This window comes from Chiroxiphia lanceolata, chromosome 4, assembly GCF_009829145.1.
Source record: "Chiroxiphia lanceolata isolate bChiLan1 chromosome 4, bChiLan1.pri, whole genome shotgun sequence".
NCBI classification, from domain to species: Eukaryota; Metazoa; Chordata; class Aves; order Passeriformes; family Pipridae; genus Chiroxiphia; species Chiroxiphia lanceolata.
Genome location: NC_045640.1, coordinates 3,422,128 through 3,564,915, shown reverse-complemented (window position 1 = coordinate 3,564,915; position 142,788 = coordinate 3,422,128). Strand labels below are relative to the sequence as shown.

At 47.0% G+C, this 142,788-nt stretch overlaps 3 protein-coding genes across 8 annotated transcripts; 1 reads left to right on the top strand and 2 right to left on the bottom strand.

The window, feature by feature from the left end:
- The first annotated feature begins 21,425 nt into the window (after window positions 1-21,425).
- On the top strand, window positions 21,426-69,141 carry ADRA1D (adrenoceptor alpha 1D). Of its 2 annotated transcripts, none has more exons than XM_032686582.1 (2): window positions 21,426-22,761; window positions 64,862-69,141. In XM_032686582.1, exons 1-2 carry the CDS (start codon window positions 21,795-21,797, stop codon window positions 65,428-65,430), a joined length of 1,536 nt encoding a protein of 511 aa, XP_032542473.1. In that variant the 5' UTR covers window positions 21,426-21,794; the 3' UTR covers window positions 65,431-69,141. The 2 variants fall into 2 exon arrangements, with proteins under 2 accessions (XP_032542473.1, XP_032542474.1); XM_032686583.1 differs by lacking the exon at window positions 64,862-69,141 and adding an exon at window positions 29,258-29,291.
- Window positions 69,142-69,848: 707 nt separating this feature from the next.
- On the bottom strand, window positions 69,849-87,712 carry LOC116785426. 2 transcript variants are annotated; one of them, XM_032684896.1, is made up of 7 exons: window positions 87,631-87,681; window positions 84,115-84,214; window positions 80,018-80,093; window positions 77,494-77,741; window positions 73,808-73,895; window positions 73,039-73,166; window positions 69,849-70,588 (listed from the first exon to the last, which is right to left on the bottom strand). In XM_032684896.1, exons 1-7 carry the CDS (start codon window positions 87,668-87,670, stop codon window positions 70,570-70,572), a joined length of 699 nt encoding a protein of 232 aa, XP_032540787.1. In that variant the 5' UTR covers window positions 87,671-87,681; the 3' UTR covers window positions 69,849-70,569. The 2 variants fall into 2 exon arrangements, 1 of the variants encoding a protein (XP_032540787.1); XR_004356532.1 differs by lacking the exons at window positions 69,849-70,588; window positions 73,039-73,166; window positions 80,018-80,093; window positions 84,115-84,214 and having other exon boundaries at window positions 73,534-73,895; window positions 77,494-77,614; window positions 87,665-87,712.
- A 2,795-nt stretch (window positions 87,713-90,507) lies between these two features.
- On the bottom strand, window positions 90,508-142,067 carry SMOX (spermine oxidase). 4 transcript variants are annotated; one of them, XM_032684894.1, is made up of 8 exons: window positions 133,085-133,223; window positions 132,814-132,971; window positions 114,927-115,161; window positions 110,336-110,562; window positions 102,409-102,582; window positions 98,852-99,551; window positions 92,269-92,429; window positions 90,508-90,991 (listed from the first exon to the last, which is right to left on the bottom strand). In XM_032684894.1, the coding sequence occupies exons 3-8, from the start codon at window positions 115,132-115,134 to the stop codon at window positions 90,854-90,856; spliced, it is 1,608 nt and encodes a 535-aa protein (XP_032540785.1). In that variant the 5' UTR covers window positions 115,135-115,161; window positions 132,814-132,971; window positions 133,085-133,223; the 3' UTR covers window positions 90,508-90,853. The 4 variants fall into 4 exon arrangements, with proteins under 4 accessions (XP_032540785.1, XP_032540784.1, XP_032540783.1 ...); XM_032684893.1 differs by lacking the exons at window positions 132,814-132,971; window positions 133,085-133,223 and adding an exon at window positions 141,883-142,067; XM_032684892.1 differs by lacking the exons at window positions 132,814-132,971; window positions 133,085-133,223 and adding an exon at window positions 116,722-116,855.
- Window positions 142,068-142,788: the final 721 nt, after the last annotated feature.

Below are 142,788 nucleotides of genomic sequence, written 5' to 3'. Positions count from 1 at the left end.
ATTTATAATCATTGACATGTTGGAGTTGGAGGCAGATTAAATGGGAGGCACAGAAGTGACGACTGGAGTTTTAAAGCAAACCAAAGTGTATTTAACATGGTTTGTTCCTCATGCTCTGTTTGAACTGCCCCTGAGAGCTTCTCTGCAGTGAAGCAAAGTGACCTTTTGTGCCAAATTTCGGGTTGACTTTCTTTACTGCATCCTGCCTGGCCAGTGGAGTTGGACAAGCACTATCAAGTGGGAAATGAGCAGAAAAGCCCCCCTCAGATATCTGTCAGCAGCAGGCTAAAAATACAACAAACTGGGCCACTGTACTGCTGTACCATACAGCCAAAAATCATCCAGATGCCAAGAGTTATTCTTTGCCCTCTGTTGCAGAGGAACTCATGGGAGAAATGTGCAATGATCCCTCACAATCTTTATGGTCCATGAAACATTCACTGGGACCACTTCTGGCCAGCCGTCGCCTCCCCCAGGGTCTGTGCATATGTGCAAAAATAAGCTCATTTTCAGGCTACTTTGCCCAAATTCTGCTGCCACTTCCAGGGCTGCAGCTCTACTTGACAAGTCCCTGCTCATGGCAGAACCTGGCAGCACATGGAGATCATTTCACCCTGGGACATCGATGACACAAAGGATTTTTGGACATGATTATGGCCCTGCTAATCACCCAGTGCCAGAAGGGTGTTTCCAGCGTGACAAATGACCATTTTTATGCCAGTATGTTATGGAGCATTTATTTATAAAGTTTTCGGGGGGATTAAAGGGTATTTTTTTTCCTTTCTCAGGCAGTGGAGCAGAATGGTCAGAGCATTGCACAAGAGACTCAGTTCTATTTCCAGCTCTGACAATGGCACAAAATATATGAGTGGGGCAATTCACTTCACCTACTGTTAAATGAGATAATGAATCTTGTTTTATTTGCTTTAAAAATGTTTTGAGATCCACTGACTAAAAAACCCACAACAGATCAACATGAAAACCCAAAAGCATTATGAAAGCAAGTTGCTTTAAAGCATTCTGAGGATGAATGTTCCTCAGAGGCAGCAAGAAAGAGCAAAAGAGTCAGTGATGGCTTTAAACAACACCTAAATTGCATCTCTAACTTTTCTCCTGCTTTATTTACTCAGACCTTCTCCAAATTTCTGCTTTTCCCACAGAAAACTCCCAAGGCGTGACTTCAGCCTCAAGCAGACATATTCATTTGAAACCAGGGACAAGAACGATTCTGACTTCTGGAAAAGCAAACACAAGACTTTTGCAAAGAATCTAACAAAAAATTAAGTGAAAAGTGATCTCTCTCCACATTTCTACTGAAGGAAAGAGGTGCTGGAGGCAGAAGGTGAAGCAGGCACTGAAACCTGGAAGTGCAGATCCCATCATGTGTCAGCATGGACTTGCATTACCCTATCACCTGCTTGCTCTGGAATGATGAAACACAGCTTTCAAATTGTTTTCCTGCAGGATTTGTCCTTTTTTTAATCCGTTTCAGAGTTTACCCAAATGCGTAATATAAGTCTGTAGTGCTTTTGCTTAAACAAAATTCAACATAACAACATTCTGAGTCCTTGCATAGCTCAGGGACTCTTCTGGGGGGCATTTTTGCTGCCTGGCCATTTCCCCATTTTGTTGTGAAAGGTTAAGCTGCTGAAGGGACAGTTGTGATGGCTGATGGAAGGGACAAAGAGCTTTGGATACATGTCAAAGCTTTCACAGGACTGGTTGATCAAAGCTATTTCAGGGGCATTCATTATCAGCATATCTGAATAATTAGCCTCATTTTCCAGAGGAAACAGCTACTAACTACAGCTTGGTGCTCTGTGGCACTTAGCCATTTTCCCAGATTTTTAATGTAACCAGTCGTTGACCCTTCAGGGGGCTGCTCAGAGCTGTTGCAGCCCAGACAACTGGATCAAATCTCACTGCTTTGGACTCTTCTGGAAGTGCTACATGGGTGAACTTCTCCAAAACAGATTCCAGTGTGAATAACATGTCCTGGTGCTCAGCTGCTCCATGATATTAGTTCCAGTATTTACTCTTGATGTCCTCAGGGACCTGAACCTGATTTATTCATAGCTCATCTTTGCAACTGCTAAGGAAAATGGTTGCCAGGCTTATTAGTATCAAGAAGATTGCTTGAAAACAGAGGAAAGCAAGTCTTGGTCATGGTGCTCTCTTCCATGGGTCCCACCTTATGGAGAATGTCAGACTTGTGTTTATCTTCCAGCTGGAAGCCCAGCAGGAGCTCTGCCTCTCCTTGTCCACTCCACAATGAGTAGGAAGATTCTCACTTTCAACTTGTCTCTCTCTTTATTAAAAGAGCTCTTGAGGGATACTGCAACTCCTACCTGTGTTTTAAATGGCTTCACCTGAAAGAGAGCAGGGTTAGATGGGATATTGGGAGGCAATTCCTCCCTGTGAGGATGGGGAGGTCCTGGCACAGGTTGCCCAGAGAAGCTGTGGTTGCCCTTGGATCCCTGGAAGTGTCCAAGGCCAGGTTGGATGGGGTTTGGAGCAACCTGGGCTAGTGGAAGGTGTCCCTGCCCATGGCAGGAGGTGGAACTGGATGATTTTTAGGTTTCTTTACAACCCAAAGAATTCTGTGATTCTCTGATTCTATAAAGAGGTTACTGCACACTCCACTGAATTCCTTCTGGTGTGTGCCCTTTAAAGAGCTGCTTGAAGAATTGGCTGACACAGGTGAAGTTAAAAGTCAACAACCCACCTTCTAGACATGTGGCTTTTGCCACAAGCCCTTTACATCTTTTTAACTCTCCTGGCCTTTCAAGTCTTTGAGCAAAAGACTTATTATAATGTGTAACTATTATGCTGGCTGGCAGCTTGATGTGGCTCTGCATTGCTCATGTGCCCTTTTTCTTACACTTTTTCTCTCTCAATCTGATTAATAGATTTTACTTTTTTGAAAGCATCTCAGTCAGCCTTGACATTGGGCCCTCTGTGACCTAACACCTTTCACACCTTCATTCTCATCTCCTGTGTGCTGAGACTCTCAATACTATATATACAAGGCAGGTTTTTTCCTGCAAATTGCTCCCACGTATTTGGCTATTTAATAGTTATTGGTTGACACTGAAGTGTTCAAATAGGACTTCAGTTGCTCTCTGCTGGACTGTGACACTCCCTGCCCTCCATCTCATCAGCCTTCATGAAATGGCACTATTTCAGCTTATGTTAACAGCCATAACTGTACAGTTCAATATCAACAACACTCCAAATTTCAGAGCTGGCTCAGTCTCTGAGATTATTAGTAAAAGGCACAGACAGCTTTGCAACAGATTAGACACAGCTCTGCCCTTGGAGAGCAGAGCCAGGAGGGTTATCTCAAATCTGCTCAGGAAAGGAGGCTCGGATAAGAAACAGGGTTACATCCCTTTGGAATAAGCTGAGCAGGCTTCCACAAGATTCCTAAAATACTTAGGATTATACCCCTTATCTTATTTGTCTTTGGGGGAACTTTGCATAGCTTGAAGTCAGCAAATATATAGTTTACTTTGCTTAATGGCTTATTAACATAACAAACCTGTTTTCAGTAGTATTAGAGCCATTGGCTTGATACCACACGCTGAAGTCTGAGAAATGCTGCAATTTTGGACAAGTTTAACATAACTAAAAACCTCTGCAAGGCTGTGGTTCAGTCACTTGCTTAAGTACACTCTGCTAAAGCAGACATTGATTAGAATTCCTTCCCCTCCCAGCACTGTAACCTCAGTTACTCCATCGCCTCAACATCTTTGATAGATGGATATAAATGACAAATGCTAATAAATTCCTGTGCCATTCACACAGGTCAAGAAAACAAGCAAACACAGGATTAATGCAACTGAATCAGATACCGTTTGCACAATAATTAAAGTCTTGAAACATAACCTCTCTCTGTTTTTAATAATGAATGTTTGTAAATCACTGTTGCCACAGGAGATCATTCAGCCTTATAACTTCCAGCCTAATTTTGGTAATGATTGCTTTTTCAGGCTAACACTGTTCTTTAGATTTAAAGTTAGCAGTTTAGTATGCACATAAAAAATAAGTACATCACCTCTAATATCTCCCCAGTGGTCAGGTTTCACTTTGCATGACTGAACCATTATGGATAATTAATATTGGCGTGATTACAGTTTGCCAAATAAAACTGTGGGCCCAGGGAGCAATAACAGATCCACAGAACTTCTCTGCAAGTCAGAGGGGTGTATAAAATCTTGGTGACTTGCTGCTAAGTGCTACAGTCTGTCTGCCTCTAGATCATATAATTTTGGTGAGGTTTAATGGATGAGTGGTGTTGAAATCCCTCATGTTGGTCCATGCCAAAGCCACCACATCAGCACAGGAATTAATCCCTCCCTTGGCAAGCTGCAGACTGCCAGCAGTGCCCTCAGGGTGCCAGATGCTGGGTGAAACTTCCCCATCTCTATGGTAGATCCAGATGTCTTCTGGTAGATCCAGATGTCTTCTGCAAGGTTATTCTTCTAAAAAAAAAAAAAAAAAAGAAACACCTAAGCTAAATAAATTTAATGTTTAATTTTTAGTATTTGATTTTTCTCAGTGACAATTTTGTTCTATTCTATTTGTCATAGGCACTGGTAACAAAGTGCAGTGGCAATATAAGAAATAGTCAGAGATTTGATGGAGTTACCATCCCTGGAATTGTTCAAAAAACATGTGGATTTGCCACTTGAGGACACGGTTTGGTGGTGAATGTGGTGGAGGGGCTGGGCTGATGTTTGGACTTGATGACCTCAAGGTCTTTTCCAACCTTAACGATTTTTGTGATTCCATTAATTGATTCTGAGCAAAAGCCTTTGCAGCAACCTGTGCCTCAGTTTCAATGTCACTGCCCCCAGTTTAGGAACTGAAAGCAACCTGTGAACATAACTGGGTGTGTTGCCACCCCACAGGAACTTCTGCCATGCACAGCCTTGCACTGTCTGAGGGCCACGTTCACAAATCACAGCTCCAGTGCTCCAGACCACCTGTGTCCCAACTATCACATGTCCCATTCCTGAAGCTGTGAGGGATAATTCAAATTATGTGTATCCTTTACCATCTTTCTTGGATTTCTGTTACACACAATGATCTCTACAAAGATGTGCAGTTTATTTATAGCTTATATTGGACTAAACAGTGTAAAGCAGACTGAACTAAAAGAAGCAGCTTGTTCTCACTTTTTGTTCTCCAGCCTTTTGTTTGCTGCACAATCAAACACGTTTATGCAGCTCTTTTGAATTTTCCACGCTGTTAACTGCCCACAATTGTATTTCCTGAGTGAGTCTTGTAACTTCTCCATAAAAAATCTCTGCTACAACTCCTTTTACATGTACATTTTTCCCCCTCACAGAAAGCATCCTAAATTGTACAAAACTGGGAGGTCAAGTGTAAGAGAGAAGCTGTGACTGTTCTCACCTTGTTCTGCACCAGAAAAGCAAAAAGTTGGTCTCATCTCCCCTCTCCTCCCTCTCTTTAGCTATCCCAGGGCAAGCACAGCATTAAGTTTTGTGTTTGTTTTTCGTACCCTCTGCCTTTCTCTGTCTCTCTCTCTCCATACTGTGAGCTGAGATGAGGTGCTAAGATTTCTGGATGCTTTCAGAGTGCTTTTTTTAACTTCTGCTTTTCTTAAAAGCCTCATTACCACTACAGAAACCCAGGCCATCACATTTTATTTTTCCTCGCCTTCCCTTTCCCCTCATCACCAACCCACTCTGCTTTCAGGATGCTACAAATAAAACTGCTGCCACCAGCACTAAAATGCCCCCCCTGGAGAGCTTTAGGGTAAAGCTTAAAGCCCCCAGGGGAATGTGCTTCACTTTTGTGTGTGTGTGTCCTGACTTAATGCTGGAAAGCCTTTCAGCCTGACCCTGACTCCTGCCTGGAAGGAGTTTTACCCAACAGAAGTGTTTTGCTGCAGTAACTCAATCAGTTGCTTATTCCTGGTGCTTCTGCAAGTCCTGTCAGTGTCAGCACAGCAGGGCTGGGGATGGGTGATTATGCAAAAAAAAAAAAAATCCAGAATTAACTAAACTGTAATCACAGTAACAGGGGCTATCAGCACCTGATTCATCAATCATTACCTTATTAACCACTCTGATTAGTTATGAGCTGGAGAAAAACCCCCAGGTGCAGATGCATTGATCTGTGTCTAAATACAGACATCATTTTGGAGGTTCCATGTTGGGAGCACATGGCTCACTCAATTACTTTGTAAATAAAAGAAAAAGGCAGTATGTCACTTCTGCATCATTGGCCAGGTTAGAGATGTGTCATAAAAAAAATGGACTAAGAAACCTTTTTTTTTAATCACTGGCATGTTTGAAAGCTCTCCTCTACTATTAGGTATCACAGAATCCCAGAATCATGGAAGGGTTTAGGTTGGAAGAGACCTTAAAGATCATCCAGTCTCACCCCCTGCCATGGGCAGGGACACCTTCCACTAGCCCAGGTTGCTCCAAGCCCCGTCCAACCTGGCCTTGGACACTTCCAGGGATCCAGGGGCAGCCACAGCTTCTCTGGTCAATCTGTGCCAGGGCCTCCCCACCCTCACAGGGAAGAATTTTTCCTAATATCCAATCTAAACCCACTCTCTGTCAGTCTGAATCTATTCCCCTTGTCCTGTCACTCCATGCTCTTGTAAAAAGTCCCTCTCCAAATATATAGAGATATATCTGCTGCAGCTGTAAACTGGGTGACACATCCCAGAAACGAGCTGCTCCTTGTCTTGGGAGTATTTTGTGTTTCTACAATGTGATGCAGATGCCAAAGTTCTTGATCTCAGTGAATTCCAGTTCCTCTTCTGCCTTCTTTTTCTTAGTTTCACAAAAAAAATTATTTTGTTTGATGCAATCTAGTGTAAATCCATCAATCCAAAGTAATTCTTTTCCCTTTATAATGCATATATACATAAATAGATATAGGTATGTACATAAATCTTCCTTATGTGCTCTGGTGGGATTTTCACCATGCTGATGGAGAGTAGGAATGATTCTCATTGAATTCAGGTTCTGCAAAGTTTTTGTGATGTTTCCTGGATTCCTGGATTAGAAGTGGATGTAGGTGTGTCATGCTTGACAAATTCCCTCTGAATAGCTCTCATGTATCCCAGACACAAATTTTTCAATGACCATGGAGAAACACATGCAAAACCAAGAAAAATATATTTCAAACATTTTTAAATTGTCTGTGGATCAAAAAAGATTTCAGGCAACTCAGGTTACTTCATCTCTTCAAAAATCCAGAGGGTTTTTATTCCTTTACACACTGCATTCCTTTTTCCCTGCCAGGCAGCTGATGTATATGATTTGTGTATCTGGGTTAAGTTGGTTTATCTGAGAATCTTAGAGGGAATCAAAGGGCAAAATGTGTTCTGACGCTTAATTTTACGAGGACATTTGTTCTGCCAAACAATTAATTCTTTAAATTCTTCCAAATGGGAAATCATGCTTTCTGGCCCATCAGCAGACTTGTTATTCCTGACCATAGGGTATGAAAAATAACAGCCTTTTTTGCAGATCTGAGTCCATGTGACACCTCTAATTTACAGCACTGGTAAACACAAATGGAATTGATGCCAGGTGAGGTTTCCAAAGGGCCTGGGAATCGGATATGCTTTGGAAAAGCCTGCTGACCAAAGATCTGTTTAAGGAACACACCTGGCACACCGTCCTGAAAACTTTTCCTCACCAGAGGAGCAGTGTTGGACTCAGCATTCAACACGTCTGGGTAAGAGCTGGCAGGATCCACCCCTCCTTAAATTCCTGCATTTTACAGAGCTGTCTGGACATGCAGGAACAAGCTCTAACTATAGCTGACTTTATTTATGTTGCTCATGCCAATCAAAATAGTAAAGAACTTGGGACATTAGCACCCTCTTATCTCTTTGTCTGTACATATTGCAACCCATACAAAAGAGGAATTAACTCTTTCCTCCTTCTTTGCCCTCCTATTTCTTCATTTTCTCGCGATATTTTGCACTTGCAATTCATTCTTTTCAGTCTTTAGCTTGCATCATTTGAGTTTTGGCTTTTAGAATTATCACAGGATTGAAACCACGTTCGTTTTTTCCCCTTCAGCCTCTCAAAGAAATATTGTAAAGCCAGAGGTACAGGTAATAAAAGAAACAATCTCTCCATGAAGGTGTTCCAGAGTCATCTGGGCATGTCCATGAGTAACCAGACCTGATGAAACCTGCTTTGAGCAGAGTATTAGACTAGACAACCTCTGGAGGCCCCTTCCAACTTAAAATTTGATGCCATGGGTCCATGAAATTCCAGCTAAACTACGTTTCCCATGATGATCAATACCAGTATATTGGCCAGGTATCTTCATTCCCAGTAGAGGGACTGGGGCCTAAGAAATGGAGTCATACCAGAGTGGCACATATTTTAAATCCTTGTTCACCCTGAGCTATTTGAGGTCCCTTCATAGAAAGATAGACCTCCAACATCACTGAGCTGAAAATTGCCCTTGTGTCACCAATTACCACCAGCTGTGTCATCTCCTCTCTGAACTAACAGCAGAGCTCATCACAAGCCACAGATTTTCTGTAGAGACCAAAGTTACCAGGATTTCTGTGCCAAAATCAGTCTTAGCCACAACCACATCATTAGATGACCTTCCCATCGTCTCTCTTGGCTCCTTTTTTTGGCTACTATCCAAATTAAAAGTGTAATAAAAGAAAATAAGGATATCCCAAACCCTGAGAGATCATAGGACACGGAAATATCAGATTAATTTCCAGTAGTTTCACAGCAATATGATTACACACAATTTAAGAGTGTTATGTCACATTAGAATGATTCAAGTGAGAAAAAAATGTTGCCATGAACTTGATTGATTTTTATTTACAGCCTGGTGCATTCCCATCTCTGCAGGGCACTTTTCCACAGCATTGTGAATTCCTGACAAATGTTCCTTGTGTGCCGCTGTCACTCATCCACTCTCCTGTATCACCCAGCTGATTATTCCTTCTGTGGACTAGAATTTTACATTTGGCCTTATTGAATTGGACTTCATTTTTTCCAGATAATTTTTCCAATCTTTCAAGACAGTTTTGGATTTCGGTCTTGTCCTTCTGCACGATCACATGGACTGCAAATGTGACCAGTCTGCTGAATTTCAAAATCATTAATAAAAATTGTTGACTGGTACCCGTCCTATGGAGATTTATGCTTTTGTTTCTTAATACAGCACTGTGGTCTGATATTTCTCAGACAATAGTTAATAATGCTTTGCTGGTTTCCAGTCAAATGCCAGTACAATAAATATTAGCATTATCTAATCCTTAGTTCTCAAAATTCCTTAGGACACTATTTAGTAAAATAATGTCCAGACATTAAGTCAGAATATTCAACATCTACGCAATTTTTTCCTATCCTCCAGGCCTACTGCTTTGTCAAAAAATGAAATTAAAATTCTTCAGCACAGGTTGTCCTTAGAAGAAAATAAAGAAGTTTCAGCAGTTATTAATCCCTCTGTTGTCTTCTTCATGCTTACAGACTGAGGATTTATTTAAACATTATTCTGAAAACCAAAATGATACCAACTCACTGGATCACCCAACCTTCTTTCCAAAGACTAATACAGTCTTTCTCCACCTCTCCCCACCCCATGTTCTCAAAGATCATTACCATATCTCCATGGGTTTTTCCAGCTGTCTCCCAGAAAATACACAGGATAATGCTGTCAAGTCCAGATCCTTTGAAACACCTTCCTGATCTATATTTTTTTCCTCCCATTATAGCCTGACTTCTTGTTTCTTTTCAGTGATATTAATTCCGACAAGTAGGTTTCTTACAACTTTCTTAAGCCATTTTCCATGTTGGAATAGCCTGTATGTCTTCCTTTAACAGGAATTTCTTAAGGCATTGCCAGTTCTCCTCAACTTTTCCCCTTAAAAGAGTTATCATCTGGGCCTTAATTCCTTCCATTTGAAGAAATGTATTTTTCTGAAGACCATCATCAATATCTTGCCTTTTTTTCCTAAGATGTATCCATACTCTTTTAGTCTTATCCAGGCTGTCCTCTACCTTCATGTTCTCAGTCTGTTTCTATGTGTTCTATTAAAAGTCATAACGTCTCCTTGTCTCTTTGCTTAGGTGTTTTTTTGGGTTTTGGTTTTTTTTTTTTTTTAGTTGCCCATCAAAAATTATGGCTTAATAAAATCCAGAGTTTTAAGGGTTCTTTATGTATACTGCTGTAGTCTTCTTTCCAGACATGTCTGGATCAAAGAATTCCTTTCACACATCCCCCACTTGCTACCAATAGTCACCACCGTGACTAATTCAGCTGATTTTCCAGAAGTGGATTCAAAGTTATGAAGTGAATCTTTCCCACTGAGAGTTGGAAGATGGTTGTGGCACTTGATAAAGATATCACAGAATGGTTTGGGTTGGAAGGGACCTTAAAGACCATCCAGTCCCACCCCCTGCCATGGGCAGGGACACTTCCACTAGCCCAGGTTGCTCCAAGCCCTGTCCAACCTGGCTTTGGACACTTCCATGGATCCAGGGGCAGCCACAGCATCTCTGGGCAACCTGTGCCAGGGCCTCACCAGCAACTTCTGTTTAGCAAAGTGTCGCCACCTGTGAATTTTGATAAAATCTTGCGACTTTACGAGTTGATCTGAATGCATCTACCTGGAAAAAGTACTTTGAGTGGGGTGTCTGTAATGATTCACAGTGATTGCTAAGACTTAGAGGCGATAATGAAATACAATTATCCAGTATAAATGAGCAAGTATCAGGCTGGTCAGATTGTTTAACATCATTTGGATAAACACCCCAGAAATCTGAGTATGTATCACACCCTGGCATGTCCTGCCTTGGCCACACAATTCAACGACCATCACCAGGATTTGCCACTGCAGAGCCAACCTTGTTTCTGGAGAGAAGTTCCAGTTAAGCAAATCTCTCAGCTGTGTAGTTTTCCCTAATAGGAACATGCTGCTTTGGACACATTATTTGGAAGGATACAGCATTGCTTTGGGAAAGTCAGCCCTGCAAGGAATCCACCCAAGCTGTCCAGCAGATACTTAGGAATTAAGTGTGTCATATGAGAAGGAAACAGCACATTTACTAATCTTTGCCAAACACACGGGGATCCACCTCTCTTATGTTTCATGTCCTGAGATCATGACCACGATAAGAACTGACTTAAATCCCACAGACCTTGTTTTTCCTTGCAAATTGGCTTAAGCTCATCTCCTAATCAGGTACTTGAACCATTTGTGTTTCTTGGCTGAATTCCAGCCTGGGCTCACCTCTTATGAAATTATTCCAGGTCATTACCCAGTCTGGTGATCCCAAACCAGTCATTATGGGAAAATACAACACTTGGAGCCAGAGAAGGGAAGAGGACCAAGGCAGATTCCAGGTAAGAGCTTTGGACCCTTAGTCTTGCGACAGATCTTGAAGTGTGCTTCCCAGAAGACTGTCCCACGTCTTTCCCACCTCCTTCAGCTTGGCACAGAGAGCTGAGCACTCACTGAGCCTACCACAGGGTCATGAGTCCTACCAGTATTATGGCAGGTCCATCTCCCCTCCTGCCAGTGCTGGCATCCACAGCCTTGGAGCACTGAGCCCATCCCTTTTGCCCCAGACTATTATTTGGGGTAGATGGGGCACCACAAGTCAGTGGGGCACATCAGCCCTAATGGTTGGGGGTAACAACAAGGTTCTCCACCGTGACAGAGAGACACCAAAGGTGTGCCTTTTGTTGAAAAAGACTCTCTGTTGATATTCCTGGAGCTGGCTTTAAAATGGTCAGCCTTGAGTTAGGGAGAGTCAGAACAGTGCATTCCCTCTGCTCACCATTCAGTTCATAATTTCCTGATTTATGGAGTGCCACGACGTTCTCTGTTTTCTTTTCCACTGCTAACTTTCGTGGTGCTTGCTGTTACTTTTTTCCCTATTGAGCTTTGAGTTGCTTTATAGAAATCCTAGGTATTTTTGGAACTACCCATCAGAACACCAAGAGCTCATTTTTAGGTATCTTGTGTGAAAGCATCTAATTCCTGCAGTCCCTGAACTGACACCTGAAGGCATTGCTCCACCTGGATGTATTACAGTGTTCTCAGTCCATTCAACTTCATGTTTTCCAGCCTGCTGTTAATCAGTTTTGCCTCCATGAACTCAGAGGGATTTTATTAATCTGAATCCAGTGAGTTATTTTTAAAGAATTAGACAACACCTGTGGAAGTATTCAAAAACAATTACATGAACAATGAGCATGAAGGGATTTTTACACTAAATTGTGCCATCAGCTCCCTGTTTTATCAGTTTCATGTGTTTTGAGTTTCATTGCATCAACACAGTGAAAAGAGGATGAATTCAAGAAGAATTTCTCCACTTAAAGGGTGGTTAAACATTGGAATGGGCTGACCAGGGAGGTGGTGGACTCACCATCCCTGTAAGTGTTCAAGAAATGACTGGGTATGGCACTTAGTGCTCTGATCTAACTTGACAAGGTGGTGTTTGGTCAAAGATTGGATTCAATGACCTTGAAGATCAAAAACATAAAATCATAGAATGGTTTGGGTTGGAAGGGACATTAAAGACCACCTCATTCCACCCCCCTGCCATGGGCAGGGACACCTTCCACTATCCCAGGTTGCTCCAAGCCCCATCCAACCTGGCCTTGAACAGTTCCAGGGATGGGGCAGCCACATCTTCTCTTGTTACATGTCTCTGTCTTTGGTGTCCTTACCAGCCCTTTTCCTCTCCTTTAGTGCATTTCTTGGTAATTTTGGCTTCACTTTGCTTTAGCAGCTAATCTGGAGCCAAGAGAATATTCAACCTCAGATATATGTAACTTGGCAGCTGTGGCACAGCCAACACTGCCAAAGAAAATTGTGCAGGAAAATCCAGAATTTCTCACTAGTACAGGAAAATTGTGCAGGAAAATCCAGAATTTCTCACTAATACAGTACTGCACCCAACTGTTTCATAAAACAAGAAGTGATCAGAGGTGGGTCATTGTTACACAAAGGGATTTTCACACATTTTCATGCTGAAAATACACGACTGGGTGCTAAGAGCTCTCTTACACAAATTCTTTTCCAAGCACTCAACAAACTATTAACATTCATGCTAATTTTGCTCACGTTCACCCTCTCTCCTGATCCCTCATTGCTCTGTTAAGGTACTCCTGTTATATGGAACTGTTTGAAATGAGGAGGCACCCCTGGACGGTGAGGACCTGAGTTCTGGTCTTTACTGGCTCTAGGAATTGGCAGTTAAATTCTTCATAAACAAATATAACCTAAGGCAAACATTTGCTTCTCACACTTTCTCCAGCAAACACGCCTTCAAACAAGGGGAGGGAAAAACAAACTCCACCACTGCCCCCTCAGCTTTCCATAACTTCTGTGTTCATTTTTCATGCTTTATTTTCCCTCATCCTGGAAGGAAAGCAGAGCAGGAGAAAGCATTAATCTCTAACCACAGCAATTTCCTGAATGCCAAAGAACTGCTGTCAAAACCAAGGATTCACTCACTGCTGGAACATCTGTATCAGATTACTGCACTTCCCTTTTCACTCCTGCATTGTGGCCTGCAATCAGCCACTGCTCCAACCTAGAAGCCGTAAAAAAATATCTGTGTTGGGTTCCTGCTGATTTTTAATGTGGCCTTACTCATTTGTCTCTGCCTCCCTTTCCAGGTTGCTGCCTCTGTACCATTTTCTCCAGTGACCGGCAAATTGTTGATAACACAGGCTTTTCTGGAGATGTATTTTTCTTCTTTTCCTCTCTGTACATTTTTATTCTAGTTCCTACTAAAAGTGATGATGATAGTTTTAATAATGGCTGATTCCTTGGCTTGATTTAGCTCTTCACGTAGCTGACGCAAGCAGATTACTCATTGTCTTCTCCAAAGTAGCTTCCATGAACCTTTGGGAGTCATCTCTCTTGTTTAATTGACTCTTTAGATTTCAAGATCCCTAATAACCAGGTACAGAAAGACTGATTTGGATAGTATCTTCTGGGGCAATGGTGATCCAGGGGAGACAGCAAATTTGGCTCCTTTCCCTGAAGGATCTTGGTTCATACCTTTGTTTCTTTGCCTTTAACAGTAAGATATAAAACATATCTGAAATTTCCCTCTACCCTCTTCCTTCCACTGGGGATGTGTAATTTGAAAGGCACCTCCAATTAAAAAAGCAACCTCTCCACCAGTGGGAAGGGAGATCTGATCCCACTTTTGGGGGATTTAGATCTACCACCTTCCTCCCTGGAAGGTCAGGAATTATGGTGTATGCTACAATTATCAGGTGGTTGCTTAAAAAGTTTCAGTTTCAGAAGCACCATGATTAAAAATTCACCCAGCAGTGTTGTCTAAAGCCCCCTGGAGCAGCACAGAGGAAGAGGAGGTCACTATCTCCCCCTCTCCTCAGCAGCCAGGTGTCTCAGCCATTGACTGCTGAACTTCCACAGGGTCTGGGAACCACGTGGAACATTTCCAAACCCCACCAAAGCTCATTTGCAGAAAAAAGGTTTGTACCAAAGCATGAAGTGAAGAACTTTGGGAGCTACAGATCTATAACATTTCCCATCTGGAGAGACATCCTGAGAGTGGAGATCTGGGAAGTCTGGTTCAAGGCATCTTGTTTAAGCTTGGCAAGAGCATCCTTGTTACATCCTGGGATGGGCATTCACCTGGAAAATACATCTGCATATGGCCCGTGGCTCCTGAAGCAGCTGCTCTTTAAGCTTTAGAAACCCAGGAATGCTTTTATCTATCACTGCCCATTCTCCTCCCTGGCTCTGCTTGCCAACAGAAATCCCTGCCCTGGAAGGCCAAGTTCACTGGCTGCAATGACAAAACAGCACAGAATCACTTTGGAACAGCTAATAAGAAACTGATGCTGCCACCCAAATAATGGAGCCATTGCAGTAAGGTCATTTCTTCAGCAAAATGTGTCTTAATGGGGCTTCTCTGACCCAGTTCACCTCCAAACTAGAGAGCTATCAGCAATCTTATTTTGCTTTTATCAGCCAAGGCAACTCTGTTGTTCCCTTCTGGCCTCTAAATCAGAATGCAGCCATGCAGTCACTCCAGGGCCTGTGGGAAGAGAACAAGCCTCACCTACAAGTGTCCTGCTAAAAGCAAACATCTGGCTAATGCCTTCACATGGCCATTGCTACACCTGTTCCTAAATTCATTACCCCTTTAGCCCTGCAGGTTGCATCAGGTTCAATATTTGGACCAGCAGCTGGAGACATTATTCAAATAAGTATCAAATTTGGATATTTACACAAAGATATTTGCACACAAAGGTGCAACCTCTTTATTGGAAATAATATTTCCAGACTAGGAAACTTGGAACATCACTCCTGAGGACGCTCCTTGCTGGTTTAACAGGGGGATTTGCAGAAGCCAAGCTGAACTATGTGATGAGGGAGGCTGAGAGGAGACCTCATTGCAGTCACAGCTTCCTCATGAGGGGAAGAGGAGAGGCAGGCACTGATCCCTTCTCTGTGGGGATCAGTGACAGGACCAGAGGGAATTGCCTGAGGTTGCGTCAGGGGAGATTTAAGTTGGATATTAGAAAGAAGTTCTTCCCCCAGAGGGTGGTTGGGCACTGCCCAGGCTCCCCAGGGAATGCTCACGGCCCCAAGGCTGCCAGAGCTCCAGGAGGGTTTGGACAATGCTCTCAGGGACAGGGTGGGATTGTTGGGGTGTCTGGGCAGAGCCAGGAGTTGGACTGGATGATCCTTGTGGGTCCCTTCCACCTCAGGATATTCCGTGATTCCATGAAGTCCTAGTTTAGAATCCCTTTCCAAAAAACTGCTCCTCAGACTTTAATTTATGAGCAAAAGAGTCAGCCATGAGAGGCAGACCCTCACAAATCAGAGGGGCTTAGGTTCAGAGCTCCAACCACACCCGCCATTTGAGGCAGCTGATGGCCTGGATTTCAAACTGGTAGGAAAAAATACAGCAATGGCAAATAAACACTGACATTTGGGTGAAGCAAAATTTTGCAGAGAAACAAAACTGCCAACAGAAATATTTTTCTGTGATAACAGAGCAATTCTTTGTTGCAATTTTGACCTTTTGTAGCATTTTTATTTATATACTTAGTTGTGCTGTGATTTATCTTTTATGCTGTTATTTATTGTATTCTATACATCAGGGACTGTTCTTTTTACATCATCATTAGCAATTGTTCTGCTAACTGCTAATTCTGTTAGTAATTTCTGAAGTAATTGGCCTTATGTTTTGCTCATTCCTCCCCAAAAAAAAACCAAAAAAAAGTATTTGGAAATGCTGATCTAAAATGTTCTACTTGGTATTGGAGTGTTTTATTATATGGCTTTTAAGAGAGCAAAAGGCAAAAAAAGAACATCCCCGAGGAATGCTTCATTTTGAACACATCAACATTCCCACTGAAACAACAAACATGTCCCACCAGCCCTATAAACCACATTTATCTGCTTGTTCTATCTACCCATACCACCTGCTTCAGCCTCCCAGAAAGCAGCACAGCACTCAGAGCTGTTCCCCTTGCTCACAAAATTATCTGGCCTCTCTGCTTGGCTCCTGCCCACTGGATTAGGCTGTGTCTGAGACATGAAGTGGAGATTTGCTCCTCCTAAAATGCCCACAGCCCACCTGTGTCGACAGGCACTGATTGCTGATGGCCTGAAAGATGCTTTGCCACCTTGTTTTAATGCCCCTTTTTTTGGGGCTGAGTTTGGAGGGGCTCCATTTAGGTTCAGCCTCGTTCCTCCTCTTGCTGCATCAGGTCTTGCATCCAGAAAGCCAAAATAATTTCTGCTCCTCAGTGTCTTCACTGCAAAGCACAGATGGGCTTTGTGAAACCACCTGCCCTGCACTAAGAATGTGGTCAGAAAGAAGGAGTTAACGAGCTTGATAGCCCTTTACCCAAGGGAGGGAATTGAGATCCCGCCTGCAGTGCTGTGTCCAGCTCTGGGGACCTCAGCACAAGGAAGATGTGGACTGATAGAGGCCACAGAGATGCTGCCAGGGCTGGAGCCCCTCTGCTCTGGAGCCAGGCTGGGAGAGCTGGGGGGGTTCCCCTGGAGAAGAGAAGGCTCCAGGGAGAGCTGAGAGCCCCTTGCAGGGTCTAAAGGGGCTCCAGGAGAGCTGGAGAGGGATTGGGGACGAGGGGCTGGAATGACAGGATGAGGAGGGATGGCTTCACATTGCCAGAGGGCAGGGTTAGATGGGATATTGGGAAGAAATTCTTCCCTATGAGGATGATGAGGCCCTGGCACAGGTTGCCCAGAAAAGCTGTGGCTGCCCCTGGATCCCTGGAAGTGTCCAAGGCCAGGCTGGATGGGGCTTGGATCAACCTGGGCTAGTGGAAGGTGTCCCTCCCATGGCAGGAGGTAGAATGAGATGGTCTTTAAAGTCTCTTCTAACCCAAACCACTCTGGGATTCCGTGATTCTTTTTCCATATATTTTGTGGGTTTTTTTCTATTCAGTTGCTCCAAAATTGAATTAAAATATGTAAGAGGAAGCTAATAAATTGCTCTCTGCATAAGCTGGCAACAAGCAAAGAAAGATTAGACTAGACCAGAGGAGATCTTCCAACCAAGAGGACAGGGATTCCACTGCAGGAGGGGAAAGCTGCCATGAAGGGTGATTTTGGAATAGACAAATCCATTTGCAGGAAAGAGGCTTGGACCAGATCCCCACTGTCCTTGTCACATCTGTTTTGGGGACAGCTGACCTCACTTACATCAACAAAAAATAATTCACCACAGCAAAGTCAAAAATAACATCGTAGAATCATTTAGGTTGAAAAAGAACATCAAGACAATCCAACAAAGGTGGAAAATTTTCACACATTCACAATTAAAATCAAAATTCCACCTAATTCTAATGCTTTGCAGCAATGTCCAGTCCAGGTTCTGCCCACTACCTCTCCCAGTTAGTGACCTGATCTCAAATTTCTCAGGAGTCCCATGTTTGGAAACAAAGGGTACAACAGGACAGGTTTGAGTCATCCCTTGCAATCACTTTTAGTCTGTTTTTCAGTGTGCTGGAAGACCTGGGGTCAGCTGGACACAGGAGCCAGCAGAGCTGGACTTGACCTCAGAAGGACAAGCAGTGAAGACTGATCCTGGCTTCCCAGAGGATTTTTGGATGTTCTGACCAAGGCAAGGCAGCCTCACCTTTACAAACACTTAGATATTATCACTTTGCCACTGTTCTGCACTGACTGTGAGTGAGCAGGATCCATTTTTCCCACCTCTGGACCTGGTAAATGCTGCAGGCAGATGCACCATGGCCGACCTTCCTTTGCAGAGCAAGGGAAGAATCACAGAATCATAGAATGGTTTGGGTTGGAAGGGACCTTAAAGATCATTTAGTTCCAACCCCTTGCCATGGGCAGAGACACCTTCCACCCAGGGCACGTCTCTCCTTGTTATAAACCCTGGAGTGCCTGGAGTTGATCTGCCTAAATCTTAGGATAACCTCTGCCCCGAAAGGATAAAAAAGTGTAAAAAATAGAGGGAGGAAAGAAATGTAAAATGTCAAGAGGGAAGGAGCTGTATCTCTTTCCAGTTCAAGCCCAGCAGATTGTCAAGGCACTCACAGAACTCTGTGTGCTTTTACTTCAAACCCTTCAGTTCCTCCAAAGAGACCTACCCCAACACTTTTATTTGGGTTTAAGTGCATCAGTGTAAACCTGTTCTTCATTAGTTTAAATTAACCATAATGGCCCTGATTTAAACACAAACAGGGAGACAGATGAAAAGCAAGGAGGTAAAAGGATTGTAATGAGCTGATGATGTTGTTTAGCTGAGCTGAGGTGACAGCACTGGACATGATCTCTCCCTGCCCTGGCTGGGGGCAGAAAGGCTTCTGTGCAGCCTCAAGGGTTTTAAGCATGGTTGGGGCAGGTCCATCTATCCTGAGCAGCTCATGAGGTGGCAGCTCCCAGCCTTACCCCCACCCTTCAGTTCACCCATCCCATCCCTACATCCCGCTCAAACCCTGCTGTCAAACCTCTCAGCAGCGTGGACAAGTTGTCTCTGGAGACAGCAGGAGAGGAGGAGAGCTCACCCAGGGAGGGCAAGATGCAGGGCAGGTGCAACCCTCACCCTGATGGCATTTCCTAGCATGTCACTTGGGAGAAACCTCCCTTTTCTTCCTAGGTGGTTAAAATCCTGCTGTGCGTGAGAAGCTTCAGCCCAGCCTTAGCTCTGGAGAGAGGCACATGTTTTCTTTATCTCTGGATGTCACTGGATAGATTAGATGAGATATATTTATCTAGACAACAATCTCTGTTGCTGCAAAGATATGGCTGCAGAATTCCATGGGTTGAGATCATCCCATGCTGAGTTTAGCACCCGAGTGGAAAACGATCCTTCATTTTGGTGGTTGACATGTTTTCATCAAAACATAAGGAGAATGAGTAATTTGGACTCAAGTGTTGGGTGTTTGGGCACTTTTTTTTTTTAATTCACATTTAAAAAGCAGTAAAGAGTTTGTGGGGCGGGTTATTTTAAGCAAAACCATCCTTATGAACATTGTCCTGGTGCAGTATTTGTTCCTGTTTTCTTGTATTTTCCAGCTTGCTTGTTCCCAGCAGGGTCAAAAACCCAGCTCAAGGAAGGAGGATGAATTTTTAAGGAAGAAGAGACTGCATGAAAGAAATAAGAAAGATCAAAAATGTGTCATTTCCTGCAATTATTGTCAAGGAAAATTAAGGAATAAATATGCTATAATATTTTTTGTCCACTCTCATGCCCAGTGTACCCACTGGTCTCCTATGCTCTGACAGCATCAGTTAAATCACTCTACTGTCCACTTGGACTACCTTTTAAAATAACTTTTTTTTTTTTTGAGAAAGAAAAGTTGAAAAATCATGGATAAACACACCCCAAGGAAATATTTCCTGTGTACAGTAGAAAGAAGCTGAGGGAGAGCCCCTGCTCCACACCAGGGTCAGTCCCCATTGCAATGTATGGAGGCAGGTCATGGGGAGGAAACCAGTGTAAACAGGATCTGCTTTTATCAGTGGGAAAAAACCCAACCCCCTTAAAATTGGCCAGAAATATGTGTCTATATGTTATAGTCACAGGCTGCTGTGTCCAAGTCTTGCTGCAGGGCTCAGTCAGAGGCACAGAGCTGTCCCTGAATGCAAGACCCTGCCTGTCCCCTCTGCTTTGGGAGGTAGCTAGTGAGGGGCAGCCCATGCCTGCACCCCCAGCAGGATGCCTGGACTGGGGTGTCAGGACCAGGGTTTAGCACAGCAAGGATGTTTGCTGGAAGCCCTGGATGTGGGGCAAACAAAGAAACCTGCCAGCCATGCAGAACATCCTCCTGGTGGGATGCTGGAGCGAAGGGGAACCTGCCAGCCTGGAGGGACATCCTCCTGGTGGGATACTGGGGCAGGGGGGGCACATGACAGCCATGCTGGGCATTATCCTGGTGGGATGCTATGGCTGGGGGAACATGCCAGTGTGGTAAGACATCCTCCTGGTGGGATGCTGGGGTTGGAAGGGGACATGCCAGATAGAAATGACATCTCCCCTGGTGGGTGCTGGGGGGACATGCCAGCCATGCAGGGCATGCTCCTGCTGGGATGCTGGGACTGAGGTGGGCATGGCAGCCTGGCAGAGCATCCTCCTGGTGGGATGCTGGGCCTGGGGGTCCTGTCAGCCCTGCTGGGATGCATCCTCCTTCTGGGATGCATCCTCCTTCTGGGATGCATCCTCTTGGTGGGATGGTGGGACTGGCAGAAGGGGGAAGAGGAGGAGGTGGAGAGGCATGCCAGCCGTGCAGGACATCCTCCTGGTGGGATTCTAGGGTTGGGGGGACACACCAGCCTGGTAGGGCATCCACCTGCTAGGACGCTGGGGCTGAGGGGGGCATGCCAGACTGTCAGAGCATCCTCTCGGTGGGATACCTGTGCCGGGGACCACGGCACGGGCGGTCTCCAGTGGGAAGGTGCAGCTCCCCCTCAGCCCCAGGACCCCGTGCCGGGGGGACACACGGACCCGCCGGGCAAACCCTTTGCTCTGCTGCCGCCCGGCGGTGACGGGCGGGACGGCTGCACCCGGGTACCCCCCACCCGCCCCGGGGGTCTGCACCCACTGCTGCGCGACCCCTTCGCGGGTGGGTTCCCTCCCGTCCCTGCGTGGCTGAAACCCCCCGTCCATCATCTCCCATCTCTCTCTGCCCGCCGGCTCCGCCGCAGCTCGTCCTGCCCTGCACTCGCCTCGTCCAGCAAAGCAGCGCTGCTGCCGCCCCGCCGCCTCCTCCTCCTCCTCCTCCTTCCCTTCCTCCTCCTCCTCCTCCTCCTCCCCCGGCGGCACCTGACGCGCGGGGCTCCCGCCCGCCCCCGCCCCGGTCCCGTCCCGCCCCTCCCGCCGCTCCCGGTCCGAGCAGGGAGCGGAGCCGCCGGCGCTGCCGCCTGAGCCCAGCGCAGCCCCCGGAGCATGAGAGGGCGGCGGGGGGGCTCCGACCGCGCTGCCCCCCCGGGCTGAGCGGCGGGGAGAGCCCGCGGCAGGGCGGGGGGCAGCGCGGCCGCACGGCGTGAAGCTCTCTCTCATCCCGCTCTCTCATCCCGCTCTCTCATCCCACCCTCTCATCCCTCTCTCTTATCCCTTTCTCTTATCCCTTTCTCCATCCCTCTCTCATCCCTCTCTCCATCCCTCTCTCCATCCCTCCCTCCATCCCTTCATCCCGGCCGGGGGAGCGGGGTGCGGAGCGGGTCTAGGTGGGGGCTGCCGGCCGGGGATCATGCCGGGGGAGCTGCGCCTCGGCACCGCTTTCTCCTCGCCCTCCATGGAGCCCGGACTTTCTCTACAATGACTTTCCCCGAGCTGAGCAATGGCAGCTTGAGTGGGAACCGGACGGGACAGGGCAGCCAGAGCGGTGCCAACCGGTCCTGGGGGCTGCAGGGTGAGGAGAGCCCCGACGGCAACGGCACCACGCTGACTTTCGCCTTGGACGTGCAGGCGGTGGGCGTCGGGGTCTTCCTGGCCGTGTTCATCCTCTCGGCCATCGTGGGGAACATCCTGGTCATCCTGTCGGTGGCTTGCAACCGGCACCTGCAGACGGTCACCAACTACTTCATCGTCAACCTGGCCATCGCCGACCTGCTGCTCAGCACCACCGTGCTGCCCTTCTCGGCCACCCTGGAGGTGTTGGGCTTCTGGGTGTTCGGGCGCATCTTCTGCAACATCTGGGCAGCGGTGGACGTGCTGTGCTGCTCTGCCTCCATCATGAGCCTGTGCATCATCTCCGTGGACAGGTACATCGGCGTCAAGTACTCCCTCAAGTACCCCACGATCATGACCGAGAGGAAGGCGGGGGTCATCCTCGTGGTGGTCTGGCTCTCCTCCATGGTCATCTCCATCGGGCCCCTGCTGGGGTGGAAGGAGCCGCCGCCGCAGGATGAGAGCATCTGCAGCATCACAGAGGAGCCAGGCTATGCCCTGTTCTCCTCCCTCTTCTCCTTCTACTTGCCCCTCATGGTCATCCTGGTGATGTACTTCAGGATCTACGTGGTGGCCAGGCGGACCACCCGGAGCTTGGAGGCAGGGGTCAAGAAGGAGAGGAATAAATCCATGGAGGTGGTTCTGCGCATCCACTGCCGCAGCGTCCTGGAGGAGCCTCTCTCCAGCACCCGCAGCAAGGGGCACAACTTCAGGAGCTCCCTCTCCGTGCGGCTCCTCAAGTTCTCCCGTGAGAAAAAAGCAGCCAAGACTCTCGCCATCGTCGTGGGTGTTTTCATCCTCTGCTGGTTCCCCTTCTTCTTCATCCTGCCTTTTGGTAAGTGACCCCGTCCCCCCTCTCAGCCCCACTTCCTGTGACTGGACCCTTGGGGACCTGCTCCTTGGGACAAACTTTCAGGACACAACCATGCACGGATGTGAGGGACAGATAACTGATAGGTGAATAAACCAGCAGTGAATTAATTCAGTTAATTAACACTCAATATTTATTAACCAAACTCATATAATCAGTCAAAGTAAATAGCAAATGAATAAAATAGCAGCATAATAATTGCTTTAATTAATTCATTCTGCATTCAGCATTTTAAATAATGAAGTTCAGGCTAAGGAGCAAGCAGCTCTGTTTCAAACAGGCTGTCATTGTGGCACAGTGGTCTCCAAAGAGTTTTGCTGTCCTCCCTTCCTCCCACTTTGGGAAAGGCACCTGGATGTGCCTCTGTGAGTCCAGGGCTCCCACCTCTGCTGGAGATGAGTGAGGTTTGATCTCTCCAGGGACTGTCAGAGTCTGAAGCATAAGTCTCACTGACTTCCCAGGATGTCGTTGTTGTGCAGGGACCTGGAGCAGGACCAGGTATTATCTAAGGGTGATGGGAGAAGATCCTATGTGATTTCCCAGGACACTCCTTTAGGGTTGTCTGACAAGTTGTGCTCTAAAGTTTTGGCAAGTTGTCTGTGAAAAGGATGCAGAAGAGACTAAGCAGGCACAGAATGTGCTGGGGACGTGTGATGTCCAAAGCAGCATTCCTTTCCAGCACCAGTGCAGGGATGCCAGTGCTCTTCCTCACCACCTCACTGAAGGAGCATCCAGCTCAGGGGACCTGATAAACCCCCTGGAATGCTGTAACTAAACCTGGAGGAGGGGAAATAAAATAAAGGTTAAAATAACTTGTGGATGTCAGCAGCAGCCTTTTGCACAGAGCTCAGCAAAGCAGAGAGGTCTGTCATTCCATCTGCCAGGGGGGACCCACGTGTCCCACAGCCCACCAGGGACTTCCCTGCAGCCAGGGAAGCAGTACAGCTGGTTCTGCACTTTTTCTCAGGGTTTTTCAAATCCTCTTGCTCGAGGCTCCCTCTCAAGTCAGTGGAAACAGCATCGTGACCACGGGACAGATTTTGACCTGTGGAGGTTTTGAGCTCCCTCCAGCGCTGGGGCTGTGCCCCTGGGGACAGCTGGAGCCCAGGGCTATGAGACACCCTCCAGTGGGATAAATCACCAGGATTGATGGTGTCTTAGGAGCTGAGGTGTCCCTGGAGTGGTGGATCAGGGCTGTGCGTGTCTGCTCTCACCACGCTGCTGTCTTGTACTTCTTTGCTCCAGTTTCTCTGTCTGGGGGAGGGTGGTATTTGGGAAGTTTATCTCAGCTCTCCACAGGGGTGAAATCGCTGCTGTGGAGAGTTTTCACCGTATGTAAGTGTTGCAGTTCGTGGTAAAACTCGAGCAGGGAGCAGTAAGGTTGCACTGAGCTGCTCTCTCTGCAAGACCTGAGATTAATTGCCCTGTCCGACCACGCCTGACTTTCCCTTTCACTGAGCAGGTACATGGGAGGGGGTCGTAGCCTGCAAATAAATAGTTTGGGACTTGTGGGGTTTGGGTAGATGCCAGTACCCAAAGGCTGAGCTCTCTGGGCAGCCCCAGTCTGATACTCTCCTCCTCAACCAGAACCAGCAAGAACCAGCTCCAAACCTCACTCACACCTTTACACCTTAAAATACAGAATCATGGAATGGTTTGTGTTGGAAGGGACATTAAAGATCATGTAGTTCCAACCCCCTGCCAACCTTGCAGCTAATGAAGCTGGGAAATGGGATCCTGTTCCTCTGAGTTACTCCCAGTACTTGGAAATAGAGAACAAACATGAGGCAAATACTTTTCAGTAGAAATAAAAAAATATTTTGCTTTACTGTATCTGTTCTCCCTTGAAACCCTTGAGCCAGCTTCTCTGCTGGTGTAAATCACTACCCTTGTGCAGAAGTCAAAGGAGACACGGTGATTTCCACCGGCTAAAAATCCAAACTTCATTCTTGAAGTACCTCCCGTGAGCCCTCCAAGCACACAACTTGCCAAGTCCTTTATAAACACGGCTTTGATCTTTACTTCCTGCTGTATTATATGTGTAACATAAACACGGCAAAACTTCATTTATTTTATGACTACAAAATATTCTGCTTCTCATTTCCCCACCCTTCATTAATTGCAGTTTTCCTATTCAAATCTCAGAATCATTCAGGGGCTATCTGGGAGGAGAACAGAAACTTCTAATCTCGGATTTTACAGCTCAGGACATGAGTCTGAAACTCACAGAAATCAGCAAAGTCCACTGTAAATTCACAATCTTAAACATACTGGGGCCAATTCTCCTTGAAAAGAAGGTTGTAAATGTTTAAGTAGAATGGGTTTTATTTGTTTGTTAGACAAAAATAGGTGAAATAATTTGGGACCAACTGGAAATTGTATGCATTTTAAATGAAAATTAAATTCTCATGAGAAACTAAATAACTTTAAACTGAAGTGAAATGTATTGTTTCAATTTGAGTAAATGGGAGTTTATTAAAAAATGAGCGCTCAGAGACATTTCAATGTGAGCTGTTGCATTAAAATGAAGTGAATAAGGGATCTGTTTTCTTCTGAAAATATCCAAATGTTTTGACTGTTTTTTCCCTCTTTGACATGAATTTGCAAGAAATCATCCTTGGCTCGCACTGTTCGCTGTCATCTGATTATACTTTTTAGGGATAAGAAAATTTGTCAAGTGAAAAAAGGCTCTCAGCTCTACTTAGCATTCCCTGAGCACTCAGAAACTTCCACGCTGGCTCCGTCGTCGGTGTCTGTGAGTCTGCACAGATCTTTGCAGCTCTCTGCAGAATAGTTTCCACATTAGTTACACAGGAGCAATATTTATCACGTCAGGGTTGAAAAGCTGAAATAACCGGTAATTTTGAATAACACAATCTATGTGTGTGTGTGTGTGTGTTAAACGCTGTCAGCTGTTTCTCTGTTTAAATCATCTCAAACTCCCCAATAACTCCATGGTCTCTTTATCAGCTGAATAATTTAGCTCGCTCTTGGGTATGTGATGCATGGGATGCCATCACCAGGAGTTTAAACAAAATTAACAGTTTTGTGGCTAATAAGACTCTTCAAGCAGCAGGTTCTTCAACCCGAGATGAAATCCTAATTCCCCGTGTGAGGGTGGTGCTCTTGCTGGGTGTGCAGTGGAGCTCTAAAAACTGCTCTGTCTCGGGATCCTGGGTGGTGGGGGGGGGGTTGAGGCAGGATTCCTCTTCCCTTAGCAAACACCTGTCTAGAGAACATAACTGGAGACTTTTCAGAGGTGTGGGCAAGGAGTTTAAGGCTGGTTTATAGGACAGGATTCATCTCCCTTTGGTTGTGTCAGATCACGAAGATGATCCAAGGGCTGGAGCCCCTCTGCTCTGGAGACAGGCTGAGAGAGCTGGGGGTGTTCAGCTTGGAGAAGAGAAGGCTCCAGGGAGACCTTAGAGCATCTTCCAGGACCTAAAGGGGACTTATAAAAAGGAGGCAGAGCGACTTTTTATATGGGTAGATAGTGACAGGACAAGGGGTAATGTTTTTGAACTGACAGCAAGGTTAGATGTTAGGAAGAAATTCTTTACTCAGAGGGTGGTGAGTAACTGGCAGAGGCTGCCCAGAGATGTTGTGGATGCCCCATCCCTGGAAGTGTTCAGGGCCAGGTTGGATGGAGCTTGGAGCATCGGAGCAGGCTGCCCAGGGCAGTGTTGGAATCCTCATCCCTGGAGGGATTTAAAAGCTGTGTGGATGTGGCACTTGAGACATGGTTTAGTGGTGGCCTTGGCAGTGCTGAGGAATGGTTGGACTTGATCATCCCAGAGGGCTTTTTCAAATTTAACAATTCCATGATTCTATAGAGTCTTCACTGGCTCTTCTGCTAATGGAAAACTCTGCTAAAAGTTAGGTGCTGGGTTTGCCCTTGCAGTAGGGGCACCTGTGCAAAGTGGTCAAGGAACCAGAACCCCCTACCCAACACCTATAGATAGATAGTCACCTACTTTCCGAAGCCTGATCCAGGGGGAATTAATTAAGAGGAGGAGGAGGGATGGAGCCCTGATCCCCACCCACTCCTCAGCTGGGGACCATGCAAAGGCAGTGTGGGTCCCCAAGTGGGGCCATCTCAGGAGTGCAGTTAGAGACCTTCTCCATCACCACCCCAGAGAAAACAAGCATCCCTTGGGATCAAGGATGCACTAACTGGTACCCAGGATGGTGATTTACACACCTCAGTGGCCCTTGTCTTTTAAGAAGCATTGTCTAGTCTGGGTGAAGGGCTCCCATATTTGTTATTCTTTGGATTTGGTTGGAAATCAAGAGCGGTGTGAGGAAGCACAGCAGCACCTGAGTTAGTGCCACACAAGGGAGCCACAACCCAAGGCTCCCTTCACTCCATCCTTCCACAAGCAGCAGGTTACCCGGACGAGGAATGACTTAAGAGATCCCTCAGGATGAGCAAAGCCTTCCATGTTCATAGTTGGATTGGTAACTTGCTGTTACCTGCTTGCAGAGCCAGTGCTCATTTCCAGGAATGAGCCAGAAAAACACCGTCCTGGCTTTTTCACCTGCACCCTGAAGGAAAGGCAGATGCTACACCAACGAGGCCCAGAAAGGTCTCCTTTGAGTCAAAACATAGATGTGTTTGTAGATGCTGTTTTTCATAGGGCAGGAGTCCTTTCACAAAGCGTTTTGGAGAAGACAGGCTCACAGAGGCATAGCAGTGCTCAACTTTCAGGAGCTGTCACTCGCAAAATAAATGATGGGGATGACACTGTAGGTAGAAGAACATTTCAGATGAGACCAGGTCTGTTCTGGCAGACGTGGAGAACCTAATTTTACTCTGATATAAGAGCATTTAGCATGGTTTCCTGATGAAAAAAAAAGGGCTTATGTCATTTCTCTGTACCTGAGAGCGTGGAAGTTTTCACCAATTGATAAACTCTTTCATGGCAGAATCATAGAATGGTTTGGGTTGGAAGGGACCTTAAACACTCCTTAAACACGTTCCAATCTCCTGCCATAGGCAGGGATACCTTCCACTAGCCCAAGTTGCTCCAAGCCGTGTCCAACCTGGCCTTGGACACTTCCAGGGATGGGGCAGCCACAGCTTCTCTACCCAACCTGGGCCAGGGCCTCCCCATCCTCACAGGGAACAATTTCTTCCTAAGATCTAATTTAACCCTTCCCTCTGGCAGTTTAAAAACATTTCTCCTTGTGCCATCACTCCATGTCCTTGTTCCCAGTCCCTCTCCAGCTCTCCTGGAGCCCCTTTAGGCCCTGCAAGGGGCTCTCAGCTCTCCCTGGAGCCTTCTCTTGTCCAGGGGAACCCCCCCAGCTCTCCCAGCCTGGCTCCAGAGCAGAGGGGCTCCAGCCCTGGCAGCAGCTCCGGGGCCTCCTCTGGACTCTCTGCAGCAGCTCCACGTCCTTGTGCTGTTGTTTCTAGGGCTGGAGGCAGCTCTGCAGGGGGGGGTTTACCTCAATTGGGCAGAGGGAGAGATTCCCCTCTCTTGACCTGCTGGTCACCCTGTTTTTGGTGCAACCCATCATCAGCTTCAATCACATTTGAGAAAGTGCTAAAAGTCCTCAATATACCAAGTTACCATAAAAATTGAGAGACGAGTAAAGGAGTTGAAGCTTTTATACTCTCCCTCCCAGAAGGAAGGTTGCAGACCAAGCTCAGCCTCTGGTTAGACATCAGAAAATACTCACTAAAAATCTACCACAAGACACAATCCCAGAAAAAAAACCCTATTTCTTTAGTGTGTTTTTACACAGGGGGACCTGATAGGAAAGGTAATTTGAAAGTAGGAGGCTGAAAGATAGAACATTTAATTACTTTGATTGTTAGGGCAGTTTCTTGTGTCTCCAGAAATTTTCTGAGTTGTGGTGGAAGTGGCAAAATTGACATGGAAAAAGGAATACCAATTGCTTTCAAATAATTATGTATGGCCCAGAGCATCAGATCAACCTGGAACAAGAGCAACTGGGATGAACTATTCCATCTGCCACATGTCCCCCATTGAACCTGATTCACGGGAACCATACATTGATTAAAAACACCAGCAAAGACATGGATGGAGCCTCAAAAGCTCTGGTTGGATTTATTGGACATCATCCAAACAAGAGGCACCACAGGACGTTTCCATGAAATGGGCTCATGCCAAATTAGCATAAATTCATTAAATTATAGGGAATGGATGGATCGATGGGTGGATGGGTCTTCCAGCCCAACTCCCTTTCTCAGGGAAAGACCACTTGGCCCCAAACCATTCCTGAGCTATTTCAAGGTTATTCTTAAAGCACTGAAGTGAGGGGAAGTCCATTGCTTTTCCCAGGGAAAGACCACTTGGCCCCAAATCATTCCTGAGCCATTTCAAGGCTCTTCTTAAAGCATTGAGGTGAGGGGAAATTGCTTTTCCCAGACAAATTTTGCTGTTGCTTCAACAGCCCTCAAATGTGATTTTTGCTTCTGTTTTTTCCCACTCAGGGTGTCTGCAATAACACCAGGGCTGTGCTGAAGCCTTCCAGAGTGTCATTCCTAGGGCATGACAGCAGGGATTCTATGGTGGACCCAGCACAGGGACACGTGGGAGTGTGCATCCCACTGGGATAGCACTGGAGGAACAGTCCAGGCACAGGGCACCTGGCTAGGAGTCACCTGCAGTGATTGTGTCTGTCTAGAGAAACACTGAGGAAAAAGCAACCTGGGAGCTGGGCTTCTCTCCAGGGAAAACACGTTGATGTCCTGCAGAAGGGCACAGGAGAGAATTACAGGCAGGCACATGGATAACAAGCCTGTGAGTAAGTTATGCAGCTAAAGCATCAGGCAGTGTTGATTCCCTCCATGTGGCCCCAGTGCAGAAGCCACCAGGGTGCAGAACAGCAGGGAGACAGCCTGTGTTTGTTTGGAAATAGCCAGCCAAAAACAACTATTTGGAGCCCAGCTGAGTGTGTGGGGTTCCTTTCCTGCCCATTACCTGTGTGGAAGGCCAGAGATGGATGGAGGGGCTCAGTACAGTTATTGCTGCTATAAGAGACGTCTCATTCTGGACCTCAAATAATTATTTGGGCACCCAGATTTGGACATCTGCTTTGCCTCTGCCTGGCCAAAGGAATGCAGTGATTGGAATTAGGACCCAAATCTCCCACGACCTGCGTGTGGGATTACTCTGCTTCCAGTCTATCCACTGCACCACCAAACAAAACTATTTAAAGCCAAATGTCTTTTTATGTGGCACAGTCTTGACGCATCTGGAGGCAGTTGCTAAAGGGATGTACCACAAACAGGAAAAAAATAGATCTTGAAAAACTTAAAACTACTGGGATTCAGTGGGCAAAATGTTATAAAATCTCTCAACGGGGGTTTTGGAACCAATGCAAAAATACACCACATAACCTTAAAATCATCTGTGTCAAGCTGGGTCTGATGGTTTTATTATATTTGACGAAACTTCGTCCTGAATATTCTGAGAAGGAGTTTTTAATTAGTCTGATCTATCCTTGTTAATTTGTATTTGGGTAAATATTTGCTTGTTAGTCCTTATAATCTGGTTTACATGATGTAACAAAAAATGAGCAAAAGAGTGGGCTGTTCTTTTGTGTGGTCATGCAAGGTGGTTGGCTGATCTCTTATTGCCAGCTTGCTTTTAATTGGTTTTGCCACAAAAAAACCCTCCAGCACGAATTAGGTATGTCACGTTAGCAAGTAACAGTGTCAAGGCTTCATGATCCCTGCAGGGTTTTAATTACAAGTGCTCACTTTTGTGATTACATGGAGCATTTTTGCCCAAGGCACTTCAGAAAACGAGTGTATTTCCTTGGGAGAGCAACCTAAATTATCTCCTAATTGATCAGCCAGGAGTTTTCTTTGCTGTGATTACTGTGCTCTGTTGTAGGCAGGGCTGATAGTACCTTTTGACATTATGGGATCCTTCTGGAGTAAAGTCCCAATTTTTGGTGCCAAACATTGACTATTAGGTAAAGTTTTCAATTCTGTGCCTTTGTAACAAGCTGAGTTTGTTCTGACAAATGTGAGACAACATGAGATGGCCAGAGCTGAGAAGGATGACAGGAAAAACACAGCCTTTGGTTCCTGTCATGAGTGTTATGAGGACAGGCTGGAGTGTAAAAAGCTCTGTCAGAGCAAAAACATTTCACTCTAGTGGGGTTAGAGATTCTTTATGTCAGGACAGGGCAGGAATTAGACAAAGCTGGTTCAATACGGCCAAATTCTGTAAAGAGAGAACATTTCTGAGGAGTTCTCAAGGCTGGGAAGTTTAGCAAGACTGGAGTTTGCTGAGGAAAGGCTTTCAAGAGCAATGACTTGATGGTGTCTGATGGGCATTTCTGCTGCCCTACAGTCCCCTGTGGTGCTCATTTCATAGAACCACCAAAGAATCATGGAATGGTTTGAATTGGAAGGGACCTCAAAGACCACCTTGTTCCATCCCCTGCCATGGGCAGGGACACCTTCCATTATCCTGGGTTGCTCCAGGCCCCATCCAGCCTGGCCTTGGACACTTTCAGGGATCCAGGGGCAGCCACAGCTCCTCTGGGTAACCTGTGCCAGGGCCTCACCACCCTCACAGGGAAGAATTTCCTCTTAATATCTAATTTAACTCCCCTCTTTCAGGTGGTGCCTCACAGGTCATACCAACCTCCAGAGAAGTAGTAACAGGAAAGCAACTGAACTGCACCTCTCAGAAGAATGTAATTGTCATTGGTAACAGAAAGTATTTCAGGGTTTGGTTGGTTGGTGTTTGGACAAAAGAAGGCTGTAAAGAGTTTCTGTCATGAAATGTGTGCGGTGAAAAATCCAGTTTTCCAGTTAATAGATGTTTAGACTTTTTTACCAACCCAAGTTGTTCCATCTCCTCATCCTCTTTACACACAAAATTTCCAAGTCCTCTGAAGGTGTCTGAGCAGGAGATTTATTTCCATCATTCATTATGGGATAACTTGACCCTTGTTGTGTTGAGTTGGTTCTGTGATTCTACTGAATCAGCTTTGTTCTCTGACTAGGATGATGTTTAGGAAACAATTCTTCATGGAAAGGGTTGTCAAGCACTGAAACAGGTTTCCCATGGAGTCACCATCACTGGAGGGGTTTAAAAGCCATGTGGATGTGGCACTTGGGGACATGGTTCAACGATGGCCTTGGCAGTGCTGGGGGAACAGTTGGACTTGATGATCTTGGAGATCTTTTCCAACCCTCATGATTCCTTGATTCTGTGATTCCATGATTCTGTTTCTGCCTGCCCTGCTTTCTCAGATCTGGTGCTGTGTGAAACTGTCCCATGGAAACAGAAGGGTGTACTTCTCCCTGCACCATTATTTACGGGTGAGATTAGCCCAAGGAAGGATTTACTGGAGTGGCTGGAACAGGATATGGTTTTTTAGCTGCTCCTAATGAATAGCCTTTCTCTGAGAGGGCTCGTAGCTGATGCACTTGGAGCCAAGCCCGAGAACCACCAGGTCTGGTGGCAGAAAACCAACTGCCAGCTCGATCAAGAGAGGGCATTTCCTGCTCCTGGGAAGTTTCCAACCTGAGGGAATTCACAACTCAGTCATTAAGGCCTCTGAAATGCAACTTTTATTTTTACTCCCTCCAGTAACTGGGGGGAAAAAAAAATAATAAAAAAAGCCTTTTACAAGGGATTCCTGCTGGGAGAAATCCCTGCCCCAGACAAGTCCAAGCTGCCTTTCCTGTTGCTCGCAGTGGGTTGTCACATTGATGACATTCAGCTAAGGAAGATCAGCAGGATATAGGGAATACAGGACTGGCTCCAGCCAGCTCTCCCCAACACAAATCTGTCTGAGAAATGTGCCTGGAGCTGTAGGAACATGAGGTTGTTGGTGCCACGTGGGTTCAGGACCTGGAATCAGGCCTTCCCCTCTTGTGTTCAGGAGTTTGTTTATTTATCACGTTTAATGGGATCTGTGCTTCCCCCAGTGAGTCAAAGGCTGGAACAAATCACAGGGGTTATCCTGCCTGATCTCCTGAATTAAAGAACTCTTGGCTGCATTCCCCTGCAAGGCTGTTGCAAGTGGATGCAGAAGCCCAAGAGCCAGACTGCAAAAGAGGTCCATGATGGGGAAAAAAACACAAAAAAATAAGGAAGGCAAAGAGATCTCCAATTAAAGGATCAATTATGCAAACACTGAGCAGGAAACAACTCCCACTACAAAAGAATCCTGCCCCAGACTCTGCTGGAAGGGCTGTGCCATAGTTGACTCCAGGAGACATGGACAAGACCTTTGTGAAAGCATTTAGGTAGGGAAAAGATAAAAAATAAACTTGTTTAGAGGGAAGTTCATATCCTAAGCATAAGACTGATGATTTGTAGCATAGAGACAGTGAGGAATGGGAATATCTTCATGGCATGATGCTCCTTTCTTGTGGCAATGAGGCAAGAGGAGGTTAGGGTAACTTGATCAGGAAAGGGATAGGAACCTCCGTCTCATCCCTGTCAGTTTTCCAGCTGCAAAGTTCCTCAGAACAGCTTCACAAATCACTGAGGAACAGCCCGTGGGTAATCATAGGGTCATGGAGGGCAGTTACCCCAAAATCCAGGGACTCAGACCCACTTTTGATCCCCCAGGTCACCAGATGAAGCTGGCAGTGGTGTTATTTCTTGCCCTCTCACCTGAGTCCCATGCAGGGCACCTGACACCCCTGTATTCCCACCCCAGATGTGTTCTCAGAAATGCAGTTTGGAAGGGCATGGGGCACACACACACAACACAGCAGTGGAGGCACCACCAGCTGCTCATGTCCTGGTTTGAGTGCAGAGAGCAGGGGATTTGGGTTCAGAGGAGCTGCCAGCTCTTGAATCTCAGCCTTTGAAGCCAAGTTCTCGCAGAGACACTTGTCAAAGGTCACCAGAAAGGTTTTTCAGCCACAGGCTGTTTCAGTTCCCAGGGTCCCTTCCATAGGAATTATCTGGAAAGCTGTGAGGATGCAGTGTGTTGTTCCAACTGGCATCCAGCCATGGGCTTGTGGGGATTTGGGGAAACAAAACAGAGTGACTTCACATCACAGGGTTTGCTTTCTGTGTATTCCTCACTCAGAGAAGAGCACAGAATTGTAGACTCATGGAATCATGGAATGGTTTGGGTGGGAAGGGACCTTAAATACCATCTCATTCCACTCCCTGCCATGGGCAGGGACACTTTCCACTATCTCAGGTTGCTTCAAGCCTCATCCAACCTGGCCTTGAACACTTCCAGGGATGGGGCAGCCACGGCTTCTCTGGACAACCTGTGCCAGTGTTTCACAACCTTCCCAGTAAGGAGGTAGAAGAAGAAGGAGCAAAGCAGAGAGTTTTGCAAGTATTGCATCTCTCCCTTCCTTCTGCCTTGCAAGAGCCGAATTGTTTGGGATTAAATCATGAGGTACTTCCCTTCCAGTGACACCACACAGCTACAGCACTTCAGGGCTCTCTGCAGACAGACCTACCCGAGATCCTTAATGATGCACAAGCCCATCAGTCATGTGCTTCAGCCTCTTTTGTGTCAGGGGATGTACAAACAGGAGTGTTATTTCTAGCCCAGAGGAGCTCAAAGTAGTGGATCCAGATGGATGTGGGAGGCAGGAGAGCAGCCAGTGGTACCTGTGTTCAGGCAGACTGCAGTTTTGCCAGCATTTGGGCAAAAGAGTGGGGAATAGTGGTGCAGGTGTTGGCAGGTAGCTTCTGAGAATGCCCCTGAGAAGAAGGGACCATTTTTCATTGCATCTGATCACCTCCTTGGCCACCACCCTCCCTCCCTGGGTCCCCTTTCCTGAATATCCCCTTACCAGTGCTTCCTTTCTCATCCATGGCTCTGATAAACAAGGAATGTAATTATTTCTGGTGTGCAGGTAAGCAAAGAAATTAAGACCAGACTCACAGGTGAAGATTTCTGTGTGTAGTTGTCTGTGGGTAGGTGGATGTGTCAGCTCCCATTACTGACCATGCCTGCAGAGGTTGATTGCTGTCCAGGTTTGGATTGCAATTTACTTCCCTAGAACATGCCCGAGATCCCATAAGGTAGGTGAAGCAACCACATGAGGTTTCTGGTTGCAAGACACAACCTCAGGGAGCTCTGTGTTCTCCTATGGGGACATCCAGAGACCAGGAGGGACATCCCAGGGCATTTATCTCCAGTGGTACAAGACATGTAGGCAGCCAGAGTGTCTTCTTTAAGATGGCTTGAATTAAGAAATTAAAAAGAAAACCAGACACCTCTTGGGTAAGATACATCTGGTAACACACCCACACAAACATTTCTTTCTCCATCCCATAAACTGGAGTGTAGGGTAAGCTCTGAAGCTTGATACCTTGTCATGTCAATACCTTTCCCTCAGATGCACCTTCCCACAGGCTCATTCCGAAGCTTTGTCCTGAAAGTAAAAATAAATGGGTCACTACAGCCTTCTCAGATGGCCTGTGAGGAATCAGTCTGGCTTCCCTGATGTCACTGCCAAGCATTAAAGGGCACACCTAATGCTTCAGGGCAGGAATAGTAAGAAATATATATAAAAGTCTTTGAAGGAAGGGCTTAATCTTTGCTGATGGGCAGAGATGGAGAAGAAAAGTCATCTGAGGGACTTCAATGGTCTGTTTCTTTTGTAGTCTCCATCACTTGGCCTGTTTATCTGGACAACTTGGACTCCACTGACTTTCAAAGCAGATGGAAAACATGGAATGTCAGTGGTGGGTTTGGCCTCTCCATTTAGGACATGTAGTGACAGGAAGGTGTTGGATTAGGTGGTGGTGCACACAAAGCTTCTCCCATCACAGCTTTAGGTCTTTGCCCACCTGCCAATGCTGAGACATGAGAACCAGCTCAGAAACACACAGCATTCAAGGCCAGGTTAGGCAGGGCTTGGAGCAACCTGGTCTAGTGGAAGGTGTCCCTGCCCGTGGCAGAGGTTGGAACTCGATGTTCTCTAATATCCTTTTCAACCCAAACTCTTCTATATGACACACAAGATGCTCAGCCTCTTCCTGGGATTCATTAGCATCCCTTAAGGACCCCAGCAGGCAGTGTGGCTACTGCTCTCCTACAGGAAGGATCCATGAACTTCTCCCAAAGGTCAGGGGAATGAGGACGTGGGTGGTTTCATTTTCCTGCTGCGAGGACAGGGCAAGGGAAAGTATTTACATTGAAAACAGAACTTTCCCAGTGTCTGTGGCTGTTTGAGTCAAAGGCAGTGAGGGAAGAGGGCTGAGTTGAGAGTGTTTACATTGAATGGGGCCATCAGCCTGTCAGGATGTATTCCACACGTTCTAGAAAAGGTCTGTTCCTTCTCCCTGTGTACTCTCACCGCAAACCCAGCAGCCTGCAGTCAAAGAAACCACAGGTGATTAAATTAACATTAGCCTAACGTATGGAACAAAAATAATTTGCTTCAAACTCAAATTTACTGCTCAAAGCAGAGCTGGGTGGCTCACAGGGGAATTCAGATAAGAGAATTGGAGAGCAATATTGCAGAAGTGTGATTGCGTCTGCCATCCCACCACGTGCACTGGCAATCCCTCAAGTGCCTTCTTCCTTCCTAACTCTTCATCTTCTTCTTCCTCTTCCTGTTTATTCTCCTATCTGTATCCCTCTGTGGCTCTGGTGTGCAAATACCACAGGCAGCTGTCACCCCCTTGAGACAGGATTGACTTCCACTACAGATCCCAATGGATCAACCACGATCCCCTTCAAAATCACTTGAGCTTCATGTGTGTCCCAGTCCCTGAAACTCTGCTGCTGTGCCTTTGGAGAGGCCATTCTGGATCATTGTTGCATCCAGTCCTTGGAAACTTTATTGTTTGCAGTGGGAACATATCAGTGTCTCATTGCAAATTAGTTTTGTGTCCGTGCCATCTTCCTTAAGTAGTTATGTTTTTTCCTTGGCTTTCACCCTTCTGGCAAACAGCTGGTCAGGGGTCTTCTTCCCCTGTAGCCTCTTATTGTTGCATTAAACAACCTAATGAATTCCCTTTTGCCTTTATCATCCATATTCCCCACCCTGGTCCATCTGGATTTACTCCCTTTTAGATCACTGGTGGTTTGGATGCTTTGGGAGACCAACCAACTTCACACTCAAGTTCCTGAAGACACACCAGACAAAGGGGTGTCTGAGCAAGTATTGCTTTGTGGTAATAACTCTGATGTCCCTGTTAACAATATCTGTGGCAGATCACACTCCCACCTGGAGAAGAGGTGGAGAAGGCAACCACCTGGACTGCGCTGCTGGATGTCCCCTGTGATTGCCATGGCACAAGCTGTGCAGTTTGTTGCTCTGGCTGTTAAGTTGGCACTGGGTTTGGACTCTTCCAGGTCATGCCACAGAAATTTCCAAGGAAAAGTGTCTAAAGAAATAAATGGTTGCTACCTGCCATACCCAAATTCATGCTTAGGGTTGTACCATTTTGTAAGCTCGTCTTTTTTGCTGCTGCTTTGTTGTGACTCTCCAAAGGACCCTCCTTCCAAAATCAGCTGGAAACATCTCCCCAGGTCACTGGACGGGTCCCACCTTGAAGTTTCGAGGTCCCCATCAGCCAGTGCTGGAATGTGGATTAAGAAATGCTGCTCCACTGCCAGATGTGAGTCATCTGCCTCTCAAACTTACGGTCACCATGGTGACCATGTCAAACACCTCAGAAAATTATCTGGGAAAGTCCATTTTTCTTTTTCCCTGTTTATTTCTTGACACTTCCAAATTACTTCCTCTCACCCTTCTCCTTCTCCAGCCCAGGACTGACTGCACTTCAAGTCCACAGGGGACCACAGAGACTTTATTTTATCCCATCTCTCAGGCACATGGTGTGATTCTTGGGGTGTCCTGTGCAGGGCCAGGAGTCGGACTCGATAATCCTGATGGGTCCCTTCCAACTCAACATATCCTATGATGTTCAGTTCTACCACGTGCATTTGAAAAAGGTGTCACAGCCCATGAAAAATCACTTTACTTGTGAAGAGAGAGACAGAGGGACTGAGCCAGCCATAGGTGATACCAGGACCTGCTTTCCTCTTTTCCCATCAAATAGTCCATCAGTAGAATCTTCAAGTGGACAGGCACTGGAAGTTAGCCTGGGCTGCACTTCTTCCATACAGGTGATCACGGATCATACCTCCACCTGCACTGAGGACTCAAGAAGGAGAAAACATCTTTGCATCAGTCACAGGAGCAAAGAATCTCAAGGTTAGAAGACTTCCTTGGATGAAAAATCTAGGAATCTCTTTTCTTAGCTAACCCTTAGTTTATGCTTAGCCTTGCTGTCCCATCCTTTCCCATCTCCAGTGCCAAAAATGTCCTCTGGGACCTTTGCAAGCACCTCCCAACCCTTCAGACAAGGGGCTCAGCTTTTTTTTCCCTCCTCCATTTCTTATACCAATGGACATCTCTGTCTCTTGGTGTTAGTAAAAATCCTCCTGAGGGATCTGTCAGGCACCCAGGCAATGGTTTGGGCATTTTTAATGCCTCTTAAAAATATAAGACACTGAATTTAGGTGTCTGCATTGGGGTCACCACTGTTGTCACCCTGATACTTATACAGGTCCTTGTACTCAGAGCTTGTTTTCTTCCTTCACAAGGTTGAGTCCTTCCTCCTTGAGGGGCTGTTGGTCTCCATCCCACTCCGAATGTCTCTTTTAACCAATTCTGGTGCTGGTGGGCTGGTCATTCAAGAAAGTTTCAGCACCAGCAAGTCTTCCTTGGTTTCATCCTCTCCAAGGTTATCCTTGTTTCATGTTGCTCCATTTCATTCCCTACACAAAACAGAAACACTGTGGCAGGCTTTGACAGGTAAACTGGAGTTTTGGGTCCTGCAGACTTTGTCAGAAACCACCAAGGCTGACAAATCAGTCACAGTGCTAAGCTGTGCCTCTGTTACCCCACATAGTGGTAAGGAGTAAAAAACATCCCACTAGACAGATGTTTCCATTAAATTTGGGAATGTCTGCAAAACCACACAGAAAAGGCCTACAAATGAAAAGCAAACTGAGCTGTTTATTGCCATTAACAAACAGAGAAAAAAACCCCCAAAAAACCAAAAACAACCAAACAGCAAAACAATAGCGAATGCAAGAATGTGATCATTTGGGAACAATCCATTATTTGTTATTCCTACTAATAAAATCTATTTGGACTGAAGCTCCATCCAGGAGCACGAGTATAGGAGCTGGAATTCCCGTTACAACATGGCAATTCCTCACTCTAAAGACTTTATTGCTTTGGTTTTGTAAGCTTAACTGTGCAAAGTGTTGACCTCTGGGCACCATTAGGTTGTGGAACTACCACAGGTGGTCCACAGCAGATGCACAGAAGAATATCAAACACTGAAATGTGTATGTTTTCATTGAAAAGATGGATAATGATGTTGTTGAGTCACCCAAGGGAGATCCAAAAGGGTGATAATGGTCCTTTATCAGCAGGTTTAGGATCAATTGAGGGAAGAGTTGGGCCAACAAAAGGAAATTAAACTCTCTCTTTCAAATTGACCCATAGTGTCCTATTGCCTCTTGAGGTTTGATTATATTTGGTTTGTAAACTAAAATATAAGCAAATTTTAATGCAAAGCACTTTAGGATGTGTTCCTCCCTACCCCAAAAGAAAAGTTTTGCTTAGAAAAGTTTCAATATTGAAACTTTGCCTTTGTTTTCCAAATCCTTTCTTTCCCTCTCATCTCCTTTGGCCAAAATAATTTGGTGAGTTTGTCCTACATGAAAATTTGTGTTTGTCTCTTCTAATCTGTGAATGAAAGAGACAACCAATAAATTTTTGCCCTGCTATCATCAGATGAGTTTTTTTTTTCTGGCAGGCTGCATGAGAATGGTGTCAGGAGAGAGATCCTGGTATTGCTGGAAAGCTCTTGGGAATCTCTGTGTAAAAAGTGATTAAGAAGGCTGTATAATGAAGCAGACTTTTTTATTGCAATGAACAACTACAATATTTCTTGGTTGTACCAATTTTTTGGATTTGCAGAACAAGTCCCAGGTTGAAATCCACCACTGTTGCTCTGTATATCCCAAAAGCCATGTTGAGGAAGCAAGTGACCTCTTTCAAAGTAAAACCATGGACTATTAGCAGTGGTAGAGAGCAAGGAAGGATGTCACCAGCTCTTAAAAACTAATCACCCTTGAGCTGTCTCAAAATCCAGGGAGGAGAGGTCACTTTGACATTGTTGGTCTGCAAGTTGTCAGTGCACTTGGTCGTGGGAGCATCACTAAGGGTCAGGCACCAGGTTGGGCTCAGGGAAAAATTCTTCCCAGTGTTCCCTCAAAATCCCTCCCTGGGGCTCTGGGGTGGGTGGTATCACCCACCCCTCCTCGTGTTGGCCACAGCTGGGAGACCTGTGCCACAGGAGATGAGGAACAAGGGCAGGTTCATGACCATGGAGGTTTCCAGGTCGAGGACCAAGGGAGTCCTGAGAGTCTGCAGGGCCAGCCTGTAAACTGGACTGTCCCTCTCTCAGTGGGAGCATCCAGGGATTTCTCAGTGCCAGGATATCAAAGGGGAGATTGTAACCAGCTGTCTCATGGTTATAATTGATAGCAGACCTCTTTATTCCACAGGGAGGTCTGTGAGGGAACACAGCCAAGGGAGGTCAAAAGGAATGAACAAAGGATCATGGATTTTCCAGAGTGTGAGGAGGGCAGAGACCACCTTCACCCCAGGGTGTCCTCCAGGAAGCAATCTCCCAGCTGGTCCAACCCCTCCTCCTTCCATGAGGACAGAGTCCATCAGTGGGCTCTGGACTGATTTGTCACCCACCACCCAGGGGAATATCTTATGTCACTCAGCCTCATCTTTTTTAACTGGCCCAGTGCAAGAACAGGGCAGGATGTCAGTACAGGCTGGGGGATGAAGGGAGAGCAGCCCTTGGGGCCCTGGTAGAGGAACATCTGGACACAACCCAGAAGTGTGTGTTCACAGCCTGGAAAGCCAGCAGCACCCTGGGCTCATCCCACACTGCAGGCAGCGAGTGGAGGGATGTGATTCTGTCCCTCCACCCTGCTCAGGTGAGACCCCCACCTGCAGTGCTGCCTCCAGCTCTGGGGCACCTGCACAAAAGAAACATGTGGAGCTGTTAGAGCATGTCCAGGGGAGGCCATGAAGATGCTCCAAAAGCTGGAGCACCTCTGCTGTGGAAACAGGCTGGGAGAGTTGGGGCTGTTCAACCTGGAGAAGAGAAGGCTTTGGGAGACCTTATTGCAGCCTTCCAGTACCAAATGGGGGATTTTAAGAAAGATGGAGAGAGGGTTTTTTTTAACAGGCCTGTAGTGACAGGGCAGGGGGCAACAGTTTTAAACTAAAAGAGAAGAGAGTAGGTTGATTGGACTTAAGGATATATTTTTTTTACAATGGGGGTGGTGAGGCCCTGGCACAGGTTGCCTGGAAAAGCTGTGGCTGCCCCATCATTGGAAGCGTCCCAGGCCAGGTTGGACAGGGCTTGGAGCAACCTGCAAGTGTCCCTGCCCATGCAGGAGGGTGGGACTGGATGGTCTTTAAGGTCCCTTCCACCCCAAACCATTCCATGATTCTGTGATGCTGTGTCACTCCAGTGGCTGGGAATCATCCGGAAACTGTGGCTTAGGAAAGCAGCCATGATCCCTTACTGTATCCTCCAGAGGGTCAGTGTAGGATATTCTGCAACTCAGCAGAATTCCTCCTTGCTTTGATTTTGCAAAGAAGCAAAAGTTGCCTTATTAGAGAGCTCAAATGGGAATTTTTCCCTCAGGGTAATCTGAAAATTAGCATCCATTTGTCAAGGCATGTTTTGATCTTCTCCAGTAACTGGAAGGACTTTCTTCCGACAGAAAGTGAAATTGTCTGAGTATAGAAGCATTTTGTCCTCCATTCTCAACAGATATCAAAAGAATAAGAGACTATTTCCCATAGCTTGCATTACTTCTGTACTTTCGAGTCAGCAGCTGAACTTGCTGCCCCATCCAGCGTGGCTGGAGATGGAAGTGTTGGAAGTGATGGACGTCAGGAGTGCAGGGCTGAAATGCCTGATGGCATTCACAGTTATGCAAAGAACAAACATGGTTGCACAGACCTGCATTTGCATTTTCCAACCTGAAAAATGACTATTCCAGATACAAAACTGGCAGTTTCACTGCCTGCAGGTGATTGATGGCATCCTTTGCATCGAATTACTGGGAAATAGTGCATTACACGTGAAGAGATGAGAAAAAAAGAAAAGAAAACCATTAGGCAGAGGTTAAAGTGGGAATGGAGAAGAGATCCATCTGTGCAACCTCTCCCCTTCTCCTTCATTGATGCAGTTATGCCAGAAGGTCCTGAGCTCTCCAGTGTCAGTCCAGAGTCAGGAACAAATACAAATTGGTCACGTTTGACCTTCCTGTTGTAATATTTGGGGCATGGACTCAACCTCCTGCACACCTGCAAAACACTTGCCGTTCTCCTGGGTGTGGTGGCCCAAATTAAGAGAAACATTTAAGCAGAAGCTGAATTTACAAGATTCCAAAGTATCTGGCCTGGACGTTGGCCAGCAGGGGAGGATTTCGTTGGGAAACGCCAGTTGGAAAACCAAGCGGAAATGTCCCAGGTTTAGCAGCTCCACTTCAATCACTACTCATGGCTCCAGGGCAGTCCATCCATGCCAAGTTTCCATGGCTTTCTTGCCATGGAACCATCAGAGTGAAACCTTGGCAGCTCTGTGCTAACCCAGGGTTGACTCCTGGATCCAGCGCCAGTAACCTGGAAGCCCCGGAGCATCCTGGCTCCAGAAAGGATTTTCTCGTACTTCAGGGCTTCCCACTACAAGTATGTTAATTTGGGGAACATTAAGACACTCCAGATTCCCAGATTCATAAATTCCAAGGATTGCAGGGCTCCCATTGCCTGAACTCCTGTGTTGCTCTGTCCAGGGAGAGCTGGCCAAGGACTTTTCATCTTCTGCACCCTGTGGCTGGGGAAGCTTGAGAAAGGGGAGAGGGGAGACTGCAGATCCATCTAGGGGTGGTTGATGACTGGCATGGTTGTCTCCACAGATTAAGAAGTGATTCCACATCATCTGGTAATTGTCAGGTTTCCAGAGATACATCCCTTTTAGACAACAGTGTGCACTGGAGGTTCTTAAAATTAATTTTTTTAAATTCATGGTTCCTTGGAAATTTTCATTAATTTTTTATTGCATTCTTTTCTCTTTTTTTTTTTTTTTGAAAGAAAACAAATATCAAACACCAAAATTTCCCACAAACCAGGCATCTGGGTTTCCAGATAACTCTGTTCCTGAGTATGGATTGGTATGTTCTGCCAAACCCAGGTCTTAACAATTCCATCTTGTCACATTAAAATCACGGGGATTTGAACCACTGGCTTTGTGTAATTGTAGATGATTGAGGATGGGAATTGTTTTAAGGGATGATCTTGTCCCTCCCTTGACTTCAGGTTAGAGAAAATAGATCTGGCACGTAAAATGAGCACACAGTGGAGTATTTCCATTACATGGGAACGTCTGGTTGTCCTGGTGTTATGAAACTGGTTCCAGTGTGCAAATCTGCTTTTGCTGCTTTGTGTAATTCAGGCAGAATCTGCATCACTGCCAGTCAGTTCTGTACAGATGTCATTGAGGACAAAACTCTTCCCCCCCAACAGCAGTGCAAGTATAAACTGTGTGATATAAATTCACCCTCAATCCAATTCCTGATTAATAGCTTCAGCCTTTGCTGCCTCCTCTATCCCAACAGCCCCATTGTCCCAGTCTTGTACCTGACTTTCTTCATCCTAGAGCTCCCCTACACACAACACACACATCCTCACCCTTCCCTCAAGTTGAGCTGATTGTTTTAGGATGTGAATTGTCTGAGAATATGGTTTTCTAGCAGATGCTTCCAAGCAGCTTAACTTTCAAAGAAGTACAGATTATCATGTGTAGGTTAAATGCATGAGCCTAGGGTATATGTTATTCAGAAGTAATTTTTTATCTCTAAAACTGACTAAATATAAAGCCTGATTTGATTCTAATTTTTTGGTGCAGCTGAGTGTTGTCATTTGTTAAAAACGTAGTGTCGTTCTTGGGATGCTGGAATTTTGCCACTCTCAACCATGGCATGTTTTGCTGTGCGTTGCTTGATTTAGTGACTTAGAAAAAGCTCCAAATTTCTCACCAGGCACTTGGAACCCCATGGGAAAGATGGGCACCAACACCATGCACTGCTGTTTACACAGAAAACCTGCTTGGTCCATGTTTTCAGTAGTGGTTGGAGCAGATACCTCCAGAGATACCCAAACTCACTTATTCTGTGTCTCTTAAAGTCAGATCCATGTGGAAAACCCTATAAATCAGTTTGTTACACTTCATTATTCCACTCTCAGCCTTTTCTTCCAGCATGTTATGCCCATATCATTAGACAGTTGACTCCCACCTACATCCCAAAATTGCAGAGAAGTGTCTATCCCAGTACATTAAATGCCTGGGAAGTCCCCAGCTGGTGAAACCAGCTGGCAAATGACAGCCTCCACCTCAGCCTTCAAAACAGGGTGGCTTGTGTGCAAGCCACCAGTTGAGAGTGGACTTTGGGAAGGTTCCTCTCCCACACCACGCCTTGTGCTGGTTGCACAGGCCAAAGTCACTCCTTTTTGCTTTCGTGGAAGTGTTTGTTCCAGTGGGGGGAATGTTCAAAGGCAAGCTTCGAGCTGACAGTAAATATGCAACTGGGGAAAACTGCCTTGGCAGTAATGCTCCAGAAGCTGGGAGCACATGCCCAGGCGTTTCCATGGGTAGTGGGTGCCTAAACTCTCATTCCCTGCATGGGATGTCTTGCTGTTTTCATTGAAGGTGTACTGAAGTCCCAGTTAGATCCAATTTCCACTCCAGGAAGTGGCAGGTCCCATGTCAGAGTTTCCAGCCCCACGTGAAAGTTTTGGATGTCCTGTCTCATGCCAAGCAGCACAAGGCACTTCTGCATGGGCACTGGAATTGAGCCTTTCACTCACAAGCAGATAACTAAACGTAGGTGTCAATTTGTGACATGAATCCTGCCCTTGAAGACCCCAGTAGTCTGAGTCCCAGCTCTTCTGGCTCACTGAAATCATCTCTCTCATGCTTCTTCTCCGTCATTCAGTGGATTTTGTCCTTTTAAAGTGTTTTGTTTCAGTCCAACCATGAAGATGAACAAAATCTAGTGTTGTGCAGATATTTCGTCTGCTCTCTGCGTATCATTGCCTGTATTTATTCCAACAACTCCACCTTCAAGTGAGCCTTGACTTCACATGTGTTCCAAGGTCTCTTGCTTCTCCTGTTCTTTGCCATAAGAAGTAACTGGGATCCATGGATCCTCTCCTTGTTTTAAATGGATGTGCCTTTATCAAGGAAGGACTCTGAGTTGACGTTCCCATTTCTTTACCAAAGCAGGGCTCAGAAATTGCAATCTTTTCATTTCTCCATGTTTTTCCCTGTGGATGGAAAAGGACACATCTGCTGAACAGTTTGCAGCTATGCTTTCCAGAAGAGAGTTTACTTGGATCCAGGATCAGTCCAGGCTCAGCTCCAAGCCCAGCAAGGAGTTCCTCCTTTTCTGCTCAGACATGGATTTAATGGTATTAGGCAGGATGTTAATGGTTTATAGCTACTTTTAAGAGGTATTAAAGAGGTTATCAGACCAGGGCAAACATGACTGAGCTAACCTGAGCTTTCAAGCTTGGATAACAGCAGGAAAAAAAATACACCTGGCAAAACTCATCCCTAGAAATCAGTCATTGGGCAGCCACATGGCTGTGTGCAGTTTGGAACTAAATAAGCCCTACTTCCATGGAAAATTTATCTGTGGAGTGAAGTGATTTGGGCCTTCCAAGTGTAACAGGAGGATGCAAAAACACTCAGGGGTAGTAGGGAAAGCATGACCTCCAGATATCCAAGGATAAAGGGAGAAGTTTTCAGCTTCAGGTACTCCCTGTGGTTTGGCCCCCATGTGCAGGAACAGCAGCCCAAACACCTTTTTCTTCTCCCCAGTGCACACAGAGGCACATCCAGATTTTAAGAGCTTGGTTCAGTTAGAAAAGCAAGGGGTTTTTTTAACACCAAAAGAGTTGTCTGGCTGCAAACAGTAATTGCTGCCCCATTTCCTGCTACCTCGGGTCATGCCCTCTGAAATTCAAACCAGAGCATCCCAGTGATTCTGTGAGGCCTGATGCATAATTGGGAGGCAGCATCCATTTGCATGTACATATGGGAGAACTGGGATCAGGGGACTAATCTGCTTTCATCTGGAGACAAGTGCCAGAAGGTCACTCTGTATGTCATCAGACTTATCCCAACATAGAGCTCGGCATCCAAGGTACATTGGGAATAAATTACACTGATTAAGACACTCCCCAGCAGGGGTGGCTTGGAGATAGTGGAGATACATGGCCAGACCAGTCTCTGCAAAGCCTCTCAGAGCTGCCACTGCCTCCTCAGCTTAACAGTCTGTGTGTGATTTTTCACAGCTTCATGTATCCCCTTTCCAGCCATCCGGGATGAATCCAGCACCACAGCTCCAGCTGGAGAGCTGGCACTGAGGACTATGTGTCTGTTGGCCTGCAGCATTTTTCAAGATATTTGCTGAAAAAGAACCATCTCTTTTCTCTCACAGTCTTCTACTGACGTGCACAAGGACATCAGTCTCAGGTTCCAGGCACTGCTTTTCCACACTCACGCTCAGGCTTTCAGCCTTTCTCTTTTATATCCCATAAAGTGTCCTGGCAAATTCACCAGATTTTTTCTTTTTTAATATTTTATTAATATTCATTTTATTTTGGAAAGTGGACCAGCTCTTGCTCCCCAGTCTGACTGAGGAGAGCAGTCAGGTTTTGAAAGTATCATCCCTCAAGGGTTTCCCTCAGCACCTTGCAGGGAGAGGTCCAGGGGACGTTCACCCCAACCAAGTCACAGAGGAGAGCAGCCCATCCCTTCTGGGACAGCAGGAGGGAAGGGAACCCCTCAAAGACAGAAACAAGGTGGTGATCACTGAAATCACACCTGCAGGTGGGATAAAATAATATCCCAGATGCTTCTGTGCCACAGTCATGGGATTTGAGAACTTCTTTATGAGAAAGCCCATATCACCCACAGGGTATGGACACCTGGAGTCAAAGGATTTGGCTGAAGGTGGAAAAGGCCACAGTAACAATGTCCCTTTGCATGGATCTACACGTCTAGGCATGGAAGGGTCATGATCTCTCACCTTGAGAGACATTTGAGGGCAGTTTCCTTGCTTTCTCTCTGGCTTATCTTCATGGGGCTGAGATAACCTCCTTGAGGGAAAACAGGAAAGCTTAGCAAAAAGGAAATAAGATGGAAACACCTTAGGGAGAGGAACCTTCTGGAGGGAATGGAGAAACAAGGGAGTCACCTACTCACCAGTAGGAGAAGGAGCAATGCCAGGTGATGGGAGCACTGGGATGAAAAACCTCCCAGCTCCTTGTGCTGATAATTGTGGGACTCCAGTGCCACTGAGCAACCGGCAGAGTTTGCCAAGTGCTTGCAGGCAGGGCTGCCCTGGGATTGATTTTCCTCATTTGGGCATGGCCAGGGACAAGTGTGTGTCCTTTGGCACCTATCCCTGCGAGAGTGAGGCATCACCACAGGGATGAAAGGACAGGAGAGAGGCACTGGCAGCAGATGCCGTTTGCTTGGCCCGACAGGGAATATTTTGATGGGGATCTTCAGACAGTCTTCTCAGAGAAAGTATTAGGTGTTAGAAGGAGAAGGGAGATATTTGTTTATAATAAGCCATTTTAATTTTTTGAGGGTTTTTACTTCTCTTGATGTGGGTTATACATATTCTGCTGGACTGACAGGGAAAGCTCATAGATCAGGAAAAAGGCGTGTTATTAGAATAGATCTTTTTCATGGGGTCTTGCATTAATACATCTGCTGTTCCAGCTGCCTCAGAGGTCCTTAGAACCACTCCCAGGTGGGCTGTGTGCCCCAGAAATACAAGGCAGTATTAGCAGTCAGACACCAAACAGCACAAGAACACCCCAGGCTGCCCCCACCAGCTATGCCCAGAGCTGCAAAGCAGCTTTAGCATGTCAGAGAATCATCATAGAATGGTTTGGGTGGGAAGGGACCTTAAAGATCATCTAGTTCCAACCCCCTGACGGTGGGCAGAGACACCTTCCACTAGCCCAGGTTGCTTCAAGCCCCATCCAACCTGGCCTTGGACACTTCAGGGGATCCAGGGGCAGCCAGAGCTTCTCTGGGCAACCTGTGCCTGTGACTCACCACCCTCACAGGGAAGAATTCCTTCCTGCTGTCTAATCTACCCTCAATGTCACGGACTGATTTCCTCAGCAGCACAAAAAAAATGCAGCTTTAATGCTACTGGGATCTGAATGACTCTTCACAGCTGGCTCAGGGCTCTGCTCATGGCATCCACAAGGTCCTTGAAGACCTTGGCATCTGTGTCAGCTTGCTTTGAGAGTCAGGACCCAGGAAACCCTCTGTGGTGCTTATTTCTTCCCAGCTTTGTTTGCTCTGGGTAATTACTGATGCACCGAAGGATATTAGCTCTGCGTGTGAGGGTGCAGAGAGACTGAGCGCTCTCAAATATCAACACTGTAGTTCACTGTAATTAATTAAATGTTGACATGATCCCCAACAAGCAAAACCTTCATTATTCTCAAATTAAACCCCTTGACACAGATGTTTGAATCATTGTCAGTCCCTCTAATTGCGATCAAATGCGTAGAAACGTGTCGAACGCAGGGAAAGAACTTACAGCAGGGAATAAAGGTCACTGCCATTCCTAATTAAAGCAGTTTCTGGAGCAGACAAAACGATTTTTAAATAGTTCTGGCCCTTGTCGTGTTTTAAGACCCAGGATAATTTTTATGACTCTTCTACATTCAAGACCTACCACATTTTGGAGAGGAGTTTGCAAGGCTAGAAGGGACTTCTCTGAGGATCCACTGTGATTTACAGACACCTGCAACCCCAAGCACCTCCTTAAGGATTTCTTGAACTCCCCCATTACTCAGAAACAATTTTTTTTCTTAGAGAGACATTCAGCATTAACTCAGGACTGCAAATAATGGAGAGCCCATGCTTCTAGTTATGCTTTTCCCAGTTGTTTTATATCCTTGCTATCACAGATGACTGCTTTCTTTCCAGAGTAAATTTATGCCACTATAACTTCAAGCCTTTAAATTTTCCCCCATTCTTGGCTAGATTAAAGATGTGTTTGCTGTCAGAGCGAGCTTCCCCTGTATTTCACTACAATGCATGAGCAAATTGCTTCAGTCTCTCCTGGATAATGCAAATAGATCAAGATCCTTTAATCTCATGTCTAAATTGACTTTTCCAGAGCTTCATGTTGTCTTGCAGAGCTCCTTAGAGCGTTTTCTGTCTCCTTGACTTCTTTGCTGCACTGTGGGCACCCAAAAGGGGACCCAAAGGGACATGATTTTCCATGGAGCATCCTCCATTTTTCAGTCTTCTTGGTCTGGTTCATCTGTTCCCGTTCTTGGCTTTTTTATGATCTGAGCATGAGTTATTATTGTTAATTTTCTGTGACACGTTGCTCCTAGGTGGATTATACATGTCTTTTTGCCAACAGCCTTGAGAGTCATTCAGTGAGGAAGGTGACTGTGAGAGCAAGTCATCAACTTGTTCCTGGAAGGAAAAAATATTCCTCCAAGGAACCATTTCACCAAAATATTCCCATGTGCTACTGTTCAGGGTGAGCACAAAAATACTGATCCAGAACTGACATTATTGCTAATATTTACAATACTGGGACTGATACTGGTGACCCTCGTGTTCAGAAGATATTGTCATGCTTAATGCCCATGACTTTAATGAGAGTTCAGTGTGTAACTACCTTTAAAATCTGTGCCATGACCTTTATGTCAGGGATCATGACATGGCTTAGCTTCACCCAGTAGTAGAAGATACTTGTCTTTAATTACAAGAAAGTTGATGGTATTGAAGAAGCATATCATTGGTGTTTTATGAGACAGATGGTTTGAGTTGCCAAGGAAGTTGCTCTTTTTGGTGTTTTGAATATCTGGAGGAAATTTGTAGGGGATCTGCATTGAAGCCAAGCTCAGTTCTGCCTCACAGCAAGTGTGGAGCCTCCTTACCCAGCCATAAATTCATTGCACAAAGATAAGACTGAACAACTCTGCTTGAAGACCTGCTGACCAAGACATCCTGGGAACCCCCTACGAGCCCCTCGTTGGAGCCCCAGACTCTCTCCCTTTAGACAGCACTGCTGGTGGAAGGGCACAGGCAAAACAAGTTATATATGGAATGTTTTTTTGTCCCCTCAACACGAGAAGCCATCAAAGTGCCCTAAGAGGGAGGTGGCAAATCCAAAACTACTTGGTGATGGTGGAAGAAGAGAAGACAATAATTTCCTGGGATGATTCTTTTCTTGATAGGGGCTGTCCACAAAAGCAGCAGTTTCCCAAGGAGGAGGGGAAAGTCCTCTTAAGGTCACTTCCCTGCAGTGAGAACTAAATATGCAAAATTAGCATATCCAAAAGCTAATTAAGAGTGAAGTCCATATCAAGGCAGGGAGTGCACTCCATATCCCATGTATATTAGTTCTGAGCAGTGAGTGAAGAGCACAGGAGGCAAAGAGACTTGTTTATCTCATGAAAAGGTGAAAGGCAGGCAGATATCTCCTGGGAGGTACTCAGGTTGCCATAAAAATTGAATGCAAATCTTCATCTTTTCCCTTCAGGTTCGGAGATTAAAAAAGAACTAGAGGTAGGGCTGAGATGGAGCAGGAAGCATGTCAGTGGAGAATGAGCCTCATCACCATAATGAGGCACTTTGAGACACTCATCTCTCCTCAGCAGAGACCCTGTTGCCCTGTGCAGGCATTTAAACCAGGCAACACAGCATGGTTTTTGCATTCTCTCTCCTGAAATGTCTCCTTAGAACTCCACATGGCTGTAAAGCTTAAACAAACCCACCATGATATGATGGTTGGTCTGCTGCTACGTTTCTTGGTCCTTCCAGCATTGTCTTTGTGCTTGTCCCAGACCTGGAGGAGACAACGAGGCCTGGATAAGACAACCAGGCAGCCAGTTTTTGCCTCTTGTATTGTTTTACTTTCTGTTCAGCCATGACTTCCAGGTGGATTGCTCAGATAGCAGAAAATGTTGGTTATCTGGGTTTTCTGGGCTTGTCATCCCTTCCCACTGTCAGGTCCTGACACCATTGCACGTGATTAGGTTTGGTCACCCCATCCTCATTCACAGATTCATTTAGATTGGAAAAGACCTTCAAGATCATCAGCTCCAACCTGTGACCAAAAGGGATCGGGGTCAGACTTTTAGCCATATGCTTAAAATTACCATACCCAAACCCTCCCAGAGAGGGATCTCCATGCAGGTGCATCCCTCAGCTGTGCTACCCACTGTACCATGTGCAGGCCAAAGCCATCCCAGGGTCCCTGCTAACAGCCTGGGTGCCCCTCAGGTGAAATCTGGTCCCTTGTCCTGTCCCTGTTCCCTGTACCCAAAGAGTCATGGCTTAATAACCAGATAAGAGGAAGCTGATCTAGTGAGTCGCATCCCTGCTCATGGCAGGGGGGTTGGAACTAGATGGTCTTTAAGGTCCCTTCCAACCCAAACCATTCCATGATTCTATGATTCTGATGTGGTGCTACTCACATCAGACAGATAACATGACCCTCCCTGTGGAGATGGTGGAAAGGACTGAGTAACAGGGATCCTGCACAGGCAACCAGTGCAGCATTAAACAGGGGACCTTATCCCTTCAAGTTAAGGGCTTCAGGAACTGTTGGGAGTGATGAGGATGTTGTTATCTCATCATTCCTGTTATATTTTTGGAGCCCTGTTCCACTGACCCATTGTTTTCTGAGAGGGGGGGAAAGTGTCTCTTTTTGAAGTGCAGTGTTTTTAGAGTTACATATTAGCTGAAAAGTGGCTGAGCCAAGACAGACAAACTCTCTGCTATCTCCCCTGAATATTCCCAGGTTTGGAGAGAAGACGGAAATACAATTTTTATTTTTTTTTTTTAAAGTTTCCCTCCTTGACACAGAAAAAAATATAAAGAAAGAGAAGGCGAGAGATGAGAAACTGTGGATTTTTCCATGCAAGCTGAAGCCAAAAGGGCTGTGCCTTGGAGCTGAGTGCGGAAACAGGGCAGGCGTTGGAGGATTTTCCCCTCTGAGCCTGAAAAGAAATCAGAAGTTGGCTGGCTGGTCTCGAATAGCCCCTCCTGAGCCTGTGAAACCAGTCACAGTTTTTCACCAGAGCTGAAATAATATCAACCTCCCCCATCCTTTCTTCCCCCACCCTTTCCCTCGTGACGCCACAGCGCCCGTGTCCGGCGGTGCGGCTCTCTGGAGGATGCTGGTCAGGATCCCTCGGAGCCAGCAGGCCTGGGAGGGGGGCACGGGCTGCAGTGCCAGGCTCCGTGGCCAGTGACGTGCTGTCTGCCCAGTTCTGAGATAAACAGAATGTCCTCGGGCTGGCACAGTGGAAATGTGCTGAGGAAGCTCCCACACTTCCCCCTGATAGTGTGCTTTCCAAACGCATGACATCCCGCCGCTGGAAGGTTCTCCAGGCTGGGAACCACCAGAACTCCCAGCAAGCAGCCACCCAATCAGTAAACCTCCCACTGTGGCATCTTTTCCAGCTCAGTGGTGTCACCCATGTTCGGGTCCTGGCAACACTCACCCGCCCAAGGTGAGTTCTGCTCACCTGAGCTGTAATTGAGGTCTGGAATCACGTTCTGGGTAAGGATTTTTTTTTCCTGAGTTGAGTTGGGCCCAATGAAAATTGCCTTTTTCCTCTGTCCAGCTCAGATCTGGCCTTGCTGTACAGAAATGCCATGTGTTCCCAGCAGGATTCAGCCCTTCCAAGGCCTACCCTGCAGCCAGATCTGATCTACATATTACGAGCTTGTAAACAGGACAGGGCGGGGTGAGTTCACATTCTTAGAAAACCAAGTGCAGAGAAAAGAACTTCTGAGTTGGAAAAACAAAGAATAGTCTTGGGTCCGACCCAGCAAACACAGTGGTTTTTCCAAGACTCGGATGGATTGCTTGAGAATCATTCCCCACCATTCCTTTTCTACAGGATTCCTCAAGTTTACTCTTTCATTTGGAAAAAAATGCACATTCCCAATATTTCTGACCAGAGCGGAAGAGGCAGTTTGATAGAAAAGTGCCATTTTATCTTGGAGGTGAGTGGAAGCCAGGCTTCTGTTTGCAGCAGTCACTGAGGAACAGAAATTCCTTGCAAAGGGAGGTTTAGGGAAGCTGTTAAGGGAGTTGCACAGCAGAAGGCAGTTGGAGGGCTCACCACAAAGTGCCACTGTCAACAAATGCAAGAAGTAGCCTAGAACAGCAGTTCCCAAACTGTGGTTGCCAGATCTTGATAGTCCATGAAGGCCTGGTAAATGGTTCATGGACAGCCAGAGAGTATGGCAGCCAGGCAGCAAAAAATGATGAGGATTAACAGTTTTTCATAGAATCACAGAATGGTTTATGTTGGAAGGGACCTTAAAAACCATCTTGTCCGATCCCCTGCCATGAGCAGGGACACCTTCCACTAGAAGAGGTTGCTCCCTGTCCAACCTGTCCCTTGAACACTTCCAGGGATGGGACACCCAAAGCTTCTCTGGGCAACTGGTTCCAGAGCCTCACCACCCTCTGAGTGAAGAACTTCTTCCCAATAACTGATCTAAGTCTCTCCTTTTTTTGGATCAAAAACATTTCCCCTTTGTCCTATCACTATTTACCTGTGTAAAATCAATGCCTATGGCTGGATTTTTGCCCAAGAGACATCCTACTTATGGCTTACACCGGCTGAGACGGTGTTAGTCAGCTCACCCATAAATGCTCCCTTTCCCTGAGGGCTGATCATCCTGGCTGTGCTACCCAGAGATGTGCTCGAGGTGCCTCGTGCAGAGTACGGGACCCCCAGCCCTCGGAGGCAGCCGGGATGCTCCCATTTGGAGAATGGAGAGCCACGGGAATGCTCCTCTCTGAGCGGCACGACAAGCTTAGCATTGCCCTGGAGGGAACCTAGCAACCCCACAAGGCCATTGTGCCCATTCACATCCTGAACCAGATGGAAATTTTCTTTTTAAAGGCTGCCCCAAGCGTGTTTCCTCTGTTGAGCCATCCAGGCAGGAGTCTCGCTGTGGTCTCTCACATCAGCACATGGATTCCAGCCTCCCTTTCTGCTCAGACAGCAACACAAGGGCTCTTGACATGTGAATTGGTTACCCTGACTTTTTTCTTCTCTCAAGAGACTATTTTTTTCTTCATTTGCATCTGGTAATAAGGACTTTCCTGATGTCTCCCTTTGGATTTGTCAGACTGGTCAATCCTTGCTTTTTTTTTTTTTTTTTCTTTTTTCCTAATTTTATTTATGTCCTTTTGCTGAGTCTCATGATTCTAAGGTTTGTTTTCAAGTCCCCTTGGGGGCTGCAGTCAGGCTATTATTTGTGAATCATTAAGGAACAGGCAGTTGGATACACATTTATCTTTCCCAAGCATAGGAAACAATGCAAAAATAATTACCTTTAGGGAGCCCAGTACTAAAGTCAGATTGCAAAAATCCTACATTCTTTGCCTTCTCTTTAATTTTGTGACTATTTCAAAGACCATCTTCCTGCTGACCCTGCTCCATTCAGCACCGCCTCTGTCCTGAATCTGTTGCCCAGCCCTCCTTGGAGATGAACCAAGCAGATAAAAAGGTTGTTCCAGGGCAGAGGAGTGTTGAGGTGAGTTAATGGACAGCTTGGTTTGAGGGCATGGAGAGGACATGTCTAACACCAAGCTCGGGGCCATCAGGCCCTCTGTGAAGTCTAGTGGAAGGTGTCCCTGCCCATGGCAGGGATTTGAATTAATGGTGTCCAAGGTCCCTTCCAACCCAAACCATTCTGTGATTCTCTCAGGAAAGCATTGCCTTACCCATTTAAAAGATTATTACAGAGTGAGCTTGGTTTGCAGTATCCAAGCCTAGGGTTTTGTTTCAAAATCTCTTTCCCTTTCCTCTGCCTAGTCCTGCCTGAGTAGAGTCCCACAGAACTCCTGTTGAAAATCAAGAAGCAGGAAAAACTCATAGAATCACAGAACATCAGTGTTGGAATGGGACCTCAGGGATCATCTGATCCAACCTTTCCTGGCAAAAGCACAGTCCAGACAATGTTCCAGCACCCTGTCCAGCTGAAATCCTGACAGTGCCAAAACACTGGGGAATCCACCACCTCCCTGGGGAGATCATTCCAGTTTGCTGATTGTTGTCATGGTGAAAAATTGTATGCAGTAGGAATATCCCCAGGGGTGAGTTGTACCCATTGCCCCTCATCTTTCCATGTGAAAAGGGAGTCACAGCTTCTTTGTAGCTGCACGGGGCTACAGCCTCCCCTCAGCCTTCTTTTCTCAAGGCTCAGTAAACTCAATTCTCAGCCTTTCCTCACATGGCAGCTTCCCAGTGCTTGGATCATCTCTGTGGCCCCTTTCTGGACCCTCTCCAGCCTTTCCACATCTTTTTTTGCATAGTGGGGACCAAAACTGAACACAGTGCTCCAGGTGTGGCCTCAGCAGAGTGTGACTACGACTTCTTTATCTCTGCTGGTGATGCTCATGTTGGTGCAGGTCTTCCTGCAGGTGGACCTCGCTTCTGAAGCATCCACTTCCACCTCCTGTGGGTAACATCAGGAAACTTCATCAGGATACACTTGATCCCAGCATCCAGGTGACTTATGAAGGCATTAAACAGTGTTGGGCCCAGTATGGATCCCACTGGTGGCAGGTTTGGGGTGCCGGTTTGGGAAGGAGCAAATTGTTTACCACTCCCTGTCAGCCATTCGTCACCCACTGCACAGACCACTTGTCCAGACCATGGCACATTTAGTTTCTCCAGCAGACTGTGGGAAACGTTGTGAAAGCCTTGGAGAAATCCAGGCAGACAATATGCACCTCTCACCCAGTGCTTCTTTGGCCATATCCACTATGTGCTGCTGGTACAGTTCCCCCCTTGCAGGCCATGGTATCACAACCCCTTTGCAGCATCAGGCCACAATTTCTTAGTTATTCCTCTATTTTAAGCATGACTTTCTCCTTTAGAGGTCTCTCACGAAAGATGGAAGGTGGTGTATTCCATTCAGGGCAAGGAAGTTTTGTGCATGGGGCATCCAGGTCCTTGGATGCAGAATGCAGTCAATGAAATGACCTTCTGGGGATTTGCTGCTGCTGCTTTCAGCTGTGAGTCCCCACATGAGGGGTCAGTGCCCTCCCAGGAAAAAGATGGCACATAATGGAATTGGGATTGTTCAACCTGGAGAAGAGAAGGCTTTGGGGTGACCTAATTTTGGCCTTCCAGTACCTGAAGGGAGCTGACAAGGAAGATGGAGAGAGACTATTTACAAGAGCCTGGAGTGACAGGACAAGGGGAAATGGCTTCAAACTGACAGAGAGTAGTTTAGATTGGATATAGGAAAAAAAATCTTCCCTGTGAAGGTGGTGAGGCCCTGGCAGAGGTTGCCCAGAGAAGCTGTAGCTGCCTCTGGATCCCTGGAAGTGTCCAAGACCAGGCTGGACAGGGCTTGGAGCAGCCGGGTCTAGTGGCCCGTGGCAGGGGGTGGGACTGGATGATATTTGAGGTCCCTTCCAAACCAAACCATTCTATGATTCTGTGACTGAACCTTCTTTGAGCCCCCTCACCTGTCCATAACCAAGTCTCATAAGCACATTCCCAATGCTATCCAGCAAATGACAAGTTTAGCTACACTTTGCTCAGAAATCAAACTAATTGCTAGATGTCAACTATGCTGTTAAAAAATAAGAAAATAGGGGGAAAAAAAGCCAGTTTATGGTCACAGCCCCCCAGAACGAGGGCTGTAGAGCAGACCAGAGCAGACTAAGTACTTTATAGGACCTTACCCAAAGCCTGTCTTGTGCCCCATCAGTGGCCCCCGTGGTCCTACCACGGAGTTACTCTCTTGTGGAGTGTGAATCTCTGGAGAGCTGGAGGGGTTTGTGGGAGCCCACCAGAGTGGATCTGCAGTCTGAAGCAGATGCTTTGCATTCATGCCTGTGATGTGGCACAGGGGCATATGGTGGTTGTTAAGGGTGCAGACCCTGCTGGGACAGCGCTGGGGGGGGCTGCACATTCAGTCTTTATGTTCTTTTGAGGGTGGTCTCTGGAGTGAAGTGTTCCCTGGACCACATTTATCTGGAGGGGTCTGACTGGACCATGGTAAGCAAATTAGCACTGTGCACAACCCAAGACTCGAAATTACCCATGAGGTTTCTGTCAGGTAATAGTCAGGACGTATCTGTGAGGCTCTTCGCTGTCACCCTGCACTGGTGAAAGGCCTGTCCTGCCAGGAAGAAACTAATGCACAGGGAGCTTTGGCAGCTTCTCAGAGAGGATCAGACAACCAGATTCTCTAAGGGTGAAATCCATCAAGTATTCAGGTGTAACCTTGGATTGCTGTGATGTGGTTGATCCATGAACCAGGATCGTCTGAAACCTGGTGTGATCCATCTGCCCAGGACAGGCTTACACTTAGGACAAGACGGATCACTCCCTTCTCACCACAAGATCTATCATCTAAACCACTGAGCCCAAGGGCCTGCTCAGATACCTAAATTCAGTTGAGTGATTCAATAGAGACCAACAGTTTTCAGGAAAATTGATGCCTCAGAAACATCCTCATGGCAACGGCTCCCACCAGTGATCCAAATTCCTGGGATTGCCCTGAGAAAAAGCTCCAATGTGAGCTTGAGGGGAGTGGAGGGGCAATTTCAAAGGTCCTACTGATGTGCTGCAACTTAGGGGAAAGCTTGGAGACATCACTAGGACCACACTCCTGGAGATTGGGGGACAGGTTTGGGGGCCAGGATTAGACCAGTAAATGATCAGAACAAGGCTCTGCTACATTATCCTTCTCTTGCAGACAGGCAAAACACATCAGACCTCAACTTTGAGATCCTGCTTGAAAGTGCTGATGTTTTTCAGAGCCCTTGACACCCCTCAGGCTGATCTCTCCTGCCTTTGCACCGCCCCAGATTAAACCAAGCTTCCCTAACCCCCACCACACCACAGGTTTTATCACCCACCCCCATGGGGACCCCACACACCAGATGTGCACACCCCACCATGGGCTCTGGCATGGCCAGGGGCTCTCCAGGCCATGGCCTGGGACAACACTAGGGACAATCTGGGACGTCTAGAGGGTCAGCAATGACCAGGGGAGGGTGGCTTCTCCCTTCTTTTCTTCTGGACCAGCTCAGGTGTGGAATTGGAGCAGGAGGCAGTGCCTACGCGCAGGGAGACACACAGGCAGCTCATCGGGGCTTTCACTGGAAAGCTGCTGCTTATCTGTGACATTGTTTATGGGGTCGGCTGGAAGCTCACAGGCTGAGGAATTCCACCCGATACCCAACGCCGTCGTCCTCCAGGGAAAACGCCGGAGCCGCTGTGGACACGATGTCCTCCTCCCCACGCCAAGCAGATCTTGGATCCATCCTGGGAGGGCAGTGAACTCCCTCATCACTCCAAGGCACACACCAGCTGCAAGGAGGTGTTAACCCCTCTAAGGACCCTGATTCGCCTGCAATACCCCGTGGAGGTGGTCAATAGAGGGGTGGAGGAGCAAGCTCGGAAGACTGGTTGGAAATCTGAGGCTCCCAGTCACACACAGAAACCCTCGCTGGTTATCCAGCCCGCTCTCCCGTAGCTTCGGAGCTGCATCAAAGGGATTAGCCATCACAGGGGACTGGAAGGAGCTGGTAAGGAGAGTGGCAGGCTGTATAATGAGCAGAAAGGGGCAGTTCGTGATACTTTGGAATAGATTAATTAATTTGCTTTGTGAGAGAAAAAGAGGGAAGAGACAGAGGATCAGTTTGGATCAGATATAAGGAAGAAGTTTATTACAATGAGGGTGGTAAAACCCTGGCACAGGTTGCCCAGGAAGGTGGTAGATGCCCCATCCCTGGAAGTGTCCAAGGCCAGGTGGAATGGGGCGTGGAGCACCCTGGCCTAGTGAAGTGTCCTACCCATGGCAGATGGTTGGACTAGACAATTTGAAGGTCCCTTCCAACCCAAACCATTCCATGATTCTGTGATTTTGTGACTCTTTCTTTGTCCAGGAGAGCCCACAGTGAGCTTCAGCAGCTACAGTACCTCCTATGTCAAGGGTTTTCCTATACCAGCTGCAATTCTCTTGACTTGCTCATCCCAGGGGAGTCCTTAACCCCCTCCTGAGTCTTTGAGGCCACATTCAGGAGAAGTTTGAGCAATGAGACACCTGTCCCCACCACAGTGCTAATCCTATATATGGATTTCTGCAGCTTCCTGGCTCAAGAACAGATCGGTTGGCAACTTGGCAGATTTTTTTTTTTTATTCTTTTCCAAGCCCATCTCTGATACAAATCCACACCAAGCAACAGCAACACCCTTGTCAGTGTGAACAGCCCTGCTGGTCCTTGCAATTCCAAGTTCATGGTGGGACAGCACTGAGGCATGACTTTGTCACTGTGTTTTTCCCACCTGCTCTCACATCTGCAGCGTTTCTGTGCCATGGGCTCTTCAGGACATGCTGTAAAGCAGGGACCTTTTAAAACAAAGATGCCCTTGCCAACTGCAGCAGAAAGCAAGCCTGCTCACAGATTCTGGCTGTGTACTGGGAGCCAGGGCCAGAATTTAGATTGGACTGGCTCCATTTTCGTTCGTGCATTTGTCTTTTTTCTTGTTTTGCTTTATTTTTTAAGCACTGAACTCTGGGACCAGCAACTCTCCAAACAATCCAGTGATATCACCTTTGAGTGAGTCATGGGGAGGGCAGGGTGGAGAAGTGCAGGCAAGGAAAGATTATGAGATTGTGCTAGCTCAAACAACCCAAAAAAAAGTGGGATATGTGTTTGGATAAATGGAGGAGAAATTACGTTCACCAGTCACCCATTACACAATGTCACAGCATTGGGGAGCATGCCTGTCCCTCCAGACATTTATACCTGGCTGCTTCTTTCCCAAATATGAACAGGGTGACCAGGAATAACTAGGGGAAAAAAAGTATGAGCACATACTTTGTTACCTCAACTTTTGAACCACCAAAAAAAATGAAGTTTAATCTTCAGATCGTGTTTAGCTTGTGACTTCAGCCACTTTGCACGGTGCAAACAGGCTTTCCCTGAGCTCACCTGCAGCTTTCTTAATTTCTTGATGGTCCTGATGACAATTATTTAGGGTTACAACAGGATCTTCAACCCTTGCTCAGACTCAGCTCTATCACTAGGATTCAGATTCTGCCAAGATGCAAAACAACCTTTTATAAAATGACGAAAGGGATAAAGTCCCCAAATGGACTCAGCATTATTATTAGAAAGTTTTGTTTATTAGAAGAAGATAAAGTCCTCTTCAGGATCTTCACAAGCTGACATGGAGCCTTCTCAACAAGGATGAGGATGAGGCTCTGCATCCCACCCTACCTGGGAGCATCCTGCACTGAAGTACAACCAGGATCCTCCATCCACCAGGAGAGGGAGAATCACTGAGCAGGCAGCCAGGGTGGAGAAAGAGCACCTCAGAGGTCTGTCTCTACTCCCCAGGCTGTCTCTGTGTTTTTCACATGTGGATTTGGTTGGGTTGGATGGAGACTTCCCTGCTGGGATCACTACCCCCAAAAGCATCAGCCCCGTTCAGGAACAAGCCAGATCTCCATTGTCCTCTCCCTGTGAGGGATCTGGAGTCCCAGATGCTCCAGCATGGCAGGAGGTTGCTGGATCCCAGCACAAATACTGTGGGCAGTGTCAGTGCCCTCCACACCAACACCATCCAAAGGGTGGATGTCCCCAAGGTGGGTGTCACAGCCTCTTCCTTTGGAAAGGACACCAAGCTTTGCGGGAAGTGTGGAACTGGATGCCCAGGAGAGGTGCCCAGAGGGCTGATTTTGAGTGAATGGGAAGAGCTCCTCTTTGAAACAAGACCAGATTTCACTGTTTTACTGTGCCACAGGTCCTACAATAATTGTTCTTCCTGTTCTTTGGTATTGCCCTATTATCTTACACTGGTTAAAGTGCTGGTGCATCACTCTGTGTTGCTGTTCCTGATCTTTTACTCCTGTTTTCTATTTCTGGACCTTGGACACATCTTTCTGTGTTTCCTGAGCTCTTCAAGTGCCCACCACTCAATACTGCCTTCCACACATTCTAACATTTATGCTCCTATATAGTAACTCTTACAAACCTCAGCCCAAAAACACTCCCTCTCTCGAAGTGTTGTTGCATATTCACGTACATGAAAGCAAGACTTAATTTCTTCCATTCTTTACTCACTCCCTAAATAAGACCTCACAGCCCCTCCTTAGGTGCAGCCTCCCAGGGCCCATCAGAAGAGCCTGATGCTCCAGCAGGTACAAAATTACCAGCCAAGGAGCTGTTCTGGGGACTCCCTGCCCAGTTCTGTTCATCCCAGTGCAAAGAAATGGGGGAAACTGTGGCTGCACTCAGGACACGTCCCTTGCAAGGGCTTATTTGCATGGCAATGAGGATGGTAATGAGCCCCTTGTCTTCAGATGTACACGAGGTTCTAGTGGGTGAAAACTCCGGCCAAAGTTGAAATTCAAATGATTCATGGCTTCTCTTTCTTTTCAATTTGTGTTTTGTATCTGGATGCAAAAGACAAAGCACGTAGTACAGAGACTGAATTGTGCAATGAACCGCTAAACTCTGGATGTAAGTTGTTATTTTAACAAACCAACAGGCTGTTTAAGCAAGCACCAATCTCTTAAGTAGCCTGGCTCAAGCAGTAATTACTAGTTGAATTTTAAAAGAGACCCTTCTTTTATTTGCTTTGTTACCATAGCTTTTTGTTTTCTTTTCCTCTCTCTTGAAGCTAAAAAAAGTGCTGCATAAAGCTGCAGCTCCTCTGAGAACCCAGTGTGCTGCTAACAGGGTTCACAACAACACTGTGAAAGAGTTCAGGGAAATTAGCCCCTTTCTCCGGTGGGGAAACTGAGGCATGAAACCTCTCCGTGACAAGAGAATGAGTAGGATTACATCTTTAGTGAAGTCCTTCACCTGCCTTGCTCCCAAACACATGGAGCTATGGCAGGATCAAGCTGGGACAGTGTGATGTTGAAGGGCTGAGAGCCAGGGATTACCTTGCAGAGAGTTCAGGGCTCTGGGTACAGGCTGGTCCCCAAGTGGAACCAAAACATCATAGAATTATAGAACTGTTTGGGTTGGAAGGGGCTTAAAGATCACCTATTTCCAACCCCCTGCCACGGGCAGGGACACCTTCCCCTACACCAGGTTGCTCTAAGCCCCATCCAGCCTGTCCTTGGACACTTCCAGGGATCCAGGGGCAGCCACAGCTTCTCTGGACAACCTGTGCCAGGGCCTCCCCGCTCTCACAGGGAACAATTTCTCCCCAGTATCCCATCCAACCCTACCCTCTGGCAGTATGAAGCCATTCCCCCTTGTCCAGGCCTTTATCCAAAGTCCCTCTCCAGCTCTCCTGAGCCCCTTTAGGCACTGGAAGGGGAGCTCTAAGGTCTCCCTGGAACCTTCTCTTCTCCAGGCTGGACAACCCCACCTCTGTCAGCCTGTCTTTGTAGGGAATGGATAGGGTGTGGGTCTGGGCAGGAAAACAAACCCACCCACTGTTGCCAAGACCTGAGACTGAGGAGAGGGATTGATGCTGTGCTTGGAAAGCCATCGCTGATCCACATTGCCTGAATCATCAAAGGTTCCTGAGGGTCCAGGGTGGTGGGGTGGGGGCAGGGTGAGAATGGGGGATGGCTCAAAGCCATGGTCAGATGGAAAATGAAGGAGACGCTTCATGCAGTGCAAAGGGGGGTTGGTCCCAGCACCCCTGGGGGTTTAGAAGCCCCTGGCTGTCACTCAGGAGGCAGTTTCTGCTGGGGTTAGAATCAGATGTGGTGATTCAAGCAGTGTAGAGCCAACTCATAAATTTCACCACTCTCCCTGAAAGAACAAACTCCTCTAATCCAAAACAGCCAAGGTGGGGTCATTGCCTCCACAAAAGCTAAACCTGGTGTAAGGGAGACAGCAGGAAACATGGAGAGAGACTATTTACTAGAGCATGTAGTGACAGGACAAGGGGGTTCAAACTGCCAGAGGGCAGGGTTAGATGGGATATTGGGAAGAAATTCTTCCCAATAGGGTGAGGGTGGTGAGGCCCTGGCACAGGTTTCCCAGAGAAGCTGTGGCTGCCCCTGGATCCCTGGAAGTGTCCAAGGTCAGGTTGACCAGGGCTTGGAGCAAGTGGGGATAGTGGAAGGTGTCCCTGCCCAAGATAGGGGATTGGAATTAGATGATCTTTAAGGTCCCTTCCAACCCAAACCATTCTGTGGCTCTGTAATTATTGCTCCATCCAGACCTACTGACTACACCAGCAGCAGCTGCTCATTAAGCTGCAAATGCCATTGATTTCCATGAAGTCCCTGGATATTCCCAGCACAGAGATGTCATTCCTGCTTCCTGTCCTTGTTCAGTGCCTCCTTCAGCACATATTGACAGCCAGCATGGACTCCAGCCTGGCTTGGGTTGGCCTTCAGCAGATGTTTAAGCTGTGTGGCCCCATCTGTGCTTTCCCTGCCCAACCATCATAAAATGCTGGGATCTGTCTGTCTCCTCTCATGTCCCCATGATGGAACAGCCCACATACCTAATGCTGAGTCTGGCTGTAATTTCTCCACTTTTTAGGGATGGGTGTAAGGAAGTTTGACTGGAACCAGCACTCTTGAGTTTCCTGGATGATGGTTTTCCTCCAGCAAACAGCCTGGGGAGCTTTAATGTAGCGCCAGTCATGAATTTCTGGCTCCTGGCACCTGTTTTACTGTTTTGACACCAGGCTTTTTAGCTCAGGGAAAATAATAATGATATCCAGAGTTAATGTTATTTACTAAAATACAAATTAATGCTCGGTCACATGGCACAATTTGTCATCCAGAGCTAAAATTAAAAGAAATTAAGGCTGACTCAGAAAGTTATTTCAGATCTGAGGGGGGAATGCTAAGTGTTGAGGCCATGTGGGAGCAACAGTGACATCTTCTGGCTCCGTAAAAAAAAATCTCCAGCTTTTTCAGCAAGAAAACCACAGGGAAACTCCACAAAAACTTATTAGGGGTTGGGTGGACAAAAGAGTTTTCAAGTGGGAGGGACAGACTTTGTGGCAGCGGATGTTATCTGAGGCCCCTTAGCATGACTGAAAATTTGAAGAGAGGGTGTGTGACACTGATGATCCAAAATGCCTGAGTGGAGGAGTTGAAGGGGTGTTACTCTTCTCTCAGAGCAGGGGACAGGGCTGTATCCACACTTTTAGTCTGCAGGGGAAGTGAAATATGTAGGAAGAGGCAGGCACCAAGAACTGATGCATGCAGACCAAACAGTTTTTCCTGTCTGATGTGGAATAGGACAGGGTCTGGCTGCCTTGTGTTGACAAACCACAACACAGAAGCTGTTGCCCAGAATGACAGCCCAGCCTCCCTGTGAGCTGTGTGTGTTTGCACAATGGTTCACAGATGATTTGGGGGTGCTGGTTCTGCTGCTGGGAGAACTTCTGCAGTGGGGGCTAGGAGAGTCCTGCCAAAAATTCAGTGTTATCCATCACACTCTCAGGCACAGGGTGTGACTCTTGGGGATGGTCCTGTGCAGGGCTAAGAGTTGGAGTCGATGATCCTTGTGGGTCCCTTCCAGCTCAGCATATTCTGGGATTCTGGGATCATTATCACTGAAGGGTTGATGCCTTCCAATCCTGCACAGGCTAGATCTTCCCTCTGGTGGTAATGGCATTTCAAGTCAAGGACCTAATAGCAGAATTGTAGAATCACATAATGGGTTGGGTTGGAAGAGACCTTAAAAGTCATCCATTTCCAATTCCTGGCCATAGGCAGGGACACCTTCCACTAGCCCAGGTTGCTCCAAGCCCTGGCCAACCTGCCCTTAAAAGCTTCCAGGGATGGGGCAGCCACAAATTCTCTGAGTAACATGTTCCAGTGTCTCTCCACCCATCACACCTTCAGTCTTTTCTACACGTCTCTACCTCTCCCAGTTGGACTGACCACCGCCCTCACTCCCCTGCGCTCCCATCCCCCTCCCCTTCCTCTAAACCACATTTCTTTTAATCTCTCCCAAGGTTCTTTCTTCCCGTCTCTGAAGCCCTCCGAAATTGTCTTCAAGATCATCTTCTGGCTGGGGTACTTCAACAGCTGCGTGAACCCCATCATCTACCCCTGCTCCAGCAAGGAGTTCAAGCGCGCGTTCATCCGGCTGCTCAAGTGCCAGTGCCACCGCAGGAGACGGCCCATCTGGAGAGTCTACGACCACCACTGGAGAGGGGCCTCTGCCAACAGCTCAGTGCAGGACTCTGAGACAGACCTGAGGCCCAGGATTAACACCCTGAACAGCTCCTTCATATTTAACTCCTCCTTCCAGGAGAGAGCCAGTAAGAGGCGAACGCTCAGCTTCAAGGGCTGGAAAATGCTCACTCCTTTCCAGAAACCAGCATCCACCCAGCTGAAGGAGAAGATGAACAGCCTTTCTAACAAAATCCGGGGTGGCTCCAGCAAAGGGGGGGTGACAGCCACCTACAAAACAGAGGTGGAGTCTGTCTCTATTGGGATCCCTCATGATTTCACAGAAACCATCGATTATCAAACCCATGACTTAACAGACTGCTGTGGGCTGAGAGAAACAGATATTTGAACCCTCTGGAACAGCTGTCGATGGTTTCTTTAGAGGTATCCAGCAGAAATGTGGAGGGATACCATCTGTGGGTCTGTCAGGCAGACTGGAAGCAGCAATCAGGTATAAAATGCAGTTGCCCAAAGGTTATCCAAAAATCCCCCATGTGGCGCTCAGCCCCTTCTGTGGGATTATGGGTTCCTCAAATAAGAGCCAATGGCATATCCCATTTTAACAAGCCTCAGCAGGAGGGGAAGATGTGGGGTGGATATGGCCTTAGGAGAAGAGCTGTCTCCCTGCAGGGGATGGTTGTCTTTGACTTTGGAAGAAGCTGTGCAATTAAGGGAAACCAGGATGTCTCCTTTGCCTTAAAAACACCACCGTGAAATCTGATGGAAAGATCAAACCCCAAAAGATGCCAACCCTGCCTTAGTACATGTGATCACGTTTCCATCCAGAGGCAGCATCCAGGAAGGACACTGCCAGGCGGCAGCTGGCAGCTGATCCTTTAGATGATGGGTTGGGAGCTTGCAGATCTGCAGGGCTGGACAGGACCTCCAGCCGAGCCCCTGGCTCTGGAGGTTGAGCAGACTGGGGTATTTCCAAGCAGGGTGGGGGGATCCTGGCTCTCAGCCATCATCTCTGCAGTGACCACAGCTTTGCCCCTTCCACATAACCTGGTTTTAGGCTGGAGGAGGAGTCCAGATGTCTACACAGGGTGTGCAGGTCTCTCTCCTCTAATTCCAGCCTGTGAAGCATTTCTCATTTCACTTTCCAGTGAAACACTTGCAATCCACCTTGCTTTAGTGCCCATCCATCTGTGATACAGAGATTAACCGGCTCCTTTTGGTGTCAGTCATCCCCAACCTTTTCTGTCCCCTTCTTGCTCTAGTTGTTTCTCTGAAAAAACACAGGATAAAAATACATCCCGGGAGATTCACTCAGGATGAGAGGAAATGGTCTCAGGGTGTGCCAGGGGAGGTTTAGGTTGGATATTAGGAAAAATTTCTTTGCTGAAAGGGTGGTCAGGCATTGGAACAGGGAAGTAGTGGAGTCACCACCCCTGGAAGTGTCCAAAGGTGTGTGGATGTGGCACCTGGTGACATGTGCCATGTAGCAAACACGGTTAGTGGTTGGACTCAATGATCCAAGAGGTCTTCTCCAACCATAATGATTCTGTGATGCAGGTCCTCAACCATCCTGCTCTGTGGCTCAGGAAAGGTGGGATGGCTGAGTTTGGAAGTTTGCATTTCTACTGCCCATTGGGTCAAAGCTAAAATGGAGCTGACGCACGGACGGATCTCCTCCCCAGTCAGGGTCGTGCTCCTGACTCTTCTCTTCTCCCAAAGGACTTCCCAAAAACCTGATACATGAAAACCTTTGGTTTTGCCTTGGGTGTGTCCTCTAACATGGTCAAAAGCAACGACAGTAAGGGTTGGTTTTCCCTGCTCACAGCCCCAGAGTGTGAGCACCCCTCAGGAGGGCACCACGGTCTCCTCCAGGAAACTCAGGGAGTTGGGGCCATGACAGGCCCACCTCGGCCAGGCGACTCAGAAAGTGGTCACCCAAACTCTGCTTGGCCCTGTGTTGCAGGCACTGTTTTCAAAATTCAGGCTGCTTTTATCAAACTTCAGATAATGATCTTCGGGTTAAGGCGTGAGCAGGAGACACGTAGGTGATGGAGGTGAAGTCTGGATCTGAGCTGCAGCAGCTCAAGCCAGGTGACTAAAGAACAGGAACGTGAAGTCAAAAGGTGGAAACATGGCAATGAATGTGTTCCTGGGTGGAAGCTCATCCACATCAGCACTGTCCCCCAAACCCATGAGGAGTCTTTCATGAATGTGCCTGCAGCACATGCAGCTGATCAAGGGTGGCTGTCAAAGGAAGATGAAAGGCTCCTCGGCACATTAGAGAGAATGTCACCTTTCTTTCTGCTGTTCATTTGCTTCAAAGTAAAACAAAAGAGAGAGAAAGTTGGACTTTTTTATTTTTTAGTCTTTTGAGCACTGCATATTGAGACAAGGTATCTGGAGTTGGCCCCATCTCAACAACCCTTAGCACCCTTTACTTGATGCAGGACTCCAAACTGGACCAATTATTGCACAAATATCAGGAGATTTTGTCCAAATATTTTCCTCCCAGCAGCAAATCCCACCAAGGCACATGGGGCAGCATTGCATTTACACTGAAACCAGACTCGTCATGTTCTCCAGCATCTGCAAAACCACCCAGAGGTTCCAGCTGGGGAGGTTCAACCACACAAAAGCAGGGACCCAACATCCCGTGGGAATTTTTGTGGGGAAATACATGTCTTTTTTTCCCTATACCTTTGGCTTTTCGGGGAAGTGACACCCTGCAGTGATGATGGGGTGACATGAAAAGTCATTTTGCAGTGTAAGGACTGCAGGTGCCACTGGTTTCCAGGGAGCTTTGGGGATCCTGATGGGAGGCACTGGAGATGTAGCAGAGAAGGGATCAGGGAGGGGGCAGTCCACGAGTGCATCCATGACCAGAGAGATACATGTACACACTTTACTGTATTTATATACATGGATCATCTCCAAAATACAAGGCATTCTCCTACAAAGGGGCCAACATCCTCCTATAAATGAAGATTCAGTAAATGTTGGCAAGCATTCCCATAAATGAGTTGGTATTATTGCTTACTCTTCTCCCTGATTTTTTTATCTACTCCTTCCCCCCCCCTCCCCCCAGTTTTGAAACATTTGCATTTACAGCCTCCAGCCCCTTGAAAGCATCCAGAAGGGAAAGAAAGATTAGTCTGGAGGTTTGCTGCCTCTCCATCCCAATTCTTTACGCACCTACAAGGGAGAAAACAAGGATAAATATTTAAGTGCACATGTACACACAAGTAAATGCCCAAACTCTGGCTCAGTTACTTACTGAGTTTGATCTGGCCCCAAGAGATGCCCTAGAAGGAACTGTAGGGAAGCTTTGAGCTCTGCTGTGCTGCATTCAGGCAAAATACTTGTTTCTCACCTAAGCCAGAACCCTCTCTTTCATTTGGCCTCTTGCAGCAGAAGCAGTGCCAGGACTGGACTCTGAGACTGCTCCTGGAGGGATTTGTTGGGAGCAGACAGGGCTGTCATTACTGGCAGGGGGAGGAACAACAATGTCGTGTAAAATTGAGCATTTCTCTTTGAATCCCTTACTTTTCCAAACTCTCCCAAGTTTGGAAACACGGGCTCAGACCTTCAGGAGGTAAATTCGGTCTGATCCCACGGATTTCTCTGGACCCACAAGGGTGTGACCAGCTGAGGGAATGGCCCTGTTTCTCCAAGTTTGCCACACAGGCCATTCCCCAAAGCACCTGTACCTTGCTTTTCCAGCAGATCTCACCTCATTGCACTGGCTCCATGTCACTATTGCATTGTCAGACCTTGCTGCTTCAAGGAACTAGTTGTTGATGAGTTTTGGTGTCACTGGACTCCCCTGAGTCCACGAGGGAAGGAAGGTCCCTGTCAGCCTGAGCTGGACTGCAGTTGGGTTGCATTACTATTGTTTACAGCGTGTATATAAGTGTACATTTTCTTTAGCAGACATTGGAATTTTTTATGTATAGATTTTTATTTTTCATCCCCAGACGTATTTATTAGCCGGAGTATTTCTGTTTTGTGTTCCGAGTTCTGTCAGATCCGTGTAAGCTCTATGGAACAGAATGCACATATTTTTGTTTGTTTGTACCAAATACATGCACAAACCTGTCTAAAATGTTGCTGTGAATTGTTGCTGTGTCTGATTTTTAAAACAAGGGCTGTAGGGGATGAGGAAAGGAGGGAGGGAGGGAGGGAGAGAGGAAGGGAGAGAGGGAGGGAGGAAGAAACACCTGAAAATTATCCACTCATGGTTATTTCTCGAAGACTTTTTTTTTGCAATTTCACAAGGATAATCTTTCCCACATGCAAGAATCTGTGATAAAAGCAAGTCAGGGCAGGACAATCTCAGGGATGAAGGGGTTGCACCTCCCACACCTAGAGAGTAGGTTTAGATTAGATATTAGGAAGAAAATCTTCCCTGTGAGATTGGCGAGACCCTGGCACAGGTTGCCCAGAGAAGATGTGGATTTCCCATCCCCTGGAAGTGTTCAAGGCCAGGTTGGATGGGGCTTGGAGTAACCTGGTTTAGCGGAAGGTGTCCCAGGGAGGTCTTTAAAGTCCTTTCCAACCCAAACCATTCTGTGATTCTTATGTATATATATATCTCATATATGTATATGTGTGTGTATATATATGTGTGTGTGTATATATATACACGCATATATATATACACATATATATAAAAATATATTTATATATAAAAATTTAAATATATAAATATATATAAATATATATACAAATATATGTGTAATATATACCTGAGACAGGACAGGGAAAGGTGAAAGGGAAAGGCAAAAGGAAAAAACAGAAGGAGATACAACATGAAAACACTGGATCAGTATTTGATAGCAGTTAGAGGTGAAAAATACATCAGGGAATTTGGGGAGAGAGAATGGAAGAGGTGGAGAATGACCTTGAAAATACCTTTGCAGCTCTGAATACATCGATGATGTACTTTTAATTTGACCACTGTTTGCTTTTGATCAGTCCAGCTCTAGAAAGATAGAACAGACCTAGGATGGATACAGGATAGTTTCCATCTAAAGGATAATTAAATCAAGGGGCGCTTTCCTGGAACACAGAGATGACTGAGGAAGAACACAATGGAGCTCTATAAAACCAGGAGTGCTGGGGACAAGATGAATAGTGGATGACTGTTCTCTGTTTCTCATAAAACGACATCAAACCCAATTATCAAAATGAACAAAATGAGGTACATTTTTGAATGGTGGAGCTCATCACCACGAGATATTGCACCTGCCAGAAGTCTGTAGGGGTTAGAACAGCAACTGGGGGCCTCGGTGACAGGTAAATCCATCAAGGGCTGTTGGAAACATTTATATAATCTCTGAGCTGAGAAATCCCTGAGGCAGCAATTGCTGTCAGCTGGGACAATATTTCAAGGGATATTTCACTGTTGGCTTTTTCTTTCCTTCTATTCTTCCCAGTTTCCATCATGAGAGAGGGGATTCAGCTGGAAGGACCCAGGCTCTGTGTGTCCCCTCCATCTGAACTGAGCCCATCCATGCCCCAGTTACATCATTCATTTTCCTGCTCGGAGGCTGAAATGAGAAAATAAACAGAAAATTCAAGATTGGTCTCCAATGCACATTTAACCATCCAGGTCATATGATTTTGCCATCACCATGTGCCAGTTCCTGCTGGGGAATTTCTGTTACCACTCAGAATTTGAAAACCATGTCCTCAATAAACTGACTTTCACAATCTTTCCACAGGACAGAGATTGTAGCTGGGGCTGGGATTTGCCCAGAGTTTTCCCAAGAAACTTCAGCCATCCTGTGCAAAGGCTTCCACCTGTATTTTTTTTTTTTTTCTCCACTTTCAGACATCTGAATGTCCCTCCATGGAGACACACATTGTACAGAATGACATTAAGGTCACTGATAATTAGGTTTGCTTTTTCTCAGTCCTGTCTGTGGGATTTAGCTCATGGATTTAAAACATCTCCATTTAAATAAGGTCTGTGTGTGAGTCATGTTTAAACTTCACTAGAGAAAAAAAAACAATAATTTTTGCCTGAATATAGGTGTTTCATTGCATTTGAGCCATCCCAGGCTATCCAAGACATCTGCATGTGGAAATAGAACGGAAAACCTGTTGTGCAAAACTGACTTGGGATCACAGCAGAAGGGCCTGACACGTGAGCTGGGAACAGAAGTAAATGCTGGGCAAAGAACAGACAGAGTGTGAAGGTCTGATCCCTTCTCTTCCCTCAGGAAAAGAGGACACAGGGTATTTGCTGAGGTTGAGCTCATCATCCAGAGTCAGATGAACGCTTGACTTGCAGGGTGGATCCCAGCACCCAGTCCCTGTGGCATCCTGGAGATCCTTGGAGTCCTGCCAAGGCGGTGGAAAGGACACATCAGAGATAGAAAATGACATTGAGGTCCCATGAGACCAGGAAAAGAAAAGGTTTATAGCAAAATGTTCAGTTCCATTCCTAACAAACCAAACTTACCCAACATTTCTGCGTGCAGTGCTGGTGGATAACAGGTACCTTGGGGTTTGAGGGCAGGGTGTGGGCATCAAAAATAGGCTTTATGCATTTTCTGGCAACACTGTCTTGCATTTATTATGCCCAGATCTCCAACCTAATTTTTTTACAACACAGCCCCAAGCAGGTCGATTCACACAGTTTGGGGATCACTGGGCTTTCTTTGCTTCTCTCCTTTACCTTCCAAAAGACTGAGGCAACGAGGGGCTCTGCCCATGATGGTCCAGCTGACCATGGCTCAAAGTCTCACTGAGACCTTAGAGAGAGCATTTGGATTTTCACAAAAAGAAGAATCCAGGCCCAGTTCAGCTCCTGTGCTGAATATTTACTTTTCTTTCCTTCGCAGCTGCTGTTTTCTGGATGGAGAAAAAAAAAAAAAATTCCCTAAGGCTTGTAGATGATTCATAAATCTCACTGAAATGTGACCATAATTAAGTAGCAGCACCATTGCTCTGAGACACAGCCTGTTCAAATCCCTCTGCTCTCTCCTGGCAGATCTGTGGCCACCTTAAAGCCTCACAGAATAACTCATGGATCAGAAATCTGAGTTCAGTTCAGTCGTGGCAGGACGGTGTTTTTGGGAAGAGAAGGTCCCAAATCTCCACCCCATCCATGGCCAGGAGGTTCCAGGTGGCATCATTAGGAGAGCAATACCACTGTCTTTCTCCTTGTCAGCAGGGACTTTGCATTTCCAGAGTTTGCAGAAGACAGGAACTGACAGGAACACAAGAGAAAACCCCCAAAGCCCCAAACCCAGTATTAACCAACTAGAACATGCAAGGCCGAAGGAAATTTGCATTGAATTATCCCAAAAACTCTTTCTCATCTACAAGCTGCCTTGACACAGATTGGGATTTCTCAGCAAGATCTTGGAAAAAGGGAATGCCCTTGGGTAGCCCTGTTTTTCTCACAGCAGCAGGGTAGTTTTATGGGTTTAAAAGGTTTGCTCCCTCGACAGCACAGTTGTTAATCTATGAGTAAATTGCCATTGTTTTTGCATGTTTATCACCCCGGTGCTCAGCAGATGATTCACAGTGCAAATCCAATTTAACTCATTGCTGTGGCACTTCCATTTCTAACTTGTTTTGGGCTTGCAAGCTTCAATGATGCTTCTTAAAGCTTTAGGGTATGTGGGAGGGGGGCTGACAGAGTATAAGTATGTTTTTTATACGTACATATTCATATATATGTATTAATAGATACATCTACATAATCTGTGTAGACATAAAGACATAAATATGGATGCAATTTATCCTCCTATCACTTTTTGGTGCTCTTTTTGCAAAAGCACTCTTCTGTCTGTGGTCACCATCATACCCAGACTGTGTCTCATGTCCTCCTCTGACTGCCCAAAAGTCCACACGTTGAGTGCAGCTGCTGCATCATCACGTGGGTGATGCAGAAATCAATAATGAGTTTTCTAATATTCCATTACTGGAATCAGTTGCCCAGAAAGGACGTGGATTCTCCCTCACTGGAGTCCAGGCAAATATTTACCTTGGGTAACATCTTAGACAGGATGGATCCTTCTGCAGGTGGTGGGGCAGTTCTGAGGCTCCTGTGAGCTGCATCATTCCATATTCTGAGCTGCTCCATGTGTTTGCTCTCACCTCTTTTTTAGGGAGCTTATGAAAAAAAGAGGGAGTGACTTTTTACACAGGCAGATGGCGATGGGGCAAAGGGGAACAGTTTTAAATTAAAAGAGGACACATTTAGATTAGATGTTAGGAAGGAATTCTTGGCTGTGGGGGTGGTGAGGCCCTGGCACAGGTTGCCCAGAGAAGCTGTGGCTGCCTCATCTCTGAAAGTGTCCAAGGCCAGGCTGGATGAGACCTGCAGAAACCTGGGCTAGTGGAAGGTGTCCCTGCCCATGGCAAGGGGTTGGAACAGGCAGGTCTTTAAGCTCCCTTCCAACCCAAACCATTCTATGATTCTATTATTCTTCTCCCCAGCCTACCCTGAGGAATTAAAAACTGGGGTTTTTTTCAATTGTTGTGACTTGGCCATCTATTTCTGCTTGCACTGTAGGTTTTTATCCCACCTCCAGCTTTTCAAACTGAGCAAAGACAAATGGCTGTGCCAACAAACTGCCTGTGAAAAGGAATTAAACACACCCCTGCTGATTAATTTACTATAGACATGATTTAGCTTTCTTGTCCAGTCTCCAGTTTCTCCTATCAGCCCCTAAATGATCATCTTTCCCCTGGCATGGTGCTATTCCTGAGGGTCACACAGGCTCCAGCTGAGCCCCTCTGTCTGCACTGACCTCTTGGGATCTGGGAAGCAGGACCCTGTCATTCCACAGGCAAAGGATTATTAGTAAATCCACTGGCAGGAAGATGAGGTCAGGGAAACTGAAATTAAATCGAAGTGAGCACAGGGAGTAGTTAACAAACAGAACAATTTTTCTCAAATACTTGAGGGGTTCTTGAAATGCAAAACTTGGGAGAAAGGAGAGAATTATTTTGCAATACATCCTCTGGATGAGAGAAAAGGAACAGGCTTGATGCAGAAGTTTGCTCTCCTGCCCTGCTTACACAGGAGGTTCAGCTCAATTACCAAAATATGCTGTCTGCCCTTAAAAATAAACTTTTTTCTGTCTGGTTTGGCAAGTCCTGCTGAGCTTAAAGTGTTAGCCAAAGATTGCACCTGTTCTGCTGAAAGGAGAAAATACTTGTGCTGAGGCATCTGCTGCTGCCCTAAAGGAACCTGCATGGAAAGGTAAAGTCTCCTCTCCTCTCCTGTAATTTATTTATTTCCAACTTTATTTTTAGCACCCATTTTCTTGAATTACATTTTTCTACCGAGGGCCCCCTTCAGCTATTTTTGCTGCTGGAAATTGGCCGGACAAGTTATTTCTTTTCTTTTTTTTCCCCATCCTTTTCATTTAGGTATTTATTTTGGAGGGATTTATTAGCAGAGAAAAGAACCTGACTGACAGCCTGAGGGCTCTCTCTCTCTCTCTCTCTCTCCATCCTCTCTGTAAGCCAAGGAATTGGATTTTGACACTCGGGGCATGCAAAGAAGTTGTCACCAATGGGCCTCGGATCACTGGATTTTTCTAATTCCTTTTTCAGCCCACCTCTGCTTTCAGCCTCCAAGTTACCCTGTAACTTCTGCCCATTTGCTCTGCATAAATGGGTGCAATTAATTCACAAATTATAGACCATCATGGCCATCCTCACCGTCCCTTTTCTGATGGAGTAGTTCTATCATAGAATCATGGAATGGTTTGGAAGGGACCTTAAAGCCCATCTCCTTCCACCCCCTGCCATGGGCAGGAACACCTTCCACCATTCCAGATTGCTCCAAGCCCTGTCCAACCTGGCCTTGGACACTTCTCAGGGATGTGTATCCCAACCTTGACCTTTTCTAGGCCTTTTACATCCTTTTTTAAGGGCTTGTGGCCAAAGTTAACCTGACTATTCCAGTTGCAGCTCCACCTGGAATAACATCACGTGCATAACATCATCATGCACGTGGAATAATTATATTTATCTTTATCCTCGATTCTTTTCCCAGCAATTCCTACCGTATTCTGGCCTTTCTTACCACAGAGCTGAGGTTCCCATTTCAGCTATTCCCAAACATCCAGCAGCCCTTCCCTGAATGCTAATTCCCTGCTCCTGAGTGCGTGGCCACCTCTGCATAGTTTTTCCCTCATCTGCATTATTTTGCATTCATCAGCATTAAATTCACCACCTGCTAATCCGATATCAAGACATCCCTTGCACAAATATTCACATTTAGCATTTACTTTTGACTGCCCTGAATAATGAAGGATCATCACCAAACTGTCACCAACCTACTTAAGCTTTTCCCCGGATCTTTTTGGGACCTAATAAATTTGTCCAGTGTCAGAAATGACTGCTTAATCATTTTTTTTTTTTTTTTGCTTCTTCTCTATTTATTCCATCTGTTATTAAGCCAGAAGACCTTTTACCTTATCCCATGACAGCTTAAAGAGATGGGAACCTCTTCAGGATAAACTGCTGAATGTAGAAACAAGGCTATAATCACTATAAAACCTTTATAAAAGCAACCAGTGTTGACTATATGGGAAAGACAAGTGGAAGAGGGATGGATGATACCACTGGAGAGGAATTTCAAAGGCCGCTGAGTGTATGGATACTGTGAACATTATGCTTCCCATGCCAACTGCACTGGATCCAATACTTTTTTCCATGGGAGCAATGGACAGTCAAACAGCAAAAGTCCATGTGACAGGCAACTGCAAAGTAAAAGGGTCGTGTGTTTATTTTAAACAAGAAAATGGTGCTTTTGCCAATGCATTCCTAAAAATACTGTCAGCAACACAGAAAAAAAGAGCTCATGGGCCGTGAACAGACGCAGCCCAGACTTTACATAAATCAGTTTATTCATTTTAATAATTTAAGTAAACAGAGAAAAAAAATCCATAATTGCATAAAAATATTCCAAAAAATATTCCAAATCCTAGGTGTCTTCAAGAGGTAATACCTAATGGAGGGATAAGGTACCAAAGTAACTGAAGAAGGATTTGGAAATGTCTTCAAATGAAATTGGAGTCTCTCAGCAGAGTGCAGAACAAAAGGAGGAAAAGGCTTCCAGCTCTGCAGCTCACTATGAGGGAGGTTGAAAGAGGAGCTGGATGAACCTCTTGCTTTGAGAGTCTCAGATCAAACAGAGCAGAGAGAATATAATCATGAATTGAAAAGGGGAAAAAAAAAGAGTAAAAAGGAAAAAAAAAGGACTTTAGCATTTGCATAGGCCATAAATAATTAATCAAGGAAAGGGAAAGTTAAAACAGTGTTATGCTTCCCCATCCAGGGGAGATATCTGGGCATCTCCAGAAGACGTCCCCAGGATCCTCAGGTTTGGGAAGGGTTGTAAGTTTGTGGGAAGGGTTGTCAGTTTTTTGGAAGGCCAGGCTGCCCTGCAAGGGTGGAAAAGTGAGTCAAGGGGCCATGGAGGTGGTCAGGAGTTTGGAGGGTGCACACAAAGGAAATGCCAAGGCAGCTGGGTTCACCCATTCCAGACAAAACAAGGTTTGAGGTGGGCATCTGGTTGCACTGCTCCAGTGGGATTGTGGAGAAGACAGAGCCAGGCTCCCCTCGAGGCTATGGGCTCAACATCCAACAGGAGAAATTCCCATTTTTCTATATTTCCTGACCAGGGGTCCAGAAAGATGTGCAGCCTTCACCTTGGAGACACCCGAAACTGGATGGAACAAGGCCCTGGGCAACCTTGGGGTTGGCCCAATGTGGAGCAAAGGACTGAGTTAGAGACCTCCAACATCCTTTATTCCTCAAAACCAAGATCCTTTGGAAAACAGATCCCATCTGTGCAAGGCTTCCAACTCTGCCCTTTAGGAGGTGCTTTTTTTTTGTAGGCTACCATTTGTGTTGGGTTAAATTCCTCCGAGGCTCCAGTGAGAAATGTCGTCCCTTTTTCTGTGACAGGCAGAGTGTAGAGCTCTACATTTTTTTTTTTTTTGGAGAGGAACAGCCAGTTTAGAGGCTCTGAAGAGCCTCAGAAGCAACAGCTCCTATCAGGCCACAGAGCAGCCCCACGTACACCCCTCAAACAGCCACAGAGCTGTCTGGGCACATTTTTTAAAGACGCTTCATTCAGAAACACTGGCTGCCATCCAGAATACTAAAACGATAATAAAAAAATGAATTAAAACTGCTCCTCTTCCCTGCTGGTTTTGATTTGTTTGCATCAAGGGGAAACCACAGGCCCTGTTGTTCCATTTCAGATGTGCTCTGAAGGTCGGCACACCCTGCACCCTGACAGTGCTCATAAATCAGGAGTGAGCTAAGTTTTCATCATCCAAATTTGTTCTGACTGATTAGAGCTCTTCATTACTTCTCTCCCGTCACCAGAATGGTCAGCAACTAAAAGGGCTCCAAGGTCAAGGGATGTGTTTCCAAGAGAAAGACCTCCTCACCCTGACACCCCAGTACTTACTGTTTGAGTCTCACCAAGGAGAGAGGAGAGGATTCCAGAGCTGGTTGTGATCCATCTCTCCAGGACACTCCACATGCTTGACAGCAGCTCCCAGAGCTCGTGTTTCCAACTTCAGGAGATCCTGGGAGCCATTTGAGGGGGCACAAACAGCATTTACCCAGATAATGGAGAAAGTTAACCAAAAATCCTGGTGTCGTTCGGATTTTTCCTCGCTCGCTCCAAAACAAAATGTGTGTAAATATCATCAGCTGGGGGAAAAAAAAACACTGATGGCTGGAAGTGAAATTTTTCATTAGAAGCGGAAAATAAATGGGGTGTACTCAGAGGAATCTAGACACAGAGACTGAGTCACTTTTATGCTAATATGTCCTCATCAGACCTCCCCAGTGGATACGAAAAAACGGTCTTATTTACTGTAATTGAAGTTTATGATAAAAGCACTTTCATGTTCTCTGTGTACACACACATCTATTCAGAAAAAAAAAACAACACCTTTTTCTCTCCCTTTTTTGTTCTCCATAACTTCTCCCTTTTTTTCTCTTTGGAAAGTGTGGGTTTCAAGTGAAGCAGCAATACCTGCTCAGAGGTGTAAAAGCAGAGGTTGGCTCAGGTAGGTACCACACCTTCACCGCCCTTATCCCTGGTCACTGTGGCTGCTGTGACACCAATTGCCTCTCTCTGCTGAGGTGCACAACAACTTCGTTTTTCATGCCCTTCTCCTGTTCTTTATCCTCCTCCTTGACGACTCTGAGCTAAGAAGAAAATTGTTGCAATTAACTGGAAGGCTGTTGCTCTGATCTAAATGAGTTGCAGTTCAATAAAGGCCCAAAATGCAGCACTTGGCTGCAAAGAACCTTGATGCAGGGTGGTGAAATCAGCTCCAAAGGAAATAAATATAAATCTAACAGTTGTTCTCATCTCTGGGAGAGCTGCCTGTGAGCATTCCCAAGTTAGAGTCCACTCATCCCGCAGCTGATCTCTCCCAATATTTTTCCTCTCTTAGTCCTGGCTGGCTCGGATCTCTCTCTAACCAGGAGCATTAATAACCACACCAGTATCTTTTCTCCTCTCTCTAGCTCCTTTCAAAATCTTGATGGTGGTCAGAATATCCTCCATTCACGCAGGGATTGGGAAAACCTTCCCTGCTCCCAAACCCTTTTCCCCAGCATGCAATTTAACTCCCACCTCCTACCACAGCAAAGAGACCTGCTCCAGGCCACCATCCCTCCTCCACACACACACTAATGACCTGGAAATCATTATGCTTTGCACAATTTATGCTCTTCTTGCACCACAGCTCAAGAAATCCATCAGCACCTGGGCTCTTGCCCTGGCACAGAGGTGGGATGATGCCTGAGGATACAGCAGTGCCAGGAACTGGAAAGCTGCCCTGTTCCACTGTTGGTCAGAGCATTCAGGGACCTGCTGAAGGGCTAAAGTGATGTGGACATCACAAAATCCCACCAGATTAAACCAGAGACACCCCAGAGGGTTGAGTTTCCTGCCAGGTACATGAGAGGGAGGTCAATGTTTTGATTACATCCACACGGAATCACAGAATATCTCAATTTGGAAGGGATCCATCAGGATCATCGAGTCCAACTCCCTGCCCAAACTCATCAGTGAAGGAAGTCCAATAATCATACTTGATGGGACAAAACTGAGAGCAGATCCACCAGAAACTGCTTACATCAGGGAAAAAAAAAAAAAAAATCCAGCAAAGTGTATCTTTGCCCCTCTCAAAATATGAAGAGAAGCTGCCAAATTTTTCATATGGCTGATGCTACCAGGGGGTTTTTGACTTTCTGGAGAAGGGCCAGTGCTTATGATCGAGCATCTAAAAATTGTGTTTGGTCAGAGCAGCAGCACTTGTAAGGCTTTGTGGCCCTGGGAAGGAAACAGCCTGCACCAGGCAGACCTGGGGGCTCCAGAGGAGCTGCCCCCATCCACGTCCCTCTGGAATTTTTACGTGACAGGCACTGGGGGGAAGGGATGTGAGATAAAGAAACCACACCACTTTTTGACAGTGGGAACAGGACCTGCCACTCCACAACCCCAGAACTGACATATTACTGCAAGTACCTCATGAGAGCTTGTAGAAAAATAGAGAGGCTTTTTAAACTGGTAGAGCATCAAAGGCCAAGGGGCACAGTTTCAAACTAAAAGAGGAGAAGTTTAGAGAAGATGTTAGGAAGAAATTCTTCCTTGTGAGGGTGGGGAGGCCCTGGCACAGGTCGCCCAGAGAAGCTGTGGCTGCCCCTGGATCCCTGGAAGAGTCCAAGGCCAGGTTGGATGGGGCTTGGAGCAACCTGGGCTAGTGGAAGGTGTCCCTGCCCAGGGCAGGGGGGTGGAACAAGATGGTCTTTAAGGTCCCTTTCAAATCATTCTTTGACTCTATGATTCTATGGTTTACTGGTAGATTTGGCAGTGCTGAGTTAATGTCTGGACTTGATGACCTTAGAGGGCTTTTCCAGCCTAAGTGATTCTATTTTGATGGTACAGCACGAAGGAAACACAGACTCACCCCTGTGCTTGTTGGCCTCCTCTGGAAGGAGAGCTGGCCTGATAACCTAATCCCAGAGTTTGCCTTCCTTTTGAATCTGCAAGACAACAAGTCCCAGCATATCTGTGATCTGCTGCATCCTGTGACATCAAACAGCCTGTATTACCTCATGTGTTTTTCCAAAATAGCCCCCTTATTTGTGCTGTAAACAATGCAGGTGTTTTTTAGTCTCTCCCTGTGACTCAGTTGCCTCGAGCCCTGGTACCCAGTCACGACAATCTGAGTGACTTTGCTGTCACTTTTCTGAGGACAGCACACTGATTTTTCTGTGAAGGTGCTACCAGCATTAGTCAGCTCCCCAGTATTTATAAACCACACTGGTTTGTTTGCTTTCGTGACTGCAGTTACAGAGTGAAAAGAGGTTTGTACTGAACTGCCTGTCCTGATGCAGAGGTGTCACTCTCCACCAGGCACAGGTTATCTGGGAACCCTTTCCAGCTCAGGATTTTCTTGGTTTTCCCTCTTCTGTGTCAGTTTGTATTTTATCAGTGTTTAATGTTCTCTGCTGTGGCGGTGCTAATTCCCTGGGCTTTTTTTAGGTGTCTCTGAAGTTCCTCCCTTGCTTTTGACTACCTAAATTAGTCCTGTGCCATCAGCTGCCTCATTGGCCTCTGTTTCCAAGCCCTGTATCAGCCCATTAACCAGCACAGCACGCCTGGGGCTCATCCCTGCACCGTGAGTTTCTGCCACAGCTGATCATTTAATTTTCCATTTGCTTTCTTCCAGCACAGCTGTGGAGCCATGACAAGAGTTTCCCACTCACCCTGAGACCCCTTATCTCCCTCAGGAGGCTCTTTAGACCTTGTTAAAGACCTCCTGGGCATCCAAATGCACTGTGTCCACCAAGTTTCCCTCATCCCCCCTTTTCCTGATGCAGCCATTGAGTTGCAATCCCTCTGTGAGACCTTTCTCCTCCACAGGCTGCTGGGTCCATGTGCTCCTGTCCTAAGCTATCTCCCTGAAACTTCATCATCCTGGTTTTAAATATAATATCAAACTGATTTCCCCAGGACACGTGTAAGGAGGGATGACCTGTAATTCTCCCAAGGCTTTTTTTGAATATAAATGGAATCTTCCCTAAATCCCAGTCCTTGCTTCTTTTCCTTAGTAAGTCAACCAAGACCTACACAAATTTCTTAGAAATGCTTGCCCAGACAATTTGAACCCCCAATAGAGAGCTGGGGTTGTTCAACCTGGAGAAGAGAAGGCTCTGGGGAGAACTTAGAGCCCCTTACCTAAGTGGGCTCCAAAAGAGTTGTATGGGGACTTTGGACCAGGGCATGAAGAAACAGGACAAGGGGAAATGGCTTCTTACTGCCAGAGGGTAGGAATAGATGGGATATTGGGGAGAAATTCTTCCTTGTGAGGGTGGTGATGCCCTGGAACAGGTTGCCCAGAGAAGTTGTGGCTACCCCATCCCTGGAAGTGTCCAAGGCCAGGCTGGATGGGGCTTGGAGCAACCTGGGATAATGGAAGATATCCCTGTCCATGGCAGGGGGTGGAATGGGATGATCTTTAAGGTCCCTTCCAACCCAAACCATTCCATGACTCTACAAAAATTGCTCACTTAAATGTGGTGGAAAAACATCTGCCCAACGAAAAATTGTGTTTCTTCTTGATGTTGTTTCCATCCAGCAACTCACATGCTTGGCATTGTCCTCAGGGCACCTGCCTGGAGACCTCTCTTCCCAAATCACAGTGTTCCTCTACATTATCTCGTTATTTCTCTCTCTTTCTCCTTACCCACAGGGGAACTCCTGTCTGTGTTCCCTGGAAGGACTGGTCAGTGGATTGGCACATCCATCCTGACCCAAATCCTCCAGGAAAAGGGGATCTACCCCATCCCAGGGTGAATTGAGGTGGATCCCTTTCGGTTGAGAAGGATATGTCTCAGCTGTCCTCAGAGCAGGGATGAGTGGCACTGAGCCTTGCTTGGTTCAGCAAAGCTCCTTCTCTCCCACTCTTGCACTTCCCAGTGGAAATATTTGTCCTGGAGCAGAGGGTGTGGCTGCAGTGACGCTGCTGCATAGCAAGGACATGACACTGTGCACAGGCTGAGGGGAATGGGAAGGAGGGTGGAGAGTGCAGGGCTAGAGCAAGCTGTGGGAAGGGATCCTGCTGGAGAACAAGTTCAGAACTCATCTGGGGATTCAAGGTCATGCAGACACTTTACAAAGTCCACTGCATCGGCAGCTCCTGCTTAGGAGAGCAATAAATATGTAATTTTTTAAAAAAATATATATATATATTCTATTTTATAGTAAAATTATATTATATTTAAATTTTATATTAAACTCTATTTCTAGTCCCCCTAGTGTGTATTTATATGCTTACATATATTTAGATCAAAATATATTTCTATATAAATATACAAAGAAGAATATATGAGTTTATATATCTATATGTATATATAGATATATCTGTATGTATATATAGATATATAGATAAATTTACCAAGTGTTTTCAGTTCGAGCAAATAAAACTGTGAGCCAGCTGCAATAACAACTGAGTCCAGGTAATTTGAGGGGCATTTTATCCCAAATCCACCCTTTTCCACCCACCTCTGACCTTTTGTTATCTACTCTGGCTCTCTCCCTACCCCGTTATCTGGAAGTAGGGGTGTCTTAGCACTTCTTTTCATGAAGTATTTCAAGTACAGCTTTTCCACCTAAAAATGTGGTCCAAAGAGGTGAGACAGAAGTGGATTTGACCAGAAGGGCCATCCCTTGCTATGCCATGCACAGAACACTGACTGAATCATCTCCAGACGGGATTCAGGAAGCAGAAGGAGTCAGCCTAAAATTAATCCTCACCTCAAAAAGTTTTAGGGGAAAAAGCTGTCATTGCTCTGTCCTAATTGTGCTGAAAGCCTGGCCCAGTCAGTGCCAACTGTGCCAGCAGGCAGCTTGACATTCCTATTCTCCAGGGACAGGAAAGTTTTTATGTCATTTAAAAGTGATGTCAGAATGGTTTCCTTGGGCTCAGCATCACGAAAGAAGGACATGGAGAATCCCCCAGTCCTTCCCAGCCATCCTGCCAGAACTCCATGGGAATTAAACTCGTATTTTTTTTTTTGAAAGGGGAGCAGAAATCAGAGGATCAAACCTCTAGGGTTGTCCCCAAGCCTGGGAATAGAAGGAAGGTATCGGGGTCTGACTGAGACCCCATTGTGTGGGAGGAGCAGGATGGGTGCCACCAGCCCCAAGGACAGTGACTAATATGCATGAAGGTGGGGTGGCCACCTCAGGCTTACTCAAAACACGAGTCTGGGCCTATCCTTGTCCTCAAATGTCCAGTCTGGGCTCTGGTTCTGCTTGCAGAGAGATCCAGAGGTCCATGGACCATCTTGGGGCACATCAAGAAATCCCCTGCCAAGCCTGCGGTGTCCAGGGACACGAGCAAGGTGTCACAAGGTGATGGACTCAGCCATCAGACATCCCACTGTGAGAGATGGAGGGTCATATAGGCTCAGGTAAACAAGGAGGGGACAGGTATGGTCCTGATGACAGAGGCTGGCAGAGTGGGACAGGAGCCTGGAGAAGAGGACACCGAGGGGAGACTTCGCTGAGCTTCCTCACAAGGGGCAGTGGAGGGGCAGCTCCGGTCTCTGCTCTCTGTGACTGGTGACAGGACCCAGGGAACAGCTGGAGCTGTGCTGGGGGAGGTTTAGGTTGGATCTCAGGGAAAGGTTCTTCCCCCAGAGGCTGGTTGGGCACTGCCCAGGCTCCCCAGGGCAGTGGGCACAGCCCCAAGGCTGCCAGAGCTCCAGGAGGGTTTGGACAATGCTCTCAGGGACAGGGTGAGATTGTTGGGGTGTCCTGGGCAGGGCCAGGAGTTGGACTGGATGGTGCAAGTCTCTTCCTACCACACAGCAGCACAGGGATTGTCATCACAAAGCAGGTAAAAATTCAACCCATTCACCCAGGAAGCAGCAGCATGACAAGCAAAGGCTGGTGGCTGTATTTATGGGCACAAGCACATCCAGGTGTTGTCCAGATGGTTTGAACATCCCCAGGTGAGGAAAAAAAGCATCCATTTGGACTTTGAAGCATTCTTACCTGTAAGCAGATATATTTGGGGTTTCCAGTCGTGTTGTAAATGAAGGCAGGCAGTGCAGGGAAGGAGAGCTTTGTTCTGATGTCCCTGTGCCGAAGTTTCCTGGAGATTTACAGCCCTCAGCTGGTGACTCTCGGCACAGCCCTGCTGCAGGCACTGGCACATCCACGTTCCCACCTCAGGATGAGTGTGTGCCCTCTCTCCTGGCTAATCTGTCATCTGCACCCACCCATGCCACCCATGTCAGCCTCAAATCCTCCCCTGGGCATCCCAAAACTCCTCCTGATTCCTGGCATCCCACTGGTTCAGCCCTCACCTGCTGCCCAGCCAAACGTGATATATTTAGCTCTGCTATTTTTATTTTTTTCTTTTTTTTAGTCTCTCCCCTTATAAATCAACTTCTCCATCCCTTGAATCCCTGCCTGTGCTGCTGCTTTTCCACTTGGCAATGCCCAGTTGCCAAATGCCTGACAAATTGCTCTCTGGCAGCCACCCTGCCCGGGGCCACACTGCCCATGAGAAAAGTGAAGCTGTTCCTCCTCCTCCCAACATAATTCCTCGTTTTATTGCTGCTCTCCCACTCGTGCCCCTCATCTTACAGACACCCACAGCAAACTTCCTGCCATGAAGACACTGGGCCAGCCAGGGTTGGGAAATCTCTCCCCGTGCTTCACAAAGGATTTTTGGATTTATTTTTTTTTTTTGAGTTGGATCAAGCTGGCATTGCTGGGATCAGAGTCCTGGGCTTGGAGCAGTTCCACACCAGTGGCTCATCCCTTGTGGTTTGTCCCTCTCATGAGATGTCACCAGTATATGTCTGTGAGAAGGGAGGCTGCTCCACATGGACACGTGTGACCAACTATCCTTGCAGACCAGCTAGAGGCTGTAGTAGGGAAGAGCAGAGGACCAGAGAGAGAGGTCCTGGAAGGTGCTGAGCTCCCACATGTGGCTGGCCCATCCCTGGAATTGTTCAAGGCCGGGTTGGACGGGGCTTGGAGCAACCTGGGATAGTGGAAAGTGTCCCTGCCCATGACAGGGGGTTGGAACTGGATGAGCTTTAAGGTCCCTTCCAACCCAAAAAATTCCATGATTCTACATCCCTGCAACTCATGGAAATCCCCCATATCCAGCACATTACTCTTGGACCCACACAGGACCTGATTAATCACTGTTATTTCTCCAAGGGGACACCCAAATCCCGTGGGGGATGGGAGGCTCCTCAGCCAAACCCACTCCCTGGACACCAAGCAGCGGGTACTTGGTCTCTAAGGGAACCTCACACACGTGGGCTCTGACAGATGGGAGATCATCCAGCTTCTTCCCTCCGCCTCCCACAGCTCCTGCCAGCCCCTCAGATATCCCAGGGCATCCCAGGAACGGAAACACAACTCACTGACGAACAACCTACTCCCTGGACCGTGTCTGTGTCACCCTCTGGGCTCTTACTTCACTCACAGACACGTGTGTGAGTTTGCACATATTTCTTACAGCGTCCAGCTTTTAACAGTTCTAGGGAACATTTTTAATGCCACGAGGTGGCAGCACAAAATCACCTTTCCCCACTGCGTGTTCAGGTTGCAGAAGGTCTCCCAGACCCTGTGGCAGGGAGCAGTCGGTGGTCTCACCCCAGGGACGGCCCCAGCAGGAGAAAATATCCAACCCCATCAAATGCAGAGCCAGGACCCTCGTTTTTCATCACTGAATTCCCTGTAATTTCGGCATCCTCTCATTGCAGGTACTTTTATTTCCCTGAGCTTGTCCATCTTTCAAGCACTCGTGTGATAACCCAGAGGTGACTCTGAGCCTGGTTTGGAAACCCGGGGCCTCTGGGCTTCACCCCACAGCACCGAGGAGCTGGAGGAGCTGGTCTGATGTGCTGAGAGGTGCAGATGAGGCAAAGCGAGACCACAGGCACTGAGAGAAAATACAAGAGAGCTGGAGAGGGACTTTGGAAAAGGGCCTGGAGTGACAGGGCAAGGAGAAATGGCTTCTCACTGACAGAGTGAAGGGATAGATGGGATACTGGGAAGGAATTCTTGGCTGTGAGGGTGGTGATGCCCTGGGACAGGTTGCCCAGAGAAGCTGTGGCTGCCCCTGGATCCCTGGAAGTGTCCAAGGCCAGGTTGGACAGGGCTTGGAGCAATGTGGGCTAGTGGAAGGTGTCCCTGCCCACGGTAGGGGGTTGGAACAAGATGGTCTTCAAGGTCCCTTCCAATCCAAACCAGTCTAGGATTCTGTGATGATCATTAATGTCCTGACCTTCAGGTAGATCAGTCCTGAAGATACACAACAGAACACTGCAACTCTTATCCCATTGGGGCTTTTTCCTTCTTTTTTTCCAGCTCTGCATCTCCACACAGGGAAAAAAAATCACAAGAAAGGATGTTTGGGCTAAGAAAGAGGAGATGAAGGCTGCAGGGAGCCCTCAGCAGCAGCAAAATCAGAGGAATATGCACAAGTCAGGGTAATGATATGTCTGGCTCAGAAGCACATCACCATCTGCTGCCATTCCTACACGTCTCAGAATCTCCCAGGGGGTCCAGTCTCCTTTTCTGCTTTGGGTATGTGTTTCCTACTGGTAAATAAATCAGAACCAGGGAAATTTCCTGGGCTCCAAGCTCCATCCTGTAAACTGTTGTATAATCAGCACCCCCTGGTACAGCCTGGCTTGTACCCATTTGCACAGTTTGGAGCCCAGCATTGGTCCTGGACAGCTCCTGCAAGGCAAGGAGGAAGGGATTAACACTGCAAACATCCACAGAAAATCATGCTGGGAGCCTTAAATATGCTGGTGAACATGAGTCTGGATGGTCCCCACTGTGTGGGGCAGCACAGACAACCACAGGCCACTTAGTGCCACCAGATCAGGCTTAACTGCTTGCATGGGATGAGCTTAGAGCTCTTTTCCAGCCTTAATTCTGTGATTCTGTGACTAACCACAGTGGGTTAGTTAGAGACTAAAGGGTCTCTGCTCACCCCAGGTAGGTAAGAATTTGTGGCAGGAGGGATAAGGTAGAAGCCAGGACCTGCCCCACAGTTCCACCACCCTCCTCGTGCAAGAGAAGCTTTGAGCTCTCACTTCAGCTTTTCAACCAACCTCCTTATAAAGCATTTCTTGCTGCTGAGTTCAAGAGTCACAGAATCACAGAATTTAGGTTGGAAAACTCTGAGATCATCCAGTCCAACCATCCCCCCAGCACCGGCAACTCATGTCCCCAAGAGCCACATCCACACGGCTTTTAAATCCCTCCAGGGAAGGCAATTCTACCACTGCCCTGAGCAGCTGTGCCAGGGCTGCACAGCCCTTTCCATGAGGAAATTTTTTCCTAATAGTTTTCCTAATAAAATTTTCCTAACCATTTTTCCTGGATCTCCCAGGAGAGGGGCAGCCAGGGACAGATGTGTCCATTCCCCTGTGGCACCATCATCCATGAGGCTTCAGATACCCACATACTGCCTTCCCCACCCAGCCAGGGGAGCTCTCCCTAATTAATTCTGAGCAATTAGATGCCTCTTACCTCTCCAGCACCCATACACCTGCTTTTCACCCACCTTCATCCTACTGCTGAGCTCTTGGTGGACACGGCTGGAGTGAGTCTTGGAGAAGAGGGAGCAGGTGGGGGGGTCACAGAGCCCCATGGTGACACCACCTCCCCTTGTCACATGCTCAGGGTGGCCTTTGCTGCTAATTTTAAGCACCTCTTAGTAAACAATCGCTAAATTTAGTGTCTTTGGAACATGAGCCTTGTATTAAAGGCTGGATTGCTGGTGGCTGATGCAAGTAGAGGAGTGAAGGGGCAAAGCAGGATTGATTGCCCTGACACAGATTCCTGCTTGGCAAAACCAGACACCGTCATCACTGTCTGCAGAGAGCAGAGAAGGGAGCTTTGAAACCCTGATCACCAGCACAGCTGCTTGTCTTGGATGTCCCATGATTAAGAAGTCACAGGAATCACAGAATTACAGAATCATTTAGGTTGGAAAAGGCCTCCAAGAACATCGAGTCCAACCTGTGACCGACACCCACCTTGTCACTGAGCCCAGAGCACCGAGTGTCACATCCAGGCTTCCCTTAAACACCTCCAGGGACAGTGACTCCACTACCTCCCTGGGCAGCCCCTTCCAGTGCCTGACCACCCTTTCAGTGAAGAAATTCTCCTTGAATTTCTTCACTGAAGAGAGAAAGCATCTCCTTGGTTTTTTCCTGGGTTGCAGCCTCATATGCTCAAAGGATTTGGTTTTCTCCTCTGATTCCACTTTGCAGCAGATCTGGCTGCTGGGAAATCAGCTCTGGCTCCTTGAAGTTGAGCTCTGAGTGACTGAAGCAGGACAGATTTCTTCTCCTTTGTTCTCTTCAAGCGTGCTGCGTTCTCGTCCCACAGCCCAACTCTCTTCCAACTCAACCTCACCACAAAAAGGGGGTTGCTTCTGAGATAAAATGGGAGAAAAACATAAATTTAACATACCACTGTCCTTTCCAGCTTTCCAGCAGCCAAGAAGGCATCCCACCTCCACACTACAGCAGGGAATGAGCACAGCTCAGCTGAGTTTGGAGTCAGTCAAAGTTGGTGCCTCCTCTGCAGACATCTATCTTGGGATGCACTGACTCATCCACTGGAGAGGGATTCTTCCCTCTCTTCTCTGCCCCTTCTCCTCCTCTCTGTAAGTCGTTTATCAGCATGACTCCCACCCCACACACACACAGAGTGCACACACGCTTCACGTGGGGCAGCAGATGCCAAACCAGGCACATCCCTCACTCCTCACACGGCGCCCTGGCCAGCGGCCAGACAGATGGAGAAACGGAATGCGGGGAGATAAGGCAGCAGCTGCACACCCCAAGCCTTCATCCTGAAAACTTTTTTTTTTTATGTATTTTTGGAAACTGTTTAGACGTTTTTAGACTGTGCTGATGGCTGCACTGTGTGCGCTGGACTTTGAAGAAGAGCAGGATTTCTCTCTCTCTAAGGAATTTAAAAAAAAAAAAAGGCTTTTCTCATTCCAGATGGCAACTTTCACGAGGTCCAAACAACATCAAGTCCCGCTCTGGCCCTGCACAGGACAACCCCAAGAATCCCTCCAGGTGTCTTGAGAGTGTTGTCCAAACCCTCCTTCAGCTCTGGCAGGGTTGAGGCTGTGACCACATTGACCAGTCCTGTCAGCTCTGCCCTAACTGGACCTCTTTGGTCTGGATTGTATTGCTGGAACAGGAAAACCCCAGTTCTGAGAGATTCTTCCCCACAAACACCACTTATGTGATGTCTTTCTAACCCGTTTTCAGTCTAAGGAAGGTTTGATCCTGGATGCCTTCCCAAAGGTTTACATCAGGACAGTCTTGTTGCAGCATCTTTATCCATTCACCCCAAGTTCATTTTCAAAGATTTTTCTTGATACTCCCCCCCCTCTTTCACCAGTTTTGCTTGTGGACATTTTTAATCACTTTTGAATGTATTTCCAAGCAGTTCTACTCCGTCACCATGAGAGGTGTCACTGTCAGAGCTGCTGTCCTGATCCCACCAGGAGGAGCTGGCAGGCTCCTGAACAAACCTGGTCAGACATTCCTCATCCTTGGCACTGCTGTTTGGTCTCCTTGTGGTTCGGCAGCACTGGCCTCTCTGCCCAAAACAATGAATCTTGTTGATGAACTGAGATATTTACACACAGCTGGGCCCAAGCTGAGCACAAAGGAAAGGACATGGTGACACTGAGTGTCTGAGTTCTGGGGTGCCATCGCCTCTCAGAGAATGTGCACTGGTATCCCAGAATCCCCCATGCCCTGAGTTATCCCCCAGCATGGGTAGCAGGACAGGGGGGGATGCTGCCCCTCTGCCCCCTCAGCTGAGACCCCCCTGCAGAGCTGCCTCCAGCCCTGGGAACAACAGCACAAGGACGTGGAGCTGCTGGAGAGAGTCCAGAGGAGGCCCCACAGATGCTGCCAGGGCTGGAACCCCTCTGCTCTGGAGCCAGGCTGGGAGAGCTGGGGGGGTTCCCCTGGAGAAGAGAAGGCTCCAGGGAGAGCTGAGAGCCCTTTGCAGGGCCTAAAGGGGCTCCAGGAGAGCTGGAGAGGGACTTTGGACAAGGGATGGAGGGACAGAGGAAAGGCAAATTCCCTCATGGAATTATCAGCAGATTTCCTGAAGCACAAATGCCCACAGAGAGGTGACAGAGTTAAATATGTGACACAGAGTGGTCCCTGTGTTAATCTGGACAAGGCAAATAAGCTGTGCCTTTACAGTGCAATTCTTTGCATGATTAATTGAGATCAATCAGTACATTGAGTATCCAGATCTATCTCAAGATTATCCTACACCAAAATCTGTAGGAAGAGAGGAAACTCCTGCTTTTGTAACGTTGAATAAAAGAGTTTAAAGTTACCAAACAAAGCATCCAGGAAGTACCACAGCACCCAGTCTTTTTATTACAACATTTATTTTAGTATAGAAGGCACTTACAATACAGAAAGAGAAACAGAGAAAAAAAATATGATAGGCACCAGAAGTGAAATCATAATTAAAATGACAAAGAAACGGTTTACCAGACCAAAGGAGCACCCTTCCCCTGTTAACAATACAGCACATGGAAATGAAGCTATTGATGACTAACATTTTTAACAATTAGGTGTTTTTTTATTTTTTAATAGAAAAGATAAAGGCTGTTCTACTGTGAACTGAAGTAAAAAAGAGCCCCTCCACACACCTGCAGGAGGGTCTGGGAGGTGTGGTGGTCACCGGCAGGGCTCTTTCAGGTCCGGCACTGCAGGAGGTCCTGGTACATCTCGATGAGACGAGCAGCCTCTCTCTGCCCAGAGAGCACAGCACCGTGGGTCGTGGAATAATACTTCCTGTGAGTGGCCTCCCCCGAAAACATCACCTGCATCGGCTGCAGAGGACGGGAAAAGTGGCACAGCTCAGCAGAACTCACTGGAAAGCAGATGTGAGGCTAAAAGGAGACAAACCTCCCTGTGCCCTCCCACGTGGAATCACGGTTTGGGTTGGGAGGGACATTAAATCTCATCTCGTTCCTCACCCCCTGCCATGGGCAGGGACACCTTCCATTAGACCAGGTTGCTCCAACCTGGGATGGGGCATCCCCATGGGTTGAATGTTGGCTCTCCAAATCCCAACATGGTGTTCCACAAGGACAGGTCCCAGCTCCAGGAACCTTAAACAAACCTGCACCTTTTCAGTACCATCTCCTCCCTTTGCTCCCCTAAATTATACCTCAGCCTTTTAGGCATTAAGGTAATTTTTCCTCTGGGCAGCAACTTCAGAAGGAAAAAACAGTCATGTCTCAAAACCCAGAGGGTGAGAGACACTGTTGTGTCTCTTACACCAACACTTGCTATAATTTCAACTCAGCTCCAAGGCAGGAGTTTCAGGTACCTCTCTTTCCTGGGAGCTACACAGAAAGACTCCTAAAGTTCCTGCTACTTTTTTTTAAGTAGATTTCTATATGGAATAAAATTATATCTGCTCTGGTGCAGGGAACAGACTGGGCAACTGCTTGGAAGGCTGCATTTCCATCAGTCTTTGTCTTTGGATTTGGACACATAACCCTGAATGATGGGGTGAGTTTGGCTAAATGTGTTCCTGCTCGTCAGCTGAGCTGTGGTAACTATCTCCATGTGTGCTCCTTGCTATATTCAGAAAGCAAAGGCACTGTTTGAGGAGAAAATCCATCCTCCCCTGCCAAGGACTGGGCCTCCCTCAGCCTGCACTGCCAACACAAGAGAGATTTCCTAATATGCACCTCTGACACATTCAGACCTAAGACACCAGCAGGGGCATGTGTTTAAGAACAAGCTTTAGAACAGGTTAACACGTGCTTTTTTAAGGAATTCTGAACTGGACAATAAGGCTAATGGCCATAAAACGCAGAGATCACAATTCCAAAAGCCACATGGATGAGCAGCTCTTGATAAACTCAGGGAGAGAAGGCGGGAATGCCGGCATTCCAAACGTTAAAGGGATAAAATCCCACAGACGCCATTCGTTCAAGGGGGGTATGTGCAACTTAAAAAACAGGAACACAGGAACACACACTACTGGAAAGCCCAGCCAGGGATTGTGTTTTTCAACCTCCCTCCCAGAAAACTCACTACCCAGTAAAAATCACATCAGTTGTGCTGCCACGGCCCCAGTCTGGGCCACACTTACAGGAGTTTTGGAGCTCTCGGCGTAAGGCAGTGGTTTAGCGAGTTTCTCCACGTCGGCCCCACTAGACCCAACCTGGGTGTAGGAGTAGGATCCACGGAAGTGGGGGTTGCTGCCCCAGGAGGACCGCAGGATCCGGCGAGGTTTCGGAATGTTTGGATTCCCTGGGGGGGGGGGGGGAAAGCGGAAGAGAGAAAGTAAGGCTGTGTCCAAGGGTGCAAGGTGTGGTCTGATAAATTCGGTCTGATTTATTGGACATCCATCCTAACAGAGCCTGCAGGTTACAGGGAAGAGCCCCCAAACCAGATCCCTCTTCTCTTACTGAGTTCTAACTATCTGTATAACAGAAACATCATCCCTTTTAACTCAGCTCTTCTGTTTTCCAGGGAGGTGGTGGAGTCCCCCATCCCTGAAGGTGTTCAAGAATCGACTGGACATGACACTCAGTGCTGTGGTTTGGTTGACAAGGTGGTGATTGGTCAAAGGTTGGACTCGATGAACATGGAGGTCTTTTCAAACCTAAATGATTCTGTGGTTCATTTTGGGAAAGATCATTAAAATGCCTACATTCCTGAAAGACTGGGGAGCTTCAGTGAACCCTGGACATGGTCTAGCTGAAAATACAGAGCATCTCCTGCTCTCATTTGTGGTGGGGAGACTGCTTGTGATGAAGCACGTGATTGATCTCACCAAATTTTAGGTATTTAACTGGGTGCCTAGTCTGAATTGGATTTTTAGGTGGTCTTGAGAGAGAGATGTACCTCCAAAGAGAAGTGGGTAAGGATGCTAGAAGGCAAATCTTCATTATGTGGGGGCCCAGAAAAACCTGTCAGAAAGTTCTCAAAACCTGCATTACTCATTCCAGCTGCAACCCAGTTGCCCCCCCCCCCCAAATAAACTTAAACTCCAACAGACCCATTTTGTGGAACACACACAGCATGGAAAGAAGACTTTTGAGGCTGGAAGTAGGATGATTTCTAGATTGCTGTAGGATTTTCAGGACCTCTAGATGAGGGGCACTGGAGCGCACCAATGATCATCAGCCACTGTTCCCATCCCAAAGAGCACAGGAGCACACGGGATCCAGGACTGCAGCCAAGGCAGCCGAGCACCAGCTGGTGGCAGAAGAGCACCAGGTACAAAGAGCCAGGTATAAATAGGGAGATCCCCTTGCTAGGCTGGTTTGGGGTCACCTCAGTGTCACTGATTCTGTTGGAGTCTCATGATCATATCTGGCTTGGCAGGAGAGGAATGGGGAGATGGGACATGAAGAATTCCAATGAAGAGAAATTCTCTCTGGGGGAGCCAAGATCCACCCTTGAGGCAACTTTGAGGCAGTTGTGGAGTCTCCATCTCTGGAGGGATTTAAAAGCCATGTGGAGGTGGCACTTGGGGACATGGGTTAGTGCTGCCCTTGGAAGTTCTGGGGGAACAGTTGGACTTAATGGTCTTAAAGGGCTTTTCCAACATAAACCATTCTGTGATTGTAAGAGACTGTCACAGGAAGGAAGGGTTTGGAGACATGTCTGCATCTCACACAGATCCTGTGCCTGCTTCAGACTCCGACTCTGTGACAACTCAACAGGTTCAGCCTGCTCTGAGACAACCCAAATTCCCCCACTTTCTTCATCACAGCTTAAAGAGGGAGACATCCAACTGTAAAGATTAGTTAAGCATTACATTATTTAGTTCTACTAAACTGTTATTTAGCTGTGCCTTCAATTCCTTGAAATCAGGAGCAGGTTACTTCCCCAATTCAGCTGCTGCTTTCGGGAATATTGTGTGTCAACCAGAGTTATGGAATACAGGGCTGGAACAGAGCAGAAGCCCTTGGATGGCCTGTCCAGAGTACACTGTGAACACTTTCTAACCACCAGCCCCCAGATCAAAATATGTCCCAGACTAGCAAATAAATACAGGCCACAAACAAAACACATTCTACAAACCAATGTTGTTTCAGGAGCAACAGCTTCACATAACAAAGCCTCTAAAATATGCTCCTCCAAGACTCTTCAAAGCAGGAATGCCTGGAAGTGGAAAGCCCAAGGGAGTCTGAGAACAGGGAGCTCTCAGATGTGTCAAGGAAACAAGTTAGGGTGTTTTATTTTTGAGGGCTGTGGGAAAGCCCAGGAGAGCACACCATGGAAGCTGTCAGACAACAGACCCCCAAGCAGGGCCACCCATCAGCCTGCACTGCACAACAACCAGAACACGATGGATTTTCAAATCAAAGGAGTCTCTGCAGAGGGCTGGGGGTGCCTCTTCTGTAGCTGGTGTGTGTTTCCATGTTCAGAAGAGTCAACATGGTGTTGATAAAACCATGATTAACATGAGGAGCACCCTCATGAGATGAGGGTTTGTCAGCCTGCAGGTAAGGCCACAAGTCTGTGAAACAGCTGAAATTTGTTCACAAAAGGGCTTGTAGGGCCATCAGCCCAGTGACACAAACCCAGCAGTTGCTGGCCTTCATGTTGAACAGAGCAATCCTCAGGCTGGCAAAAGCACCAGCTTTGTCCTTCTGCAGTGTTTCCCACGGATGACCTCACACAGGCAAACACCAGCCTTCCCACAGGGAATTGCTCCTCACATAGCAACTCCATCTCAAGGGAGACTGCAGCACAGACACGTGAAGTGTGTGGCCTTGGGCAGGTGGCAGAGCTTCAGGGAGGGATGTCTGAGCCAGCTGTCAGTGTGGAGCAGGGGAAGGAGCCTGGGCACATCAAAACACAGCTGTACCAGTCTCAAAACCGAAGCCAGCCTCCCTCCCCAGCTGTGCTGCAGAGGCACCAGCTCTCATGAGCTCCTTCCAGGTTCTCCAGGACATCAAACCACGTTAGCAAGACCCATGAGCCCACTGTGCAACCACTGTACCCCTGCATTCTGCATTTCTGCACCTTTTAATGTCAGCAGCTGCTTCTAAGGGCAAGATCACGAGACGTGCACTTCTGCTGCAGGAATAGAGGAGGATTTCGGTTGAAACATGTAACATGAGCTCTGATCCTGAACCGTTGTTTGCAGGACAAAAACTACAAAGACTGGGAGCCACACTCCTTCAGGGAACATATTTAATTGGACTTAATCTGCTCTTAAATAGAATAAACACGTACATGCCTTTGCCTACAGATAAAAGTAACAACACAGATGTGGAAACTTCTCAGTTTTCACTGTCCAAAGAGAGATAAAATGGCTAAAAAAGGGATCTTGGCCTTCAGTGAAGTGGGAGGGCACACACTTTTCTGCCACAGATTTCCACTTGTGCAGCTGTGGAAGATAAATCCAGATGCCTCACACAATCCCATTTTTATTCTGCTCCTGGGAGGTGTAACTACAGAGATTTATTAAAATCAACTCACAGATCCAGATTAAGACACTCCTGAGAGCAGGGATCTAAGATCCCATCAAGGGAGATATGTGGTACTACTCAAACAATAGGAACTACAACCACCAAGAGAGACATCGTGGTACCCCAGACACCCACATGGGGCTGGGAGATGTGATGTAGAACCTAAAAGAGATCTGTTCCCCTCTAGACAAATAGCTGGAGCTCAGAGAGGACAACTCAGGGCATCTCCATCCACAGCCTGACAGGCTCCAGTGATCCAGGCCTGCGGCTACTGCCTCTGGCTTCTAACTCTTGGAGCTCAGCCAACAAAGACAGCAGAGCAAGACTCCTAATTGCTCTGAGGTATTCCATTTAATCAGATCCAGTTGTGAAAAGCAGTAATTGTTGATGGTTCTTAGGTCAGAACAATCCTCAGGGCTTTCACGGCAAAGCCAGATAATCTGCAGCCTGCGAGTGAAATTTAAGGTCAACTCGCAGAGAGGGATTCTCAGTGTGAGCCTAAAAGAATAGATTTAACTTAGGACTGGCATAACAAACTCTGAAGCCAAAGGAAAGGCCACCATGGGCAACAGACTGGGAAAACACAGCAGAAGATGGGAACCCACCTGGTAATGCATCAATTCTTTCTCAGAAGAATAAGAAGTAAGAGTGTGGGGGATTTCATACCCAGGACATGAAAGGCACAAAAGGCAAAGTGAACGTTAAAAGGCTCAAACTGTCTACTTTCATTACTGAATATCAGGCTCCCTCTATACTCAGTAGAGAAAAGCTGCTTCAGAAGATGTCACAGAGCACCAAGTGAAGTGTGGAAGATCTGAGCTGCCTCATGGAAGACCCAGGCTTTCCACTGAGCTTAGGATCCTGGTAGGACTAGTTTCCTAACTTGGTTAACTGACTTATGTGAACTTGAGTGGTGGGAAAGGTTTAAAAGCTGAGTTTGGTGGTGTGAGTTGGACCAGAGGAATCCAGCTGTGTTCAGAAGTGACTACAGCTGCATCACAGACAGCAGGCTGCTGGTCCAGCTCCCTCTCTCACTCCCAATGGAACAGATCAGCAGAGAAGGTAGGAGGTGCACGGAGAGCTGAGGACACTTCTGTTATTTCAGCCAGCCTGGCACCTGGCCCAGATCAGCCCTGAGGTACTGCTCCTTCTGTGAACCTGCTAGGGAAAATGGGAACAAGGGCAACAGGATAAACCCAGCTCCCTCAGCCAGGCCTTCCTGCAAGATCTGTGAAAAGGTTTTCTACGAACTAACAAGTTTTTCTGGGGCAGAAAGTGGAACAGCTCATGCTGTGTAATGGGTGCTCCAACAACAGGTCTTCTTCGGTTTTGAGCAGCAGCAAGGCCACCTCTCAGCTGATGCACAAAATGCTCCATGTAGGGCAAGGCCCTGGTAAATTCAGTCTGAAATTCTCCAGGGATAAATATCCTGGGATTAGCAGGAGGCTGAGACAGAGCTCACTCTGCTGAGGAGTCTGACGGACAGTGACCAGGTGCAGCATCAGCTGGAACAGCAACTGCAGCACATACCCAAGGACCCAGAGCCAACATATTTCCATCCTGGGAGGAAGAGAGGAACATCCAACACACGCAAACAATAACACTGAATGAGCCCAGAGAGAAGAGGGAGAGAATATTCCCATGTGCCATACTGAGAAAGACCCCGAGAGCCAAATTCCCACTGATGAATTGAGGTGTTTTGTAAAAAAAAATAAAAAAAAGAAAAAAAATTTTTGAAGCAAGAAACGCTGCAACAAACAGGGTTGTTTGTATACTCTGGGAGACGTCAGCACTGGAACAACTTGGCCTGAGAAAGAAGAGCCTCCTGCTATGCCTGCCTAGAGCTGCAGTGGCCTGCTGAGGTCAGAGGGAAGGAAGGTGCGTAGGAACTGACGTGACACGGAGCGCAGGGACACCCAACACCCCCCCACACAAACAGCTCAGGAGGCACCAGCTGAAACAAGGGGGCAGGTCTGGGCATTGCATTAGAGGTTCTGAATCCAAACTCAGGATTTCTGGAGAGAGTGGTAAAATCTAAAACCTCTTTTGGCAGTGGCCAGTTATGCAGACAGTCCTCAGGTTCCAGGGCCCTTTCAGGAAAAAGGTTCTTCCATCAGAGGGTAGTTGGGCACTGAACAGGCTCCCCAGGGCAGTGGTCACAGCAGCAAGGCTGACAGAGCTCAAGGAGCGTTTGGACAACACTCTCAGGACATGGGGGGATCCTTGGGGTGTCCTGTGCAGGGCCAGGAGTTGGGCTGGATGATCCTGATGGGTCCCTTCCAACTCAGCACATTCTGTAATTCTGATTTTCTAGATCTCCATATTGTTGGTAGCAAATGGTCTGTAAGGACAGGGAAAAGCTACACTTGTGGAGGCACATTTCTCAAGTTAGTTGGAGGTCCATGGAAAGTGATAAGGCTGGAAACCCACTGGGTGTTGAGACTTGGCTAACACGAGCTGGCAGAAAAATATAAATCATTTAATCACCACCTCCTGAAGAGCATAAACCACATCTAACTGTGGAGGATGCTGCTCTTGTAATCATATATAAATTCAAAATCCTTATTTCAAAGCTGCTAATAAGTCCATCTCTATTTCTTTCAGCCATCAGAGGATTTCTAAGACCTCTGCAGTATTACTAGTTTTAGTGATTTCATCTTGGATTTTCTCAGTATAATAACTCCAACTGCTGCCCTTAATGTGATGTGCGTTCAATAAACACAAAATCTGTGAAGTCCAGGAAGGTTTAAGTGATGCACCCAGAAAAGGGGAACTCTCAGGATCAACGGATTGTTTGAAATTTAGGCTGATGAGATTTCCACAGAGCTGATATTGAATGGAAGTCAGGGATGTGATTCAACCACATCTCAGCTGATCTAAACTGGTTCAGCTTCTGAAAGAGCCCTGCTGTTTTCCACAGCTGAGACCAGTCCTCAGAGGTAGCGAGTCTGACAGCTTCAGCTGCTGGAGAGTTATTTGTGTGAAGAGTTATTTGTGATTAAATAAAGCAGAGGATGTGGAATCCTCAAGCACTTCTGCCCACCACTTCCTGAGCTGGTTATCAGCCCCTCTGTACATAAATAGCTCCCAGGCACACCCAAGCAGGAGCTGTGCAGGGAGCACACACACGTTCAAAGGGACATAAAATGCCAAAGAACTAAAAATGACTTTAAAGCATTTCCTTCCTCGTGGTTATCCAACACCCCAGCCCCACGCTCCCTCTCCCACCAGAGCACGGCTGACCTGTAAATTTACGTAGCATTTCGGTGCAGGTTTCTGCCACAGTTTCATCATCGCACTTCTCCATAATCAAAGCCTCTTCTCCACAGATCCAGCCACTGAGGACGTGGCCGTACCTCTCCGGTGGGTACAGCACGTCAAAGCTGCAGATCTTCTTGTACCACAGCTCCTCGGGGTAAGTCAAGCTCTCACTCTCTGCCTCATCCTCCCAGACAAACTGGATGCTGTTGCATTCAGAGCTCCAGAAAGGCTCTTCGAACTCCAGGAATATCTTGTCAGTCGTATTGATCCCGAGTTTCTCAATGGCCATCACCTTGTCCTCGGGCAGGCGGGGGTGGAACAGGCTTTCGTGGCGTTTCTTCAGGACTCCCAGCGACACGGTCACAATGACGTGGTCAGCTGGGATGAACTCACAGTCCTCGCACTCCACGAAGACATCAGAGCTCTTGTTCTCCTCAGGGAGGTCACTGTTGTGGTCAGCCACCCTCTCAATCTCCTTGCTGACCGACTGGTTCCAGTGGATGCACTTGACCGGCTTGCGGAGCTGAATGACAGACTTGGGAATGGAGCGGGCCAAAATCTCCACGATTTTAATGAAACCACAAGGAATGACGTGATGAGCCCCAGGGATCTCGGTCCATTCCCCAAACTCACTCAGCGAGACTTCATCCATGCTGTGGGAGCTGCTCTCACAACTCTCTACCTAAGGGAAAGCAACACAAAAGCAACATTGCCACAGAGCAACTCCTTTTGCCACAGAACAATGTTTCAAGGGCACAGAGGAGCTGCACAGGATGGGAGTCCTGAATCCCACTCTGAAACCGCATTATTTTTGCTAGTAAAGAAGTGCTTGGCCACAGGATCTGACAAAAATCAATCCTTAGCCTTCCTTGCAACCAGAGAAACCATTTTGTCATGGTAACGAGCTTGGGTTGCAGCAGCAACAGTTGCATCACCCAGAGGTCAGAGACCAGAGGGCCAGAGCCCCTCTGCTCTGGAGAGAGGCTGAGAGAGTTGGGGGTGTTCAGCCTGGAGAAGAGAAGACTTTGGGGAGACCTTAAATCACCTTCCAGTGCCTAAAGAGAGGCTGGAGAGGGACTTCGGACACGGGTATGGAGGGACAGGACAAGGAGTGATGGCTTTAAATGGAAAGAGGGTTGAATTAGATATTAGGAAGAAATTCTTGACTGTGAGGGTGGTGAGGCCTTGGCACAGGCTGTGCAGAGAAGCTGTGGCTGCCCCATCCCTGTTAGTGTTCAATGCCAGGTCGGACAGGGCTTGGAATAACCTGGTCTGATGGAAGCCGTTTCTGCCCATGGCAGGGAGGTTGTAACTAGATGTTCTTTAAGGTCCCTTCCAACCCAAACCATGCTGGGATTCTATGATTCCATGATGTCTTTGCTTCTGTACGATTGTGGGTTACAGTTCTGACTCTTTTCTGTCCTTTAAAACCCCCTCGACTGGCCAGGGACCGTCCGCTTGGTGCTCCTACAGCAGAACCTGGAGCTGCGTTAATCAGATGCTCGTTCCAATGTTAACAGATGTTCCCATAAGGAGCCATGAAAATCTTTTGGCAGCTCCTTCTGCTGTCTGCAGCTTTCAGCGTGCTGTCAAACAGTCAGCAATCAGCAAACTAACAATCTGCTGGAGGTGAGAGGACCCAGCACAGAAGGAACCAAAGGAGACGGGAAAGGGAAATGCCAAGATGTAAGACACGTGTGTTTGATTCCCTTGATGTGATTACCAAAGCTTTAGATTCATTAACCTGTTGGTTAATGTGTGTAGGAGTATTAGGCATAGCCACAGCTTCCAACAATCCCTGGAACAAAGGCAGGATGTTTGGGCTGTCTTGTGATAAGCTTGTAATGATAATCTTTATGCACGGGACACAGTGATCTTAAAATCTTCACCGGAGTCACAATCACTCACACACTACAATTCTTTAAGCATTTTAGGCAAAGGGAACATTACAATTCCTTGCCTCACCCTTTGACCCATTTTCCAGGCCTTTCCAGACTTTAATGACCATGTTTAGAAGCCTGATGAGCCTAGACCCTCTCCCTGTGGAGCGTTCTGGTGCAGGGCAGAATCTCTGTGCTGCGATAAGGTGTCAAGCGAACGAGTCAAGGTCGTACCAAGTAGTTCACAGGCTGCTCCTGTGACTGCAGGGACAAACAGGTGGTTTTCCCATCCTGGTCATTGCCCAATGACTCCTGTGGAGACTGAGTGAAGACCCGTCCTCAGAATGTGCTGTGGTTCCACCCCATCTGCTGGCTGAGAACTTCCCAACGCACCCCCAGGGTCAGTTCTGCTGACCCACAACACAAACCCTGCACCCCAGGGCACACAACAGGATGCTCATCCTGCCTGGATGCCCCAACAGGACACTCCACATTGTGATGGCTGTTTGAGTCTTTCAACCATGAAGCCAAAACGCCAGAGGGAAAAACAAGCAACTACCAAGACTATACTTTGCCTGAGACCCGGTTAATCCCCACTTTCTCATCTGATAGTCTTAAGTATGAGAAGCTTTGTTGTTCTCAGGTATTTACACATGAGAAGGGATTTGCAAGACTTGCAGAAAAGGCTCTGGCAACCTGTAGCAACCACAGAAGAAACCACCAGGCAAACAAGAGCTGTATCAGATGACTAACCCTCTCTGCATGGATGATCTTGCATGGATAACACAATAAATAACTTCACGTGGCAACTGTGGAGACACCCTGTGACACAAGTTTTTGGGTTGGGACACTGAGATATCAGGCTCAGAACACCAGGGTTCAAACTTCAGCTTTGTCACAAACCTCCTGTGAGACTCTTTACACCTTTATTTCTCTTTCCTTTGGGTTCCCACTGTAAATGGTGAACTCCATACACTTCCCCACAAAGTGCTGCCTGCCTCCCCTGCCTCATTTCAGGAGATTTTAGATCATTCTAATTGAAATAGAAATGGTTGTTACGCTGTATTTATGGAGTGCTGCTTGATGCAGCATTAAGTCATCATCCCACAGAGAAGTCTTTTAGCCAAGGCATCGAGGAGCTAAAAAGAACTAGGAAAGCCAAAAGGAAAGATGATTAGGACATGAGTTTATACAGTCTACCTTGGATTTTATTGCTTTACCTTCAAAATGCTTTCTGGGGACTTCTTCAGCAAATTACTAGTATCAAGATTACATTTCTTCTGGTCTCTGAGATATGGACAGAGGTAAAAAACACTCAAGCACAATCACGTGTAAGGCACAAGACAAGACACTGCTAAAAGACCCTGACAATAAAGTAGTTTCAGGTGGTAAAAAAACATTAAATCACATCAGAAAGTTTAACAGGGTCTAAGAAAGCCACTTCTAATTAGAAAGCTTGGAGTTTAAGGGGAAAAAAAAGGAGTAAAGGCACTGTTTCAGCCCATTGTCTCCGGATCTGCCTCCGGAGGAAAAGCTGTCAACATAAACACAGAAAGCAATTCCCCAGTGCTGGGCAAGGCTCTGCCAGGTCCTGAGGTTCAGGATTTGTCTGATCATAGTTAAAACCAAAAAAATAACCCCAATGGCATGCACACATACCTTCAGGTACTGCTGGATCATGGCCAGTTTCAGCCTCTTGACGGCCTCCGTGTCATCCGGGTCGGCCTTGACGCGTTTGCGCACGACGTCCCGCGTGAAGACGCCCACACTGTTCTGGCTCTCGGCATTGACTGGTTTACCTCGTTGGAAGAACTCCTGAGTCAGGTTATAGACCTGCCAGAGACAGGACAGAAGGATGGACAACATGATTCCCAGTAGAATCCATGCCCCGAGCAGGACGCTTTATCCTCCTTCTCCTGCCAGCAGAACCCAAGGGCTTCCTCACATCTTCTCCCATCTCCGTGTCTCAGGTGCAATCCCAGGTTGCTCTAACCTGGCACCAGCCCTTCCACCTTCTCCCTTATTTAGAGGGAATCCACCAGAGTGGGGGAACTCAGTTCCATAGTTATTTTTCTATTTTTCCATGAAAAACAGGAATCGACCAGCACAGCAAGGGAATTCTGTGTGCACACGTTTAATTTGTTGAGCACAAGACAGGTATAGATCTGTGGAAAACAGTGACATCTCTAGAGCCCCCCACCAGGAGCCAGCCTGAGGAAGACTCACAAGGAAAAACCCATTGTAACAAATCATTGTTCTTCGAAGAAGATATTCCTGACAATTTTTTAACCCCAGTTTTCCACTTAAAAAGCAAGAAAACACCACCACCTCAGCCCTCTGCTTGTGGCTGCCTGGAGTAACCTGTACTTCTGCCTAATGTTGCCAGAAGAGCCTGCAGTTGTGTCACAGCCCTTCATTTCCATGGAAAAACTCCAAGGAATCTTTCAACATGGGAAAGCTTTCAAAAGATGCCTCTCAGAAGTGCAACTCATCCCATTAACAAGTTGTTTGCCCAGAATGTGTCCATTTACATCACGCCACAGGGTGCACAGTGCTCTTACTAGGAGAGATGACATCCCTGCTTGGCGAGTTTTTCCTGCCAAAGATGGCTTGATTACACCTTTTTTGGAGACAGATTATTTGGATGTGCTGAGAAGTTGAACTCAACAGTAAACATCTGGCAGGAAGCTGGCAGAACTGTGGCAGCCTTGCCTTCAAAGGCTCCCAGAGCTTCCCATTCCCTGCTGATAGGGCTAATCCACTGTGTTTTAGGTTCTTCCCACTCTGATTCTCCCCAGGAGCTTAATTTTCCTCTTGGGTTTTAGGAATAAAGCAAATTTGAGGAAGCAAAATAGAGGTATGATGAGGAAAGGGAGGTGGTGAGGAAAAATGCACAGCAGTGGTTAGGAGTGAGAAAGAGCAGGTCTGTGAGTGAATGGAGGAAGATGAGTTGATAAGGGCAAGTAAGAGATGAGGAAGAAACTGAAGAAGAAAATAAGTGAAGGAGTGAAAAAAAAAAGGCTGAAATAAACTACAAAATTTAGAGAATAATTACAAGAAAAGTGAGTGGAACTGGTGAAGACAGAAAAGAAATGCAGACACTGGCTGGGACACAGCCCGTCCAAGGAGACTCCCAGACAAGAAAGGTGGAGCCCAACGCCCGACATGAAACGAAGGCTTCCAGCAAAGGAAATAGTGCCTTCTCTGTTCCCCGGTGCCAAAAGCTCTTTGGCAGTTTCAACACCCCATGGTTCCCAGGTTCACTGATTTCTGAGGCCCCAACCACTTCCAGCAGGTCGGAGCTGCACAGACCTTGCGTCAGCACAACCAGCTCAGCTTTCATAAGCTGATTGCGCTCTGTAAGCAGATAACACAGGCACAGGACAAGCAAAGCTGTGCTAAAACCCAGCTACCACTTGGCCAAAAGGAGGAGTGAGCCTGGGTATGTTTCTGTTAACCACTATATTCTTCTCTGTCCCACAGAGAAAAGGGCAGAAAGGCCCAGTTCTCCGTGCTGGAACCATCAAGTGAAGTCTTTCCTGTGTGTGCCATCCTATTGATCAGAGAGTAGGTGAGTTTAATCACCATCAGGATTTCTTATTTTTTCTCAGAATCCCCATTATTTCCTTGCTTTTCAAGTTCAAGAAGTGTTTGGACAATGCCCTCAGACACACAGTGTGATTTTTGGTGTTGTTCTGGGCAGGGCCAGAAGTTGGAGTCAATGATCCTTGTGGGTCATCTCCAGCTCAGGATATTCTGTGATTCTTGGGGGCGCTGAACCATTTGATGAAGAACGGAAGGCAAAGCTGTCATAAGCAAGAAGCACAAGGAGAAACAACATCAAGTCCTGCATTAAGAGATGAATTGTCAGAAAAAAGAATCGAAAAGATGCTCAAAATGTATTCTTTGACGTACACATGCAGCAAACACATCCTGTATAAGAAACTGTGGAAAAGGTTCACTAGAAGCCCTCATTTAAGGTAGATTTCCAATGAAGAAGGAGCAGAATTGTGCTGTCTGGAGCTGGAATTCCCTAGGCTTTCTTTACCCAGGTGAGAAACTACTGACAAGAACAGAAAGCATCATCATTCCTATGGGACCACCACTGAAGTCACTGGGAACAGGCACTTGAGGATTTGAAAGCTCATCCTCCTTCAATCATTTTGGCATGATGTGATGACAGTAGGGTTCATGAGAGAGTTCATGGGGACTTTATCTCCAAGATCCCGGTGAAAGGCAGCATCAAGAACGACCTGAAAGATCCTGGTGATGACAAAATATCCATGCATCCAAACCCAGAGCACCATATCCAGCAGCAAGGGGGGAGCTACACCACACACAGTCCAGACTCCTCTCCCTTTTCAATTATCACACACCTGGATATAAGCAAGTAGCAAAAACAAAGACCAGACTGCATTAACTCCCAGCTCCTACCACTGGCAAACTCCTCTCAGCACAGTGAAGTAATCACTTCTCACTCTCAAGCTCTTCTGGGTTTGGGCAGGCCCTAGAAGCCTGTCTGAAAAACAGTAGCAGAAGCAAAAGACACAGAACACCTCAAACAACCCTTTATTCTCAGCAGATTTCCTTCCCTGATTTCTGAGGGTTGACATACAATCCTGCAGGGAATTCACAGAACCATGGAATGGTTTGGGTTGGAAGGGATCCTAAGGATCACCTAGTTCCATCCCCTGACATGGGCAGGGACACCTTCCACTAGCCCAGGTTGCTCCAAGCCCCAACCTGGTCTTGAACACTTCCAGGGATGGGGCAGCCACAGCTTCTCTGGGCAACCTGTGACAGGGCCTCACCAGCCTCACAGGGAAGAATTCCTAATGTGTAATCTAATTTGACCCTCTTTAAAGCCATCACTCCTTGTCCTGTCGCTCCATGCACTTGTTCAAAGTCCCTCTCCAGCTCTCTTGGAGTCCCTCAAACCACTGGAAGGGGCTCTAAGGTCTCCCTGGAGCTTTCTGTTCTCCAGGCTGAATAACTCCAACTCCCTCAGCCTGGGGCTGAAAGACAGAAAGGGCTGAAGGTCAGAAACTAAAAGGAGTGAATTAAATGTCCATAATCCTAAAACAGCTTCACTTCAGCTTACATCTTCTGTCTTCTTTCTGACCAGCTCTGGGGCATCCCACAAGCAGGGCCTGTGCAGAGAACGTGGATTCCAGCAGGGATGTCCCCTCTGTCACCTACCAGCTTCTACCTCCACGTGTTCCCTACATACGTGCTCCTCCACCACAGGAAAAGGCAGTTTCTTAGGAAGAACAAATCTAAATAAAGAAGTTTCTCTGCATTGAAGGAGGCCAGGAAAGCACATCCCAATCCACACTCCTTCCTGTCAGCGCCGGTGACGATCCACAGCATTGTCTTTTTCTCACTTGGCTTAAAAACTGCAGTGACTTAATCCCCGGGCAGTGAAAAACCCCGACGGAGACAGGTCCGGGCTGTTTCCAGGCCAGACATCTGTCAGTGCAATAGAGGCAGGGAGGGAACAGTGACTCTCGGTGGCCCTTTGGTCCTGCTTTCCACGATAACTGCAAGGCAAGGCACTGGAGCTTAATTGGGGATGGCAGGAAGCCCAGCACGGGGTGGGGGCGAGGAGGGTGGAAAACGCTGTCATTCTTTGGCTGCATCCCTCCCCCAGAAGCTGTTGCAGAACACAGGGGAAAGCTGACAGATAACAAGGCTGTTAATTAGCTGATTGTTAAAGGGAGGGTTCCTGGGAAGCAGGTCTTGAGGGACCAAATCCCTACTGAAAAGCTGAAGTAAAAATAGGCACTTTTTCTAAATCAGGCTGGTCGATGGACTGTGTGATTTTTCACCTGCACTTAACTTGTCCAGCTCACCACCTCCCTCCCAGCCTTCACTAATACACCTGGGGAGTTGGTTTTAAATACCTCTTTGGAGAGGGAAGTGAGGACTTAGCACAGACAGAAGAGCAACTCTGAGATCAATTACATTTTCCAAGGAGTTATACACAGACCCTGAAGCTGCAGACATCACCCTCAAAGGCCGCACTCCTGACACTTTCCTGAAGGTCATGCAGATGTGGCATAAGCTGGAACAGGCCTAAATCCTCCCCCTGCCCCAAAATTCCCCTGGTTATCCCAGAAGGAATCGAGAGGAAGGTGGGAAGATTATAAATACATGGCAAGGGCATCACAGCCTGGGGAACCTCCCCATGCTGGTGTCCCTTTCCCTTTGGAGACTGACCAAATGGAGTGACAGTGCCCCTGAGCACTGCCAGCCCCACACAGCACATGGTTGAAGAAGGACAGTGTTTAAACAACGGTGGCTGGAGAGCTCTCCTGCCCTGTCTCATGCTGCTTCCCTTGGCAAAGCACAGTTGTAAATCCAGGTGGATGCTCTGCAGGACTGGAGACCTTCCTTGGAGGCACTGCTCAGTTTGCAGTGCTCTCCCAAGGAGGATTCAGGTCACCTTGGTCACAAGCTCATGACAGATTCTGACTGACTTCAGTGCACGGCAACAGCCCTTCAGGGGGAACTTTTTGCTACAGAAATGAAGAGCTGAGCAGTTTTCAAGCAGTTTGATTGCTTGGCTTCCTCGTAACCAAATAAAGGCTTCTGTGAGACATCCCTACAGCTATTAAAAATTCAGGCTACTGCAAACAAAAAAGAAGCAAAACTTGTACTGAAGTAGAAGAAGCCAGCCAAAAAAGATTGGACAAGTGCCTGGAAAAAGCCTAAGGACTTTCCAAATGAATTAGTGAGGCAAAGCTCTGGAGGTACAGGGGTGCTTTGCCTTTCACTCCAGGAGAACTCAGCACACAGAGACCTCACCTTGCTAGAACTGAGCTTCAGAGACTCCACATGCACTAGTGAAACACTGGAAGGGAGACCCCCTGCACTTTGTATTTCCCAGAATTTGGTGTCCAGGCGACAAGATAAGTGGGGCTAGAGAGATCCAGATGGAGGAGCAGAGCTGGAAGCATATGCTGGAGCCCCAGCAGCAGCTGCAGGGAAAGCTGGGCAGTGTGTGAGTGCATGGGGAGGGAGCCAGCTGTGCAGGGAGGGCAGGCCTTTGGAATGGGGACAAATCTAGCCCTCTCCATTAGGGAATACATTTTCCACTTCAACCCTGATTAGGCTTTGCATCCCTCAAGGGGGTTGCTGGTTGTTTTATGGGGGTTTCCTTCTTTTCAAGCCACAGACTTTGCTATCTCAGCCTCTTCTAAAGGGATGAGATGACCTGATGGTGGGATTGCTAATAGCAACCTGAGAAGGGTCTGGAAGCTCCTAGGAGGCAAGGGAGGAGCCTGACCTCAGGACTCAGTGATCTGTCAGATGACTTTTTATCCTGGACAACTTCAAGATGTTTTAACAAAACCACTCAAAAAAACCTGCCTCCTCAAAACAGCAAAGATGCAGAACTGAAGATCAAATTCCTGCTGTTCCTCCCCAGCACCCATTTCATCAGTTAAAGCAACAGAGTTTTGGCCAGCCAAGATGAAATAAGAAATGATGGAATGGACTCTAATGAAAATAATAATGAAAACTTTGAGAGAATGGAGGACTCAAAAAAAACACAACCAGAAATGCCCCAGCCAGACTCAGCATGTGTGAAACACTCTCTGCACTTTATGCCAGAGGAAAAGGTCCCCAAAGCCACAGACCTCCTGCACATGCTCCTGGCTGCCCACCCTCCAGGGCACTTGTATTTCCTACAGTCATTTTAACTGGAGATTTTCAGGGGATCACATTGCTCGCCTTAATTCCCACTTTTCCTACACAGCACAGGGCAGAAACCACAGCCAGTTGTCTTAAATCACTACAGATCATCCAACCTGGCACCCCAGAGGGCTTGGGACAAGCAGCTCAACAAAACCTTGAGCTGCCTCTGCAAGAAATTCCAGCAGGCTTTGGAGGAAGGCAGAGAAAGCACCTCCCAGCAGGAGCAATTAAGGGGTTGGCTGGTGCCCTGTGCTTGGCTTCAGCTGTCCCTTACATATTTTTTATGGCTGTGAGTGCCTGTAGACATTTTTACAAGCCATAAATGTGAAAGCCTTTTCTGTCTGCTAGAGATAAAGATATCCTGTGGCAATGATAAGCTAATTAGGTGTTTCGCAAAGAAGATTAACTTTTAATGTGTTGTTCTCTCCTGTCACTGGCTGCCCCTTTCTCTCCCTTTTAAAAGAAAGGGTAGATTTACCAAATTAATCATTTCTAAAACACTGGTACCTTGTTATAGCCTTTATCTCACTGGGTTTATCTCAAAGCTGACTAGCTCTCATCTTTGTATTCTCTTCTCATTTCAGAGTCTGCCCTCCCCTTGCTGGAGATTTTCCTATCATCTTCCAGACAGGATGATCACTGAGCCCTGCCTGCAGTTTGGCACTGTTCCATTTACATAAATAATGCTGCTCACTGCAGTATTTTCACTTCTCTTTCTAGCCCTACTTGCTGTTCATTCTCCTCCACACACATCTCACCTGTCTTTTTTTCCTGCTTGGCTCTGGTTCTGTTTTTCAACCCAGTAATATGAAAAGTTGTTCAGACGAATTATCTCCACCTGCATTTGCCCAAGAAGTTGTCCACAGCTTGTTAAATCCTTTCCATACCAAAGTTTCTTTTAAATTCCTACTACTCCTCTCTAAAACTGAAATGATCTTTGTGCCATCCCATCACCATTCCAGTTCAGAGACAAAGAACAGTGCCAAAAGTCTTTCCAAATTAAAAAAAAAAAAAAAAAAAAAAAGAAAAAAATCCCCTTTTCTGCTCCCCACCCAATTCTTGATAATTCTTTACAGGCTCACAGACATATTTTTAAACAAAGTATGCAACAGAAACCTGAATCTAGTGTGTGTTCAGCCAAGAGTCAAACACTGAAGTTCACTGTCAGACAAAAATCCAAAGGTTTTAGGCATGGCTACAGCCTGATGAGAATCCTCATGTTCTGCTCCATTTTATATAACCCACTGAGAGATCACATTACCTGGAGGGCCAGACAGTCTGTACAGACCCCTCTAAATGTACTTCATGTGACATTAAAAAAATGTGAGGAATAATTATAATTTACTTTGGCAAGGAAAAGACTTAAAAGAACCTTGAAGTGAAGTCCACAATGGTCTGAACCTCCCAGCACAGATGTCCCTTTTCCTTCTGATGCAAGAAAACTTACAACTCTTATGATACTACACTGACTTTGGCACTCTACACAGCACATTATGGTATTCATAAAAAGTCATAGGGATACAATATTTAGCTGGTTGTTGCTAAGGTTTTGCGTCTACTTTGTTCAGTAATTTGATCCCTCCTCTACTCTTTTGATTAAGTAGCAACTTTCTCCAGCAAACAACTGTATCTCCCCAGAAACAGTTGCTGGAAGTGATTAAACTGATGACAAACATGGAAAGATTGTTCTTCCTCACAACAGCAAGTTAATCCCACGTCAGGGACAAATGGGGTACAGCGAAGCAGATGAGATAAAAAAAAACTTAGTGGTTTGGGGTTTTTTTTACAAAGAAATTAATTTCTACCTTTGTCCCGGATCGTTACAACTGTGAAGGGGCCTCAGTGTTTCAGGCAAACCTACAACCTGCCAAAGCAGCTGAGCACCAACCTCGTTGTATAAATCACTGAATTCTTCAACCACATCTTTCGGGATCCTCTGCCCGTTGTTGGTGAGGTGATAGGCCACCCCATTCTTGGAGTAGAGACTGATCCGCCCAACGCTCCTCTCGCCGTCAGTGGTTTCCTCAAGCAAACCATTGTCTTCTGCTAAATGATAGACTGGGTTTCCATGTGAACCATGAATCCACGTAGCTCCCAGCTCAAAAGTGGCATGCCCTGAGGGAGAGGAAGCCAAAGAAAATGGGTTATTGAAGCCTGTTTTCCTGAAAGCTTGTCATGCTCAACCTGAACTAAAATGTTCATGAGCAGAAGCAGAATCGCCCAAGGACGACACGTGTTTGAACATCACTCGAGTGATTTTTCTCTGTCAGACACAGGCAATGACAGTGTTCTTCAAACCAGTCCTTTGGGATTGAAGGGAGAAGAGACTAATCCATTGTAAATACTGATTTATTATAGGAGAGATAGTTAAGATTGTATATGATGTATTATAATATTTATTTGTACAGTGTTTGTAATATAATTCCCTTTTCCCCCAAATTGAGTCTCGTGTTTGTGTCTGGAAAACCCATCTCACACTGCTCTGAGTTGTGGGAGGGGGGCTTGGACTCGAGAATTGGATTTTGGGGCTCTCAAACCACGACAGGGATATAGGGTTGGATAGTGCTGCAAGGATGGGATGTTTCCAAGGAAGATCCACCGCAGTGACACACCTCTGGTACTTAAGGAGAAATTCAGACCTTTCTCAGTTCCCGGTTCTTGTTGCCGGCAGGGAGATGAAGGAAAATTTGGGCTGCCCTGGGATAGTAACATCTGCCTGAATATTGAACCTCCTGCGATTAAAAATGCTTATTACTTACAAATACATCTCAGATTAACTGCAATAAAACATGCATTTCCATTCCCCAAATGAGTAAATAAGCTGCATTTTATTATTTATGCCTTTGAAGATTAGGTTAACCATTAGGTTAATCACCAGATGCATTTAGTTTTCATCACCTGTACTCTCGGCCTGCAGAACACAAAGATTCTGGTCATCCCCACTCTCCCCCTTCCTTACAACTATTTGGGTTTGCACCAGGGCTCTCCCCTGACCCAGCACTGCCAGGACTGTGCTGAGAGCACAGGCAGATGCTCAGCAGCTGAAAGCAGGTGCTAAAAATAAGCTTGGGGTGTGTTCTCCCCCTACATTTTGACAGATTCTCTGGAGTCCAAAGCTGTTTTGAAGTCTGACGAAGCTGGGCAGCCTCTCCCAGCATCGTGGGAATGCCTGATTAAGTGGGACAGTTAACAGGATCCTGCTTGATGGAGAAAGGTTGGTGCAGTTACCAGTCATCATACGCTGTTTAACATGTAAATATATGCTCAGACAGAGACACTGCAGCACGATGCTGTAATGCAGTCAAGTTTAATGGGTGAAAGCCCCAAGGAATGCTGCTCTCCAGCTGAGATTCTGCCTCCCAGGGAAGCTCCATGGATCTCATTTTTCAAGCAACCACCTTGTCATTAAGTACCATGCTGACTGCCCCTCGAAATCTGCATTACAGAACAAGATTTCTACACCAAAGCACAGCATCAATTCACAGACCTGTGAATATTTAAGGTGCCACAAAATCCAGAGCACCCAGCCAGGTGGAAATGACTGAGCACTGGTAGCCAAAGGTACAGAGCTCATCAATATTGCATGTGGCAGCCCCTCTGTCAATGCAATCCCCCTGCAGTCATCCCATGCCAGAGCAGCAGCAGGAAAACTGCCTGCTGCTTTGTGGCAGGAGCTTGCTCTCTGCTGCACAACAACCCTCTGTATGCACCTGGTCTTTGAAAGAAAACAATGTGCCAGCAGGTCCTGCTGTCTTAGTGCTGGGGAACAACGATGATGTGTCCCAAGTTCTCCTGTTTGCAGTAGCTGTGTGCAATAGAAACAAATACCTACAAATTAAAAGCAGTAATTCTTGCCTTGCAATACTCAAACACATCACTACCAAGAAGATAAGTCGGTTGTTACCGGGCGTTAAGTTACACGATGAATTATTTAAAAGTGTAAAATTAAATAAGATCCTTTTAAACAGAGACAGCCAATTTACTTCCAGGGCCTTAAAGGATTTTAGGTTCAGTATTAATCTACTTCGAATGAATCACCCAATACAACAAAAATAACCAAAGGAATACACAGATTGTGCACGAAGCCTCCTGAACATGTACAGCAAATTCCACATTTCCCTTCGCAGCCCTGACTATTTCTTGGATATCCTGTTGTGAAATATCTGCAGTGGATACAGATGGTACAGATCACGTGCAAGACACACACAGTCCACAAACACACAAACCCTCTGCCTCACCTGTGCTAGAAAAGATGAACCAAATCTCTGAAAATTCAGGTTATTCCCCTGTGCTGAACAGCAACATACTCCATGCACTTGAGGGAAAATACTATCCCCTACAAGACACAGTGTGGCTCAGTGGGAGTGGAAGGATTAGGATATAACCCTGAGAAGGTGCCACCATATCACGGAATGGTTTCGGTTGGAAAAGACCTTAAAGATCATCTCGTTCCACCCCTCTGCCATGGGCAGGGACACCTTTCACTAGAACAGGTTGCTCCAAGCCCCATCCAACCCTGGAGCCCCAGTGTCCATCCCTGGACACTTCCAGGGATCCAGGGGCAGCCACAGCTTCTCTGGGCAACCTGTGCCAGGGCCTCCCCACCCTCACAGGGAAGAATTTCTTCCAAATTAGTAGCTCTGATAAAGATTTGAATCAGATCTTTAGTCAAGTGTGCAGACAGGGGTGGGGCCAGAGAAGTTTAACATTTAAATGCCATTTAACATTTAAAGGCCAGATCAAACTGGTCATATGTTGAAGGCCCAGAAGAACCACTTCTTTAACAGTTGTTTGTGCAGCTTTAGCCAGTTCTGAGAAATGAGCAGGTCTCGCAAGTCCTTGGTGCAGTCTTGCTGCTCCAGGAAGCACAGAAGAAGAAAACACAGCCCAGGACCATGCCCTTGTACCAGGCATTAAGCAGGCTCTGAATATGTGCTGCTTCACCACCCAACAGGGCTCCAAAATTGTTTGCTAAAAGGCACATGAATCTGCCAAGAGCACAGAGGGGTCAAAACATGGATCCACCTCGGGAGAGAACTGCAGCCCACACCCACAACAGGGCAGCCTTGAGAGTTTGCAGAAGGTAAGAAAAGACCCTTTGCAGCTTTAGGAAAGGTGTTAAAAGATCAAGACTTTGGATTCCAGTCTCTGCCTTGAAAATAACAGTTTTATCTGCAAACTATGAGACCTCCCCCAGATTGCAATGTCTGCTCTTGTCTCCTGTTAATTAAGAAGTGTTAACGAACAGGAGGTGGATTCCCAGCAAAGGCAAAGATGTGAATTATTGGTGAAGGTGGCCAAAAGTGAGAGAATCAATCTCAAAACTAATACACCAAAACTATTTCACAGGTGCACTGGCAGAATGATCTATTGCTCCCTGAAGATTTCAGCTCTTTGGCACTTCCCTCCTCTCACAGGCACGATCCAGGATATTTTTAATACAGCGGATTGTGAGTAAAGGACACACTTCCCATCCTCAGCTCTATGCCAAGTCTCAGCAGAATGTGAAGTGCCCTATTCAGACCCTGGAGATTAGATTTGTCCAACTGCCTTTCCATTCATTTCCCTTCTGCAAGTTCATGGGACGCTGCTGTTTGTTTACTGTGGTGAGTTTTTTGAGTAAAACACATTAAGTGATGTAATCACCTAAGAAATAAAAAGAAAACAGGGCAGGAAGGGGCCAAAGGTAATAAATCCAGACAGTGGGATAGAAACAGAACTAGTTTGTTGAAATCAGGAGGAAAATTTAGTAAAAGTGAAGAGATTTTCCCCTCCTGCAGAGAAGAGACAAGCAACATCCTCCTAGATAGTTTCACTGACTCCTGTGCTGCAAAGGACAACGTTTGTTCCACGAGTTTTGCATTTAGAGATTTTACAAGCCCTTCCAATTGACACGGGATTCAAATATCCAGCACCTGCACCTCTATTACACACTGAGAAAGGAACCTGCAGAGGTGGGAAAGCTGCAAATCAGGATGAAAGAATACATTGAAGAGGTTTTTCCAGCAGCCTGATTCCCAGTGGGTAGTGCCCTACACAGTAAATTACTTAAAGGGAAATGAATGAGGCTATTTGTGAGGCAGAACAGCTCAGAGCTTCCCCTCTGCAAGCGCTGTAAGCCCTGAGAAACATTTGCCAGCCTGGAGATTTACTGGCTGCTCCTGGGCAAGAGTCAGGCTGGAACACCTGGGTGGAAACTGTCTCAACACAGCTCCTTAATCACAGAGCTGCTCCTGTGAGACTGAAAACAATCATCCAGATCTTTATGTCAGGGAAACACGGGGTTTGGAGCAGCGCTGCGTCGGAACTGATGCACGAGACAGCACGGGATCACCCCGAAAGGAGCCCGGGGATTTACGTTCCCGACAACGCCACACCCCAACCCAACGCTGCACGTGCACACATCCCGTTCCCGAGGTCGGATTAACCCAAGGACAACACAGAGCCTCGCCGGGAGAGCAGGGAAGGGCCCCTCTTACCGAGTTTCACACTCTGCACGCGGCCCCCGATGCGGTCGGTCGCCTCGAGGACAGTTACATCCGTGAAGCCGCTTTCCAGGAGCGCCTTGGCTGCCGACAGGCCCGCGAGCCCAGCACCGATAACGACTATTCGAGGCTGTCGCTTTCTCCGTAGGCCACTACTAAGAGGATCATCCGTGCTGTCTGCAGATATTTCACAACTTTGCATGCCGTCCAAGCTCTCTTTCTAAGGAACCTACGGGAAGAAAGCAAACAAGTGCTCACAAACGCTTGTCCTCCGCGGTTGAAAATTCCCAGGGAAGGCAAAAAGAAAATTGCAAATAAAGAAGTCGGGCAGAAGAGAAAAGAAAGTTGTGAACTGGACCCAGCCTTTCAAAATGGGATGCACGGAAAGGATAACTGAGGTCAAACTGGGATGCAACAACTTTTTAGCCTGGAGGACCAGTACTGGAAACTGCAGAAATCTCCACCCCCTTGTACAATGTAGACTATTTCCAAAGGACTTTCAAACACCCATGTTTTTATATAACCTCTGAAAGTGGCAATTTTGTGGTAAAGGCTTTGAAAAATAAAGACAAAAGAACGACGTCCCCAGTGCCGACGAGCTCCACGACCCAGTGATGAAGCTCCACTGTGCCACTGTGGCAACCACAAAGCATAAGCTTCAGATCCTCTAACCAGGGCACTAGGTAAGGAGGGTTTAGCTCCAAGCACGGAGACTGGATATCAAACCAATCATTACAGAAATGGGACAGACGGGAAAAGGTTTCAACTGATGAAACCCAACAAGGGCCAGTTCAGAAATTCACAGCCACGTGATGCAGCCTCTGGAGCCAACGCTGTCCTGCCACATCAGGATCAGCCTTGGGCTTTGATGAAGAGAGGTTTAAACCCACACCAGTCCTGACCAGTTCAACTCTATCTCCACCTACCTAATACATCCAACGGCTCCTCTGAGCAGGACCCAATTTTCCTTTGTAAACTCCCAGAAGTCATCTTTATACCAGTGTCCATCCTTAGTTCTCAGGTCCCATTACCTTATTTTAGTAGGTGGGACTCAGCAGCCTGAGTCCATGGCTAAGGGTCCCTAATCAGGGATCACCAATGCAGGATGTCTTTACACACAAATGTCAGCGTGTAGACATCTGGTTCTGGGCAGTTCACACCTGCCCTCAGGAGCATGAAGGAACAGGGTACAGAGACCCAAACTCCACCAGGCCCACACTGGCATCAGTCCCAGCTTGTAAAGGATAAACACACAGCCCGCGATTCATCGGCCTTGGAATCTGCTGGTGCCCAATGATTTGGATAAAACACACACACAATTCCTAGCTTTACCATCCTCCCTCCCCAAACACTGAATACACAGCTATGCAAGGAGACAGTGTTCTGCCTCTTCCTGTTGCCAAGCTGCTGGATACCCCTTCTGAGTTCCTCCTCAATTCACCCAACGCTTGGCCAGTGCCAAAGGGTTGACTGTTCCTCTCTTCCATCACCAGAAGGGTCGAACCTTTGCACTGAAGACACTGCTGGCCTATTGAAGTTTCTGATCACATGTACTAACAAAGTTCAAGGTAACAGTAGTTTCATTTGGAGAGTCCCTTTTTCTCCAGGATCTTAGAGCATTTATGTATGTTGACCAAGCAACATCCACTCTCTGAGGAGAGGTGACACCAGACTGCAGTTTTAAGCAGTGGTATGAAAAGCAGGGTGGTCCCAATGGGGCTCTGAGAACTGTTTTGAAAATCTTTAAACTGGAACAGCTTCAGCTCAATCCACCCTTAGCTGGACTCACCTGCACGAGGGATCTGCACAGTGTGTGCAAACTCTGGCTCTGCCATCAGAGCTTGTTCCAACTGGCACTGCACCACTTCCAACTGCCACTGCAGCAGGTCCCAACTGCCACTGCCCAACAGAATGGAGAGTCACAGAATCCTGACTGGATGGGACCTTAGAGCTCCTCTCGTTCCACCCCCTGCCATGGGCAGGGACACCTTCCACTAGCCCAGGTTGCTCCAAGCCCCATCCAACCTGGCCTTGGACACTTCCAGGGATCCAGGGGCAGCCACAGCTTCTCTGGGCCTCCCCACACTCGTAGGTAAGACCTTCATCCCAACATTCAATCTAAACCTCTCCTTTATTTTAAAACTGTTCCCTCCTTGTCCTATCACTGTCTGCTTTTTTAAAAAGTCGCTCTCTCTCTTTCCTATAAGTGCTGGAAGGTCTCTCTCTCCTGGAGACTTCTCCAGGGGAACCCCCCCAGCTCTCCCAGCCTGGCTCCAGAGCAGAGGGGCTCCAGCCCTGGTAGCATCTCCAGGGCCTCCTCTGGACTCTCTCCAGCAGCTCCACGTCCTTGTGCTGTTGTTCCCAGGGCTGGAGGCAGCTCTGCAGGAGGAGGTCTCACTAGGGCAGAACAGAGGGGAGAACTCACTCCCATAGACATTCTACAACACTCCTCAATCTCCAGATAACACTTTAATCCATGTATTTTAACTGCCACAAGAAGGAAACATCATTTCTGCCATCTACTTCCTATAGAAACTGAACCAGGTCAGCTCAGTTCTTCAAGCACAGCTTTCCTAATCCTGGCTTTGGCGAGCTCCTGTGAATTCTTCACATGAAAGCTTCCAGAAAATGTTTTCCCTCCTGTTTCAGCATTTTAATACTGGATTAGGTGACCTGTCTAGACAGATGAGAAAATAACAGGGTATTTTGTGTGTACAGAACCCTGATTTGGAAACCACCCCTACTCAGCAAACAACCTTTAACTGTATGATCAGCAGGAGAAGGCAATTAAAATATAGCAAAAGCTCGAGCTTTCCAACCAGGATCCACGTTCCATTGTGAAATAAACAGGTGATACAAATACATGAATCCCCACTGCACTTTATTTCAGTATCAATTATACACTTTTCTCGGCTCCCAAGTTAAGACAAGCACATAAAACACAGTTCAGTGTGCTCAGTGCTCTCCCTTCAGCACTTGCCAAGCCACCAGTCAGGGCTCGAGCCAGTGAATATCACCAGGTCCTCTGACACAAAGATAGTTTGGCTTTTTACTTTTCCTTAGTTGCCAAAAACAGTTGTTTCTTTCTCCTTTTTTTTTTTTCTCTTTTAATCACAGGGTAGGAAGTGTGTTGGCTGTTGTACTGTGAGTCTCTCTCAGGCTGTAATTTTACTTTGTGTCCATCTAAGAGCAAGGGTAGCACTAAAGCACAGTGCCACTGAAAGTCAAATTCCCCTGCTTTGTCTTGCTTACAGCCTTCCTGCCTGACAGCCAACAGGCCACAATAAAATATCCAAATACACATCTTTCTTTTGTCTTAAATATACAGCTTTGATCCTCTTATCTCACGTGTGTTTCACTCAGGATATTTTAATCCCTTCTACTACCAGACCTGTTCCCTTTCCTCACTATCACCATCCTGCCCCTGCCTCTCTATGTGCCACTACCCCTTCATTGATCCCCTTCTATTTCCTTAATTCAAAAAATAAAACCCTTTAAAAAAAAAAAATCCCTGAAACCAACCCTTCCCTGAAAAAGAAAATAAATCCTGAGCATAACTGCTGTTTCCCAGCAGACAAAATCTTTGCGAAAATATGTTTTCTAAGATGGGCATCATTCTACCAACCCAGAATCATGGGTTTCCATTCCTGGCATTTTTACCCTTCAATCCTCTGAGGTCCCCATCCTTTAATCTCTGCTGATCTCAGCTATGAAAAGTTCAGAGGTGTGACAACTTCATGAGGTTTTTTTCCCCTCATTTTGCCAGTAAAACCTCGCAGGTCACAAGGAAGAAGCCAGAGAATTAAGGTAGTTCACAACTGCCCTCCTTATTACAACAATGCTCTCTGAGCAGGCTATTCTTCTAGGACCCTTCAGAAAAAGGTCACCAAGGCTCCAACTACTTAAAAATACAAAACCCAAATAAACAAAAGCATTTCTCAAGGAAATCTGCTATTCTTAGCTCACCCAAAGGCTCCCGTGGTAGTACTGTTGTAGCTGTGATGATACAAAGATTTGGGCAAGGCAATGCTCTGAAAACAAGCCTTGTGTGCTTGAAGGCTTGGCTGGGGGTTGGTTGGGATTTTGGGGTTTGTTTGCTGGGGTTTTTTTCCATCAGGATTGGTTAATCTTTAAAAAGTGACCTTTCTTCAGACTTCAGGTTGTCTTATACCCATGAGCCATAGCTGTGAGTTCCTGGCATTCTACAAACCCTTACATTATTTTGGGTGTCCTACTTGCATCTGCTGCCCTCAGCCTTTCAGGTCGTGGAGAAGAGGAGGAATCCATCCTGCTGCTCTCTGACATTCCCATCTCAGGATGGACAAGCTGAAAGGGAGCTTACAGACCATTTAAAACAGACCTCCAACCTTCCTGAGTGCTCTTATATGGTGTTATATCAACAGTCTTCACATTAACAAGTGTAACAGCCAGTCTGGAGGGTGAGAAATGCAGCATCAACACAAACAAATTCCCTGCTGACAGCACAGACTGAGCAGCCCCAGCATAAAAATGCACCAGAATCACTTTATTCCCTCCAGGTTTTGAAACGATGGGAATTAAGCATCATCCTTAACCAGAAAAACTAAGCAACAATATTCCATGTGCTTGAAAGGAACTCGGATAAAACCAACAAGACTCAGCTGAAAGACTAAATGGAAGCACAAGAAATAAACACACTACTATTTTCTCATTATTTTAAGTGCAGCTATTCAAGATCCTATCAGCACATGACGGGGCACTGCACACACATGTGTTTGTAATGCAGGTTTGTCATCACAGCCTCAAAGTGTTTACAAACACAGAATACTTGACACCAAAGGCTTCATTCAATCTAACCAGAGACAAAGTGAGATTGAGCAACGGAGAGCAGAAGCTAGGAAAAAAAAAATCACAAGAATAAAGTATCTCATTTTTAACAGTGACGCTAATCAGCTGCTGAAATCCTTTTCACTGAAGACAGAGAGGATATTGCTTGAAGCTTCCAAATCAGGATTCAATCTATCACAGACATTTACACTCCAGTCCCACCAGAAGACAGGGCTGTGGTTCTGGGAATGCTCCTGCCCATTCCATGGATGAGGCCAGGGCAGAGCTGCAAGACAAAATTTTCTGGACTTTGCACACTCGGGGATCAACCACGATGCAGAACTGTCTGTCTGTGAGCCCTTGAATTATTAGCAGGGTGTTGTAGAGATGGAACACACATGCAGGTGGTTTCCAGAGATGCCTAAGGAATGGAAATTTGTGATCACCATCCAGTCCAGAGCATCTGGAGGCCCATGTCCTGGGCCTCAAAAAGCAATAAAAAAAATAATAATAATACCAGCAAACTTTTTCATACAGAGTTTCAAAAGCCTTTTTCCAATAGATGCAATAATCTCTATTATTTCATCAGCTGCATAAGGAAAAGTGGTTATCTGAAAGCTCTGTTAGCTAAACCCATTTGCAAAAGCTCCACAATAGAAACAGAAAGGTGACTTATTCAGCAGATGTAGAGACACTCCAGTTTTTAGGCCATTAACTCATTACACAGCCCAGCACTACTTGTACTGAGCAAGTGCACAGTTGTAATGAGTAACCTTTGCCTAAGCAACTGCAGTAACAGAATTTTCAATTATCATCTCTAATGCACCTTTTTTCCCTAAGCTGAGGGAGAAGTGCTTGGAAAGATTATTCTAGTTGGAGCAATTTTATCTCTTTTAACACCTTTCCAGGCTTCAGACTCAGGCTGTCCCCTGAGCATAGGTCAGGGCAGAACAGATCATATCTCTGAGTAGATACAAAAATGAAGTGGAAGGGATTTCTGGGCTGGCCCCAGTACTGCCTGTCAGTGCCTCCCAACGCTGTTTCCTATGGTTCTCCACAGCTCCTGGCACAACACACAGGCATTTTGTAAGTTCTCCCTCTTTCCCCCTTTCATCAGCCTCCTCAGACACAAGCACATTAATCCTTACTGCCTGTTATTTCAAGATGCTCTTTCCAAGCTCTCCAGGCTGTAAACATGTCAAACTGGAAGGTACGTCTCTTTTTCCTTTCTCCCTCTTTTTTTTCATCCACGTCAAACTCACAATCCTTTCCAGAGTCACCATTTACACCCTTTCAGGACGAGGCAGGAGTGTCATAAACTGAACTCAAGTCCTCCAGGTCAGTCAGACCCCCAGGTGAGCCCAGCCTGCTGTTACAAACTGCCTTTGTGCAGTGGTTGTGCAAACACCAGCCAGGGCTGCAACTGCGGCGAACGGGAGCTCTGCGGCATCAGAAGCTGACACACCTCGTTTGCTCAACTACCTGGAGAGCTGCAGGAGCAGGATAACGGTCCTCAGCCTCCTACATACATACCAGAGCCCTTCCCAAGCTCATAAACCTGTGTCACTGAGGCACAAGTACCAGTGAGATCAAGGTTATCTCATGTTACTCCTGCACGTGCCAGCAGCTCACCTCCAACTGCTGGGCTGAAACTACCTGGAGAGTGGCACTTCATGGGCACCCTCGAGCTCAGGCTTTACCCAAGTCATTATTTTAGTCTGAACGGGTTTGCCAGGTGGATGGAGCAGCTGGAACAGTCACTCAGCCCCAGACCAGTGCTGCTACCCCCTTCTGCAGGCAGCTGCCAGGTGTGGGCAGAGGAGACCTGTTCTGACAGCTCACAGAAACTCAAGTGTTGGTCAGAAGCAGCCCCTGAAAGACCCTACTCAAACCAGGACCATCATCAGCATGGCTCCTTGAACATAGTGTTTTCCAGTACTTGAAACAAGGAAGACAGATGCAAAATCCCTGCTTTTCCCATCACTGTGACTCCATCCCCATGTTCCTCATCACCTTGTCATGCCTGACCAGAGTGAGGAGCCTTGCAGGTGCTGCGGGGGGGACACGTGAGCCTGAGTGGGCAACTCTCCCTGGTCCCAAGCAGGTCTTGAGTGGAGCACCTCCATCACCTCTGCAGCACCCTCTCCACTGCACCCCACACCATCACCACAATCCATTTGTCCTGTGTGCCTCCCCTGTCCCCACCAGCCCTGGGGAAAGAGAGATGACCATGCTCATCTTTCTCACCATGGTGGTACAAACAAGCCAGCACTCCTGTTGCCAATGAGCAACTCATTAATCCCTTATATTTCCATAAGCAGCAGCTGAAATTAAGTGATTTGATAACCAGAGAGCTTCTGGAATTTATAGGGGTGGCTGTGAGAAAGAAACTGAAGTTGGAACTGAAGACAAAAGCTACAATCCACTAAAATAAACCCAGGTAAAAGCCCAAGCCATCAAGTGTGGCTCGAGGCACCGAAAATGCTGATCTTCCATTAGCACCTACCAGCCCCAGTTACAAATTACTGACCCACCCCAATGACTGACACACAGGGAGTGCAGGGCTGGATCAGACATCAAGGAAGGAAAGGCTCTAATAACACCCCACGTGTACTCCTGGACAGCAGCGTGCCAAAATGCTTCCTGTTCTTCCCACACACCAAACCTGCAGCCTCATGCCCAAAACCTCCTCAGCATCCTGCTTTTTTCAAGGCAGGAGAGAACTTCAGGCTGACTCTGAGCTCTTCTTCCTCAGGACACATCGCAAAAGAGACAGAGGGAAACACAGCACTAAAAAATACAGTCCAGACTCAGGTCTTCAGCCTTAGAAGCTGACCTTAGCTGGGTTTTTGTTCATTTACCTGAAAGCTTTAACTTCATTTACCCACTCACTTCCCGAAATATAATCTCCCTTCATCTCAGGAGAGACAGAGAAATGGCCACACTAAATTGTCTCCTCTTCCCAAGCTGGGAAGAAGCTGTGCTTCTTCAATACACACACAACAAACAATGGACTCTGTAAACTACTCCTCTAGTTATTAATGAGAAGCAACCCAAAGCTGCTGGATATTAAAGTTGAGGCCATCAGATCTTATGCAGCCTCCCACCACGGTACTACTGCCTGGTCTTACACTGCTGGAAAAAGAAACAGAAGTGTTCAAGTTCTTCAACAACAACAAAAAAAAAATAGTTCTGACAAACAGTATTTTTTCACAAGTATGACCCAAGACAGGCGTCCCCTTTGCCTCTTTCCACACCATCATCATGCAGGAAAAATGCAGGGGGGAGACAGAGAACAAACCACAGAACTCACAGAACCGTTCAGGTTGGAAAAGACCCTTAGCCATGAAATTTGACATTTTATAATTAAGTCTGAATCAGCAAAGATGGTGGAACAGGTTCCAGGATAAGACCTCCTGCTATCTCAGAGGCACCCGGCACCTCCTTTGCTACTCAATTTTCTGAGCAGCTTATCAGAAGCTGTGTTGCAAGAAAAGACATAGATTGTGTCCAAATCCCTGAGTGATTTGACTAATCAGTCCATGGAGAGAGGGAAATGTGGATGGAACAGCATCTGGGACAAGTCGGTCTTCAAGACAAGGAGGGATGGGAAGCACTGGAATGAGCCACCAGCACCCACACCCACATCCAGTGGACCCCTGAAACACTTGCCCTATTAAGCCTCCCCCATCCTCCAGAATCACCAAAAATTTGCTAACTGTGAAAATCTCAGTACTTTTGAACGTTTGGAGGAGATTTAAACAGAAAAAAAAAATGGGTCACTGGCTGGTGCTTTTGATCAGGAAACCACTGCACATTTTTACCACTGTGATCCAACTTGTTTTAATGCCTGCAAATATCCCTCGAGTCAAATGAACTTGTTCAAAGCTGATTCACACCAAAGCTGCTTCTTAAATTGGGTAGTTGTTGACAAGTAGAATATATTTAACAAGCCCCAAGCGTCTTGGCATGCAGTATAAAGACTTCCTATTATGAGCTGGATGTTGTTTTCTTTAAAGTGAACATATGGGCAGAGCAGGTTGTCTGCCACGGGGCACCTCCATACAGTGCTTGGCACTGACAGAGCTGCACGGATATCCAAAAAATAAACCAAGGAATGTCACGCCAAGAACACGGGGGATGAATCACACCATTTAAAACTCGCTGATAAAATGCACCATTATGCGTTTTTCCAAATCCTCCTCATCTGAGGGAAAAGAAAAGAAAATAAATTAAAATAATTGTGCTCCTCTGGCTGAAGGGTACGGTGAGAACGTGGCAGGCCCTGCCAGCTCCAAGGGGATGGGATAGGAGCAGGCCATCTGGAATTACTCTGCAAAGGTCCCTCTGGCAGCCTCTGGAACACCCCTTGGCCAGTGGCTCAGCATCTTGATTTACAGTGAGGGGATAAAATTAAGGACTGGAAGATTTTCTCTACCATCAGACACTCCTGTTGGAGGAGGTCATCATCCTCAAGTGACTCCCAGAGAAATGGGCTGAGAATGAAGTCTGGGCTATGGAGCTTCTCCTGCCTACACAGCCAGCAAGATCAGAACACTGTAGCACTATGTTTGTGTGTCAGAGGCTACAGTATTTATTACACAGGACGCAGCTTATCACAGCAGCAACAAAAAGCACAGCTTGGGCAGGTTCCTTTGACAACAGAGGAAATCCAGGAACTCCACTGCTCTGCAAATCCCCTGCAGACTGAACAAGCATGTGCTGTAGCTGAAGCACCAGCACCCCCTTGATTTTGGAAGGCTGCAGACAGGTAAAAGGTCCCACCTACCCAGAAGGCATCCCACAACATCCCTCTACTGCATCACAGAGACAGCTTTTGCTGCCAGAACACTCCTTTTCTGCATCAGGAGAAGCTGGAGAGAACAGGGACATCAGAGTGGTGTTCAGCCTGCTGCAGTGAATGGGATATCCTCATCTTAACCCTGGGGATAGAAACAGTGATCTAGCCAAAAGCTCTAATGCCACTGGTTTCCAAATCCTATTGACCACCAGAGATCTATCCACACTGGCAGCTGGCCAGAACCTAAACCAGCACAGTAAGCTCAGGACAAAGGGTTAATAGCTCAGGAACAGAGCTGTTGAACTAACCAGGACAAGTAACAACCAGTCCCAAACTGGGATTGCCTTTCCCCATGTCTTTGCAAGCTTCCCAGGCTCTGGTTGACCTCCTAGTGGGAATCTTCCCCTATTTCCAGCTCCTCAATCACACTGAGCATCGGGAAGTATCTGCCACTGCTGAGCTCCTGGTGAAAGCAAAGCTTGGTGTTTCAGGACTGTAAAGGAGAGAGAGATAGTAAACTACAGGGGGGAAAAAAAGAGGTTATAAACTAAAAAACACTGACATAAAGGATAGAACAATGCCGCAAACAAGTTTCCTGCAGAACTCGTATTCCAGCTGCCAAAAGGAGCTGTATCCCATCCCCCCTGCACGATCGTGTGATCTTATCTTCTCCACCCTCCTTCTCTCTCCAATTGTTTGGGAAAATTAATTGATAAAACCAGCCTTAATTAAATAGGAAACATGCCCGTGTTTGCACAACTCAGTACACAATCGTGTCTCAGTCAAATAAACACTGGTGTCCAAATTACACTTGGGAATTCGCTGTGGCTTGAGGTTTTAAATTTGTTGCAGCAAGCTTGGGAGCAAAGTTCCAACAGGAGTCTTTTCTTCTCCTCCCATCCTCTGCACTAGGAGGAGACAGACTAAATCTACATGCAGAGAGGCTCAGTAGTGGTTCCAGCTCAATGTGTACATGAGGATCATTTCAGGACACACCATATGAGACACACTTGCCCAAAAGCAATTATTTTTTCTCACCACTTCTCAGAACCCAGACCAACCAAACTGCCCTGAAATAGCAGCACAGCTCTCGAAATAGCATCATTTCTTCTCTTTTTGAAAGCAACACCCACACTCAATCTTTGATTTCAAGCCATCCCCGAGCAGTTACCACTTCTTCACCATTCAAGCCACAGGGAAAATCACTAAATCCAACAGAAACACCACGGGAAGAGAGCCAAAATTAGAAAAGCCAAACACCACATGGATTTACTCCCACAATAACTGGATCGACTTCATCCTGGAACAGACCAGACGTGACTCCAGGAAAAATATGTCTCTCCAGGTGCAGCTGCGTGGAGGAGACTTCTCCTGGGCTCGTGGTTGAAGGCAAACCACATGTTCCAGCTTTAAGGCAGCAGACACACAACCAGGGCTGGCCTCAGCACGCTGAGACACACAGCCTTCTCCATCCTGCTGTCTGCACAAACATGCTCACACAGCAGCCCAGAGCCCAAGGCAGGGGAATTCAGGTTGGGAAGCATGTCCTTGGATCCTGAGGAGGCCTGGGTTATGTCTGGCAGACTGGCTGGCTGAGGTCTGTACCCACCAGAAGCTTCCCCTGAAGAAGATGAGTTTTCCCCACAGGTTTGCATGCAGCAACAAGAAATGTTTTAACACAAAAGCATCGACTTTCTCCTCACTATACATTGTCTGCATCCAGGTAACCTGGAGATATCCAAAGGAAATGGGCACTGCTATGGAAAACCTCTTACACAGGAATACATCCCTGCTGTAAAGGAACAGAAGCAACTCACCCTGCTGAGTGATTTTCCTCCCAAGTGTGAAATGGAGCAGCGAGCAGAAACAGCTCGTGAATCATGGAATCACAGAATAGTTTGGGCTGCAGGGGATGGACCTTTAAAGGTCAAACGAAATCAAAGACAAGAAACAGAAGGGTGGGTGAGGAAGGAGATGAAAACACCACAGTGACACCTTGGGCTTTGTTCCCACCTTGTTGCAAACTTCAAAACAAAGCCCGAGGATGAAATTTTGTCTGGAGATTCCAACAGAAAACCTCCTCCCATCGACTTCTTGTGCTTTGAGGTTACTAAGTGCCTTGCAGGCAAGTGCAGCCTGGAGTGCCATGGGATGCACTCCAATGATGGATTATCACTGCTGCAAGGTGCCTTTCATTTCTCCCGACACACCTGAACTCAAAACAATTCTTCTCTGTGACAATCAAGACATTTTAATGGAAAAAAAAGGGAAGTTTACTTTGTATTGATCCTCTTCATGAAACTGTGCCTCAAACAGTTTCACAGAATTGAGATAAAACGTTGCTCAGAGAGAGAAAAATTAAATAGCTCGGGCTGAGGAAAAAAAAAGGACAGATTTTAGATCTAAGAGATTTTTCACAGAGCAGGAAGACTTGTCATATGGTAAACAGCAGAATCTTGGAACTGGGACATTTGGGATTTATCTCTTCTTCCACAGCCTCCCGATGTGACTGGAGTAAAAGAATGACAATCCTACCCGTAACTTGCCAAAAATCTAGCACAATTTCAACATGTTCAGGTGGGAGCTCATTTTATTCAGCACACCACGCTTGATCCTTCCACTGCCTCAGCTTCACCGAATGTAAAACAGCACGAGCACCTGGCTGTGCCAAAAAAGCATTTCCATTAATGCCCTCAAATGAAAAGGAATCAGCGTAAGGTACTAGATCCCCACCAGGACTGAGCCATGTGCAAGCCAGGTGAAGTAACAAGCCAGTAAACTTCAAATCACTGCTTGCATCCATCCCATAACTACATGCTGAAATCCCTGCAGATAGGCTGGCATGTTGGCAGGGAAAATTTGTCATTTCCAAATTTAGCAGACACTTCAATCATTGTGTGATGCTTCAAAAGCAATGGAGATGTAAAGCGGAGTTTGTAGGACAACCATTTAAAGTGAAATGAGAGCTCCGCTCACTGAGCAAAGGCTTTTCTTAATTCCCTTCCTGTTTGGACAATTTGATCCACTGCTTTTTTCTCCACTACAACCACAAAGGTCTGTCCTGCAGTGAATGGATAGGCTTTTTTCTGGGATAACTTCCAGGTTAAAGAGAAAGGATTTACACTTGAATGAAACATAGGCACTGTATTTGGAAAATTTGTTTTGAAAACTTGGGAAGGAAGCAAAGGCTCCTTCATTTAAAAAGGGACTCAATTAACATTCTCCAACAAGTCTTCCTATCGAAAGAACAGTACTTGCTGGGGGACATGTGATCTGAAACTTGTTCTCCTCACTCACAATGTCCCTTTCTGAAACACAGGGCACCGCTCTGGGGAGACACGAGGATCTCTGCGCAGCTCTCCAGAGGCCTGCCTGTCACAGGCATCAGATGTTCTATGACTTAAGCTCAGGAAACTTAAAATAGTGCTTAAAGACCCTAATGAAGACCTACAGTGACACCATCCTACTGTGGATCCCTCTACAAGGACAGCTCATCCATGCCCAGCCAGAGCGGCGGGACAAATCCTCGGCTCGCAATTGTCAACTCCTCGTTTTCCTGAAAACAACATGTTTTAAAACCTGTCAAGAAGACACTAATGACCAACCAAGCAGGTGTTCTGCTTTTGATTCCTGCATTTCTGGGTGTGGGTTTGATCTGCAGCAGGCAGCAGCCAGACAGGACCAGCCTAAGGGTTACCTTGGTTTTGAAAAACAATCCTGCAAGAGCTGGGCATGCCCAGATATTGCCCACGTAGGAGGAGGAAAACAAGCTACGCCATCATTTTTTTCCAGCTAAAGTTAAAGGGGGGAAAAAAAGGCTACTGACAATTTAATATGCACTTTTATTTCTGAATTCCCTTATCAACTGCACATGACAGAGCATTCTTCACCCTTTAATAAGTACGGGCTGAAGTCGAGCCTGACTGGAAGTTGATGACGGATTGAGAATGGGAATCCATGTCATTACACAGCAGATTGGGACGGGAGATAAAGGCATTATTATGGATATTGCAACAGAAAACATGTAACCATCACCTCATTCTGGGACCATCTGCAGCAGACCACTCTCCTTCATTCCTTCTGGATGCCTCCAATTGCAATGTGACCCAGGTACGTGTAAGAGAAAGGAAAAAGTTACCTGCAGCTCTCCCCAGTCAGTGCCTCAGTGGGACTACTTTGGGAAAACAAGGACACAGAGCTTGTCCCAGTAATCTGGATGCTGAGATGTGAGCTACCCTTTCAAAAAAATATGATTTTTCCCTACTGACCATGCTTTTAGTTCAGGCACTAAATCAGGTGTGGATAACTATAAAAACTCTTCTGTATTCAGCTGATATCCTTTAGATCATCCAAAATAAATTGGTGGTTTGGGAGTTTCTCTAAACCAAAACGGACCAAACACTTGCCCTGAAATCTTTTCCTACCATCCTAAATAAAAGCGATTTAGGAGTTTTCCTATTAAATAAGATTTTCCAGGGGAAAGTCAACAGGCTCTAAATTCACAATACAGTGGAACACAAGTGCCTCCCTCTTAACCCTTGCTGATCACAAACACAGATGTCAAGACAGAATGCAGCAGAGAATCCTCTAAACATCTCATGTAAATGAACCACAAGGTACTTTGCACAGCTGGTAAATGAGCTGCTCGGTGATAAGCACACTTAGCAGAGTTTACATTTCCTTAAGACACTTGAAGATTAAGAGGCCTGCTCCTGTCTTTCCTGCCAACTACAGGCAGATGCTGGACAGCAAAACAAGGTGAAGGTACTTTTCAGATGAGGTGAAGCAAGAAATAAATGAAAAGCTGTAGGCAGCTCACCCAAGATACAGGGCCAAAAGTTGGGCTTGGCTTGAGCTCTGTGCTAAACCCTCCATCCATCCAAAGGGCATCCATCCCAAAGTCATCCAACATCTGGACAGGACACAGTTCACACAGTCACTCTCCCATTACCTTGAGCTAAAGATCCCCTTGGCAGATGGATGTTTTGCACCTTGTAGAACTTTCTCCTGAGAATATATCAGGTGGTGACAACTCACGAAATGTGCTCATATCCACACATCTTTAAATAAAAACAGTCATCTACAGAAGTCTGGCTTTGTTTTCATTATGCCTTTGAGAAGAGTCAATCCACTCCAAAAGTTTAGAACGGGGTAACTGCAGTAATTTCATCTTCTCAGGGAAGAAAGGAAGAGTATTTAATAATCAAATAGGTTTCTCCCCTCCATGTATAGAACTGGTCATACCAACCCCTGTGAAAGTTTTCTCATCCTGCCCACTGCACAGCTTCATGTACTGGAAACAAGCTTTAGGACCAGGAACTTGCTGCAAAGTCCAGGTGTCCCACACACACAGAAAGAGAGAGGCATATTCTTTGCTATAACACATTGGATTTATCAACAGGGATAAAGTGATCCTGCACGTTTTATCAAAAGTCCCCTCTGAGAAGGATTTAACCACCAGAAAAACTGTGCTTTTAAAAGTGAAGCTGCCTGGCCAACATGGGCCAAGTCTGAAAGTGCTGCAACTCTTTGCTCTGGGACTCAAACATTAATGTAAATTTTGTGGACATACAGAGCCCCTGCCTCAGGAAGTTGCTGGAACTGAAGTGAGGGGGACACGGCCCCGTATTTACACCACTGCCCCACTGTCCATCTTCTTGTGCCCATTTGTCACCGAGCACATCTTCCCCTCCCTGCTCCAAAGCAGATTAAGCTTAATAAACTTATGTAGTTGTGAAGTGTACTGCCTATTATCCAATTAGACAGCTAACGAGATCTGAGTAGCAGCACGTAGGCACCGACAACTGCCGGCTGATACCTGGTACGGATTAGACACGTTCCTTATTTTTCCAGCCCTTGCAGAAAAAGGGTTGGGATTGGTTCAAAGGCTGCTCTGAAGACTGGATTCAGGTAATTGTTTAATTTTGTTTGGGCCCCATGAGCACATCACGTTTCGTTTCCTCTTGATCTCCTGGAGCTGTCACATCGCAACCGTCCCGTTACAAAACTCCCGATAAATCTGCTGTGACTTGCTCACCTAAACTTTCAGTATGGACAGGGGCAGATCCCATCACCTTTATGGTCCCTTCCAGCTTCAGAAATCTATGGAGCAACAAAGAAAAACGTCCAGAAGTGATAAGGACATTCAGAAATGCTTCTTTATTAGCTCTGACGCTGTTCCACATGATATTCCCGTAAGGCCCAGGTAAGGAAACGTGAATCAGATGCAATCACCATAAAATGGTTGCATGACAACATCGTTCTCGGAGCGTAATTATCATGGGTTTGTTATCTAACTGGGAGAGCACTGGGAAGCGGGTCCAGCCAGGCACAAGGGCTGTGCAATATTTTCATTACCAGTCTGGATGACAGACTGGAATGTATGGCCACAAACCCAGCAGATGATTCAGGTGGGAGGGTTTGCAAGCACCGTGGTGTACAGATTTCAATTTCTAAATTATCTTGATGCGTTGGTCTAGTTATGACAAGAGGAAATACTTGAGCAAGAGAAGTCACAGGTACAAATGCAAAAAATGGGGAGCAACTTCCTATTCAGCAAGACTCCAGAAAAGACTCTGAGAGGGTCAAGGTAAAATTGGGAGGTTCAACAGTGTCCCACAGCTGAATAAAGGCAAAGCTCAGGGCATGATCCACAGAAAGACTCAGCTATGCCTTGAAAAGTCTTGCCCTTGGATGCTTACTGCTGTGCAGCTGCTGTGCTTTTTGTGAAAACAGACCTGAGAGAATCCTGTGGAGAACAACAAAATTAAAAAACACCAGGTATGAGATTAGCTGGGTCCATTTAAGCCAGACATGTTCCTAAGAACAGACTAGCCCAGGCAAGCAAGCAGGACACGGCCTGAGGGGAGTCTCCTCCATCCAAATCCAGCAGGAAAATTCAGAGTTTCACTCTCCTGAGTTTAACCCTCTGGCTTTAATCTTTGTTTAAAACCAAGGTAATGACCATCGATGTGTATGGAAAGAACAAAATACCAGGGGCTCACCAACACAGAAGAAGAGACCAAAAACTACTTTTTAGAATCCCATGTGCTTTTACTTCTCACCCCTCTTCTCCCAGCTCGCTCACCCCACTGAAAAGCTCCACATACGTCAGTCTGAAGACAAATTTTTCACTGTTTTGAAGCAACTCCCTCATTAGCAGATCTTTTAAAGTGTGAAATCCTAGAGACACTTAACTTGTTCTCACAAATGGGGAGATATGGATTGGATGGGTGGAACACACATCTTTAAACTGCCAGAGGGCAGGGTCAGATTGGATATTGGGAAGAAATTCCTCTCTGTGAGGGTGGTGAGGCCCTGGCACAGGTTGCCCAGAGAAGCTGTGGCTGCCCCTGGATCCCTGGAAGTGTCCAAGGCCAGGTTGGACGGGGCTTGGAGCAACCTGGGCTAGCAGAAGGTGTCCCTGCCCATGGTAGGGGGTTGGAACTGGATGGTCTTTTAAGGTCCCTTCCAACCCAAACCACCCTGTGATTCTGTGACTCTGTGGTTAAAATTTGGTTGGATCACTGAGCTCAAAAGGTAGGAGCCAGCAGACTGGAAAACATGATGGAAGAGAAGAGAATGAGGGAACAGGGTTTGCTAAACTTGGAGAAGAAATGGAAGTTAGTGGAGGATCCAACTTACACCTTCCACTATCTAACTGGGGGGGCTACAGATGGAGCCAGACTCAAACAGTAGAAACAAAAGGCAACAAAACAATGGGCATGACTGGCAGCAGGGGAAATTCTGATCAGACAAGAGGACAATATTCCTCACCACAAGAGCAGTAAGCATGGCATCAGCCTGCCACACTTGACTGGAAAAGGCCCAAAACTTGATCAGAAATGTTCACAAAAAACCTACCTTTGGCCCTGTCTGGAGCAGAAGGTCAGACAAGGGAGCTCCAGATGTCCTATTCCACCCCAGTTAGTCTTCAGTTCTAAGAAATCTTTATCAAGGAACACTGAACAAGGGAATTTGCCCAGTAGTCTACATCACCCTACACCTGTTCAGTGCTAACAAGTACTTTAGACTCAAAAGCTGTCAATAAAATACCTTCCATATGACTAAAGATGCCCATATCTGTAACTGAGGGAGAAAAAAAGAGTAAGGAATTAAACACTAAGAGCTTTCACTGCCACTGGAAACAGAACAAGAGAAACTGGAGACTCACGTTATGCAAGTTGTACAGAAGCTCTGCAGAAAACTGTGAGGAATTCAAAGAAGATACATAGTGATAGTTCAAACAATAAAATCCAGACTGCTCCTCCCTACCTGCTCTTCCCACCGCAATAAACACGAGCTGATGCCAAGAGATGTTTCAGACCTGTCCAGACCAGCCTCCTTTTTGGTGAGAGCTTCCTCAGTTGTCTCAGGACAAAGGCTCCCTGTGTGCAGACACACCTTTCACACAAACTTCCTACTCTCTCCCACTGAAAGGTATAAGAGGTGTTAATAGATCCAGAGAAAATGCCTGGAACAATATACACAGACAAGTTTTTCCTTCTTCCCCCCCCTCCCCCCCCAATAAAGTGAAGCAGTTTACCTTAGTAAATAATATTTCTAGTGCTTATCTGCTGCGTTTTCTGTCACGTTTTATGTCTGAGTGCTACCTCTCCTCTCACAATAATCTTCACATCCACGCTTTACCAGCTTTAGAAATGCATGAATAACCGAGTCCTTCATGGAAACAAAGATAGAGGAGGTACAAAATCAGATGCAGGGAGAGTAACCACTGCAGGGAGGGAGAAGAGGTCACTCCTGAGCTCCAGCTGGGAGGCCAGAGCAGGAAAGCACAATGCCTGAGCTGCAATCGAGCTAATCGTGGGCAAAGCCTTGGTCCGAGCAGCTGGCAAGGACCTTCACCTTACAAGAGGGAGGAACTACTCTGGAACAGTCAGAAATCCATAACACATGCCTGTGGAAAAGCACTTGAGTAAGAAGAGCATGTGCCCTGTTTCTATAGTGGGTAGAAAGAAGAAGCCATAAGGAAACCTTTCACGACAAAGCACTTTATGTATGCTCTGTCCAAAAATAAAATGCATCCATCATACCCCAAGGTCCACACGAGAGTCACAAAATGGTGTTTGCTGGCTCAGTACAGGCAGGTCCAGGCAAGTTTTGGGCCCTGAAGCTCAAGAAAGACACGACCCAGAGATTCCCAAAGGCTGCTCCAGAGGATGGAACAGCTCGCTCTGTACAGTAACAAAAGGGCAAGAGGGCAGCAATCTCCAACTGCAGCACAAGAAATCAAAGCCAGAAACTAGGAAAATCTTGGTAATGGTAAGAACAATGAAGGACTTTCAAGGATCACCCCAGGAGGACGGGGAAAGTCCATCACTGGAGGCTTTTAACAACTGCATTGGACAAACATCTGCTGGGAAAGTTTAGATAGATCTGACCCAGTCTTGGGGCAGAAGGTCAGATTAGACAACTTAAGGTCCCTTCCGGCCCTGCTGCTCTTTGCTTGTAACAGAAACATGACAGCAGAACATGTCAACAGCAGTCCCAGAGCACAGGAGCTTCCCTGATATTTGCATCATACACTGGAGAAACTCTGTAAGATCCCATGTGCAGCAGCTGCCCATTCCCACATGGTACCTGCTTCCTCTGTTCCTGGAGGAGTAGTACGGAGATAACACAGAGCTGGACTCACAGAACAGGCACAGGAACAGGAGCTTCCCAGCACAGCCTTCCCAACAAGACAGCCCCTCTCCCACCCCACAGCATGGAGATAGTTATTAACAGGAGCACATCCACACTTTTCCTCCCATTTGCCTCCTTCCCATCTCACCCTGCAGTCAGAGCAGCTCTCTCTTTTTTTTTTTTAAACTTAGGTTTGTCTTCTGTTCATCCCTGGGCTATTTTCACGTGTAAGATCTTCAGCCCTGGATCCCACCCCAAGGGAATCCAGACACAAAAAGATAAATGACCCAGCACTTCACCCTAAAGCCCACAGTCACATTCAGCCCTTTGCCAAGTCCTCCTCAAAGCCCAAAGAGAGACACCAGAAGCCACTGGAATACTGGAGAGATGGTGTGAGCTCCCCACGACGAGACATTCAATTCAGTCTGCTTGGAGGACTCTGTGCTCCTGCAAGCATTTAATGAAGAGCACAAACTGTTCTGTGGGATCAGAACATCAGCAGAGTGTAAACTGCAGCCTCCACAGTACCAACCTTTACCTCAGTGTTACAGCTTGGCCTATCAAAGGGGTTTTAGGGAATTTTTGCTTCCTCACGTGCCTCCCCAGTCTCCCCCCAACTCCTCCTGGCTTATTCTTGCAAATCCAAGGTCGATCTCCAAGCTCTCAGTCACATCTGCTCATGGAAAAACACAACAGGGAAGATGACAGAAGTGGTCCCAGGGAAAAATACCCATATGTGTGTGCTTGGGAGCACATCCCAGATATAACCCCACACGTGTGTGTGTGTGTTTGGGAGCACATCCCAGATATAACCCCACACGTGTGTGTGTGTGTGTTTGGGAGCACATCTCAGCTATACCCACATGTGTGTGTGTTTGTCAGCACACCCCAGCACATCTGAGGGCACAGTTATGCAATCCCAGAAACCTTAGATCCAAGTTTGCACTGTCCTTAAGGACAGCCCTGTCTGTGTGGTGCTGACAGCAGCAGTCATGGGACAGGCCAAGGATTTGATCCAACTGAAAAATAACCCCATAAAAATAAGTAATAATCCACTGCCAGGTGTGTGGGCTCCCTGACCAAGACCTGTCACCCACAGTCACACCAGGACATGCACAAGAATGGGGTGAACCCTTTTACTAGAAGTAGTGTTTTAAAATTGTGTAAGTCACCCGTGAGTCTGTGCCCTGCCAGGGCTGGAGAACAGTTATGCAAGAGAGGAAACGAGCAGTAGGAGACAGGACAGCTCAGAGAAAACATCTCTGTGCAGTTCCACTCCTGGAACCAGGGACTTGCACAACAACGCTCCCTCCAGCTTCCCAGGCTGTCCTAAAGGGTCTGTGAGCTTCAGGAGTTCAACCAAAGGATTACCGGACACGTCCTCCCCGCAGAGTCCTCTGGGATCACAGTGCTGACAGATTCCAAAAAAGAAAATCCCGTTAGAAGAAGATTGGAGATCAAAGCAGGAGGTTACACCTACATCCTGGAACATGCATGCCCATGGGAGAGGAGAATTTTTAATTCAGCTTCAGACTAAGTGCCCATCCAACAGAAATGTCAGATCAGAACTCTTGCATATTACACCTGGATGAGGGCTTTGGGAGAAAACCCAGTCCCCACCTGTCCTGAAAAATGAACTAAACTGAACTGACTCTTAAAAAAACCCGAAACTCTTCCTTTCCTATGCAATTCCCAGCTTAAGGATAGGCCAGGACCACCTGCTTCATTTAGCACATGGCATTTTCTGGATATATCAGCTACCAGGGAGCTTGAGCAGGTACTTCACAAAAGAAATGATCCAAACCAACATGCCTTTTTTTTTTTTTTCTCTCCTCCTCAAAGTGTGCAAACATCATTATATCCTATCCAATATTTCAGTCATTCCAAGCATGCCAGCAAAACCTACGCTGTTCCAGGCCACTCAGCTCAATCTAGAGGACACACTTAAGAAAAATCTGGCATTATGCAGAATAATGAATGAAGAAATGAATAACTAAGTATCCATTCTTCAAAAATTATCTACATCCACTTAGTTCTCTACTTCGTCAGCCAGGAAAACAAATATTTTCCTACTTCTTAAACGGTAGTTCCTGCCTTTGAACTCAGTAGATACACACACACACACACACATACACATGAAGAAAAAGTGGAATTAAATGAACTTTTCAAACCATTATAAAGGCTTTGCAGCCCTTTAAAGACCTATTGCATAAAAGAAATGCATGTGACCAAAGCAAAAAATTCTGCACAAGCTGAAATTGTCTGCGTTTACGTCACTGCAGCTCTCTGGGCTCCCCACAGCTGAGACTCTCCTCACTCACTGCAACCTCCTTTCTGCCACTGATCTGCTGCGTGGCCTCCAGCTCTCCCTCTTGGAAGTGGGATAAACACAGTCTCAGAGCATGATGTGGAAAACCCCTCCGAAGAGGGAATATGCAACAACCAAAGCCCTGTGTAAATCGCTACCTCCAGGCTGCAAAATGTGTTTCCCTCAGGCCCAGCAAGCTCCCAGCCACCATCATTTTGAGTTATCCCAGAGCAGTAACAATAGCTGCCTTGTTTAACCGATCCTTAAAGGATGGGCTGGTAGCAGAGAACTACCCGGGAACAGCTCAGGGATCAAACTCCAGCACGAACAGCAAGGACGAGCTTTTTGACCCTTCTTGCATTACATTCCTGCTGATGAGCTCATCTCACTACCTTCAGAGCAACCCAGACCTTTCCCGGTGCCAAATCTCTCCCTGCTGCACCTCTCACCTTCCCTCACATCCCAGCCTTGCAACCTCATGGCCCTGGCCCCAAAATGTCTCAAAACAAAAACTCCAGCTGCCACAAAAAGGGAAAAAAAAAAAAACGAAGCCACTAAAATTGCACTTAAAACCAAGGATCTGATTAAAATTCACCAAATATCACCATTGCTTTAAGATCTACTGCATTTAAAGATTTCCCCAGGAAAAGGTCACCAGTATACAGAGCACATCCTCCAAAGCAAACGTCCCTGTCACAGTGCTGTCAGGTTCAGGTGGCAAATTAAATAAAAAAATAAAAACCCTGTGTGGTGTGTTATCCACAGCTCAGAGCTGCTGGTTCAATCACAGGATGGTTTGGGTTGGAAGGACCTTAAAGACCATCTCGTTCAAACCCTTTGCCACGGGCAGGGACACCTTCCACTAAATCAGGTTGCTCCAAGCCTCACCCAACCTGATCTTGGACACTTCCAGGGATAGGGCAGCCATGGTGTCTCTGGACAACCTGTGCCAGGGCCTCACCACCCTCTGAGTAAAGAACTTCTTCCCAATATCCAATCTAAACGTTCCCTCCGTCAGTGTGAAGCCATTCGCCCTTGTCCTGCCACTCCAAGCCCTTTTCCAAATCCCTCTCCAGCTCTCTTGGAGTCCCTTAAGGCCCTGGGAGATGCTGGAAGGTGTCCCCAGAGGCTTTTCTTCTCCAGTCTGAACACCCCCAGCTCTCTCAGACACTCACCTACAGTCCCAACCCCTAGCCCAGGGTCCCTCAGGGTGCTGGCTCTAGTACCCAAAGCCTTTTTTTCCCCATGCAATAAATAAAGAATACACTGTGTATTTTGGTGATGCAATGGGCACCACATGTGGTCAGATGAAGGGAAGGACAGTGCCATGAACTCCCTAAGGAGCACACATCCTGTACAGCCATCCCACTGCAACACCGACTGATGGTCTCCTCTTTAATAAAAAGTCAGTTGTACGTGGTCAAGTTTAACCTCAACAGGCTTTATTACAGGTTGCAACGTCCTTTCACAAGGTACAGGGAGGAGCTGAACCTCACAGGCTCCCCAAAATTATGTTTATAATTGTACACAGACACAAAAACAGGACCTCAAAATAAGGTTCTTGAAAACCCACTCTCCAGAATGGAGCAACACCCCCTTGGAAGAGCTGCACCACATCCCTGTGCTCTTCAGGTGCCACCCATGCACGTGGTGGTAACTGGAGTAGCCACCAAGTTTTATTTTCCGAGCAGTTCATATTCCCACCCGTGGTGTTCCTGGAATCTTTTCTTAAAATAAAAAGAAACCACTGAAATATTAGATTATTTAAAAAAAAAATATATATATAAGAAGCAGAGATTTGAGACCAATTTCCATGGTGACTCCTATAAACTCCAGTGCACACACCCACGGGCCCTCCATGGGGAGCACAGCAAAGCCAACAGATCCACAGAGCTGATGGGAACGGGACACAGCATCAAGGTGGCTGGAAATTTTCAAGTTCCCTCAACAGGAAGACAACAAGGATGGTAACATGGCCTGGAAAAACCACAAAGGTGTTTTTGAGATGCCATTTGTTAAATCATTTGCTTCTTAGGAGTCTGCAATGGGATGAATTGGTTGCATTTGGGGGGGTTTTATGGCAGTGCTTCTATTCCCTATTCCCACAGTGGGTTACCATCCCCCTCCCATGCTACTGCTGTGCTACAGATTATTTTTTGCACCCAAGCAGAGCAGGACAGATCCTTAAGCCACATCCTTAAGCCAGAGGTTTAGACTCCCTCTTGAGCAGAGAGAGTTCAAACCCATTCTTCACCCACATCAGTTCTAAGAGGCAACCTTTATACCCCTTTAATTTATTATTTATCCCTCTGACATAATGTTTTAGCTCACCAACAGAGCTTAAAAAATCAGTTATTTAATTTCCATAGACTTGACTTCATTAACTTCTGGAGAGGACTAATGTTTGTGGCCACTGGGAGAGGGTATTTCTACATTTTTCCATTTTCTGGTCTGTTAATTACAATTACTGAGAGAGAAGGAGACAGCGGTGAGACTTGTGAAACACAGCAGGCTGTGCTTTAACACTTGTAAAAGGAACAGAGAAAATAATTTCTCTCTCTTTTTTGTATAACCCAATCACACAAAGTAAATCCACATACTTCAGAAGTCAGCATCACCGTTCTCCTTGGGAACTCATTTGGGGCAGCAGGAATTTAGCTGGAGAACCTCAGATTTGATTAGAAGGGATTACTTTTCCGTGGGATGACAGGAGCAGAAAATACAAAGTGATATAAGTGGCACTGAGAGACAGGCAGACACACTTTGGAGGCAGGCAGCAGGATGCAGGAATACTCCTCCAGCCTTCTGAGGCAGAGACAGGCAGGAATCCGACAGCTTTTGAGGGATGGAAGATGGTGAAAAACCCAAATTGCACTACTTGGCAAAGGTGGAGGTCAGTAAAAGCACCATCACACCTCTTAGACCAAAGGATGCTGAGTCCCCTGTTTGTGAGGAATGTTAACAGTTTGACTGAGCTTTCCAAACTCCACCTCAACTCCTTCAACCCCACCGAGTCAATTCAGATCCCTACATCCCATGTTTCAGAGACACCACAGCTGACTCATGACAGCACATTTTGGTGGGAGAGACACAAAAGGAGAAAGCCCTTTCAGCACAAACCAGAGAGGGACATCCAGGAGTGCTTTCAGTAGCAGCAGAGACGAGGACATGGGATCCCTCATGGATCCCAGGACACGTGCCGTGTGTTTGTGGGGTTCCAGCCACACACCCCAGCATTCCAGGGAAGCGTGGCACAAAACTGTACAGCTCCAGAGCAGCTGCTCCATGGAGCCAAAGGATGGAGAAGGAAAAACAACCACAGCTAACAACATCAGTCAGCACTTTCAGGACTTAAAGCCCCAGAACTCTGCGCCTATTCCCATACATAGCTCAGCCAAAATACCAGCTGGATGCTCCTCCAAACCCAAAGATGCCCAGGTAAACATTTGAGCAACTACACAATGATTTGGATCCAGGCACTGAGTCAGACACAAGACCTTTGGATCTCTGCCAGCTCAGTAGTCATCCAAAACTGCTTCCTAGTCCAGCTACCCTCTCCACAACAGCAGCACGAGGGAAAGGCAGCACTGGCTTTTTTTAGAGGCACAGCCAGCTGAAACCACGGAGCTTGCTACTCCCTACAAAACACAGTACATCTGTTCCACAGCAGTGCCATAAAAGATTAGTAAGTGCTGGGCTAACAGTCTGGAAAGGGAAAAGGACCTAGGAGAGCAAAATGTTATCACTAAGTCAATAAAACAACATCTGTAAAGGACTGAGAACATAACAGCGTTCTTGCACAACACAGAAATGCTCCTGGGCTGATTTCTTGTTCTCCACTAAACCTGTCTGGTAACTCTGGGAACAGGGCTGCGTCGTACAGGCTACGGGAAAAGTGGATCAACAGGGTGAGCTAAGGACAGAGCTCTGGGCTCGACTGTGTTTGTGCAGGATCGTGGAGTGGATGCACGTTAGCTGATACATATGGTTTCACTTTTACATAAAGCTTGTGTTTACATCTGATATATCAGCAAATACAGCTGGCCTCGGCACCAGGTTTGAGGCAGAGCGTCCATACACCACACACAGCACTTTTTGGGGTGATCAGAGCAAGGATCCAGCGGAGCAGTTCCGCGTCTCGGGGTGAGGATGTAAATTGCTGAAATGCTTTGTTTTGAGGGCAGGTTCGGTAACTGACAATTGGCTTTGTGCATTTCACCGCCGCGAGTCCAGGGCTAACCCCTCATCTATCACAGCGACCTCAAAGAGGAGCAATTCCGAAGAAGTCAATGGATTTGACTGAAAACGCCAGAGCGGCGCGAACTGCCAAGCCCCCGGTATTGTAACAGCTTTGAGTAAACAAGAAACACCGAGCGAGCCTTCACAGCTCGTCATTTGCATCCCGACCACGGTGACTTCCCCACTTAACCTTTCCTCTTCGTGTCATCGCCTGGAATGCCAAGGCGGGGAATGCAGAGGAGCGCATCGCGTGCGGGAGATACGCTGACATCAACACACAGAGGGGGGAAAGGAGATGCAAAGCACCCCAAAATCCCGACACAATGATGGGTTTTTCTGCCCTGAGTCGAAACAGCGATCCCTTCTCCCACCCTCCCCAAAAAGAGGGGTAGGGATGACACCGCACCTGCAGCCTCCAGCTCTGCACCTGAGCTGGGGTGTCGAGGGGCTGAGGAACGAGGGTTGGCACGTTCCTGGGGTGTTTTGGTGTGTGTGGGATGGGGCACAGGGAATGACCCCTCAGGATGATGTGTGGGATGGGGCACAGGGAATGACCCCTCAGGATGATGTGTGGGATGAGGCAATAGGGAGTGACCCCTCAGGACGGTGTGTGGGATGGGGCACGGGAATGACCCCTCAGGATAATGTGTGGGATGTGGCACAGGGAATGATCCCTCAGGACGGTGTGCGGGATGGGGCACAGGGAATGACCCCTCAAGGTGCTGTGTGGGATGGGGTGCAAGGAATGTTCCCTCAGGGTTCAGTGTGGGACGGGGCACCGGGCTGGACCGTCAGGGTGCTGTGTGGGATGGGACACAGGGAACCACACACCTCGTGCAGGTGTGTGGGACAGGGCACGGGGAATGGACCTTGGAGCGGTTGGGGCAGGTGGGTGTGTGGGATGGGGCGCAGGGAACGGCCGCTGGAGTGGTGGTGTGGGCAGGTGGGTGTTGGGGACGGGTCCCGCGTCCGCCCTCTCAGACAAAGCCCCCCGCCCTCTCCCCGGGCCCCCCGGGCGCCCCGCGCGGGGCCAGAGCCGGGCTGCCCCCGCCGAGGCGGCACCGGCCCTCCCGCCGCAGGTGCCGCTGAGGGGGCCGAGGGGACCCTCCGAGGGGACCAGGGGCCGCCGCCGCCCCCCGCCTGGCTCGTACCTCTCTGTGCGGTGCCGGAGGGGACTGTCGGGGTCTGGGCGCCCGCCCGGCTCTCGCCTCGCTGCCCTCCCGCGGCTGAGCGGCTCCCGGCGCTGCTGAGCGGCGGCTGCGGGCACTGCGGGGCCAGAACCAGCGCCGGCCTGTTTTCCAGCCGCCTCCCCTGCGGCCCGCCCCGGCTCCGCCTCGAGCGGCCCCCGCCTCCTCCTCCGCCGCCGCTTCCCCCTCCTCCTCGGCCGCTTCCTCCTCCCCGCCCGTCAGCCTGGGCGGCTGGAACGCGAAACTTCAAGGTTAAGGACACCTCTTCGATGAAACGAGCACGTTAAACCCGATCTTCTTCCTGAATGTGAAGGGTCTTTTTCGCCCTTCGCGGTCGCCGCTGCGCTCCGAGGCTGCTGTGGTGTCCCCGCTCCGAGGCGTTCTGCAAACCACAGAACGGACCCGGCGTGGAAAAGCGCTTAATTCATGTGCAGTTTTTTTCCTACTCCTGTCCAGACAATGAAATTAATCTCATCGGAGCCCATCTCACAAACTACAGCCCAGCCCACAGGGGACCAGAAGACCACAGCCCAGCACAACCCTCTCCGAACGCCGTCAGGTTTTCTTATCTCCCGGCGTCCGTTTTCCCCTTCTGCCACTCAGTCCTATCAGTGTTTATGCAGTTGCTCGAGGCAGTGTGATACAGAGAAGAAAAATGCTATAGAAAATCAAAAATAGGCGTTGCTTTAAGCTTTTTTCAGCCCAAAGACCTCTAAAGTCCACCGGAGAGTTATGTCCCTCTTGCAGGGCCAGCAGCCTCAGAACAAGGGACTTCTCAGCCGCAGCCCATTGCAGAGACCCAGGGTTAATAAACCCCCCTACCTTCTCCTTCAGGGGTAGGGTACAGCAGTGGGGGTCCCAGCACTACCC

What these genes read in the sequence shown, in the direction of transcription:
- ADRA1D (XM_032686582.1), top strand. Translation starts at nt 21,795, where the DNA reads ATGACTTTCCCCGAGCTGAGCAATGGCAGCTTGAGTGGGAACCGGACG. An exon ending in CTTCTTCATCCTGCCTTTTG is followed by an intron (nt 22,762 to 64,861) that starts GTAAGTGACCCC and finishes ATCTCTCCCAAG; the next exon opens with GTTCTTTCTTCCCGTCTCTG.
- LOC116785426 (XM_032684896.1), bottom strand. Translation starts at nt 87,670, where the DNA reads ATGAAGGTGGGTGAAAAGCAGGTGTATGGGTGCTGGAGAG. An exon ending in GGAGGCCAACAAGCACAGGG is followed by an intron (nt 77,742 to 80,017) that starts GTGAGTCTGTGT and finishes TTTTTCCCCCAG; the next exon opens with CTGATGATATTTACACACAT. An exon ending in TGCTTCCCAGATCCCAAGAG is followed by an intron (nt 73,167 to 73,807) that starts GTCAGTGCAGAC and finishes TTTTTTCATAAG; the next exon opens with CTCCCTAAAAAAGAGGTGAG.
- SMOX (XM_032684893.1), bottom strand. Translation starts at nt 115,134, where the DNA reads ATGCAAAGTTGTGAAATATCTGCAGACAGCACGGATGATCCTCTTAGT. An exon ending in CGTGCAGAGTGTGAAACTCG is followed by an intron (nt 110,563 to 114,926) that starts GTAAGAGGGGCC and finishes CCTCTCCCTCAG; the next exon opens with GGCATGCCACTTTTGAGCTG. An exon ending in TGATCCAGCAGTACCTGAAG is followed by an intron (nt 99,552 to 102,408) that starts GTATGTGTGCAT and finishes GCTTTCCCTTAG; the next exon opens with GTAGAGAGTTGTGAGAGCAG.